The 144,179-nt window shown below is 46.1% G+C and overlaps 1 pseudogene across 7 annotated transcripts; it reads right to left on the bottom strand.

Moving 5' to 3' along the window:
* Positions 1-62,537: 62,537 nt before the first annotated feature.
* Positions 62,538-112,159, bottom strand: LOC147740876 (cytochrome c oxidase assembly protein COX16 homolog, mitochondrial pseudogene; annotated as a pseudogene). Of its 7 annotated transcripts, XR_015307470.1 has the most exons (17): positions 112,090-112,159; positions 100,728-101,351; positions 100,004-100,053; positions 99,726-99,808; positions 97,082-97,129; positions 96,802-96,886; positions 96,117-96,189; positions 95,867-95,942; positions 95,435-95,468; positions 71,764-71,813; positions 70,730-70,812; positions 65,777-65,865; positions 65,497-65,581; positions 64,812-64,884; positions 64,562-64,637; positions 64,132-64,165; positions 62,538-62,760 (listed from the first exon to the last, which is right to left on the bottom strand). The product of XR_015307470.1 is annotated as a cytochrome c oxidase assembly protein COX16 homolog, mitochondrial pseudogene, transcript variant X2 (transcript). The 7 variants fall into 7 exon arrangements; XR_015307469.1 differs by lacking the exon at positions 65,777-65,865; XR_015307471.1 differs by lacking the exons at positions 65,777-65,865; positions 112,090-112,159 and adding an exon at positions 109,995-110,160.
* Between the last annotated feature and the right edge of the window lie 32,020 nt (positions 112,160-144,179).

Raw genomic sequence — 144,179 nt, 5'->3', positions numbered from 1 at the left:
AAACCTGCTTTTAACCCTTGACCTGCAGCACCAAAAGTGACAAATACAATCAGTCTTTTTGAATGACATCTTTCTGGACGAATACACGTCCAATGGCCTCCTGATATCTAAGGTGTGTGCCTGCTCCCCCCTGCACCCGCAGCGGACAGAGGATGGTCAGAGACAGAGCTTCATAGCGAGGAAAGGCCGTGGAACTTTAAAACAAAACCAGGAACTATCAGGAAAAAATCAGAGTCCCCAAGTGGCCACCCGCCGAGCTGAGGACATGGCACCAAAAACATGATCGTAGAAGATAGAAAATCCAACTTCACCTGCTCCAGTGGCTGAAAAGATGGCCGGGGTCAGACTTGTAAAAGCAGTCAAGTCAAGTCAAGTCAAGAGATTTATATAGCGCGCTACATACCCATAGGGTCTCAAGGCGCTTGAAGAAGGGTGGGGAGTTATTTGTCGAATATCCAAGTTTTAAGTTGCTTTCTGAATGCTAGGTGGTTCTGAGTAAGGCGAAGGTGAGTGGGAAGTGAGTTCCAGGTTTTAGCTGCCAGGAAGGAGAAGGATCTACCTCCCATGGTGCTTTTGTTGATGCGAGGTACAGTGGCAGGGGCTTGGTTGGAGGATCGTAGCTGGCGGGAGGGGGTGTAGAAGGACAGTCGTGTGTTGAGGCCTTCGGGTCCAAGTTCGTAGAGTGCTTTGTGTGCGTGGGTTAGGAGGCGGAAAGTAATCCTCTTATTTACGGGGAGCCAGTGGAGGTTTTTCAGGTGACCGGAGATGTGTTCTTTACGCGGGATGTCTAGTATGAGCCTGGCTGAAGCGTTCTGGATGCGTTGGAGTTTTTTCTGGAGTTTTGCGGTGGTACCGGCGTATAGGGTGTTTCCGTAGTCCAGGCGGCTTGTGACCAGTGCGTGGGTGACTGTTTTTCTAGTTTCGGTGGGGATCCAGCGAAATGTTTTTTTGAGCATGCGAAGAATGTTGAAGCAAGATGATGAAACGGCGTTGACTTGTCTGGTCATCGAGAGTGAGGAGTCCAGGATGACGCCCAGGTTCCGTGCGTGGTCCGTCAGGGTGGGTGCTTTTCCAAGGGCCTCTGGCCACCAAGAGTCATCCCAGGTGGAGGGGGAGGTGCCTAAGATGAGGACTTCAGTTTTGTCTGAGTTCAGTTTCAGACGGCTGTGCTTCATCCACTCGGCTACTTCTTTCATTCCTTCGTGTAAGTTGGTTTTGGCGGTGTTAGGGTCTTTGGTGAGTGAGAGGATCAGTTGAGTGTCATCAGCGTAGGAGATGATGTTGAGGTTGTGTTGGTGAGCGATCGTCGCAAGGGGGCTCATGTATATGTTGAGGCTGAGTGACGATCCTTGTGGCACGCCGCAAATGACTTCAGTGGCCTCTGACTTGAATGGTGGGAGGCGGACTCTCTATGTTCTTCCGGTGAGGAACGAGGTGATCCATTCCAATGCTTTTCCTTGGATTCCGACGTTTCTGAGGCGCTGTAAAAGGGTGCTATGACAAACTGTGTCAAAGGCAGCGGAGAGGTCGAGGAGGATGAGGGCGACAGTGTCTCCATTGTCCAGTAGAGTTCGAATGTCGTCTGTTGCTGCAATGAGTGCAATCTCAGTGCTGTGTTTGGCTCGGAAGCCGTTCTGTGATGAGTCGAGGGATTTGTTCGATTCGAGGAAGGCGGCGAGCTGGTTGTTGACAGCTTTCTCGATGACTTTGGCCGGGAATGGAAGGAGAGAGATGGGGCGGTAGTTTTTGAGTTCTGTGGGGTCCGCTGTGGGTTTTTTCAGAAGGGCGCTGAGTTTGGCGTGTTTCCAACTTTCCGGGAAGGTGGCGGAATTGAGGGAGCAGTTGATGACGTCTCAGAGGTGTGGTGCTATGATGGAGTCTGCCTTGTTGAAGATGTGGTGAGGGCATGGGTCTGTGGGGGATCCTGAGTGGATGGAGTTCATCAGGCGGATGGTGTCTTCAGTGGAGATTGGGTTCCAGTCATTAAGGATGTTCAAGGGGGGTGAAGGTCCTGCAGAAGGTTGGGTGGGTTGGTCTCCGGGTCGGATGTCGAAGCTGTTGTGGATGTCCGCGATTTTGTTGTGGAAGAATGAAGCTAGGGAGTCGCAGAGGGCTTGAGAGGGGGTGATGTCGTTGGAGTTGGCTGATGGGTTGGTAAATTCTTTGACGATGTTGAATAATTCTTTGCTGTTGTGGGCGTTGTTATCTAGTCGGTCTTTGAATGCGGCTTTCTTGGCAGATCGGATTAGTTGGTGGTGTATGCGGGTGGCGTTTTTGAAGGCGTCTCTGGTACTGGTGTTTGGGTCTTTTTTCCAGGCCTTTTCGAGGGAGCGACAGAGTTTCTTGGATTTCTTAAGATCATCGTTGAACCAGGAGGCGTTTTTGCTGCCTAGTTTGATTTGACGTTTTTTCAACGGTGCTAGGATGTCGGCGCTGTTTGATAGCCATTGGGTGAGGTTAATGGCTGCTTGGTCGGGGTTTTTAGGAGTGGGCGGGGGGGTTTTGAAGAAGCGATGAGGAGATCTGGTCGATGGTGATTTTGTTCCAGTTTCTTCGCAGAGTAGGTTGAGGATAGTTGTGGGATGTGGTCTTATTGTAGATAAAGTGAACGCAGCTGTGGTCCGTCCAATGGAGAGCTGTGGTGTGACTGAAGGAGACATGTTTGCTGGAGGTGAAGATAGGGTCGAGTGTGTGACCTGCAATGTGGGTGGAGGTAGTGACAAGTTGTTTGAGTCCGAGGTTGGCGAGATTGTCCAGAAGGGTGGTGGCGTTGCAGTCATTGTTCTTTTCCAGGTGAAAGTTGAGGTCTCCAAATAGAATGTATTCCTCGGAGGGAAGGGCGTGTGGGGTGATGAAGTCTGTGATGTCCTCACTGAATTGTGCCCGGGGTGTGGTAAATTAATTTTACCTAATCATTTTTTCCATATAATTATCAATACAAGACAGCTCATTAAAATGAGAGGCAGAGTCCGTGGAATCTGAGTCATACGGGTTTTAATAATAAATCCTCGAGGATTGGATATCGTGTTCCATCACCACTAAGGTTCAGGAAGGGACATTCAACGTTTTATTAGCATTACACATTATATATAGTAAAATGGTACAATTGAATCCAATACAGTAGGCGTAACAGGTGAAAAGAGAGAGATAAGAACACATGTGCGTAACAGGAGGCGTGTAAAAAGGCGTACACATGGGCGTGCACTGTACATGTCAGAGAAACGTCACAAGAAACGTCACATGTGGGTGGAAGCATAGAGTAAGTTGCAGGATCAGCAGAAACCTATGACCTGAATGCGCGCGCAACTAAGCATGACGTGGAACTGGGGAGAACTGGGGGCTTTGACTTGATCACTAGTAGAGGAGACTGGTGTCTGGGATGTCAGGGCAACCTGTACCTATAACATATCTGGTATCTTATGTTTGGAAGATGTAGTGTCTGAAGTAAAAGGTCTCTCGGGCAGAGGCTGTTCAATACTGAATGCTAGTGCGTGCATACGTGTCTTGGTGCGACGTGCGGAGCCAAGGGCCTACCATGGTAACGGGTTCAGTAAATCACTTGCAAGGAGGACTAGAAGGCCGGGCCCTTTGCTCTGTAGCCGGGAATATGTTTACCTATTTCACTAGACTGGAATGTGTTTTCGAGGAGGCTGAGCAGATAACTATAGGCAAAACATGATTTTGGCAGGCAAGCAGGCCGAGCCGGGCACCGCTTCGTTGGCAGGAAGTAAGGCAGGGGTCAGGGATGCATACAGCTTTCGGAGACAGGAGAGATGAGGCTCGGGGGCCTCGTTTAAGGGCCTAGCTCGACTGGGCCAGAAAACATGGAGAGAAACGTGTGCGAAATTTAAAAGTGCACCATGTAAAGACGTTGGCACCATATGCCTAGGAGCCTAATTAATGGGATTTCTTTGCATGACTCAATAGTTAACATGTTAAGGATGGACGCAAATGTATTTGCGTCTTTCTAGCATGTACGGAACAGAAGTTACACAACATACAAGGAACATGGGTGCATGGATAGGGTGCGAGTGGGGGACACATTAGCTACCTGAAAATTTCTATTACCTCATTCCCTCCTTGGACCCTACTACACCCTTCAGGATATATCTATATTCATTAGACCATCTATCTGTTCGTAAAGCATCATTTGTTCGTCTCTCTTTATTCGGGAACGTGTACTTGGACGGGGAATACAAGCTGTGGCGCACAAGCCGCAAATCGCTGGCCCACATTGCAGACAGAGACAACAACTGAATACTATGACCAATATTACTCCAAGGAATTATAACAATTTCCATCCCCAATTGGGTCGTTTGTTTCAAGCAATACTGCATAGTATCCCCCAAGGCCACGAATACTTTTTATTTAAGTTTGGAGACCCCAGATTTTACAAAAAGGTTAGGCTAAAGGTTCTACTTACGGCTCTGAAGAATTGGGTTTTCTTCAGGAGAAAATTACAAATTCCATACTACGCCTCTCAGGCCCCAATATGGGACTCTCCAGGGACCCCAGAATGCCTTAGAGACCAATTGTCAACCCCTCTTAAATTAGCAGGGTTAATGCAGTGGAAAGATCTACAAAACGATCAGCAGCTATTGGGGTGGGACTCCTTCTCTAGATTGACGGGAGGAACCCTTACAAGATTTAAATATTACCAGCTGTCAAGCTGGTGGTCTACGGAAATATGGGATTGTGCATCTAACCCGAAATTTGATTTTGTAAATAGAAAGGGGCGTTGGGATAAAGAACTCGCTTTTTGGTATGAGACTTTGATGGAAAAAGAGGGAGTTACGGATCTGGAACTTCAAAATCTCTGGGGAAATGGTCTGGGGCTGGATAGCAACAAACTGGTAGACCTGTGGGGGGACTCTTTTAGTCTGGTGAACGGAATAGTAAAATCCGCTCCACTTAAACGAAACCATCTGTTTACACTGTACAGGGTGTATTTCTCCCCAAAAAGACTGACAAGGATCACAAACTTACAATATAGCTGCCCAAGGTGTAATTTGTTAGAGGCAGATGACATGCATATGTTCGTAGAATATCCTAGCCTTAACTTGTTTTGGAAACAAATTGAGGGTTTTTTGATGGATGTACTAGGAACACAGATTGTGGTCTCTCCGGCAATGATTCTGTTTGGTCTGGGGACGGGTTACCAGCTTGCAAATCAGCAGACTAAATTTATTTTCTACGTGATGTTATTGGCTAGGCGAGAAATATGTAAAGCATGGAAATCTGAAGATGCTCCCACTTTCTCTGGTTGCTTAAGGTATATCATCTATATTAGTGAGTCTGATATAGCATGCGATGTTTCCTCTGAGTCTAAGATCTGGGAGCCCCTGGTGGCATGGCGGAACAGATGAGAGTATTCCGATGATTTCACCTGGGTACTGTTGGTGCTTAGTCCTCAACCAACCCGAGGGTCGCCAAGCTACAGAGGCTGAGGTGGATAAAGCAAACAGTAAATACTAGAAGGGAGTACCTTTTTCCGGCTCTCTCTGGCGTCAAATTTTGTGGTCGTAACATCGTAATGCCAGGGGGAGGGGAGAGGATCTCCGTCTAGAGCACCCAAATTGGTATATGAGGAATAAAAAAAAAAATTAAAAAAAATAAAAAAAAAACAATTTCCATCCCCAAGCGGATATTACACTCCAGAGCCAACCGGACCAAGTCCAGGAGCCTGGATTCTGGTGTATCAGGTGAGCAATCTCATGAAGCCGAGTTATGGCCTTATACACGGATGGCGCGTTATTAGGAATAAACACGCAACAACTGGATCCGATGACTCTACAAGCCCCGCCCCTATCTGCCAGGATGACGTCAAGGACAAGGCGATTTTGAAGAACAACAAGTCTCATAGCAGACTGTTCCTCGGTCAGGTTACCTAAGGCAGAAGTAGTCTCGTTCACTACTGCTTCCAAAGTTCGTGTTAACCTATGTATTAATTTACTATTTTGAATGGGGCCTATGAAGAAAAAGAATCCTTTATTGAAATCTGTATATTGTTCCAATGTTGTTTCAGTCTGGTCGACAATCGGGGTCTTGATCTCCCTTCTATGTCTTACATGTACAAGATGTGGATTTCGATGATAATCAGGCGGGGCTAGGAAAACGGGTGGCAATAGGAACGCAATATAACACGTCCCATCCCAATCCAATGGCAGATGTACATAGGCTGTCTGACCACATATGAAATAAGAATGGCGGGAAGCTTTGAAAGTAGACTTTCCTTTATCACTGAATTCGACAACAGTATTACAATCACTGTGTCCTAGATGTACTGAACCATTCTTTCTGACGCATAATTCACCTTTCACTGGCAAAACTGTAATAGACGGCAAGTCCGAATTAGTCTCAGACTGCACATTCAGGATCATAAGGTTAAGTGAGAAATTACCTAATCCATACACTTCATTTTCTAGATCGGTCCCTGTCCTTTGGGGAAGACCTTCTTGGTCTGGGAAACATATTCTATTCATGACGGTATTCAGGTTCCCCCATATCCAATTGCCTTGGGAAACCTTGGACTTACTATCTAGGGAAGACATTAAAGTAAACCATGCACCACACGAACCATTATGTGTGAACAGATAAGGAAAGAGGGGCACAGCTCCCTTGTATTTCTGATAGGGAGGGAGTCGGCCACATACCCAGCAATTGGTGGCATTGCTGGTTTGGTGAGAATGATGTAACATACGGATGAATGTATTGTTGCGCATGGCTAAACGATAGGACAATTCATGGGGAGGCAGGTCACTAAAGGTGTGCTCGATAGAGTCATTAGAGGAAACATGTACATGTGAATCAAGAGGAAAGAAAATGTGTAGCATTAAACTAATGCATATAATCGTAAGACTCAGAAGAAACATCGAAATCAAGGCAATTATGCATCTGCTGTGTAAAACTTTACAGTACTGTTTTCTCTTTTCCCTACGCCTATCTCTCTGACTACTTGGGTCTATCTTATACATGTCAGAAACCTGTCTAACCGCTTCACCCGAGGGGGACTTAAACAATTAAACGCTGTCTGACTTACTAGACCTTAACTTTGAGCGATACTCCTCTTGGGGAGTTTTCTCTAGCAGGGGGAGTTTAGAGTCAGTCTCTAGAAGTGGGCAGTCCTTAATCGGGATTCCTGGACACAGTCCGTGAACTTTTTTAACGTGGCTCGAGTGTAGCCAGCCTTTTCTTCCTTCCAGCTTGACTGCAGTTCTCGTGGACATTAACACCAATTTGGGCTGCTTCCATCTGGGCTCCAGCGGACTTTTCCTATCAAAATTCCTCACGTAGACATGATCACCAGGGAGGACTTCATGCGGTTTTACTTGAGTGTTGTCCGGAAAGGCAGCCGCGACCTGTGAACGACAAGATTGTAGTGCAGACATCAAGGAAGCCAAGTAATCTGTCAGCATAGTACTTTCAATATCGGTTATGCATTTTGGCATAGGCGTACCCCACAAGTTCGGGGGACGACCAAAAGTAATTTCATAAGGAGACAATCCTGTCCTAGAATGGGCTACCATTCGCATGTAAAAGAGTGCAACTGGCAGGGCAACTATCCAATCTACACCTTTTTCGGCACATATTTTTGCTAGGCGTGTGTTCAGGGTCTGATTATGTCTCTCTACGAGACCTGCGGCTTCGGGATGTCGGACGCAGTGGAACTTCCACTGGTATCCTAACAGGAGTGATACCTGTTTCATAAGCTCGGACGAGAATGGCTGTCCATTATCAGAGTACACGACACGGGGCAAACCATATCGCGGGAAAAACTCACGTACCAGCTGTTTGGCAGTGGTTGCAGCAGTGTAATCGGGGACTGGATATGCTTCTGTCCATCGGGAAAGAGCACATACGACTACGAGGACATACTTGAATCCTCGGCATCTGTCCATCTGGATATAATCCATCTGGAGGACTTCAAAAGGATGGTCAGGAGGATGAAATCCACCTTGTTCCACGGGAACACCTTTGCCTGGATTGAACTGACAACAGATCATGCAGGTACGCACTTTCTGTTTTGCTGCTGCTCGTAAATGTTTGTTGAACCAGAGGTTCTGTAAACTGTCTAACATGGCTTTCTCTCCTAGTTGTGCTGGACTATGTGCTGTATTAATGATGATTTGAACCATAGAGTCGGGGAGGAACCATGTGGCTCTTCCCTTCGTCATCCATCCCTGATCTGTCTGGATCCCTCCTTGTTCAGTCCATTTCTTGATTTTGTCTGGGGTTGCATGTGTCTGTATGTCGAGTACTTCTAGTGTGGGATCCTTAACTGTCAGGCAACGTGTCAGTGCAGGTACTTCAGTCTTTGTCATATCAGTCGGTTTGTCTGTCTGAGCTGTAAGTTTGGCTGTTCGATCTGCCAGGTCGTTACCCTGGGAAATATTGTCGGTGACTTTAGTATGTGCTTTGCACTTCATGATGGCTATGGCTGTAGGCAAGTGTATTGCTTCTAACAGGGCTTGAATGAGGGGACCATCCTGGATCTTGGTACCGTGAGAAGTTAAAAAACCTCTCTCTTCCCAAAGAACTCCGAAGTCGTGAACGACTATGAATGCATACGGTGAATCTGTGTATATGTTAACTTTCTTGTTCTTGGCTAGTATACAGGCTTGGGTCAGTGCAATAAGCTCTGCAGCTTGAGCAGATAGTGTGTCAATACGGTGTGTTTCTATGACTTCAGTTTCAGTGGTCACTGCGTAGGCGGCCACCAACTCTCCTGTGCTTGTTCTCATACATGAACCATCCACGTAAAGTGTCAGGTCTGGGTCGGTCAATGCAACGTCTGTCAAGTCTTGTCGGGGCTTTGTTACTGTATTAATGACTTCTACACAGTCATGTGGTGTTGGATCAATTGCACTCGAGGGTAACAATGTGGCAGGATTGAGTATGTTGCAGCGTCTGATTTCTATGTGTGGCTGGAAAAGTGTCAGTTCATAACCTGTCAGTCGTGCTTTGGTCAAGTGTTGAGTCTGGATTCGGTTCAGAAGGACTTCCACGGAATGTGGAACCTGTACTGTCAAGGGATGTCCTAACACTATTGAATCGCTTTGTCTGATAGCTAGAGCTGTTGCTGCAACTGATTTCAAGCACGCAGGCAAAGCCTGGGCTACGGGATCCAATGTACTAGAAAAATAAGCACAAGGCTTATGGTGTCCTGCTTGATCTTGTGTGAGAACAGATAACGCTGTGCCATCGCGTTCTGTGACAAAAAGTGTAAAAGGTCTGCTGTAACATGGTGTCGCTAAAACTGGTGCTTGACATAAAGCTTTCTTCAAGTCATTAAAAGCTTGTGTATGTTCCTGAGTCCAAGGGAGGACAGTCGAAGTCGCTGCCTCCTGTGTTGTCAACTGTATGAGTGGATCCATTGTCTGCAGTAGGAAGTGAGGCCAATAACGGCCCGTACTTCCTTTTGTGTCTTGGGTTGTGGCAGATGTGCAATTAACTGGATACAGTCTGGTGTCAACTGTCTACCCCTCTTGGACAGCAAGTGTCCAAGGTATACCACTTGCTGGGCACAGAATTGGAGCTTCAAAGGGGACACTTTATGCCCCTTATCGGCTAGAAAGTACAAGACTGTCAGTGACGCGCGCTCGCAGTCACGTTCGGTCCGTGCTGTGATCAGTAGATCATCAACATATTGCAGTAGAGCAGTGTCAGTAGGCATATGAATACTGTCTAGTTGTCTTTTCAGTGCTTGGCTGTAAATACTAGGGCTTTCCGTGAACCCTTGAGGTGCACGTGCAAATTTTAAGCTTCGGCCATTTAAACAGAATCCGAAAAGGTATTGGCTTTCGGGATGAATGGGGACACTAAAGAAGGTGTTCTTCAGATCAATTACAGTAAAGAACGCAGCTTCGGAATCAATGGCAGTCAATAGGGATGAAATATCTGGGACCACTGGGTACTGTGGTACTATGCATTTATTCAGTTCTCGAAGATCGATCACCAGTCGATAAACTGGAGGAGCATTTGGGTCAGTTCTTTTAAGAATCGGAATGATAGAAGAATTACATACAGTGGAGTCAGTTTCTACAACTACTCCTTGGGTAATGAGTTCGTCAATAATTTTCAGTAAGGCTGCTACAGCCTCGGGGGGCAATTTGTATTGTCGGATTCGGGGCAGTACAACACCTTGCTTGAGTGTGACACGATAGGGAGTAATGTGCATACAACCTACATCAGTTGGATCTTGCGCCCATAAATGCTGTGGAACATTTTTCAATCTTGCATCAAAATCTCTCAACACATAATGACCCTTAAAGTCACGTAGGAATAATCTCACTCCTTCTGGAGAACAACATATAACTGCTCCTAGAGCTTTCAGCGTTTTAATACCAAGCAAGTTTTCGGGACATGATTTCGTAAGTAACAGATCTGTAGTACGGGACAATGGACCAACTGCAAGGGGAACTGGCTTTGATACTTCGTTAACTATAGGCTTTCCTGAAAATCCAAGGGAAACATTCTGTGAGCCTGAGAGGGGTGCCCCTGGAACCTCGTCATGACTAATGGTAGTTCTGCTCGCCCCTGTGTCAATCAAAAATTTTCTGTCTTTCCCTAATACCTGACTATGTACATAGGGACCCTCTTGATCTACAGGAACCTCGATAAGGGGCAAGGCAACCTCCCTCTCTAGGCTGTTTCATGTGTACTGCTGATAATCGGGGTAATCGGACTGTGCATACTGGTACATTTGCTGTGTGACATGTTGTGTTGCGGCAATGGGTTGGGGTTGGGGTACAGCTACTGTCTGTTGCTGTGCATTCTGTGGAGGTTGCGTATTCTCCGGAATATTCTGATTCTGTGGAACGTGCTCTGGTCGAGGCGGACGTGGTCTTTCTTTCGTTTTGCCTGTAGCAATATTGTGTTTGAGAACGGCACATTCATTTATGAAGTGACCTGGCTGTTTGCAGTAATTGCAATTCCCTTTAACAGGAGCTGCAGAATGACTAGTCTGTGTGTTCTGCGTGTTACCCCTTTTCTGACCATCTGCTGGGACGGACTGGGCAACTAGTACTTTCATTTTCGTATCTTTCATACGTCTCTGTTCATGATCGTGTTCCTCTCTAATTCTGATCTGGTGGTACTGTAACATTTGTAACATTTGGGAAGGCGTATTTGCTTGCCATGTACTTTCGACTTTCAATACTCTATTTTTAACCTGTGGTAAGGAATTCTCGACTAATTTGGTCACAAAAAGATGTGGATATGACTCGCTACTTGTTTTCAGGCCACTATTAATAATGAAACATTTCTCGAATCTGGAATAAAAATCACTAGTGTCTTCGTCTTGTTTCTGTTTGCAGGCTGAGATTGCATCCTAGTCTTCCTTTTTAACTGTCAATAGTCTAGGCAAAACTTGCACTAATAATCCTGGTAATGCTTTAGTTTTGTCCCCAAGACCTAAACCTGGGGTTCGTGTCTTTTCCTCGTCTTCTAATTCAGTCCAGATAATCTTTTTATCTCCCACCTCCCATTCTTTCTCCTTCAGTTTTTCGTAAATCCCTGCTGGCAATAATACTTTTAACATTTTAAGAATGTCGGAATACGTGTAATCTCCCATCAGTAACATGTCTTTTAATTCACGGTGAAATCCTGCAGGGTCTTAATCGTGACAAGGTACTATTTTCTTCATTTCCAATTATTCCATTTTAGTCAAAGGAGTGTATACGAATACGCGTTGAAGCGTACCCCCTGGAATCTGGACGGGATGTACTTCTCGTAAGGGATTCTGTCTGTCTAGGTGATATGGCTGTCTTACTGGGGGTGGAACAGAAACAAAATGTGGAGTCAGGAAAGTTCTGTATTTGTGACGTTGTTCTAGAATGGTATTAATTAAATCGGTACCTAGGCCTCTCCATCTTCTCAGGAGTAAGTCTTGCAATATATTATACAATGGACCTGGATCGGAGTGCTGATTTTCATATAGTGTAATGAGATGTTGGATCATGTATATACCAGCTAGTCGCTGTTCTTCTGGAGAAAGGCTCAAAAACATTTGCGCTACGGAATCATCTTTATATATACTGTCATTTCCAGCCCATTGGACTGCTGACCGGGCTAGTTCCTGATCACGCATGGTACTAAGTTCATGATAACCTATTCTTTCTTTCAGTATTTTATCAGTGTCTTGGAATACATGTTCAAGGGAACATTGTTCTGGTATAGGGGAAAGGAAACGTTTCTTGTTTTCTAGACGAATGGGTCTGTCAAAAGGTCTGTCAGAAGAATACTGTTTAGGAAGTTTCACTCTACCTACGTACGCTATTGTGCCTTGATTCTCTACTGTATTATCTATTTCTTCCTCCTCTGAGGATTCATTCTTGTCTGACTCGGCTTCTCTTTCAGCCTTCTGTCTGTCATGCATCGTTACTATTTCTTTACGGATCTTTCTGGACATGGCATCTATACAATTCTGTTTATCATGTTTACAGTCTGCAATATTCTGACTCCATTTTATCAATACATCCATCTCTTCTTTGACAGCACCTGGCCGATCTTGTTCCCTTATCAAACAATTAATCAAGAATCGTAATATTAAACCTTGTGTCTCAGCTTTCTGGTATGCCATGGCCTTACGAATACATTCTGGTCTTTCCCCTGTTCTAATAAAATGATATATATTGTCTAGATGGTTCGTCATTTCTGGTAATAGCATCAAATAATCTGTAACACGTCGTAGACGTAACGAGGCTAACATCATGTCTCCTTCCTTGCCAGGTACTGGATCATATCTACAATCTGTCATATACTGTCTAAGGTTTTCGTATGCAACCGCTTTCGGTGTACGTTGCAATGCTAGTTCTCTGACTGTCATTCGTTTCACTTGTGGCGGGGTGCGAAGGTGGCCTCCTACGGCACCTCCTGAGGCGGAAGCATGGGCATGAACTGACTGGGTTGTAGCTGTTGAGGTCATGGCGGGTATAAGAGGCATAGGTAATGAGGGTAGACTCTGGGTTACAGCTGTCGCAAAAGGATTGAGAGGACCAATAGTAGGGGGACCAGTAGTAGGGGGAGTGACAACAGGTGCGGGAAGTGAGTCTGGGAGACGTGGAGGGGTCGTGGCTTGAACAGACGGAACAGGCTGCTGTACATTATTAACGGGTGGTACGGGTACATTGGTATATGCTGGAGCTACGTCATCTAAGTAGGAAGAAAGGAAAATGTCTGCTGCGGTCTGTTTGTGACGGAGTTTAGTCGGAACCAATGGTGGTGGCAAGTTACGGGGTACTTCCGGGGTCGCCTTGGGCAGGCCCTCGGCAAGAACTGGATACATGCCTGTAATGAGTGCATTTCTTTGACGGTCTAATTGTTCTAATCTAACTTGTTCTCCTTCTAGTAACTCTTTTTCTCTAGCTTTTTCGGATTCCTCTCTACTTTTCTCTGCTTTTCTGATTTCTTTCTCTGTTCTTCTACGCGATTCTTTACGCCACAATTCTATGGCATCTTTCTGAGATTGTCTGGCTTTCTTTTTCCACAATGCTTCTTCTACTCTCATGATGCAGTCAGCATCCCATGTCCCTGAGACAGGCCATCTATACTTCTCTTCCAGATCCTTGGTGTAGTCCACCCACAAATCTAAATACAGCACGGCATCTAAGCCATGCTTGTGGTACATAAAATATCCTGGAGTGTCCCTAGGCGGGACGGGAACTGCTTCTTCGAGTATCCCTTTCCTAGTACCTATCTGACGTAATTTCGAGAACAGTGGCATGATTGGAGTGATTCGGACGTGAACACAATAAACACAGTAATAAACAGTAAACAATCATTCACCCCACGACAAAAAAAAAAACACATTAAAACATTTCAGACTGAAACCTGGTACATAGAGAACACATATTCTGGAAATCTTGAGATAATACTGAATAACTAGATGCACTGCTAAAACAGTACAGACAATACCGGTCCCATAAAGAGACACGTCGGACCGTATTCACCTAAGTGAACACGTCAGGACCAGGTCTGTGTACCCAGACCTGTCTTGACCGGGCACAAATTAATGAACCCGTCTAGATGCGTTCCCAACAACGGTACTCACCGGGAAGCAAGAAACTGAAGGCCTCGGAAACTGGACTGGACTGGACTGCTACGACATCTGACTGCCACGCATCACGCTACCACGCATGCGCTTCGGAACAGGTGGGCCTCCGGACACCTCGGACCTTGCTCTCTCGACTAGGGCTCTGGTCGGGATCCTCCGCATTCCTCACCGCCTCGTCTGGACGTCGGACCGCAGTCTCCGTCTCCCCCGTGGGCCCGAGGGAAGATAGCAGGAAAACCCGCAAACGTGCACGGTTTCCGTCGCGGCTGTAGAAGGGGTCAAAGCCTGCGTGACTTCGCCGGCGAGTGGGGAAGGGGGGGGTCCCTGTTCGGGCGCCAAATTATGTGGTAAATTAATTTTACCTAATCATTTTTTCCATATAATTATCAATACAAGACAGCTCATTAAAATGAGAGGCAGAGTCCGTGGAATCTGAGTCATACGGGTTTTAATAATAAATCCTCGAGGATTGGATATCATGTTCCATCACCACTAAGGTTCAGGAAGGGACATTCAAAGTTTTATTAGCATTACACATTATATATAGCAAAATGGTACAATTGAATCCAATACAGTAGGCGTAACAGGTGAAAAGAGAGAGATAAGAACACATGTGCGTAACAGGAGGCTTGTAAAAAGGCGTACACATGGGCGTGCACTGTACATGTCAGAGAAACGTCACAAGAAACGTCACATGTGGGTGGAAGCATAGAGTAAGTTGCAGGATCAGCAGAAACCTATGACCTGAATGCGCGCGCAACTAAGCATGACGTGGAACTGGGGAGAACTGGGGGCTTTGACTTGATCACTAGTAGAGGAGACTGGTGTCTGGGATGTCAGGGCAACCTGTACCTATAACATATCTGGTATCTTATGTTTGGAAGATGTAGTGTCTGAAGTCAAAGGTCTCTCGGGCAGAGGCTGTTCAATACTGAATGCTAGTGCGTGCATACGTGTCTTGGTGCGACGTGCGGAGCCAAGGGCCTACCATGGTAACGGGTTCAGTAAATCACTTGCAAGGAGGACTAGAAGGCCGGGCCCTTTGCTCTGTAGCCGGGAATATGTTTACCTATTTCACTAGACTGGAATGTGTTTTCGAGGAGGCTGAGCAGATAACTATAGGCAAAACATGATTTTGGCAGGCAGGCAGGCCGAGCCGGGCACCGCTTCGTTGGCAGGAAGTAAGGCAGGGGTCAGGGATGCATACAGCTTTCGGAGACAGGAGAGATGAGGCTCGGGGCCTCGTTTAAGGGCCTAGCTCGACTGGGCCAGAAAACATGGAGAGAAACGTGTGCGAAATTTAAAAGTGCACCATGTAAAGACGTTGGCACCATATGCCTAGGAGCCTAATTAATGGGGTTTCTTTGCATGACTCGATAGTTAACATGTTAAGGATGGACGCAAATGTATTTGCGTCTTTCTAGCATGTACGGAACAGAAGTTACACAACATACAAGGAACATGGGTGCATGGATAGGGTGCGAGTGGGGGACACATTAGCTACCTGAAAATTTCTATTACCTCAGGGGTCCTGGTGGCCTGTAGAGGAGGGTGCCTCTAAGTGTGGTTTTGGGGTCGGTGTGGATCTGGAAGTGAAGGTGTTCTGCGCTAGCGAGGTTGACGTCTGAGCTGGTTGAGATGCGGATGGAATTCTTATGGACGATAGCGATGCCTCCTCCTGTTTGGTCGGTGCGGTCCTTACGGATGATCTTGTAGTCTTCCGGGATGGCAATGGTGATGTCTGGGGCAGAAGAGGCGTTCATCCATGTTTCTGTTAGGAAGGCGACGTCTGGGGAGATGGTGTCTAGTAGGTTCTAGAGGTCGATGGCGTGTCTGTGGACTGAGCGGGTGTTGAGTAGGATGCAATTAAGGTGGTTGGTGTCAGATCTCTGTTGTGTGTTCGTGGATGAGGAGTTGTTCTTTGAGCCGTCGAACTTGCAGGAGTTGCAAGAGAAGGGTCCATGGGTGTGTCCAGGAGCGGCTTGGACGCAGTTGGGGGGACGGCCGGGGTTAAGGGCTAGGAGGGTGGTGGCATCGTATGTAGTGCGTGTGGGGTGGGAGGTACGGGGGCCAGGGGGTCTGGCGCTGGGCGCGGTCCAGGCGCGGACGCACCTTCGGCGCGACTGGGGCGCGATCGCTGCGCGTGAACGCTGCACGTATGGACATGTGGCATAAAAGGAGAGTGGAGGGGGCGGAGCGTGGGAGGGTCCGCTGGGAGGCGGGGAGCGGGGAGGAGACACGGGCAGAAGAAAATAAACACAAAGATGTCCGCCCGGTAGCAAAAACGAAACTGGGGCACAGCCGGAGTTGTAATGTTCCTCAAACAAAGTAAACTGTGATGCCTATTGTGCAAATGCAGTAAGTCGATCTACAACAGTATCAATGCGCAAAGACAATGCCAGATAGAGACGATGACGAGCGCGAGCAAAGTAGCTAGTACAGCAAGTAAAGTTCGATATGAATGTACGATACCAAGCGCTGTAAAGTGAGCAACAAAGCGCTATGTCAGGGCAGGCAAGCAGGCAGCAGAACTCAGTGCAGGCAGGCAGCGAGGAGCAAAGCGTCCGATGTTCGAGCAGAGTGCTTGGTGAGCGACCACCAAGGAGGGAATCCAGATAGCAAAGGCAGATCAAGGCAGTGATGGGTTGGGAAAGGCGGCGCTTTAAGAAAAATCATTTTTAATGGCCTAGAAGCCAAAGGGACCAAGTCTCAAACTCAGGATTTAGGAATACTCCTACAGCCGCCCACTACAGGGTACGTTGTCGAGAAGCAGACTGTGGGGCAGGGTATAGAGAGGGCAGACTGTGGGGCAGAGTATAGAGAAGGCAGACTGTGGGCAGGGTATAGAGAAGGTAGACTGCGGGGCAGGGTATAGAAAAGGCAGACTGTGGGGCAGGGTATAGAGAGGGCAGACTGCGAGGCAGGGTTTGGAGAAGGCAGACTGTGGGCAGGGTATAGAGAAGGCAGACTGTGGGGCAGGGTATAGAGAGGGCAGACTGTGAGGCAGGGTATAGAGAAGGCAGACTGTGGGCAGGGTATAGAGAAGGCAGACTGCAGGGCAGGGTATAGAGAAGGCAGACTGCTGGTCAGGGTATAGGGAAGGAAGACTGCGGGGCAGGGTATAGAGAAGGCAGACTGCTGGTCAGGGTAGAGAGAAGGCAGACTGCGGGGCAGGGTATAGGGAAGGAGGACTGCGGGGCAGGGTATAGAGAAGGCAGACTGCTGGTCAGGGTATAGAGAGGGCAGACTGCGGGGCAGGGTATAGAGAAGGCAGACTGTGGGCAGGGTATAGAGAAGGCAGACTGCGGGGCAGGGTATAAAGAAGGCAGACTGCGGGGCACGGTATAGAGAAGGCAGACTGCAGGTCAGGGTATAGAGAGGGCAGACAGCGGGGCAGGGTATAGAGAAGGCTGACTGTGGGCAGGGTGTAGAGAGGGCAGACTGTAGGGCAGGGTATAGAGAAGGCAGACTGCGTGGCAGGGTATAGAGAAGGAAGACTGCAGGGCAGGGCATAGAGAAGGCATACTGCGGGGCAGGGTATTGAGAGGGCATACTGCGGGGCAGGGAATAGAGAGGGCAGACTGTGGGGCAGGGTATAGAGAAGGCAGACTGTGGGGCAGGGTATAGAGAAGGCAGACTGTGGGGCAGGGTATAGAGAAGGCAGACTGCAGGGCAGGGTATAGAGAAGGCAGACTGCAGGGCAGGGTACAGAGAAGGCAGACTGCGGGGCTGGGTATAGAGAGGGCAGACTGCGGGGCAGGGTATAGAAAAGGAAGACTGCAGGGCAGGGTATAGAGAAGGCAGACTGCAGGGCAGGGTATAGAGAAGGCAGACTGCGGGGCAGGGTATGGAGAAGGCAGACTGCGGGGCAGGGTATAGAGAGGGCAGACTGCGGGGCAGGGTATAGAGAGGGCAGACTGCGGGGCATGGTATACAGAGGGCAGGGTATAGAGAAAGCAGACTGTGGGCAGGGTATAGAGAAGGCAGACTGCGGGGCAGGGTATAGAGAAGGTAGACTGCGGGGCAGGGTATAGAGAAGGAAGACTGCAGGGCAGGGTATAGAGAAGGCAGACTGCGGAGCAGGGTATAGAGAAGGCAGACTGCAGGTCAGGGTATAGAGGGGGCAGACTGCGGGGCAGGGTGTAGAGAGGGCAGACTATAGGGTAGGGTGTAGAGAGGGCAGATTGCGGGGCATGGTATAGAGAAGGCAGACTGCTGGTCAGGGTATAGAGAGGGCAGACTGCGGGGCAGGGTATAGAGAAGGCAGATTGTGGGCAGGGAATAGAGAAGATAGACTGCGGGCAGGGTATAGAGAAGGCAGACAGCGGGGCAGGGTATAGAGAAGGCAGACTGCGGGGCAGGGTATAGAGAAGGCAGACTGCAGGTCAGGGTAGAGAGAGGGCAGACTGCGGGGCAGGGTATACAGAGGGCAGGGTATAGAGAAGGCAGACTGTGGGCAGGGTATAGAGAAGGCAGACTGCAGGGCAGGGTATAGAGAAGTAAGACTGCAGGGCAGGGTATAGAGAAGGCAGACTGCGGGGCAGGGTATAGAGAAGGCAGACTGCAGGTCAGGGTATAGAAGGGGCAGACTGCGGGGCAGGGTGTAGAGAGGGCAGACTGTAGGGTAGGGTGTAGAGCGGGCAGACTGTAGGGTAGGGTATAGAGAGGGCAGGCTGTGGGGCAGTGTATAGAGAAAGCAGATGGCAGGGCAGGATATAGAGAATGTAGATTATGGGGAAGGGCATAGAGAAGGCAGACTGTGGGACAGGGTATAGAGAAGGCAGGCTGTGGGGCAGGCTATAAAGAAGGCAGGCTGTCGGGCAGTGAATAGAGAAACAGATGGCAGGGCAGGATATAGAGAATGTAGATTGTAGGGCAGGGTATAGAGAAGGCAGACTGCGGGGCAGGGTATAGAGGGGGCAGGTTGCAGGGCAGGATATAGAGAAGGCAGACTGCGGGGCAAGGTATAGAGAAGGCAGACTGCCGGACAGGATATAGAGAAGGCCGACTGCGGGGCAAGGTATAGAGAAGGCAGACTGCTGGCCAGGGAAAAGAGAGGGCAGACTGCGGGGCAGGGTGTAGAGAGGGCAGACTGTAGGGTCAGATATAGAGAAGGCAGACTGTGGGCAGAGTACACAAAAGGCAGTGTGCGGGGCAGGGTATAGAGAGGGCAGACTGCGGGACAGGGTATAGAGAAGGAAGACTGCGGGGCAAGGTATAGAGAAGACAGACTGCTGGCCAGGGTATAGAGAGGGCAGACTGCGGGCAGGGTGTAGAGAGCGCAGACTGCGGGGCAGGGTATAGAGAGGGCAGACTGCAGGGCAGGGTATAGAGAGGGCAGGCTGAGGGGCAGGGTATAGAGAAGGCAGCCTGCGGGACAGGGTATCACTGGTATATATACCGAATGCCGCTTTGACTTCAAATATATTACATTGCGTGGATGATCACTATTCCAGATATAGATAGTGGAACGATACAACGGTTAGGGTGAAGTCTTTCTATTATCAAGACCATTACCGGGGACTCCAACCTCCGATTGAAATCTAAGTCCTGGCACTCATCCCCACCATACACTTGCTAGGCTCCTGTTTTTAAAGCCATATTCTTACATAGACAAGACCTCGACGCATCTGTTGGCAATTGTGCCTGTCAAAACTTGAGAAAGTCATTGTACCAACTGATGGTTCTGACGAAACACGTGTCGGCTGTTTTTGTTGAATCTACATAACTTCAAATAAAGAAAAGTTACAATATGAACTTTTGGTTCTGTTATCCTGTCTGACAAGGAAGATCTCAAGATATCTAATTGGACTGACGTGTTTGTATTTTGTGACTAACAGGTCATTAATTCCTATTGGTTCTTAAGGATTGTGCTCTTCTTGACCCCTATTTATAGCTAATGATATAAGATCAAGTTTGTTCCTGTTCCACCTACGACTCTATGCAGGAAGAATATCTAAGAGGAGCAATAAAATGTTGTCTTACCCATATGGAAGCCTCGGGACTAATGTGGGGGCAATGTGGGGTGGTAAAAGGGGTGCAAGAATGGATCATCACAAGGATCTAGCCAGGAGAAACTTGGGAACAAAGACGTGATGTCCTTGTGGTGCAACTTTTAACAGGCCCTGTCTGTCAATGTCCTCACAGGGGACATCTCTGAAGAGTTTCCCAAGACAGGGCTGGCACCGATGAAAGAAGGGGCCTCCAACCCTGAAACAAGCTCAAAACTCTCCCTGCGAACCTGGAGCAGGAAACTCCAAGCCTTGGTATCCAAAAATGGCCCCTGCCAGGATCCAATCACCAGCAACACGGACAACCAGTCTGTATTTTGCATCAAGCCTGGTTGCCGAGGTTGTTGATATGGACTCTGCTGCCATCTAGTGGCTATGTTGACAAACCAGAGTTCGCTATTCAGAGCACAAAAAGTAAAACAATTAAAAGACAGTAAAGTCAAGGGACTGCAGCTATTTTGCTTAGAAGTTCAGGAAAATAATCCGGAACAGGTAAGTTATAAAGCCAACGCTGAAATTCAGTCGAAAAAATCCAGCTCGCCTGTTTATTAAATGACCTTCCTAGTTTGTAATGCAACTATCTTTCTCTGTTGAATAGTAACTCTTCCGCTGCTCTTTGACATTTAAAGGTGTGGTGTTATGGTGTACATTATTACATTAGAGTGTGGAGTTAGAGAAATTAAGGGTTAGAAATTATAGATACCTGTTGCCAGTGGGACTTCAGTGGAACTCTCGCAGGGGAAAAAAAAGTCAAAACGTGCATTCTGATTGGTCGGGTCGTTGAGACTACAACGGGACCGAACAATCTGATTGGCAGCCGCAACATGAAGAAATATAGACTTTTCAGGGCAGATTTACAAGCCCTGTGCCACTTTTGCGCCGCTGTTGCGTCACTTCTGTGACGCAGCGGCGACGTGAAACTAGCGCCATGCTGTGACGGATTTACAACATGACGCATCTAGGGAGATGCGTCACGTTGTAAAGCCCTGTGCCACATTAAATCTGCATCAGGTTTAATGTATGCAGGGCGGGCGTTCCAGCGAAAAAAACCTTGGAAAAGTGACGCAGTGAAATTTACTAGATTTCACAGAGTCACTTTTCCGACGCTGCTGCGTCAAAATCCTGCGCCTGCTTGAACCAGGCGTAACGCGTGACGCACCATGTTAAGTATGGGCAGCACCTGAGCAATGCTGGAGTTGTGTCGCACTTACGACACGACTCCAGCAATGCGCCGCCCTTACGCCATTAGATACGTCATGCATCTGTTTATCCTTGCGCCACAATGTGCCGCATTGTAAATGCGGCGCATCTGTGGTGGCGCATGGGTAAACTTGCGTGACGCATCTTACCTGGCGCATCCCTGCTGATATGCAGGGATGCGCTAGCCCTTGTAAATCTGCCCCTATAAGTTTAGTGTCACTGAACTCACAATTTAAAATCACAACTTATGGTGAAGTTGGATTTTGAATTCCAGTTTAGCAAATGCCCTTTTGTAAAGTTAAAATCACAACAGGTGGCCAGTACTGACATATGAACACAATCCACACAAATATTCGCAAGACCACTCTATTCAATAATGGTGGTCGCTATTTTTACTTTATAATGAAAATACCTAACTTTATTTTTTTCCTATTGACACTCACAGAAGGAACAATCAAAAATGAAAATTCACTAATTCACATTGTACCACCCACCGTATATACAAAACATATACATACATTCAAATTGGACTGATCACATGAAAGCCATTTGTACAATTCACATATACATAAAACAACAATCTACATAAATATGAAACAGTTCTGAATTAACCAAGCCCAAGGTGATGACAATAATTTGCAGCAACTCAATCTAGATTCCTTTGATCCCGTAACCAACGGGCACCGCAATCTAACAATGCTCTACTAGTGCCACCAGGAGAGTCCATAAAAACTTTCCGTATTTGACCCTGGTTGCATTGTAGTCCAATATTGCTCGTTAGTTGTGCTAATAATGATGTGTTTCGAACCCGTACATCTCTTTGTGGGTTCTCTCCAGGACTAAGAACTGCAAAAGAAACAAAAACCACAAGGGACACCGTTGCATCACAAGATACAGTGGTGGCTGTATATTGTGCAGCTCCGTCACATCAATTAAAAAAAGATCATACCTTAATACAACTCAGCATATGATATGGGGACAAGAGGGGACAGGGGACAGAATCCAAAGTCATCTTTCCTCCGTATGCCTAAAGAAAATAGAAAATATTTATAAAATCATAAAACTAAACTAGTGCATAGTTTTTTTGTGGTGTTTTCACTGTGTTACTGTGTGTTGTATGCACACATACTTGACACATTGCCTCTTAGTTAAGCCCGACTGCTCTGTGCCAAGCTACCAGAGGGTGAGAACAGGTTAATTTAGGGTGTGTTACTGACTTTACCTGACTAGGATTGAAGTTCCTACTTGGACAGGGTGCATATGTCTGCCAACCAAGAACCCAATTTCTAACACGGCACATTAAGGAAGTTATTATATGAGAAAATATATTTCTACTGCGAAGTGCAAACTATAACAGGAGTGTGTAAACTGGCAATCCAGTACTGGAAACATCCATCAGGGAAGAACATAGTTGCCAGATTGTCAGTTTGCTTACGTGTGACATTTCCATGGTCTCAGTTTACTTATGAGTGACACTTAATGACCAAATATATGACTCTTAGAGCAACACTTTCTCATGAGTACAACCAAGCAATGAAGTGCAAGGAAAGAGATAAATATCAGAAATTACACCGTTCTGAGCACAGAGAAGCTTTAAAGATCTTACAGCTGCTGCAAAGACCCTGAAGTGGACGGTCACTAACCTCCTACCCCTTTGTAAGGTGATCAGTTCTTAGCACCACTTGACACACAGACGCCCCCCTGTGCCACAAATGTCAGCTCATGAGTAACTTACGGCCTCTTTCCCACCATGAGGATAACAACCTCTAGGGCTGGACTGGCCACACTACCAACTGGGCTAGCAAAGCGCTCTGCACTTATAAGAATCAATCAATCATACCATTTATAAAGCCCATTGCTGACCCGTGAGGGTCTCAAGGCGCTGGGGGAGGTAGGGTGCTGCTCCTGCTCATACAGCCAGGTATTGAGAAGCCTCCTGAAGGTAAGTAGGTCCTGTGTCTGCCGCAGGTCGATAGGGAGGGTGTGCCAGGTCTTTGCGTCGAGGTAGGAGAACGATCTATCGCCGGTGGCCGCTCTTTGGATGCGGGGGATGGTGGCAAGGGCGAGGTCGGATGAGCGGAATTGGCGGTTCGGGGTGTAGAAGGTGAGTCGTCTGTTGAGGTACGTTAGTCCGGTGTTGTGAAGTGCCTTGTGTGCGTGGGTGAGGAGCTTGAAGGTGATCCTTTTGTTGACGGGGAGCCAGTGCAGGTCTCTCAGGTGGGGTGTGATGTGGCTGTGGCGAGGGATGTCGAGGATCAGGTGTGCCGAGGTGTTCTGGATGCGTTGTAGTCGTTTCAGGAGTTTGGCCAGGGCTCTCTTGTAGAGGGTGTTTCCATAGTCCAGTCTGCTGCTGACGAGGGTCTGGGTGACCGTTCTTCTTGTTTCGATGGGGATCCATGTGTAGATCTTGTGGAGCATGCGAAGGGTGTTGAACCAGGAGGATGAGACGGCATTGACCTGCTTAGTCATGGAGAGGGTGAGTCGAGGATGACCCCCAGGTTGCGTACGTGGTTGGTGGGTGTCGGTGCTGCTCCCAGAGAGGTCGGCCACCAGGAGTCGTCCCAGGCTGAGGGAGTGGAGCAGAGGATGAGGACCTCTGTCTTGTCAGTGTTCAGCTTCAGACGGCTGTTCTTCATCCATTCAGCGACGTCCTTCATTCCTTCGTTTTGGCGGTAACAGGGTCCTTCGTGTAGGAGAGGGTCAGCTGGGAGTCGTCGGCGTAGGAGATGATGTTGAGATTGTGCAGTTGGGCTACGTGGGCCAGAGGTGCCATGTAGACATTGAACAGTGTCGGGCTGAGAGAAGATCCTTGGGGTACTCCGCAGATGATCTTGGAGGCTTTGGATCTGAAAGGCGTTAGGCGGACACTCTGGGTTCTGTCGGAGAGGAAGGAGGTGGTCCATTCCAGGGCCTTGTTGTAGATCCCTGTGTTGTGGAGGTGGGTGCGTAGGGTGCGGTGGAAAACTAAGTCGAAGGCGGCTGAGAGGTCCTGGAGGATGAGGGCCGCGGTTTCACCGCTGTCCAACGGGGCTCTGATGTCGTCGGTTGCGGCGAAGAGGGAAGTTTCGGTACTGTGGTTGGTGCGGAATCCGACTGGGATGGGTCCAGGATGTTGTTCTCCTCGAGGTGGCAGGTCAGTTGTCCATTGACGATCTTCTCGATTACCTTTGATGGGAATGGGAGCAGGGAGATGGGCCGGAAGTTCTTGAGGTCTTCCGGATCCGCTTTGAGTTTCTTGAGTAGGGCGTTGATCTTAGCGTGCTTCCAGCTCTCTGGGAAGGTTGCGGTCTCAAAAGAGGTGTTGATTACCTCGTGAAGATGGAATGCGATGGTGGCGCTGGCTTTGTTGAAGATGTGGTAAGGGCAGGGGTCTGACAGGGAGCCAGAGTGGATGGTGCTCATAATTTTGAATTTGTCATCGTCGTTCACGTTGGTCCAGGCGAGCAGGGGTTTGATGTGGATGTTGGCTGGGCGATCTGAGGTGTCGGTGGCTGTCAGGGCGGTTTCCTTGTTGAAGCGGTCATGGATGTCTGCGATCTTGCAGTGTAAGAAGGTGGCTAGGGAGTTGCACCGTGTGATGACCACAAGAACTCCTCGGGATCTGGGCGATGCTTAAAGGGGTCCACCTCCTGACATCCCCAACTCTGACTGAAACATATCCAGAGTATTGAGGGAATCAAGCGAGTGAAAGGGTTAGGGTAGGTGCAGCGTGGGAATAGGGATACCTGTAACAAAATAAACATAGAATTAATAATCATACACAAGTCTAACTACACTCACTATGTTCTCGCTAATGTCACTCCCATACCATAAATAGCTCTTACCTCACTGTAAGGAAGCCTCTCTGTAGTGAGATGCGTCTCTCAACTTGGAACCAATGAATAGGAAACTAGAAACCAAACACAAGCCCATTAATAATTGACCACCTTGATGAAGTGAGTAAATCACTCAGATCTCTAGTCACATACATACCCTATTCCATGCTCCCAAAAGAACAGAAGAAATAAGGCAGCCAACTTCAGAAAATAAGCAATGTCAGTGGCCAATGACAATCAGGTAAGGACCTTCACTAACAATCTAGTAGGTTTCACCAATGTCCCTCTTCTCTCATAGGATATTCGGAATAAACAAAAATATAACTATTAGCTCTGTAGTTCCTTGGAAAAGAATCCAACCAAAACGAGGTGTGTCCCTCTGCAGCCATAGGCAGGGAAAAACCGGCTTGCGAAAACATGCGCTTGTCTGCGCTGACTATTTCCCACAGAAATGAGGATCGAAGGGAATTATGGCAATGTGGCGTCTCCCTCTGCACCTGCAGGAAGGGAAAACTGGAATATAGGAACAAGCGCTCGTCCTCGCTGAATGCTCCTCATGAACTGAAGACCAATGGAGGTGTCTCCCATCGCAGCCGCAAGCGGGAGAAACGTAGTTCAACTATCGACGCTCGCGTCCAGAGCGGAACCCCAGGCACCGACGACCCACTGCTTCCAACAGGAGTTGTGGTCACCGGAATTTCACAAGGTACGAAGAGTCGGCGCCTCAGCAGAGAGCGCAGAAACCAAACTTCCCGGAAGAAATAAACTCCAGCAACATGCAGAGCGGCCGCTCTGCAATAGTACTTCCTAGTACAATCGAGAATCACGTACGACGCTACCTGCGTAGTACGTGGTTTTAATGAGCAACTCTCCTCCCAGAAGGACGGCCTTCTGGGAGTTGTAGTTTGGCTGACCTCAGGTAGGCGTATGGCAATTCAAGGCCTGACACACAGGTCTTGCGAGGGTGGGATATCGTTGGTGTTGGAGCTGGGGTTGGACAGTTCTTTCACGATGTTGAAGAGCTCTTTGCCGTTGTGTGCGTTGTTGACGAGGCAGTCCTTGAAGGAGGCTCTTTTGGAGGATCAGATGAGGTGATGGTGTCTGTGGATGGCATTCTTGTGGGCTGCATAGCTGTCCAGTGTTTGTTTGTGGTGCCATTCCTTCTCGAATTTTCGGCAGTTTCGCTTGGAGGCCGGAGGTCCGTGGTGAACCAGCTGGCTTTCTTGTCCGTGTGTCTGTTGGAGGGTTTCGTGATCGGGGCGAGGGTGTTGGCGCAGTCGTCGATCCATCGCGTGAGTTCGCGGCGGTGGTGTCGGTGGGGTCAGCAGGTGAGCTTCAGACAAGGGTGGTGTTGAGCTGGCTGGTCTTCGGTGACTTTGCTCCAGCTGCGGCGGGGGATCTGTTCAGTGCAGTGGTGCGTGGTGGGTTTCCGGAGGTGAAGTGGATGCTGCAATGGTCTGTCCAGTGGAGTTCGGTGGTGTGGCTGAAGGGGACGTGGGAGCTTGCAGAGAAGATGTGGGTCGAGCGCGTGGCCGGCGGAGTGGGCGGGTGTTGTGACAAGCTGTCTGAGTCATAGGTTGGCGAGGTTGTCGATCAGGGCGGTGGAGTTGCTGTCGTTGTTGTTCTCGGGGTGAAAGTTCAGGTCTCCAAGGAGAATGTAGTCTGTGGAGGTGAGGGCGTGCGTGCTGATGAAGTCGACGATGGAGTCGCTGAACTGTGGACTGGGGCCGTGGGGCTGTAGACGAGCGTCCCTCTGAGGGTGGTGGTGGGGTCAGTGTGGATCTGGAAGTGCAGGTGTTGGGCAGTTCTGAGGGTGTTATCGGTGCTGGTCGAAACCCTGAGGGTGTTCCTGTGGACGATGGAGATTCCTCCTCCCGCTCCATTGGCACGGTCCCTGAGGGTGATCTTGTAGCTGTCCGGGATGGTTTTGGCGATGTCCGGCCCCAAGGAGGCGTTCTTCCAGGTCTCTGTCAGGAAGGCGACGTCCGGGGAGGATGAGTCGAGCAGGTCCCAGAGTTTGACGGCGTGTTTGCGTGCGAAGCGGGTGTTGAGTAGTAGGCATCTGAGGTGGTTGTGTCCTGTCTCGATGGGCAGGTTGGTGGTTTGGAGACAGGTGAATCTGCAGCTCCGGCAGGAGAAGGATCCCTGGGTGCGCTTCGGGGTGGCCTGGAAGCAGGTGTGGGATCGTCCGGTGTTAAGAGCGTGGAGGGTGCTGGTGTCATAGTGGTGTTGGTCGTCACCGTGGCGGTCGCAGGGACCAGGGTGTATGGCGTTGGGCGTGGTCCAGGTGCGGACGGGTGCAGAAGGGCTTGCATTAGGCGCAATTTGGCGCACCACTGGTGCGGCTGCGCTGTGGCCGTCATAAGGGGAGGTGGGAGGGAGGAGCCGCTGGGAGGAAGGAGTGGGTAACGAATGGGCGTGCAGGGGGCGGGGCCGCAGGGGGCACAGCGGCAGTAGAACGTGCAATGACAAAGGCACAGGGGTCTCAGAGGCTTAAACAAGGGGGCACAGAAAAACAGAGGAGAAAATGGAGGAGGGAAAAATACACAACAGGCAGCAATACAAATAAAAATACATCAGTACCAGACTACCAAGGCGGAGGGGCCTCGAACCTGCAGCAGCGGCGGTGTCAGACAGCAGAGGGGCACAGTCTTACTGGTAGCTGTGCAGCGTGGTGGAGCAACCTGCCTGAAGACAGGTCCTCTCCTCTCCACCACAGTTATTATAATGAGAACATCCAAACGAGGCCTGTACTGGTCAGAAACTGGGCTAGCCAAAGGTTTCACCTATCATACTCCCTCCCCCCACAATAATAGGGCCAGTGAGGCCCGGTCTGGACTGACCACTTTGGATTCTAGCCTTTGACCACTTAACACAGCTGTGCTCATCTCTACTAACTTGGATTCTTGCTGGTGCGGGCATCGCACTGGTGCTGTAGGCAGGCAGAGGCTCTCTCTGAGGGGCTCCCTCAGTGCTGCACAGCAGGTGGATGGTCGGCGTCCAGCAGGGAGGGTGGCATGCAGCTGTCTGCTGATGATGATGCTCTGGTCCTCAGTGGCAACATCGCGCGGACTGTGGCCGGTAGAGGCTGACCGTTCCCTGCTGCTCAGTACAGCTATCGGTCGGCCTGGAGCAGGGCTGAGATGGGGTCCACCATGATGTTCCATGTAGTGCTGGTTCCCGTCTCTGTCGGTTCACAGTTGAGCGCGACCAGACATAAGTGTTGCCAGAGAGTGCCCCACCCGGAGACTGGTGAGGTGGTGCTTTCATCATGCCGGGGCCCCAGACGCACAGGATGCAGGGATGTCTACAGGGCCTGGGGCAGCTGATGTGCAGGGAGCAGAGTGCAGGGCCAGACTGGCTGTACCGGGCATTGGGCATTTCCCCAGGAGGCTGGAAGGGTGGGGGCTAGTTTTGCAGTGGAGGGGGCCGGTTTTGTTACTGGGGGCCGGTTTTATAGCAGTCCTGCAATATCTGACTCTAGCAAGAAAAGCAGCAAGCACGCATTATCAGCCTCCCAGGCCGGGGTTCATCAGGAGCTGGTTCGAAAAAAAATGCCAGGGCTGCTTTGGGTTCCCAAACATGAAAAAAGGAAACCTGGGCAAGGTTGATTACATTAGTTATGGGCAACACAATTTCAATGCGACTAAACCATTAACTATCACTCTTCACATATTATATTAAAAAATAGATATTTATTTAGCAAATAGACATATAAAAAACTTTTTTTCACCATACAAATATATGTTTTTTGTTATTATTTCACTTTTTATAGTCAAGTTAATTGATCCATTAAGTAATCATTTGTTATAAAACTTGATGATTTTGACAGAAATTATTTTTTTGAAAAAAGACATTCAGTAAGTTAACATATAAGACAATTTCACAAACAAAACATTAATGAAAAAATACATTCTCAATTATAAAACACATTGTTTACAGATAGACGCAATGATCAGGAACTGACGGTGTGTGCTTGAACTACGCGCGTTTCGGCACAGTCACAGTCTGTATAGTCGATGTTATATACTATAAATGGAGGGTATCTTTCTTTTAAATCTCTTCTGATTAAGCTTCAAGATTTTTTTCCCATTAAAAAAGTAGGAGAGGGCGGCAATGTTAAAATGCTATTGATGTCCCCTGAGTTTCTTATTCTTTTTGGACGAATGCTGCCACCCAAGAAGTTTTCAAACATATATCCCTGCTAGGCAGTGTCGATGTATTATATCCTGGACTTTATATGGCCCCAAAATCCTGGCGTATATATAATGATCTGTTGTATCCTAAATACGCGTGTCCCACAATGTGAATATGATTTAAGAGAAACCAATATGGTGACTTGATATGAGAAATCGGTGTCCTTTCAGCTTTACAAAACCTTTGCATGCTGCCCCCTTGCCATTTGTACAGTTTCGGTTCGTCTTTAAAAAAAAAAAAGGAAATTAATTAAGCCGTCGTATGGGTTATGACGATAGTAGCACAGTGCTACGTTGTCAGCGACTATCCCCTCTTGATTATAATATATTCAAGGTGATCCTTCTGGGTCGTATTTTAGTCATGTCCCTCCATAATGGATTGGGTTCCCAGTCTGGCCCTGGCAGCGCAGGACTTGGAAAACATTGTGCCTACCAGCAAGTGGGACCATCTCCATGGTCACGCGCGGCACAAATGTGCCACTGTGCTGCAAGAGAGTCGGTGGGCGAGGAAATACAAAGCTGCTACCCTCCACCCAAGCTCCTCTGGGTCCACCAAATCTGCGTGGTCACAGTGGGGCAAGAAAACAACAGGAGACAAGGTGCTGGGCGGCAAGGGGGCTGTGGATGGAGGGTTGGTTTCTCTCCATTGAGGGGAGCCAGATTTGCATTCCAAAGGCGGCGGCTCCTTTGAAGCTCGCTAGCCAAAGAAGGCTAATTAGCAGGTCATTCTGTGGGAGGGGTTGTTACACCTTCTTCCGAGACAGGTTTTAGTTCTGGGACTCCTGAGAACAAAGGCCCTCACCCTAGAAGGTCAGAACAGTGTCTCAGGTGGCAGTCTGGCAGAAACCAGTCAGCAAGTACAGCAAAGGTTGGTAGGTTTTCAGAGGCACCTCTTAGGTGCCCTCTGGGTGCATATATCAGTACATCCGACACTGGCATCAGTGTGGGATTATCAAAAAAACAATGTGTTGGAGGGTCAGAGGGGAAACAATTATTTAAAGGCCAACTTGCATTCTATCCCCCAATCTAACTATCAACAAAAACACAGGGAATGCTAAGCGTTTGGGAAACAAACTACAATGATCTGAACACTCATAAGTAGTGTGATAGAGTAGTTAATGTGAGGAGAGAAGAAGAATACCCATCAGCCCACCCATTGGCAGAATCTCGTCATCTGGGTTTGTTGAAAAGTGGTATCTGCTAGGTACCTCTATGGTCATATGTAGAGGAATCCTAGTGTCAGATCCACCAGTGAGAGAAAACCAACAGGATGTATTAGTGGGTTGGATGGAAAGAGAAAGTTGCAGTGCTCAAAAACAAGATGTGTGTAGAATAGTGAAAACCGTGGTGATTAAGATTACCTAATATGATGCCAAGGAAAAAGACTTTATTGCGGGGGTCATCATATTGGTAAGATTAAAAGTAGAGTGAAAATAGCATGTTAAACAAATACTACTATCAGGTGTCAAAGCGATGTGGTCAACATGTTTCAGCCTAACAAGGCTTTCATCAGGACCTGTAATTTTACACTACTGCAACATTGAAATAGGTGTTTAAAGCGAGCAAGACAAATGAACCTACCGGTAGTAGTTTACTATATGGTAGTCTCACATCATGATGAAAAAATCTCTCCCATAAAGTTTATGGAGATAGCCTCACCTCACCTGGCACTCGCTCAGGTCAAAAAAGAGAGGCCCCGCTCTGTCCGTCGGTGCCTCCGGCTTTAATCTGAGCCGAGGGGAAGGTGACCTGAGCGAGTGCCAGGTGAGGTGAGGCTATCTCCATAAACTTTATGGGAGAGATTTTTTTTTGGTAATGGAAATGTCAGTAAAAATTTGAAAATTATCCAGGGTCAATATTTGCCCCTGATTCTTTGCCTCCATCTCCTGGGGGCTATTGTCTACATCATTATTGCCTGTGGGACGAAGAGTGCCGACAATCTTGACTATTTTTTCATCAAAATAGACGGCGATCTCGTCGCACAATCTTTGTGTGGCCACCACATTATTACTAAGGGAAGTTGATGAGGAAAGCTCCTTCACTATCTTAAATGGGGCTTGTGTCCCATTTGACGCCTGGATAATAGAGTTGGCATAGAAGTCTGCTTTAGCCTTAGTAATTAGTTCCTTATATTTCAGTTGTATTATTTTCAACTCATTTTTGTCTGATGGCAGCTACTTCTTCTTCCATTTCCTCTCCGCTTATTTACAGGACAGGCGTAGCTATTTCAAACCTTCATTGTACCATGGAGCTGAAACTCTCTTGCTAATCTTTAATTTCTCTACAGGAACTGCCTGGTCCAAAATATTAGTTATATAGGTACAGTAGGTATCGTGGTTTTCCTCAACTTTATCAGTGGGATTAAAGTAGGTTACACCCAGGGGAGCTTCAACATTCTTAATTTTCTCAAGTTTAGACCATTCTCTCCCTCTCCGGTAGGTAGCTGGACAGTTGGCTTTGTCTCCACAGCAGAATTGTGTAATCTTAAAGAGAATTAAAAAGTGATCGGTCCAGCTTTGAGGGGTAATATTGAGGACTTCAGCCTCATCTTGATTAGCAAACAAAAGATCAAGCATATGAACTCCCTGATGGGTGGGATGATTTATCAATTGCTGTAGGTTAAGATTCCCACACATTTTTCAGATCTCTAAAATGGTTACACAGTATCCCGTCGTCTCTCAGATTAGAATCACCCAAGATTATCATCTTAGAATGAGAGAGCGTAAGGTTTGTGATACCAAACGTCTCTATTTTCAGTGCAGCCATCATGAAGCTGGGGAACTTGTTTTCACCAGTGTTCAACGCATGTCTTGAGATGGCTTCTTTGGTCACTAGCAGTAATAGTTCCAACCAACACAGGGGCGTATCTGCTCATACAGGTATGCCCCCACATGTAATATTCAGCACCCTACCCTACCTTAGGGCTGTCAGGCCTGCTGTAGGGGTGACTTACAGCTCCGGTAAGGAAGAACCGATGCCTAAGGCACCCCTGCATCCATTGGCCCTGGTCCTTGGATATGAGAACCAAGAATGTCCCCCCATATCCAAGCATCGCTAGGCCGGAGACCACTTGCTGGTTCAGCCGACAGGCCTCCTGGACAGGTCTTGTAGACCTATCTCCATTGAAACACATTGGGCTGTTTTGCACCCTGCAACTGGCCACCCTCGTGCCACTAGGGGTGTTGTGTTGGATCGACCTTGAACCTTGCCCACCACTCACCTTAACTCCTAGAGGTTGATCTTCTTATACTGCATGTAGAAAATGAAGAAGGCCCACTCATGTCAATACAAGCATCAGCAGAAAGACCAATCAATCAATCAATCAATCATAGCACTTGTATAGCGCACTACTCACCCGGGAGGGTCTCAAGGCGCAAAGGGGAAGGGGTATGCTACTGCTCGAACAACCAGGTCTTGAGTTGTCTCCTGAAGGAGAGATGGTCCTGGGTCAGCCGAAGGTGGATGGGGAGGGAGTTCCATGTCTTGGCAGCCAGGTAGGAGAAGGATCTTCCTCCGGCGGTGGCTCTTCGGATGTGTGGTACGGCGGCGAGGCTGGTGGACCGAAGCTGGCGGGTGGGCGTGTAGAAGGTCAGGCGGTCGTTGAGGTACTTGGGGCCCAGGTCGTGGATAGACTTGTGTGCGTGGGTGAGGAGCCAGAACGTGATCCTCTTGTTGATGGGGAGCCAGTGCAGGTCTTTCAGGTGGCCGGAGATGTGACTGTGTCGGGAGATGTCCAGGATGAGTCGTGCGGAGGCATTCTGGATGCGTTTGAGTTTTTTCTGTAGCTTGGCTGTGGTTCCGGCGTAGAGGGTGTTTCCGTAGTCTAGTCGGCCCCGGTTGACGAGTGCTTGGGTGACCGTCTTCCTGGTTTCGGTCGGGATCCATCGGAGGATCTTTCGGAGCATGCGCAGGGTGTTGAAGCACGATGAGGAGACGGCGTTGACTTGTCTGGTCATGGAGAGGGAGGAGTCCAGGATGAAACAGAGGTTGCGTGCGTGGTCGGTTGGTTTGGGTGCGGTGCCCAGGGCGGGGGACCACCAGGAGTCGTCCCAGGCGGAGGGCGATGGTCCCAGGATGAGGACTTCCGTCTTGTCTGAGTTCAGTTTCAGGCGGCTGTTCTTCATCCACTCGGTGATGTCTTTCATCCCTTCGTGCAGGCAGGTTCTGGCGGTGTCGGGGTCTCTGGTGAGGGAGAGGATCCGCTGGGTGTCGTCGGCGTACGAGATGATGTTGAGGTTGTGTTGGCGTGCGATGGCTGCAAGAGGTCTCATGTAGACGTTGAAGAGGGTGGGGCTGAGTGAAGATCCTTGCGGAACGCCGCAGATGACTTCGGTAGCCTCGGATCGAAACGGGGGGAGGCGGACTCTGTGTTCTTCCGTCAAGGAACGAGGTGATCCACTCCAGTGCCTTTACTATATTTATTTTATTTATTTTCAAAGTTTTATATAGCGCGAACAAGATCTTTGCAGATATCAGAGTGCTTTACAGACAGAAGGGGTAAGGGAAACAAGAGGGTGATTAAGCAGACTTTTTGTTACAATAATGGTAAAAGGTAGTACGTGAATAACAAAATAAGATCGCAGTCAGATAAAAGCATAATACATGTAGATAATCAAATAAACAGCTAATACAGAGTCGGTGTAAAGTCTTAGATCGGACCAAAATAGAGTTCAAGTGAATTTAGCCATTAGGGTGGCTTTTACTTCTTTCTTAAAAAATGCAGTGGAGGAGATCAGCCTCATTTCGGGAGGGAGTGCATTCCAGATCCTGGGTGCCATTCCTGAGAATGAGCGTTTGTATGTTTTTTCCTTCCAGAATCTTCGAGGTTTCAGGAGGAGATTTTTTGAGCTTCTATTGGTTCTCGAGCCTCCTGATACAGTCAGCTTTTGGGTGAGGTAGTTGGGTGACTTGTGGTGTACAGCCATGTGTGTCATGCAGGCAATTTTCAACTGTATTCTGATTTCAAAAGGCAGCCAGTTCAGGGATCTTTAGTCAGGGGAAATATGCAAATGTTTTCTTGATCCAGTGATCAGTCTCACTGCAGCGTTCAAGGAGGCTCTTAGTGGTGCGGTTGTAGATAGGGGGAGTCCGCTGAGAGCCACAATTCCGTAGTCTATGCGTGGGATGACTAGGGCTTGTACTGCGGTTTGGAAGTTCTTAGGTGGGAAGAAGAGTTTAAGTTTCCGCAAAGTGTTGATTTGGAAATTAGCTCCCTTAGTTGCTTTGCTGATATGCTGCTGCATGTTGAGATTGGCGTCAAGTGTGATGACTAAGGATTTTGCTGAGTCCACGATGGTGGTTTGGATATTGAGTGCGGTTAGGTGCTTGAGCCAGGATTGGGTGGTGGAGATCTCTTGGATGCCGATGTTGCTGAGGCGTTGAACTAGGGTGCGGTGGCAGACAGTGTCGAACGCTGCAGAGATGTCCAGGAGGATGAGTGCCGCCGTTTCCCCATTGTCGAGCAGGGCTCGGATGTCGTCGGTGGCTGCGATGAGGGCGGTCTCGGTGCTGTGGTTGGCTCTGAAACCGGACTGCAAGGGGTCGAGGGATCCGTTCGTCTCGAGGAAGGCGGCAAGCTGTTTGTTGACGATCTTCTCGATGACTTTAGCAGGAAAAGGGAGGAGCGAGATGGGGCGGAAGTTTTTGAGGTCGGTGGGGTCCGCTGTAGGTTTCTTCAGAAGGGCGCTGAGCTCGGCGGGCTTCCAGCTCTCCGGGAAGGTGGCGGTGTTGAAGGAGGTGTTGATGATGTTCCGGAGTTGGGGTGCGATGGTGGAGTCGGCCCTGTTGAAGACGTGGTGTGGGCAGGGGTCGGTCGGTGATCCGGAGTGGATGGTGTTCATCGTGCGGGCTGTGTCCTCGGTGGTCACCGCGGTCCAGGTGCGGAGGGTGGGGGCGTTGGTTCGGCGGTGGGGTGCGTGGGTGGTGCGCTGAAGCTGTTGTGGATGTCGGCGATCTTGCGGTGGAAGAACGAGGCGAGGGAGTCGCAGAGGTCTTGTGACAGAGTGATGTTGTTGTTGCCGGTGCTGGGGTTGGAGAACTCCTTGACAATGCTGAAGAGTTCCTTGCTGTCGTGGGCGTTGTTGTCCAGTCGTTCCTTCAGGGATTTCTTTTTTGTGGTGCGGATCAGCTGGTGGCGTGTTTGAGGGCGGTCATGTTGTCGGTGGTCTGGTCGAGGAGCCAGGCTTTCTCGAGGGTGCGGCAGGCCTTCTTGGAGTCCTTGATATTTGTCGGTGAACCAGGATGCCTTCTTGCTTCTGGGTCTGCTGGGAGGGTTCTTCAGTGGTGCGAGGTAGTCGGCGCAGGCGGTCAGCCACTGTGTGAAGTTGCGGGCTGCTTCGTTGGGGTCCGTTGCGTTGGCGGGTGGGTTCTGGCTGAGGGAGGTGGTGAGCTGGTCGGTGGTGATCTTGTTCCAGCTTCTGTGGGGACCTGAGGCGGGTCGTGGTTCTTCTGAAGCTGAAGTGGACACAGCAGTGGTCGGTCCAGTGGAGTCCTGTGGAGTGGCTGAAGGTGATGTGCTTGCTGGATGAGAAGACTGGGTCAAGCGTGTGGCCGGCGTAGTGGGTGGGGGTGAAGACCAATTGCTTGAGTCTGAGGTTGGCGAGGTTGTCCAGCAGGGCGGCGGTATTGCGGTCCTTGTTGTTCTCCAGGTGGAAGTTGAGGTCTCAGAGGAGGATGTAGTCAGCAGAGGGGAGGGCGTGTGGGCTGATAAAGTCTGTGATGTCTTCGCTGAATTGTGTGCGGGGTCCCGGGGGTCTGTAGATGAGGGTGCCTCTAAGGGTCGACTTTGGGTCGGTGTGAATCTGGAAGTGGAGGTGCTCTGCTGCGGCGAAGGTGTCGTTGGAGTCGGTCGTGATGCGGATGGTATTCCTGTGGACGATGGCGATGCCTCCTCCGGTCTGGTTGACACGGTCCTTCCTGATGATCTTGTACCCGTCCGGGATGGCGATGGCGATGTCGGGGGCTGAGGAGACGTTCATCCAGGTTTCCGTGAGGAAGTAGACGTCTGGTGATGCGTTGTAGCAGGGTTTCCGTTCTCCCACAGAACTGTGCACAGAGATCAAGAACCTCAGTGAATTAGGGTGACCCAAAACCCACCTTAGTATACAAAATCCACTTACCGAACTAGCTACAGTGTCTCATTGGTCATAACAAACTCCCAATGACTTAGACAAACCAGAACATGAACTTGGGTTACCTCAGGTATCGTGGAACACATGAACACTCTTTCGCTCTATAATCATCATTTCAAACCACAACGGGGAGTAAAAGAACACATGTGCAAGTTTGAAATATTTATTTTTCAATGCAAGGTTCTCAAACGCAGTATCTTATATAATACCAGCATACATATTATAAAAATCAGAGTTATCAGCATAGTCACTAATCCATAGTAAGCGAACGGTGATAGCATATTATAATGCAAAAATCAATAGAAATCTGTATCACCTATATTTCGTGCACCCTATTTAGCATATTATATTATATCTAAGAAGGTCTCATTTGGGTTTTAGCAGGGCGGGCCCATACCTCTAAATGTCAGTAGGAGAAGATCACATCATCAGCTACCAGCTCTCTGCATGCGAAACACCATCAAGTGTGTTTTTGCATTCTCGGTAACTCTATCTTAAACCCGCTTAGAGCCCAATGTTGGCAGCAACAATATTTGTGTTATGTCTAATGTGGTGCGAGGATCAGGCCTTCCAGCAACCTTGTGTTAGGTTATTCTTAAAGGGTGCAGTTCTCAGTGTGCAGACAGTGTACCAAGTGTACCAAGCACAACTGATATCAGAGCAATAACATATTATTCTCAAATAAATCACATCTTTCGTCTAGGTTGAAAGCTACAATAACAATTATGTGTCGTGTGCAAACTGAAGCCGAAGGAAAATATGTCGTTTAAACCTTTAATAAACTCATGCTAACTTAACACAATATATAGAAAAGCAGTAACTATATGACACCCCCCCAATGATCCGAGGACGGTCAAAAAAGAACAAACCAATATTATAATAAAGGCATAACATGAAAGCAGAGTTCAACAATATTGAGCCAAGCTAAATGTATGTAGATGTATATAAAAATTAACAATACAAAATATGTATGAATGCCTATAGTGGCCAAACAAAAATGTAATAAAAGTCTTGAACTTGAGGCCAAATATAAAATCATAGGCCTAGAACATATAAAAGTCCGTAAGAGAAAAGGCACCATTCAGAATTACTAAAAAGTCACGTGCCAGTATAGTGAAAGTCTCCAAAGCCACTCATGGGTGGATAGAATATGCAAAATAGGTAGCCACAGCTTCCAACATGAAATCACTGTCATCATCCGAAAACAGTTCAGCCATCCAATTAAGCAATGGGAAAGAACATACGTGCTCCTCCAGCACCGGACCCTCTAGCAACATCAGAGGACAACTCGGTGGGTTCTCAAGAACGCTATGTGCCAGAAACTCATGCGCCGCTGCGGGGATGTCCCACTGACCCATTAGTCCATGCATCGCTGCCAAGGCCATAATCCTTTCGCCAGAACAAACCAACTCGTGAGCAACTACGGGGCCCATCAGGTGATTAAAATCGACTTCAGGAGATAACGGCAAGCAGAGACACAAATCAATGGCCCAGTCAAAATCGCAGCTCAGGCAATGAAACACAGGCTGGACACATGTGAAATAGGAAAATCGAAACGATAATCCAAATGCCGTGCTTAAAGTCGCAAGCGGCAGAGTGCCATAGTAATCAAGCATCCGGTTGCGAAACAGTGTCAGAAGGGGCTGAGCGGCTTCTTGCGCAGGATGGGCATCCATGTTTTAGGAAGCAGAATAATATCAAAACGCCTGCAGCTAAAGCCAGCAAAACAGGGAATCCGCCAAACAAACTCGAAAATATTGAATGGAAGAAAGTGGGGATAACACCAAAAATCTTTTCAAAGGTAGTCACGAGACCACTGCTAACCAATTTAAAAAAATGAGCTAAGCCAGACGTGGGGGAGGCATTAAAGACTTGATGAACTAATTCGCAGAAATGAAACAGCAAGTCAGTATTTAAAAGTGCCTGCACCTCTGTGCGTGTGTTAGCTATGTGAAGGACATAAGTTTCACGGGCCGAGCTCAGGGCCACTTCCTTTTGAGACAAAAGAGCCCTTATTCTGCTCATACCATTGAACTCCGCTTTCAAGGTTGGGATGCGCGGCCAGATGGAAACATCTGAATTCCCATGCGTGGGTGGATAGAACACGTTCTTGCAACACACCACACGTTCTGATACAGTAACCACATAAGCCGATACCGACCATTAACCCACAACACTCCTCGTTATTCAAAAGCAAATAACTACCGTTTGTCAATAAAGTGAATGTGGGAACTATTGCAGGAACTGGTGTGCCTTTTAAAACAGGCTAAATTAGGCCGGTCCTGATTACAAGAACCATGCCACTGGATGTGTCTGCATATCAGTGAACGGTCACGCGACTGTGTGCATTCTTCACCATTCAGATTCACTTCCTTTCCATCCTTCAGGCATCTGTACGTGTATGGTAAAGACCATGCCTCATGTAGGAAAGCACTGCCTAGTGGTTCATATCTCCCTATTGCAATATATCGCATACAATTAGTAAATTTGTACAAAGCAAATGGTAACGTAATAAAACCATGGATAGGCCATGTAGCAGCAGCTGCCTCAGCTACAGAAAAAGGAAAAGATTCTAACTTTTCAATGTGTAACATAGAAAATGATGCATCTCGCATGGAAAGCATGCGCTGCTTGTCAGTCAAATTAAATGGGGCAAATAGGGATGACACGTTCATGTAACTCCAGGGCACGCGACCCGCCTTAAGAGTCTGTAGTGTCCATGCAAACTGCATATCAGAACGCAATTGATTTTGTCCATGGTACAATACAGACACTTCATCATTCACAATGTCAACCACAGAAGAGTCAATATTGCTCAACGTGTAAATTCGGGTAGAAAGCATGTTAATACTGCTATCGACAACTGCAAGCACTTTTTCCAAATTTGCTTGGTCAATCGCCCTTAGGTGCTTAGCAGCCTCAATTTGCGAAAATTTCCAAATTTCATTGTAAACTGCATAAATCCACCGTTTAGACCTACCCATAGCCGGGCCTTTTATAAAATCATTTAAATCCACATTATCAGTCAACTGAGACAGATGGAGTTTAACTGCAGCTAAAGTGGAATGTTGTAACCAATTCTGACACAATTTCCCCACAGAGTAAGTGGTGACAGTATAATCAGTTTCAAAACGGGGATCAGGCCTGACTTGTGTGAACCCTTCAGCCAAACCCAGAAAACGACGTTGGCAAGAATCAGCACTTCTTTGCCACATCAGCCAACCCTTTGGATCCAAACTGGATACATTAAAGGATGAATTGTGTAATAGAGTCTGTAACTCACGAATAGACAATTCAGAAAAATTACCCCAACCTGAATATTCTTCCAATTCGGGGATAATTGGTGTATTTAATTTTTTAGAAGTAGCCAATCCAAAGCATGTTGTTTGGGAAATAGTAGAATTTAGAAACAACATGTGATTCAGGATGAGACATGCACGGTGCAAAGCCTCAGTGCCTTGTACCTGCCAATCTTTGGTACCCCAAACCGATTTAAGGTCAATTATTCCTTTCCAGAATTCGTAGCCAACTACAGCTAATTTGTCTAGAAAGGACTTCGAATACAGCAATTTTGTATTGGTAAGTCTAACTTTGGACATGGGCTTTTGTGTCATTTTGAAATAAAATGACTCAGGATTTGATTGATTAAAGTCTGTAAAATAAGTGTATTTTTTCAGAAATGTACTGGAGCTGCCTATTAATGGAGCTGGGCAGTATTCCCACTGTGTGTAATTCACAGCAACCCTCCTGGAATTCGTCTTATGCAGAAAGAGCTGTCCTGATCCTACTTGATTTATCCGCGGCGTTCAACACGGTGTCCCACGATATTCTACTTCATCGCCGGAGTAGCGCAGGCATAGGGGGCACCGTGTTGAAATGGTTCACCAACTTTCTCAGACAAAGAAAACAAACCATCATCCTAGGGCCATATCACTCTGAGGCCAGGGAAGTTCAATCTGGGGTACCTCAGGGCTCTAGCTTAAGCCCTATATTGTTCAACCTGTATATGGTCCCATTAATGAAATTCATCTCCTCCTTTGCTATCAGCTCAATAGCATACGCCGATGACACAACTAGTTTTAATTCTAGATGAGGATGCGGCAATTGCCGAACGCTCCCTTAGGGACTGTCTGGAAGCCACCTTTAAGTGGATGAACATAAACCACCTGAGATGTAACACCGCAAAGACCGAAATTCTACCCTTCGGGAAAAATAACTTGTTCTCCCCCCAAACCTGCTGGCCACCCAATGCCGAAGCCCCGCCAAGCACTATAAAGAGTGCCCGTAACCTAGGCATCAAATTTGATGAGGCATTATCATTCAAACAACAGACCATTGAAGTGGCTGGATCATGTTTTAATGTCATCAAGAGCCTTCGGAAATTCTTTGATTTCCTTCCCCTATCAGCCAAGAAAACAGTAGCGGTGGCATTAATCACATCCAGGCTAGACTATTGTAATGGTCTATATGTAGGGGCCAACAAAGCCTTACTACATAAGCTGCAAATGGTACAAAACGCTGCAGCAAGATTAGTGCTAAAACATCGAGAAAGTCCTCGGCATCGGCAGCACTAGATATTCTCCACTGGCTTCCCATTCAAAAGAGAATACTTCAGGGCATTCCACAAAACAGGTCCAACTTACCTGTACAACAAATTCAACCGCTACCACCCCGGACGTCACCTAAGATCTGCCACGGCCAACCTAATGATCATCCCAAAGTTCCGACTGTCCACTAGAGGGGGAAAGTCTCTGACGGTCAAAGGATCAAGAGCATGGAACAAACTCCCTCCTCAAATCCGGGAAATCTCATGCGAAAGTAGATTCAGGAAAGCCATCAAAACCTGGATCTACAATCAAACAGCCACCACCTGCAAAGCCCTGGTCTAACTCTGAAACGTCTCTAGGGGTTATTATATCTCTTACCTCTCTTTTGATCCACACAAATCACATCTAGCGCCAAGATGCTCCTCGGAGCGATAGAGCGCTATATAAAAACCCGAATCAAATCAAATAATGTTGGAAGCAAAACAAAACACCATAATTAACAGAATCTAAATATAAATCCTCAGCATCAAAAGCTGCATAATATTTCAAATCAGAGAATAATGCTTCTACGGCCTGAATATCCCAATCATCAGAACGTATATTTTGTTTAATCACATCCCCCATGATTACTCTAAGCACATTCGGAACATTAATCACTTCAGTGGGCCCATGTATTTGAAATCTAACCGCATCCCACACTATCCCATCAAGGACAGGCCAAGCAGTAATGTTGATTGTATTCAAGTCTCGTTTCAGTCTGTGTGCTGAATGTGAAGAGGAAAGAGGGGCCAATGTTCCATTAAGGTACCGAATTCCTGTTCTTTCTTTAACATAGTGGCCATCGATCAGGTGGAAAAAATAAAACACAAAACCAATTGACATAAAAAGGTAAAATGAAAATAGAATCAACCAAATGTATGTCCAAGGGGGAATTAAAAAATGTTTTTTAAATAGAGTGGCATATTTTGCAATAGTTGAGGGTTTCTTTGAAAGCTCCGAAACAGAGTCAAAAGAGAATCTGGACTGGTCGGCCAAACGAGTCTGCAAATCTGGCATAGATAAATCAGCAGGATAGGTGTAGATCAGCTCATCAATGTTAGTAACAGGAATAGTATTTAATAAAGGACTGGATATAGCAGGCATCTCGAGGGACACCTCCGGTTCTGCACCAGAAGTAATAGCCAGCACAGAATGCCTCACCATGGAAGGACAGGATACAGCCGGTGTCATGCTATGAAGAATCGGCCACCCTGTGTGTCTTGACATTGTCAATAGAGATAAATCTGTTTTCCTTACGACCTGGAAGTGGTGGTAATATGACTGTTCTCGTGCCCTTCACTCCAAGAACTCGAACCGGTGCACGATATGAGGGACCAAACTCTTTCTTGGGATCTGCAACGCATCATCTGATGTTGAGGGCAAATGTTCCTTTGCTAGACTGTCTCTGGTCTTTTGTAGATCCTGTAAAACATTGCAATGTTCATCTACGTCAAAGGCCGTGGCCTGGGCCTTGCAGTCTAGACCGTTGAGGTCAGGGATGTACATCTTGATACCAAAGAGCATTTCGTATGGGGTCCGCCCACCCAGAGACCTTCTAGGGAGATTATTAAGCGCACGCTGCACGCCATTGAGGTGGGCTAACCAGTTTCTGCCAGTGCCTATAACTCGAGCTGTCAAAGATTGCTTTAAGTCACGGTTCATTCGTTCCACTACACTGTTTCACTCGGGTCTGTACGGAGACGAAAACTTGACTTGGACCCCCAATGAAACCATAGCATCCTTATACGCCTTAGAGGCGAAAGCCGGACCCTGGTCCGAATGGAAGGTACCGCAGGCAAAAATCCCTACAAAGACTCGCAAATCCTTAATGACAGTCCGTGAATCAGCGCTCCGATGGGGCCATACCCACACAAAGCGTGTGCATGAATCAACTGCTACTAAGATGTACTTATATGCAGTATCAGAAGAAAAAGGACCGCAGTGATCTAAATAAACACATCCTAGTGGTTTATTAGAAATGTACAACTGTGTCTGAGGCGGCCGCGCAGCAGTTGAAGGTTTAATCTGCTGACAAATGTCACATTGAAGGACATAATCGCGCGTCTGTTTGTACAGTCCCCGCCACCAGAACCTCTGTTGTAGCTGAGTTACAGTGGCTGAGACGCCCGCATGCGCAGACACCACACCTTCATGAGCCGCTGTAACCAAAGCAGCCCTGCGATCCGAGTTGGGAATTAAACGTTCGCCAACTTCAGGAATTTTCACATAAGGAACCTTATCGGGACTTAAGTGGTATGTGTACTTCGAAGGGAACCCCGAAGGATATTTACCTCCCTTCTCAGTGGCAGCAACAGCCGCCAAGATGTCATCATCTATCTTACTTTTGGACCTCGTGACTGCTGCAACTAAGTATTTTGATACTGCTGACTTCGCTGCTTCATCAGCAAGCGAATTACCGACAGCGTGGACTCCCACGCGCTGATGGCCAAGAGTATGAATCACAAACACGAGTGGCAACTTTTCTTTGAGTTCCGCCACCCGGACCCAGATCATTTTATGTTTTATTGTGCTACCTTTGGAATCACGAAATTCATTCTGAATCCAAAAGAACAAGTTCTCATTGTAAGACTGGACACAGTAGTAAGAGTCACTTACGATTAAAGTCGTCACACTAGGATCCGCGTACCCCAATGGAAGCATCAGAGCACGAAGCTCTGCCAATTGCGCGGTGCAGTCTCCAAGCGTCTGCGTGTGCACGACACTGGACTTGAACTCATCGTTCACCATGGCACCGACCACAATGGCGCAAGCGGAAACGTAGGCATGTTTAGAGCCATGCGCAACCTGCGCCGAACCATCAGTGTAAATGATGCAATGGAAATCCTCCAACGGCCGCATTGCTAAAGGAGCAGGATGAACAAATTCATACTGTAAGTACTCCTGCGACCGCAAAGTGGTGTAAAAAATAAACGTGACATCCTGGGATGACAAGGATGCAGCCCATTGAATCCACCGAGGGTGCAAAGCTTTAGAATTTGGTACACTGGCTTTCGTAACTGCCTCCAAGGCAGGACACGGGGTTACAACCAACATGCGTTTTCCCTGTGACAGGGCACTTTCCTTGAGAATTGCCATCTGCACAGCCGTCAAAACTTTCTCCACAGTGGAAAAGCGCATTTCAGCCGAAGTGTACAAGTGTGACTTGTAAGCCATAGGTACTGTATCTCCTTCATTAAAAGTTAGGTACGTGAAACCTACCGTCCCTGGGACAATTCTTATCCACAGGTTGGTCTGGTTATCACGAGTCTGTAAGTATTCAGAAGCGAGCAAATCAGCTTGCAAAGACTGCAGAATAGCTGAATGCTCAGGCAGCCAGCAAGATTTGGAAAAAGATGGTTGTATCAAAGAATACAAAGGCTTGATAGGCTGGGCATATTCCGGAATGTATGTTCTTCTGAAATTCAAAAAGCCCAGTAAAGACTGTAATTTTTTCAGTGTTGTCGGAGCGCGCAACTGTGCGCATTTCTTCAGGAAGTGAGGAGCCAAGCCTTTTCCTTCATTAGTTAGTTCATAGCCTAGAAACAACACTGTGTACTCTGCAATGTGCGATTTTGCAAAATTAAACTTATAACCCATGTCTGCGAAGTTACAAATAATACTGTTCACTCGACACAGATGATCCCAAAGTTCGTTGTCTGTGAGATAGATATCATCCACATAGGAACAAGCATCTGGGTCGACCCTCTCCAACAGAGAGACAATGCGGGCGGAAAATACTCCAGGACTATCCTTATAGCCCATTGGGAGACGCCGAAACATTTTTTGGACCCCGCCGCATGTGAAAGAAGTCCATTGGGAACTTAGACTGTCCAATGAATGGGCATAAAAACCATTGGAAATGTCAAGCATGGATTTGAACCGCTTATGCACAAGACTATTTACAAGGGCCGAGTTGAGTATTCTGTACTGCACAGTTACGGCAATGTGAGTTTAAATGCCGGTAATCCAAAACCAAACGGTAAGAGCCGTCCGGCTTGTTTACAGTAAAAAGGGGGTTATTCATCGGTGACACACACGTTTCAATTACACCTTGATATTCCAATTGTTCAAGGATCGCTGCGACTGAAACTTTGGCTGCACGTCGTATGGGATGTTGAGGCTGCGGCTGAGACCGTAAAGGAATCTCGTGGCTTGGGGACAATTTATCCCAGCCACACTGATTGCGGTACACAGCCGGTGCAAGCGCCAAAGCCCACTCTTCTGCAAAGTGCAGCGCTTCCACTCTCGAAACAGTGTTCGCAAAACTGGGGAGGATCACCTCCTCCCCACGTGGAGCTGCGAGCACAAAAGGTGGGGGCCAGTCAGCCTCCGAAAGCAAAATGTCATACGTAGACGAAAGATTTTCCCAAAATACCCCTTTTATGGTACGCTGTATGTCACCTTCAATTAACAGGACAATTTCAAAAAGTCTATCAGGGGGAGCAACTCTTGTATCAGCTGTTTCAATCACCACATAAGTGTCAGTCGCTGTCACCTTCAGTAGTGGACGGAGGGCCTCTCTCACTATGGTAATCTCCGCCGCTCTGTCCAGCAAGGTCAGAGCCCAAGTCAGATTCCGAAGCCGCGTTCTCACAATCTGGGGCATATCGATGCACCGTCAAGGCTGCGACTTTCTTCTTGGCAAACTGCGGTCTCTGAGGTGTAGAGCCCTCCTGCTTGTCTGCACCGTTGCGCGGGCGGGGCTGACCACGTCCTTGCTGGCCACCCCGGCCCCTGCCGCCCCCTCCACCACCGGTAGACGGAGCCAATGAGTCCTGAAAGGAACGAGGAGAGCGTTGGTCAGAAGCCTGAAATCGTTCAGGTGACTTAATCATTGCGCGGTCGCGCAAATCATAAACCCGTTCTGACTGCGCAGGCAACGGAGACGCAGGGCGCGAAACCTGTGTTTGTTGTTGTTGCGGTTGCTTACCCTGATTCTGTTTTTCAGGCCAATTTTGTTTCTTGGACTTGGGCTGAACGTCAGTTTCCGAAGCTTGTCCCTGGGGCTGCTTCTTCTTAGTAGAAAAAGGCTTATTACCCTTTCTATTGCGACCCACGGTTTTATAAGCCGCCACAATTATCCTTGCTAACTGTCGGGGTTTCTCGGCATTGGGAACCAGCGCCAAAGCATTAGCCACCTGAAAGTTCACTGCATCCCCCTTGACATTCGCAAGGATCAGATCGCAAACCACATCAAACCCAACTCAACAGCCGATTCCGGCCCGTGATCATCTTGAACACGTTTAATGACCGTAGACAGATTGGACACAGACGGGGAGCCGAAGCACCTCGGATATACAGCCGCAAAAGTCTTACCCCAGGTCTCACAATCAACAAGCTCAGGGGCCAAATCTTTCGGCAAACTAAGCGCAAGAATCCAGTGTTTTTCACCAGGAGTCATATTAGGAAACACCGCCTCCAGCTGGTCAAATTTCTCGGCAAGCCAGAAAGGAAAATCATCCTTATCCTGGGGCTTCTTGCCCATAACGGAATTCACCATGACAGGACTGATTTTCAAACCAGCCTGCCCTGCCGGAAGGGCTGCACCTCTAGGGGCTGCCCCTTGAACATTACGACTTGTGTAATGCACAAGGGCTCTAATCACGGCAATGGCGACTACATGAAGACGCCTAAGGTCACCCACGTTACAAGTGGCGTGATTAGGGTGAGACGTAAATCCAGCCAAAGCGGGCCAATTTGCGCCCGGAATGGACAAAGGACCTTAACTCGGGGCGGTTAAAGAGTGGGGTAGGGCGCCACCAAACCAAACTCCATGCTGCCAAACATCAATAGGTACTTCCTGTGCTCTGTACGGAGCATATTCAGCAGGTACAGGTGACGCAGTGTACGAGTGGAAGACACCAGAATTTGCGTCCACAGCCGGAAATGTCACCCACGAATAAAACAGTTCGTACGGGTAAGCATGTTCCGCACTCACCACCAGAACCACAGCCAAGCCTTCCAAAGGTACATCATAAGTCCGCAAATGATCACGCACCGCAATGCGACTATGCAGCGGGATGTCCACGGCTTGTGCCATGACTGCACAGGAACGTGAAAAAACAAAGATTACTTTGTAGCACAACTGGGTAATAATTCAAGGAAACGGTTTTAGATAGATTCAAGCTTGAAAAGACCGATTTCAAAAATAGGTAGGTTTTGCCGACACCACCATTTTCCGGAAACGGGAATGCAGGAGTTAAGGTTTGAATGATATACTACTCGAGTGTCATGATATAAGGCCCCACGTTGGGCGCCATGTAGCAGAGTTTCCGTTCTCCCACAGAACTGTGCACAGAGATCAAGAACCTCGGTGAATTAGGGTGACCCAAAACCCACCTTAGTATACAAAATCCCCTTACCGAACTAGCTACAGTGTCTCATTGGTCATAACAAACTCCCAATGACTTAGGCAAACCAGAACATGAACTTGGGTTACCTCAGGTATCGTGGAACACATGAACACTCTTTCGCTCTATAATCATTTCAAACCACAACGGGGAGTAAAAGAACACACGTGCAAGTTTGAAATATTTATTTTTCAATGCAAGGTTCTCAAACGCAGTATCTTATATAATACCAGCATACATATTATAAAAATCAGAGTTATCAGCATAGTCACTAATCCATAGTAAGCGAACGGTGATAGCATATTATAATGCAAAAATCAATAGAAATCTGTATTACCTATATTTCGCGCACCCTATTTAGCATATTATATTATATCTAAGAAGGTCTCATTTGGGTTTTAGCAGGGCGGGCCCATACCTCTAAATGTCAGTAGGAGAAGATCACATCATCAGCTACCAGCTCTCTGCATGCGAAGCACCATCAAGTGTGTTTTTGCATTCTCGGTAACTTTCTTAAACCCGCTTAGAGCCCAATGTTGGCAGCAACATTATTTGTGTTATGTCTAATGTGGTGCGAGGATCAGGCCTTCCAGCAACCTTGTTTTAGGTTATTCTTGGAGGGTGCAGTTCTCAGTGTGAAGACAGTGTACCAAGTGTACCAAGCACAACTGATATCAGAGCAATAACATATTATTCTCAAATAAATCACATCTTTCGTCTAGGTTGAAAGCTACAATAACAATTATGTGTCGTGTGCAAACTGAAGCCGAAGGAAAATATGTAGTTTAAACCTTTAATAAACTCATGCTAACTTAACACAATATATAGAAAAGCAGTAACTATATGACAGCGTCGAGGAGGTTCCAGAGTTCCACGGCGTGTCTGTGGACGGAGCGGGTGTTGAGTAGGATGCACTTCAGGTGGTTGCTGCTGGTGCTTGGCGGGTGCGGTGCAGGTTTGCAAGCAGGTACATTTGCAGGCTTTGCAGGTGAAGGGTCCGTGGATGCGTCTCGGGGTGGCTCGGCAGCAGGCGGAGTTCCGGCCGGCATTGAGTGCGTTGAGGGTGGCGGCGTCGTAGGCCCGTCGGGTCGTCTTGCGTCGGTGGGGGCCAGGGGTCCTGGCACTGGGCGCGGACGGGCGCAGACGGGCTTACCTTTGGCGCGCCTTCGGCGCACAATCGGCGCGCCCGCTGCGCATCAACGCTGTGCGTGCGTGGGGGCGTCATAAGAAGGGAGCTGGGAGGGAGGGTCCGCTGTGTGGCGGGAGCGTGGGATCCAATCGGCTGTCGGGGGGGCGGGGCCGCAGGGAGGCAGCAGCGCGAAAATTGAGTGCGGGCTGGCGGCGGCTCAGCGGCGGCTGGGGTGCCTGAAGGAGATGCGGTCAGCGTGGAGAAGCGGAAACCAGGTAGCAGGGGCAAGAGGAGCGTGGGGCGACCAGGCCTGTTAAAGGCGCAGTGGTCGCTCCAGAGATGGTGGCAGGTTCCCCTTAAGAAGGGAGCCGGGAGGGAGGGTCCGCTGGGTGGCGGGAGCGTGGGATCCAATCTGCTGTCAGGGGGGGGGGGGGGCGCAGGGAGGCAGCGGCGGGAAAATCGAGTGCTGGATGGCGGCGGCTCAGCGGCGGCTGGGGCGCCTGAAGGAGATGCGGTCAGCGTGGAGAAGCGGCAACCAGGTAGCAGGGGCAAGAGGAGTGTGGGGCGACCAGGCCTGTTAAAGGCGCAGTGGTCGTGTAGAGATGTGTGTGTTAAAGGAAAAATACAGGCTTGAGCTGTCTTCAACATTAGATTCGAAAGCACAAACAGAGTCAGGACCAGGGGGGTAAGTAGACACAAGCTTTAGTAGAATAAGGAAATATATTTAGGCACAGCAGAAATAGAAGGCCCCAGGCCAGCATACAAGACTGTGGTTCTGAGAAAATATGCAGCTAAAGCAGCACAGAAGCACAGAATAGGTGGGAGGTTAGTATAGTATTGATAGGCTTCAAAGACGAAACAAGCCAAGGACACGGGTAATGCAGTTATGGTGTGGAAATGTTAAAGTAGCATATATACATGAATCACATTCCATAAACGTGTGATTTGTTGTTATGCAGAAAGTATTACTTTTTGATATAATGTTGTGCTTGAACAAATGTTGATTTAATATGCAAATGTATGACGTATTTGCAGTTACAAAGGTATAAAATAAACTTCTGCCACATTGTAAGTAAAAACTCAGATTCCAGTTCCACAGAGCTGACTGACCTTCCGTGCGCTCTTTATATACTCTATGCCAGTGTTCTTCAATCTGTGTGGCGCGCCCCGTCAAGGGGGCACAACACCATCCCAGGGGGGGGCGCACACCCACTCCAATCTGACCTTTGTTCCCTGCAAGTCTTCTTGGAGGACTCCGGTGTGTGGAAGGGGGAGGGAGGGGAGATCGATGAGGCACGAGGTGCCTGTACTTTTGTCTTGTTAACTGTCCCAGGAGGGGGTTAATTCACAGAGCTGACCGCTTCAGCTGCAGTGGGAGGCGAGGGGTCTCCTTTTCTAAAACAAACAGACACACTTTCGGTTTTAGCAGAGGAGAATCCTTGCCTCCCACTGCAGCTGAAGCTGTCCGCTCTATGAATTAACCCCCTCCTGGGAGAGTTAGCTCTTCCCAGAACGGAGACAAAGTCTCCATAGAAGGCAGTTCTTAAGGCATGGACAAAGTGGGCTCTGGCCCAGGGCCCCAGTAGTTGGCTGAGTATGCATCTTGAGGCATGGAAGCATGCCGAACTCAGCGGCGCCCTCCTGAAAAAACCATCAGCAGACCCCACCGACCTCAAGAACTACCGCCCCATCTCGCTCCTCCCGTTTCCTGCTAAAGTCATCGAGAAGACCGTCAACCGACAGCTTGCAGCCTTCCTCGAGATGAACGGATCCCTCGACCCCTTGCAGTCCGAGCCAACCACAGCACCGAAACCGCCCTCATCGCAGCCACTGACGACATCAGAGCCCTGCTCGACAACGGGGAAACAGCGGCCCTCATCCTCCTGGACCTCTCCGCAGCGTTCGACACTGTCTTCCACCACACCCTAGTTCAACGCCTCAGCAACATCGGAATCCAAGAGAAGGCACTGGAGTGGATCATCTCGTTCCTCGCCGGAAGAACCCAGAGAGTCCGCCTACCCCGTTCAGATCCGAGGCCAACGAAGTCATCTGCGGCGTACCACAAGGATCATCTATCAGCCCCACCCTCTTCAACATCTACATGATCCCCCTCGCGGCCATCGCACACCAACACAACCTCAACATCATCTCCTACGCCGACGACACTCAGCTGATCCTCTCCCTCACAAACGACCCAGCCACCGCCAGAACCAACCTTCACGAAGGGATGAAAGAAGTAGCCGAGTGGATGAAGAACAGCCGTTTGAAACTCAACTCAGACAAGACGGAAGTCCTCATCCTGGGACCATCTTCCTCCGCCTGGGACGACTCCTGGTGGCCCCCTGCCCTGGGCAGCGCACCCAACCCAACGGACCACACACGCAACCTGGGCTTCATCCTGGACTACTCCCTCTCAATGACCAGACAAGTCAACGCCATCTCGTCCTCATGCTTCAACATCCTACGCATGCTCCGGAAGATCTTCCGATGGATCCTCACCGAAATCAGAAAGACGGTCACACAGGCACTCGTCACCAGCCGACTGGACTACGGAAACACCCTCTACACCGGAACCACAGCCAAACTACAGAAGAGACTCCAACTCATCCAGAACGCCTCCGCACAACTCTTCCTGGACATCCCCCGTCACAGCCACATCTCCGGACACCTGAGAGTCCTGCACTGGCTCCCCGTTAACAAGAGAATCACGTTCAGACTCCTCACCCACGCACACAAGGCCCTCCACGACCTGGGCCCAAGGTACCTGAACAACCACCTGACCTTCTACACTCCCACCCACCAACTTCGTTCAACCAGCCACGCCCTCGCTGCCGTTCCACGCATCCGATGAGCCACCATGGGAGGAAGATCCTTCTCCTACCTGGCAGCCAAGACATGGAACTTCCTCCCCATCCACCTCCGTCAGACCCAAGACCACCTCTCCTTCTGGAAGAAACTCAAGACCTGGCTGTTCGTGCAGTAGCAGACCCCCCTCCCCCAAGCGCCTTGAGACCCTCCGGGTGAGTAGCGTGCTATATAAATTTCTTGATTGATTGAGGTAAATTAAATTGCTGTGTACCATGTGTTAACTTATGTGCACACTCGTTCATGCACAATATATTCAAACACTTAGGGCAGGATTGACAAAGCTGCCGCTGGGTCTATCTCTTATTTTATGGTGTTCTTCAGCATGTTTTCTTACGTGTTGGAGGAGATGGACTTAAGAAGCTACAAAATGCCTTCGTTGGGTTGAAATAACCCCGCTTGTGTATCGCAGCCCGCTCTTTGCTGTCCTCTTCACTGTTTAATTAAGAAAACATTGATTCAAGTTGCAGCTGGCAGCCGCTATGTTTGGCCTTTTGGTGTTGTTCCAGCTCTTCCAACCCCCTTGGTACCGCCACCATTGCAGTGGGTGAGGAATAGGCCCTTTCATTATCCAGGGAGCGAAGTGGCACAGTGAGTTGATTATTACATTCCTCCTTAGTCCTTTTCGGTGTCATAACTCGAGCTCACTTCCATATTATTCCCCTGCTTCTGGCTGCCACAATGAAAGGAAATTCTTTTGCTGGCGGCAACATCAGTTTGCATGATTGTCTGGCTAGATTGAGACTCATCAGACAGTGGTAAGATTGAATATTTATTGGTAGCTGGTTTCTGTCATTACTTGTTTTTTAATGTATCAAAAGTTGGTTTTTTCAATTACTTTGCTTTTTTTGTTTTGGGCAAAGTTTGTCCGGACTTCATCAGGGGTGGAGTTTGAACAATGTATTTGTCACATGGATCATAAACAAAATGCTGAAACTACTCTTAATAATGTCTCTGAAGGCCTTCATCAAGTAAATGTGAACATTTAAGAGATTTTTTTTTTGAATGACAGTTTCTCAAACGTTTGAACCGTAGCAGAAAACATAGGCATAGAAACCCTGCAAAGTAATACGTTTGTTAATGTCAGGAGTGCACAGACTTTTATAATGCCAATAACCTTTTGACTGCAAATAAACAGCTTAGAAATTGCTAAATATGGTTATAAATGAGAAGTATGTATTCATTTGTAATGTTAACGAGCTCCCGGTCTCCCCTTCATTTTGCTGATTCATTTGTAATGTGACTTTTCTATCTTTGTTCCCTTTTATTATCAGTCAAGGATCACTCATGCAGCTCTAGAAAACAATAAAACGTTCTATTTATATTTGCTGTTCAAAGTCTGCACAGACAAGTGCTGAAAATACAGCTTTAGGTGACTGCTTATTTTTATACCTTCTGTGACATCAAAATAATGAGCTGGCAACCCTAATCATAGGACTGGAAGTTTGTTGAGGGATCAGCACATTATTTATTTCCTCCACCCTGATCCCTGGTTACGGCCATAATATCAATAGTTTAACACATTTGAAACCCTACGCTGCCGTCAATAACATGCTGAGTTACTTCAAGTGTCTGGGAATGCACCCTGCATTCAGACCACTCACTCCTCATTCTCGCCCTTCACTTTCACACTTACCCAGGACTCATACTGATCCCGATGCACTCACACCATTCACCCACTCACACTGATCACCATGTTCTCACACCATTCACCCACTTACCCTCCACTGACAGTGATCACTCTGCACTCACAATGCACTTGAGATGTTCACCCTGTACCTCACCCTGCAATCACACGAGCACACTACTCAACCTGCACTTGTGAAACTTCACTCACCTGTCCCCCTCCCTGTTCAATCTGCAATCTCACTCCAATAAGCCCACCACTAACCATACATTTATTCGTCCCACTCTGCACTAACATGCGCACCCAAATTCATATGGTCGCCTCACTCACCCCTGTACACAAGTATGGGCAAGTCACGCCCCATTAAGGTTTACGTCCTAAATTACAAAAGGAGACATCTAAATGCACTACATTCTAGCCTTCCAGGGGCACCTTGATAGAGACAGTTCTGTTTTTGCCCTGATGGACTGGAATAAATCCTAAACAGATTCTTGCAAATACAGTTTTGTTTAATTTCTTTTTGATGTAATTGATGTGAGGGAGTCTATTACTATTTGCAGAGAAATGTTTGTTTCATGCAACAACCATAAAAAAGTTAGATCCAAGCGGGTCCTCACATATGAGAAATTGGAGGATATCGCAGATATTATTCACTGTAAAATTAGAGGGCGGCTTCTTTGTTACAACAGTGAAAACAATCACTATCTCTGGATATTAGCTGTAAACGCTTTTAGAATTTTGACTACAGCATCTGTTCACTGTTAGTAGCCTGGCTAAATAGGGTATGGCAGAGCTGAAAATAAATCATTTAAACCTAAACCTGTACTGAACAGGTGCCCCCAAAATAGTTTTGGCCCAGGGCACCCAAAATCCTTAACATGTCCCTGCCATCACAAAGTCTATCAGACAACATTAATCTGAAGTAAACTAGACAATATCATTAATTTATTATTAGTTCTATTTTTTTTTAAACATAAGCCTGACGTGTCCCAAACCCCCACTACTGCAGGCAAGCAACTTATCATACCACTAAGGAATTCTCAAGGAGGTGTTTGTTCAGCGCCTTCTCTGTGGACTTTCAACTGTTTTCAGATCCATAACTAGTTGGTGGGCAATTATCCCATTATAATGCTAACTAAAATGTTTGTCAATGATTTCTAGAGAAGATTTGTTTCTCGTGTACCAGCTCTGAGCTAGGAAGTGCTCGAAACATCTGACAACACTGTCTCCCTTACAGTCCCCGTCTTAGCTGAAAATGTCTGCAGAATATTCAGCTTTGGGAGAAACTGCTATCAAAACTCTCTTACCTTTCAGCTCGTCCTATTTATGTGAGATTGGGTTCTCAGCACTTGCGGTATTAAAGACTAAGTACCGTTCAAGACTGGATGTGGAGCACAACCTGAGGATGGCAGTAGCAAAAATCCTTCCTCAGTTTGACCGTCTCTGAAAAACAGGCACACCTGTCACATTTATGTTGGTGGTGTTATCAATCCATGTCATGTGTACAAACAAAGCATCCTAGTAAAAACAATTTGCACACGTTTTATCTTGGAAAGTGGTATTTTGAACAGTGTAATAAGCCTCTGTCATTTCACCACACCCACTCACAAACCTGCAGTTTACTAAACACTCTTATTGTATTGAATGTTATTAGCTGAATATGCCCGGAATGTGCGCATGGCATCGAGTCCAGAAATTTCTGTCAGGTTGTGGGGGAGCTCCAACATCTAAAAAAAAATGCAGTTGGGGGGGCTCAAACTACAAAAGTTTGAAGACCTCTGCTCTATGCTATATTACCAACAGAAATTGTGTTGTCTTATTCTTTCATCCGGCAACAGTCTTGTAAGTCGCTGTACTACACTTGTTTGTAGAACTTGTTCTTCCTTCCACAGGATAACATTGCAGAACTGAGAAATTGCACTGTGTCTACTTTTTAAAGTGAGAAGAATGTGTACTTACCTGAACCATTTTTCTATGATGTCAAAACATATAATAAGATGCTTGCTATTTTTTTAGGTCGCGACCTAAAGCATTGCTTTAGCAATTTTGTTTGGCGAGATTCTAGTAAGTGGTCCGAAAACTACCAAAACTGGAGATTAGCCACAGTTCATGTGAGACAGGCACGTGCACAAACCAGCCACGTCACAAACGACCATTTGTCTGTGCCTCGCTTCAGACTTCAAAGCTGCCGCTCCCCCGCTCTACCGAATCATACTTCAAAAGATGCCGCTCCCTTGCCCGCCACATCAGACTTCCAAGGAATGCCCCTCTCGCCCTATACAGTGTCTTTCCCTGCTCTCGCATTGGTCTGGCCGTGTCTCGCGTCTCCAGCCCCCTCCTCCCACACCCGATCTAGTTTTCTTTTTGTCAGTTAACTCTTTGACAGCAAAATTGTGGGCACTTTTTAGATGGTGGGCAGTAATTCACATCTGCGTGGTGGCACAAGCTCACTGTGTCCTTAAGTATCATATAATCCAAGTGTTTCACAGAATTCGTTTCCATCACCCAAATAATAACAAGCATTTGCAATGCAACAGGTCTCGTGTTTACGCAAGTATGAGCTATTGGCATTATAAATAACAATGCATTTTATGTTTTGGTTTTTAAAACATAAATAAAAGGCATTGTCATTTACAATGCCAATAGCTTAAACTTGTGTATATGCAAGACCTATTGCAATGCAAATGCTTGTTTATTACTTAGCCACGGAAGAAAGTTCTTTTCAGAATACTTAGTCTAAACCTGTGACTTTGGGGAATCATTTGAAGAGTACTACCAAACAACTTCTCGTTTTTGTAAGTATATTGTCCGAATATTTTATTTCATGCGAGTTGTTTACTTAACTAACTTTAGGAAAATGCAGTTTTCATTACTGTAATTCTGATGTACATAACTATTACCAGTGTGATTTTTTTAATGCCCGCCAAAGGTGTGTTGTTTAACACAAAGGCCCACCATTCTCAGTTAATATTTAGCCCGTTTGGCTAATCACTGTGACGGGGTGATATAATACACCTGAAATTGCCTATATTTACGGCTTTGTCGAAATTGCAAAGCTCCACAGAGCTTTTTTTGAGGTATGGAATTTACCGAGCTCTGAAAATTAACTTTGTGAATCCGGCCTCTAAACTTAATACAACTGTATTTCCAAGAGGGGGGGGGGGGGGGTCAGATGGGTGTTAAGGTGGGGGAGCTTGGCCTACAGGCAGACAGCCGGGAGCCGGGCCATCCGTCCCTCATGGGGCGGCAGCTTTTTATCAGCAGAAGGGAGAGGGGGCAGTGCTGGTATGTACTTTCACTGTGTTCAGGCACAATGGCTCCCTTTTACCTACAAGAGCAGTTTAAGGCACTGCTGTGCAAAGGCATTGTACCCTCTTCAGCCACCACCGGCGGCTACACAGCTGTTATTTAGTAATGAGCGTGCATTTCACACATTGTGTGTGTCCTGGGCACCCTGTTGGATCAGACCCAGGCCGACCTCAGCACTCCTTGTGTGTGAGACAGCACCCCTTGCGCGCAAGGGTATACGCGGAGTGGGGGGGGGATGCTGGCGGGCCACAGAGTGTGCAGGGGTGAAGGCGAGCCTCTCAGGGTCACCGACCTCCTAAGGCGCACAGGCTGAAACTAGAGCTGTCAGGCCCTCATGTTTACAAAGCTCACCCATTGACTTTGCGACTATATTATGTGGGAAGGAACACCCATGCTGTGTGCAGAAAAGCAACCAGCACCATTGTACCATTTACACATGCATACTCCATGCCATTGAAAAGAAGTTTAACCCAATGATATGTTATTTGGTGGAAGGGTAGTGATCTAGAGATTTATTACTACAGAGCAAAGCAGACATTCCTATGACGACTTTCTCCTTCGCTTGATCATCACCGCTTACCCATGCGCTTATGCAAAGAGACTGTGCGCTGGGCCTACTTACATACCTATTTTTCTTACTACTCAACATCAGAGAACAGCGGGTTTATAAAGGTAGATGCATTACAATTGATCGGGGAGGGGCGTCGAGATGACCCACCCAAGACTTCATTGTTTAAAGAGGACTACAGCCAAAGTACTTTCAGTTTTGGAAAAATATATATTTTTTACAAAGAGTAAAGGATTGAAGATAAGTTTAAAGGATATAGACCGTTTACACTCATTGTTTTAGGTCTGGGTGATCTTACTTTAGAGGAATGCTGAGTCTTTACATGTTGTGAGCATCCTTTTGAAAGAATTGGGCTACATTATTTGAAAAGAAATACCAATGGATCAATGTATGTATATTTGTTTGTATATATTTGTGTAAAAAGTAATATATATATATATTTGTTCGTTCACACTTTTGCAATGGGTTTAAAAATTACATAAGCCTAAATCTAAATCTGTTTCAAATGAATTGAAAAATAAATAAGAAAAATAGTATGTTGTGTGCTTGGTTTGGAGGTCGGAAGTTCGATAAAAATAAATATTGAAATGGATTCTGTTTGAGAATATATTTTTCTTAGGAGGAGCCAATTTAGTTATCTCACCTATTACTAAGAGTGTGTTAATTGTGTCCTAGGCATCATTTGCTTTACATGCCACTCGAGACTTCGGGCCTCTCATGAGCAACAGTCCCTCCCAGGCTCATCAATGGCAGTAAATAGCAAAGAAGGCTCCGCACATCTATATACATACGGTACTTTACAGGTGTCACCACATTAGAAATTCTATGGTTTGTACAAAACGGTTCCTATAAATATATAGGGCATGCATCTACATACAGCTGTCTGGGCTGTGCCCCTCCACGGTTTGTGCTACCTGTAACATGCTGAAGTTAGCGGATGAGAGCAAAAAATGTTATTTCGGGGTAAATAAAAAGGTGAATTTGCATTTGTTCCCTCTAGCCCTCCACACCCTCACACAAGCTGGTTTGACAGGGATTCATGCTTTCATAATGGCTTTGTTTGGAGTATCACTTGCACGACTCACATCTGTCCCGATTTGAGGAACACAAAAGGACTAAGAAAAGAGGCATTAGGTGAAAAAGCCCAGTTCCTACACCACAGAAGTTCAGGTCCAGTGAAAAGTTGAAGTAGTGGCATGCTTTCCAAGCCTTCCACTGTGTTTGGCCAAGGGTCTAAATCCAAGTCTGGTGGTGCCAATGCAAACATCACCCAGGTGGCACTGGCAGCTTGATCTCTGGTCTATGGAACCAGCGCTCTATAGTTGTCTTTACAGACCCTACAACTCCTTCACTAATGCGAGGCACCGGCAGGTCAAGCTTCACATTCACGACCCCAGGCCCGGAGAAATTCTATCAAGTGCCTAGACGCAATTAAGTTACACCGTACACCCTATACAAACAGGATAAAAATAAAAGTCAGTTTCAAGACGAGTGAAATGCGAGCCTAGCTTTGCGCGCCCACCAGTGTTAGCGCACTTGGCTAGAAGCAAAATAAGTGTGATTTACTTGTCCTGGCACAGAATAGAAATACTAGTACATATAATAAATGGCTGTATAGAGCTTGCTCCTACAGGCAGACCGATTCAATCACTATAATTAGGCACCTGCTCAGTTTAAGCTCATCGTGAACGAGGCAAGGCTGAGCTAGCGCTTGTGCCTGGATTTCAAGTTGCGACTGATGGCCTGCCACGTGTGCCCACAGCTAGTGCTGAACTGACTAAGCTATCTCGCAGAGTTCAGTGGGGGGAGGGTGGGGGGTGTCACTTAAAAGTTCTGGTCGGGCTGGTATATCACAATTCTGGCAGTGGTGAAGAGTGCGCTCCTGAAACAGATGTTTTTTTCTAAAAACTCACTCGTTCCTCAGTATTTCCAGGTTCCTGGAGACCAAGGTGACCCCTGAACGATCCCCCACTGACAACCCAGGGTCTGTATCACCGCTCCACCGCGAGGCTTCCAACGCTGTGTGACCTGCGGCACATCGCAGCGCATTTAGCCTTCACATAGAATAAGAGTGAAGTGAAGTCAGTATTCTTTTCTCTGCACGCACTTTCAATTACCCGACATGAGCATTTGCACCCCTCTTACCTCACCCCCTTTCAGTTTTCTTCAAGAGACACAATTATTTACATCACCACCCGGACGTGTTTTCTGCTACGCAAAAACACGATGAAGCCAGTGCCAGACCAAAAAATATTTACACACAGTTGGCCAGCGAATGAAAATCTAATTCACTATCCATCTTAAGCAGCGTGAAAGCTGTTCTAATAAAGAATTCCAAAGCCAATGTCCAGGTTCTTGAAGGGGAGGGAAAGTGTGCAATGCGCGCACTGTGCTGCCGGTTTCTCTGCTGAAGGGAGACCGGAGGTGGCACGAACAGACAGGTGTGCACGCGTAAGGAGTGCACATCTCCTGTCCGCGCTTGCCACCTACTGTCTCCCTTCGCACACCACAGCAATAGTATTGGCTAGCGAAGCAGCTGCGCTACATTCGCTAGCGAGACCTAAAAATGGGGCAGGTTAGTGTTGAACTGTCCTTTCAGCCTGCAGTGGCAGCCATGTTATACCGGCTCATGCTCATAGTGGAATAACGAGATATGTAGTCCACGAGAGACTAACTCATTCATTATACTGGGGGACTTCAGGCCCTAGTCTACTCATGGTACCCAAAAATAATGGCTCAGGACAGAGTAAAGGAGCCAGAATCGTGGATACTGCTGAACTGCCCAAGAGCTGCCCCACTCAATGGGACAGACCACTTCCTTAAGAAAATAGCAAAGTGTTTTTTTTTTTTAAACAGACCATCACCGAAAACTGGCTCTACTGCCCCTGCTCCTTCAGCAATGTGAGGGACCACACACCCCACTTGTTTATTCTACCACACAAAATGGAAATTTGGACAGGGTCTTTTATTTTCTTGGCTAGCATTACGGTCCCAGTCGCCCACGCTGTGCAGGTACAGAGTTAAATAAAAATGTATATAGGAGGCAAGATTTCCATGGCTGGAAAAAGGGGGTTAATCGAAAGTTAACCTCCACCAAGACTCCTGCCTTAATCTGATCTGTGACTTCATGGACTGGCAGTCCATGCCATGGGACGCTGCAGTATGGTACCACAAAGCTAGCATCAGTCTAGGAGGCAATATCTGAATGCCATCAGTGCCAGGAGACGTAAAAGCCACACTGCTTCCAGGAAAGACTGCTCTGAGCATTGGTCCAGCACTCAAGGACACTTAACCCTAAGGGCTAACCAGCTCCATGACAATCGACTCCAATTCAGAGGGTTGAGACCCTATGGTAGTTGAAAGGCTTTGGTAAGACTTGCCTTACCAGCGTTTGTTCCATTTTTTATGCTCAGCAGTTTGGCAACCGGCCTGATGTGACCTGAAACATGATCTTGATTACCAGCTACTGCCGGTCTTCCTAGTTTAAGGCTCAACAAGCTTGGGCTCCTACTTTCCCTTTCAAGATTTAAAGCCAGGGCATTTGGCCTATGAGAACGTACTGCTCAAGGTGGAGTTTGTGAGGGGTAGCGCCACTCTGAAGAGAAAGCTTCACATCTGCATTCAAAATAAGTGAACTGCTTTGAAAGTTCCAGATTGTCTGACACCAGGTGTTCTGCAGGCTTAAGCAGCCAACAAGACATGCCATCTATTATGTACCTTGCATACAAATTTAAACTGGTAAGTGAAAAAAATAAAATCACATTGGAACCATCGAACAATGTCTCAACCTAAATCTAATTGTCAGGAAATATACTATTGCACGGAGAACCCCCATCTACATGGCTTTTATGGATCTGTCCACAGCTTTTGACCTAGTGAATAGGTCAAAGCTGTGGGCAATTCTTTTGACAGGAGGGTTGGATGAAACATTGGTAAATTTCTTTGCGTATTTACATAGAGACCTCCAGGCTTAATTAAGGATTGGCATGGGAGGTGAGGTTCCAGGGACCATTGATATTGGTAGGGGGGGGGGGGGGGGGGGGGGGGGGTCAGACAAGGTTGCGTGTTGGCCCCCCCTGCTTTTCATTATATATATTAACGGGCTGAATAGCGCTTTGAAAATGGCTACTTGAGATGTCCCATACATTAATAAGAAGCCCATCCATCCCTGTGCTCCTAACGCAGACGATGCAATTTAACAATTATATGAAGGAGTTAGATCTGCGGGTAAATTTTAATAAATCTTTTTTAATGTGTAGTGGGCCAGGGAAGCATGAAATAGGCTTGATCACAATAGATAGTCAAAAAATGACCTCTGTAAGATCTTTTGTTTACTTAAAGCTGGCCTTTGCTGCGAACGGCTCCTGGAGTGAGCATTTAGTTCACACCAGGAGCAAATTCTCAAAGGCCACCAATTCGATCTTAAGCTTATGTCGCCCTAAGACCACTGGGGCTCTTTCAGCAGTTCAGAAAATATACAAACCCAGGTGGATACATAGGGTGCCGAGTTTTGGGGAACAGCTAATTCCTTAGTTATCCAGCAGGAAGAAAATAGGTTTTGCAGGAAGCTACTAAGCACCCCAATCTCAAACCCCCAATATATAGGTCACAAAGAGCTCAATATCCATTTTATAACTGATTTTATTCGCGCACGACCGTCACTTTTGTGGGCATCAGTGTGGAAGAACAAAGCGGCATCCCGGACAGCAGATTATTATGGATTGTTTACATTGCGATAAAGGCTTAGAAATCCCATGGCTAAGTGGTGTGCTCCAAAGTTGGCGCAGTGTAAAAAGAGAAAACATTTTCCTGGACCCCATATTAGCAGAATCCGTTCCAAAAAAGGAACTGCAAAATGCTCTGTACTCCCTATATAACAACGAGCGGGATGTGGTGGAGTCTAGGAAAACAATTGTGTGCAACTACATGGCCATTGAACAGCACTGTTATCCGCTCCACATGTATTTGACCTTACCGATGAGCCGTTGGGAAAGGAGCCTTTTGTTTAGATCAAGAGCTGACACAATCCAATTTGCACTTTGTTTTACACTGGTTAAAGCCCAAATTTTAACCAAAATTTGTGCTCCTGTGATGGGAGGTGTGAGCAATCTATTATGCACTTTATATTCTTCTGTAAATATTATCTTAATTACTTTAAGCAGTTTTTTATCCATATTTTAACAAGAGAAGACCAAATCACCTTGGATGCAGCATATCGGCGCATATTAGATTTAGATGTTGAACTGATTCTCCGCCCAGGCACTTTTTTTAAGACTGCGATAATGGCGCGTAGGTCTATGATGGACCCTTGATTTTATGTGACAACTTGAAAATTGTTTTAACCATTATATGTTAAAATGATGGCTTCTCTGTACTAGGCATTTCGGATATATGAACATGGAATTTCAATCTTTGTAATAATTATTGTGATGTATTTATGTTTGTGCTTTTATGGGTAGCATTGTATCCGAATAAAGTGGAACTGAAAATCACATTACATTCATACCACTAGTTTAGAAGGTTAAAAACCAGAGTGCTAGATGGACATTTATAAGATTTATTCAAGCATAAAAAAAATCTTGCCAGCAGTTAGCCACACCTAATTAAGGCAACAGATTGAAAAAGCAGAGGATGAAATAGAGGATAAAAGACTTGCCTATAGATTAAAAACCTTCAAAAACTATTCACAATTAAGGAGTCATTTGAGAGAACCAGAACTTTTATTCACAAAAGCCATCTTCCAGTGACCAAGAAACTGCATTTCAACTTCTTGTGGTTTGTTTCTACGTCTTAAAAGCAGCCTCACACGTAGTATCCTTCAAGGCAAAGTCCTGTTCATGCACAACGGACCTTCTGGCACGGCGGTCATTGCTGTCTTGGCCATCTCGAAGCAGTTTTGCAGCCTGAGCGGGTTGGTTCGTCTGCAAGAAGAAGCACTCTGTAAATTGTCAAATGTAGTTAGAAGCTCAAAAAGATAAAACCCACAACAACAAAAAAAACAGACTGGTTCTGGAGCAGGACAACCCATCAATCCCAGACATTTCTGATAACTAGACACCAAGAGGGGGGCTTGGAGAAGAGTCCAGAGACCCCCTATGTATAAAAAAAAACACTAATCCCTGGCACCTTGTGGTTATCTGACCCCCGGTGGCAGATGTGGGGACACTGCCCCATCTGCCTCCTGGGAGAGGGGAAGAAAGTCTGGTATTTTGCATGCACATTCTGGGCAGCCCCACCCGGGATGGTTTTTATATAGTTCATGGCTGTCTAGACTGCTTTCTGCATCCCCCACCCCCTGGAAGGTGCAGAAAGACTTAATATGCCCATTTCAAAATGGGAGTAAAGGTCAAGGGGCTGCCCCCTCCCTGGGGACTAGAGGTGGATTGGTGGGGTAGTAAATCACCCTCCTTTGGGGGACTGCCACTCACGTTAGTGTGCCCCAGACCCATTAGACCTACATACTTAGATCCTAACTAGTCAAGGACCTTAGTGACGACTACTTAATAGTAGGTTGTTGGGTATATAGATTATACAGAATCCCATAAGCATGTGCACACGTTTGTCCTTGGTCACTTAATTTTTGGATTCTGTATCAATAGGTGCAGTTCCTGTCATTGGTTCATTTTTAATCTGATTTTAATAAGATGAAGTAATTAAAACCGAGAAGGCATGGACCTTACCTGTAAAGCACCAGGACCCTGCAAAGAGCCTGTGTGCGTGCTACATGTATATACTGCTCTTCCATACAGTACTGAATTGTGCCTTTGCTGAGTCCTATAAAAACTCTGGCATTCCACAAAGTGAAGTTCAGCACAGGATTCTGATTTTTAGCACCAGAAGCGTGTTACATGCTGTAAAACCAGCATGAACAGCACAATGTAGTATGAAAGGCCACTGCTAATTTCTACTCTAACTTTCTCAAAGCAGACAGTGGCGCCTAGCTGCAACTGCCCGCATTAAAAAACTAGATCCAGGACATCCTAGCACCCTCAATTATGAGGCCGAGGAGCCACGTGTGAGGAAAAACCATTACCATGCAGCAGTTGGCCGAGTTTTCCCCAGAACTTAAGCATATCAGAGTTTAACACCTGCCCCTATAGAGGAAGTACTCCATCTACTCCAAGCTTACAGCCTCCATCACTCTAAGGAGGCGAGTACCCAAAGAATACAAACTCCAAACCTTACATCACAGAAGGCGAGTACCCAAAGAATACAAACTCCAAACCTTACATCACAGAAATCATCAAGTCACGAACACTTCACACATGGCTTGTTAGTCAGACAGCACTTACCAGCTCAAGACTGCAGCGTGTCCCTGGATGCGTCCTGTAACAGAAAACAGGCATCAGATCGGAGCCAGACTAACATATGGACTCATCATGCATGGCCCGAGCAGTCAGTGCGCTGCGAGTTGTCTTCACAGGAAGTCAGAAACTCTAGTCTGAGAGCTCATCATTTATGCTCGGTGTGTACATGTAAACCTGCCACCTCGATAAGTCTGCGCCTAGCAATGAACACTAGAGTACGGAGGGGAAACTACCAATTGGAAACTTTCAGTCTAAGCAAACGGATGACAAACTGCCCTAAAACGATATAGATGCATTGGGGGACCTCAAACAGTTTAATAAATCATGAATGCTTCACTAAACAGGGTAAGTGCCTTCTGCCAGGGTCACAGCATGAACATGGAAACAAAGCAGTTAACAGGGAGGTCAGACGTACCTTCAGGTCTGGGAGAGAATCTGTAGTCACTGCTGTGCCACAGAGCTCTGCAATGCCCAGAATTAGGATGGGGGATCTGTAAAGGTAAATAGGGACACGTTAGACTCTACCAAAGAAACGACCACGCAGCAGGGTACTGTGAGTGCATCAGTGCGCTGCGAGGTAGCTTCATTAGCAATCAGAAACCTGTTAAAATATCATCATGTACACTCCACCAAGGGTAATGGATCAAAAGGTACAGTCTACATACCATGTGCAACACCTCGGCTGGCAATGGTTGGTTCCATGCAGGACTGATCCTCCAGGAGGTGGTTTGTTCGGAGCTTAATAAGGAAGAGAACCAAAGGCGTCAGGCGCGATCGAGAAACTGAAAAGGGACATTTATGCCTGCACCAAATCCTTAAACTCTGCCAACAGGATAAGAACATAGTAACGACTGCCCTATTAAACGAATAAACGTTCAGTGCTCTAGTTAAGGTTCACTAGATCTTCACCTGGCGAGCTCTGGACTTTGTTCCCTTTCGCACACCTCAGAGATTGTGTAACCAGGCCACTAAACCTAGATCATGCTGCAAGTAGTCTCCCTAGAGGCACTTGTCTAGAACTTTTCCCAATGGACTCAAGTTAGTACTATGACAGGAGTCTCCTATTAGAGGTGCTAGTATGGAAATTTTGAAAGGCTGCCATAAATAGTTTGCAAACCGGACTCTGACAAACCCACACTAAAACAATCAGTTGGTCAGTCAGCTGGAGCTACAAAGGAGGTCTGCTCAGCGCATACAATGTAATCACTATGTATCAGGTGAAACACGGACTATGCAGAATGCTCATCACGGCACGGCCCCCTCAGGCACAAAAATAAATATCCAAATTCTATGAGCCTTCTGGGACAACAAATCTTTCTTTATCAAGGGCAGTCACAGTTGTAGACTAACCTGCCCCTGACCAGATGTCCACCACAGCAAAAGAACGTCACTTGGGGTTATGGCAAGGAGGGAAAGGGATCAGTCGCCTGCAGCCCTGCAAGGGGAGGAGAAAGAGCGTTGTATCACTGGTGCTTCAGACAAGGAACGTCACTGAGGAGAACAGTCTGCTCAGAATATACTTTATCATCAAGAATCAATAACACGGAAAATCATCACTGCAGGCCACGTAAGTAGCAAAGCAACAAGACAACCATACAAGCCTGGCATTACTGGCTGGATAGAGAGCTACCTTTAATGTCGAAGCCAACTGCAGGCACATCCATGCTGCGCAGGTCTCATGGGGGAGGGAAGCAAGCAATGTTTTAAAGGACTGTTCCACTAAAAAAAAAACAAAAAAAAAAACACAAGTGTAGCATGTTTGAGTGCCATCAGGAAAGGCTTTGCAGATGCACCTCTATCTTCAGGGTCAGGATTAACCGGAGCACCTAGTGTCGGAGGTACACTAGCTATATACAGGGCAAGCTAGTTACTTTGTTCCCCTTTGCACACTTCAGATCCCACATGGCCAGGCCACTAAACAAAGGGCCCTATTCAGCTGTTCTGAAGGCCTCCAAATCACATTCGGCTTTCCCGGACCCATAGCCCTTGTTTCCGACCGAATCGTACACAGGTCAGAACCACCTAGTATGCGCCGACTGAATAGTTTCCAATCCCATCTGTATGACTCGCTAGTAGCCGAATCGTGCCACGCCATGGAGCCAGATTCAGAGAGTCCAATGCACAATTGGGACAGTTGCAGCGACTGTCTTGGCAAGACTGCTGTCGGAAATTGTTCTGTAGAAGGCACCCCTTTACCCAGGGACCTCTGAATCAGTCACTGGGTGCCATGGGTCCTCCTGATCCAAGTATGTAGTGTGGCAGGCAAAATGGGGTGCCCAACAGTGTGTATGCTTTTCTGCACCCACCCCTTTTTAAGTCTTGCGACCTATCAATGCGCGCAAGCGCATTGAGCGGAGAGAGAATTCATGTCCTCAAAACGCTCGTGAAACCAAGGGTTTCGTGCGTGCGGCTTTCTTTAAGTTCACGTGAATCACGTGACCAAACAAGCACGCGCATCAGCCTCCCTCCCTCCCTCCTTTCACGGCCGCACAACACATCAAAGGGCTTCTCCCAGCGTGTGCTGTGCGACTTCTCCTCCCCTATGCCTGTTTATCTGCACTTCTCCTCCCCTTTCTTCGCTTCATGCGGTCATATCCCTCCCCGCCCGCCTCATCCTCTCTACCCCTCTCCTAGCGTCTTTCTACATTCTTCTCTGCCGGCCGTACTTTGTTTCCAGGCAGATTGTCCCTCGCACCATTATTTTAATGACCGAATACACGAAACGGCAACACCCCATCTAGCTTGATGGGAACTTTGCCTTGTTGGCCTTTGTGAGGCATCAAACGTTATATTAGTCCTTCCTTCATGTGTTTTCATTTTATATCAATACATTCGAAGCAGGGGCCACACGGTAAATATGTGCAAAAAGTGACAAATGTAGTTCTGCAACCTAGTCCTGTTGTAGTAAGGTTTACAAATGAAAACACGTTTTATTACGCGTTAGCTTATTCGAGTAGTACAGCTGTAAACATTTCTACACATAAAAAATATGTAGGAAATCACAGTTAAAGGTAATTTTAATAAATCCAGTCTTTATTGCTCTGACAACAGTTTTCCCTTTCTCTTATTATCTGTAGCAATGGGGGGTTATATAGTTAAAATCAAGTGAGTTCTTGACTTTTTTTTCTTTACAGTCATTCTGACTGCCACACATCCTCGTTTGTTTTGTTTGCAAGCTGCCTGTTAAAAATGAATCTTAAACCTTAGCCCCAGTGCTTCTTTTTGAAGTCTAATGAATCCCAGCCCTTCTGTCCCGCTGCACCCCCTGACGCCTACATTCAACCCCCCAGTAACCTGCCACACCCTCAAGCAGAACTCTCCTCGGTATGTCACACGCTCCCCATCCCCTGCACCCCTCAAAGCCGCTGGAAGCAAACTCCTGGGCCGCACGCCTCACCTCCGCCCCTCACACTCCCACCCCTCTCACCGGGGGCCGACTGACAAGTTCTGGGGAGGGGGCGAGAGGGGGAGCAGGCCAATGTACAAAACACGTGCTTGCAGAGTCAGGGATTCTTTTCTCTCGTGACATTTTTGTAGGTTTCTTCAGGGCTGTGCGGCCAGGAGAGAGCAGAACACGTTTTCCTCCTCAAACTTTCCACTGTCTTTTTTGAAACAACTAGACTGCACGAACAGTCGAACACATCAGAGGGAGAGAGACACATGTGCCTGATGAGAGAGTACCCTGCTATTGTTTAACACATGTCCAGGCTCTTACACCGTGAATGTTGTTGGTGTGCAATCTCTGTAGCGCTTAACTGTCAGGTGTCCAGGAGCCTGCCTGCGGTTTATCCAGGGTGTCATATTTAAGATGTAGGGCTGGCCTGTGTTTATTTTTGCTCTCTTATGTATGTAAATGTTTAAAATATGCTGATTGTGAGACTGGCTTCGTTTATTTTTTTATTGCCTTAAGTGTGTAACTGTTTAAGTTGTGCTGATTGTGGAGCTCGTTGGCGTTTATTTTTGTTAGGGCCTCTTGTGATTTCCCGAAGATGTGCATTTTAAGTCGTTTTTCTTTAAAACCTGTGACTCGTGTATTACGTCCCGTGTGCAGGACCACTCTGTACGTCTCTGAATCACTGTAACTTTAGTATAGGCACGCATTCAGCTTTAGGCAGCAAAGACAGAATAAAAGCCATCATTTCGCATTTTGACCTCCTGCGGCACACATTTCCCCTCGACCACCTATAAGCTTTCTTTGTTTGGTTTTCTTTTCTCTCTCTCTCTCTCCCTTTCCTTTGCTGTTTTTGAAAACAGCCTCTTCCGCCAAGGTTTTCTGATGTCCTTAGCTCTGCTCCTCAACATCTGGCAACCATTAGGTGCCAGTGGAGGCTTAACTGGCTTGTGAAATTTGTTTGGCATCCTATCCTCGAGATCCACTGGCTGGAAAATATTTGTTCTTTACATCTGCTGCAGCTGAAAAGAAGGGAAACCAGCACTGGCGTTGCCAATAGGTCTCGCAGTAGGAAAGTTGGAGCTATTGGTTTTGTAAATGACAAAGCCCTTTATGGTTTTAAAATGAAAACAAAAATAAAAGGCATAGTTATTTGCAATTGTAATCGCTCCAACTTTCCTACTGCGAGATCTATTGGCAACGCCAGTGCTTGTTTTGCTATGAAGCCTTACACAAGCATCCATAGAGTGCAATGCGAGTCCATAACCATGCAATTGCATCGGACTTGCACAGTGGTGCTTGCTAAGAAAGTCCTGCAGTTTCAATTCGTACAGAGGACTTTCCTATAGATAAGGAATTGGGCCCCAAGTTAGTCCTGTACAGTGGTCTCTGATAGAGGTGCTAAACTAGAAATTCTGGCAATACTGTGCCATGGACAGAGGAGTCTCCTACCTGGAGAAGGTAGTCTAGAGTAGTGGTTCCCAAACGCAAGGCTCTTTAGGACCCCAACGGAGTCAATACTGGAAGTAACAAGACAACCATACACGTCAGGCATCACTGGCTAGGTAGTTACCTTTAAGGTCATGAAGCCAATGACAGGCACATCTGACATGCGCAGGTCTCCTGGGGGAAGAAACAACTCAAAAGAAAGCTCCATTTAAGAGTAAAATAGTGTAATAGAGTGCCATCAGGACAGACTAAGGTTAAGGCACGAATAACCAAAGCATCCAGTGTTTAAGGTTCACTAGCTATTTACCAAGCGAAAACTTGACGGTTCCCTTTCACACTTCAGAAGCATGTGGCCAGGCTACTAAACCTTGCTAGTACTGTACAGTGGTCTCCTCCCTATAGGCGCTAGTCTAGAGGGGATATATAGCAAGTTAGTACAGTGGAGTCTCCTCCCAGAGGTACAAGCCTAGAGCTACTTTGGGACGCTGCCACAAGTGTTCCCTAACGGGACCATAAGTGACCAACCCACATTAAAGTGGTCTGTCAGGCATCTGGAGCTTTACTCCGGGCATACAATGTTGTGAGAAATACATTTAAATAAACACAATTTGACTTGCACACTGTATTAGGAGGTCACCTTAGAATGCCTCCAAGTCTTTGTTAGAAACGTTGCATAATCCCATGTAGGAAAATGCACCTGCTTTAAACGTACAACACTCACTTTTAGAAGGCAGTTTCTCTTATGCACTCTTTTTAAAGTTAATCATACATAGGGACATGTGCTTGGTTTAAGTTTGTAGGGAAAATAAGTAGGCAGAAAAAAGTGTAATAGGCTATCAACGTGCTTCTGTGACTAGCCCCAAGCCATTTTTCTTTTGACTCTGGCTCACAGTTAAATGGACATTTAGTATTTTGCCTACCACCAGGGTGTGCTACCTTTATTGAACGTAGCTATTAGAATGGAGGGAAGTTCTAAAGAGCATATTTTACCCATGTGTGAAACACTGAAATTACTTTGTACCAGCATGAATTTTTACCATGGTAATCCAAAACAGCAGATAACGTCACCATCGGATTAGCGGTTTCCACGGACTGATCCCATTATAAACCCCATTTGAAATACAGTGCGCATTTTTATATCATAAAAATGTGTTGAGAGCTAGAGAGGGAATTAAGATTCATCCATCATTTTACTTCCCCTGTCCCTAGAAGCTACTGCAAAACCGTGACTTTACACTTTTTGTTCAGACTTATTTTGAGCAGTGCTTCAGCAACAACCAGCAATCACTTCTCTATCAAAGATTTATTTTAATGATTGCTGCTCAGCTGTGGGAACTGATGAGCTTCCATGTTGAGTTCTTGACTTTAGAAAAGAGCAAGATTTTCTGCGCTCCTAAATACCTCTTAATGGGTTCTTTAATTAGGATTAGGCTCTATTAGCTAGTCAGTGGCAAATCTTTAGGGAACACGTTGATTCATGCTGTTACTAATCAATCTTCTATTTCACCTTTCCGTTACCTGGACTAACGGAAATAAAGATAACAAAAACCATACGAATCCAAAAGATTAAGGGGTTGGAAACTTCAGCATGGACTGAAAATAGAGAACCTGACTGCTGATATTTATGACCTAAGCTGTTTTTGGTGTTTGGTTTAAGACTATTCCTTGGGAGCCAAGCATGTAATCGCTATATTAGGAGAAACAGGAATACTTTATCAGGGACGGTCACAGTTAACTACTCACCTGCTACTGACGACATCCACCACAACTTAAGAACGTCACTTGGGGTTATGGCAAGGAGGGAAAGGGATCAGTCGCCGTCAGCCCTGCAAGGGGAGGAGAAGCAGTGTTGTATCACTGGTGCTTCAGACAAGGAACGCCACTGGGGAGAACAGTCTGCTCAGAATATACTTTATCATCAAGAATCAATAACACGGAAAATCATCACTGCAGGCCACGTAAGTAGCAATTCAGAAAAGGGGGTGGTGATGAACAGAGTGTCTGAATTAAGCAGACCACTCTTACCCAGTCCAAAGATCAGGGCTTGATCCATCACCGTTTTTTATCTCACTGCACCATCCCAGCTCAGAACCTGGCTATATGCAAATCAGTCTGTCCCTGGCCCAGTGCATCATGGGAACAGGACAGACTAAACTACCAAGCCAATTCATCATCAGAAAGGAGACAAGCTACCGGGGACCGGTTTCTGGCATTTCAGCCGTCTTCGGCCCGGCTTGCTTGAATCCTGATGGTGCCGTGAGAAAGGGACTCATGTCTGAGTATACCCTGCCCTGCCCTGATCTTTGGACTGGGTAAGAGTGGTCTGCTTAATTCAGACACTCTGTTCATCACCACCCCTTTTTCTGAATCATTTTTGTCCACCATAAGCGTGGAAGGGTATACTCAGATGTGAGTCCCTAGCTCATTGCACCATCAGGATTCAAGCAAGCCGGGCCGAAGACGGCTGAAATGCCAGAAACCGGTCCCCGGTAGCTTGTTTCCTTCCCAGTATAAGAATTGGCTTGGTAGTTTGGTCTGCCCTGTTCCCATGATGCACTGGGCCAGGGTCAGACTAATTTGCATATAGCCAAGTTCTGAGCTGGGATGGTGCAGTGAGCTAAAAAACGGTGATGGATCAAGCCCTGATCTTTGGACTGGGTAAGAGTGGTCTGCTTATTTCAGACTGTTCATCACCACCCCTTTTTCTGAATCACGCAAGTAGCAAAGCAACAAGACAACCATACAAGTTAGACATCACTGGCTGGGTAAATATTTACCTTCAATGTCATGAAGCCAACTTCAGGCACATCCGCCCTGCGCACGTTTCCTGGGGGAAGAAACAACATTTTAATAGGGTGCCCCTTTGAAGGATACACTGTCCTAGTGGCAACCAATTACACACTACACTATAACCGGTGCACCCCAATACCACCTCCGCATAAAAAAGTAGGCCCCAACCTGGACACGAGTATACAAAACCGGCACTGGCAAAGCAAATGTGTGCCGTGTGTGTTTTGCGCCTCTTTATCTCGCTCTCATACCCACGTGATTATGAGCGTTCATCACGGACCCCGTGCGGCTGGAATTATCGCCTCCTGCTATGTCGAGCAGATAAACTTTGCCGCATATTGATTCCCCACAAAGAAGATGCCATGTCCCTGCTCAGCACCCTTTATCGGAATGGGCCAGGGAGATGTTGGGGAGCAGGGGAGAAGACTCCAGAGAAAGGCGCGTTATCTTCCCTGGCAGAGGAAAACAACGCGAGATATGAAAGGAGAGGCGTGGGAGATGAGGAGAGAGAGAGAGGGGACGAGAGAGGTAGAGGAGGATAGATACGAGGGGAAGATGGGAAAAGATAAGGAGAGCAGAAAGGGGCCGGTGAGGGAGAGGAGGCATCGATGGGTGAGAGGGCAAGTACAGAAAGGAAACAAGAGCTCAAGCTCGGACTGCAGACATTCTTTTAGTTGTAATCTGAGTCGATCTACTAGTCCTCATTTCCTGAATAATCATGTAAATGTTTTTTACAGTTAACCTCTTACAGGGTATTACAGCGACTGGGTTACCATCTCCATGTTAGCCCTCCTGTCTCTATCAAGGAAAATCCCCTTGTTTATGAATACTAGAAATGCGAGATGCAGATTATGTGACTGATGTTTGTATTTTACTTTTTGGTATTATTACTTGTTCACTGTCTATAAACGTATTTTATGTACCTTAAATATTTATAGAGAACATTTCTATACACCCACAGCTTATTTTAAAGCAGCATGTTGTTTAAATAAAAAATAGTGTAGGAATGACACCTTGGATCAGAGAAATGAGATCCTTTTCTCTTTTTTAGGTCTCGCCTGTCGATGCGCATGCGCATCGAGCTTGCGAGACTATGGGGGCTTAAACAGTCTTTAACCAACTTGCAAGGAATCGTGGCGATTCCTTGCAGTGCCCGTGAAATTCAAGCTCAATGCGCATGCGCATTGAGCTTAAAAGCGCGTGCACATGCCCCCAGCCGCCTGCCTTGCATGTATTTTCCCTCAGGCGCACTCCTCCCACACCCCCTCCCCTGCCTGCCGTGTCGCATTTCTTAAGTTCCCTCAGCCGCACTCCAGGCCCCTGCTGCTTTCACACCCTCTCCCCGCTCCGCCCCCTCCCCTGCCCGCAGTGTCGCATTTCTCCTCCCCCCTCCCCTTCTCTGCCTTCCCTCCAACTTTTTTTTTTTACCCGCTCCGCCCCCTCCCCTGCCCGCCGTGTCGCATTTCTCCTCCCCCCTCCCCTTCTCTCTCTTCCCTTTTAAACTTGATTGATGAAGTTGGCAGGTCTTCTTTTACACTTCTTGCACTTCTGCACGGTTAGCTCAGCTCTGCTCTTTTAGTAGCCACAGCCCACGACAGTTCATGCTCACCACAAGTGGGCAGCTCCTCCTATCGGCTACCACCCGCCCACTTGCTCGCCTGCCTGCCTCCCGGCAACAGCTCTAGCGCCTCCGCTTTGACTCTGTTTTGAGATCGGGGATCACACCAAGAGCTAACGGATTGGGCTTCTTAGGCGCTTTCTTTGCCGTTCTCGGCGGTCCTCTTGACGAGGCACAGCGCGGATCAACTAATCTCAAGGAGCAGGTCGCTTGCCTATCCGTTGCTTCTACCTCCAATCCCAGCGTACTCGCAATATGTCACTTTTGGTGCCCAAAGTCTTTAGTAGGAACTAAGGACCTACTCTTAGGCAAGAAGTACAGTAAAAACAGTTCGCTTTACGTACAGTGGTTCCAATATAAACACGTCTACAAAATGTAACCATTTACAATACGACAAGAATGTTTCTTGATTACATGAAAAACAAAGGATGCACGATTGGAGACGGTTTTCAAAATAAAATGTACCCAAACAAAATGTGTAGCTTGAAAAAAAGAAGTAAGAAAATTACAGGATGTTTTCTCGTAATTATTGCGCAATTATAATTTTAATAACCATTTCTCTAAGGCATCAGTTATTAAAAACATGTTCAATACATGCCATTATTTTAAAAAAAAATAACTAAAATTCAGTGTTAAACTATTATTGGTCACATGCAGATATAGATATGGGCAATATTCTTAAAGATATATGTACGAAAAAGATGCCTTCCCACTAGACGGAAGCATTTTTCCTGTATATTACATCTGAATCCACTGTGTGTAAATGGAAATATCACACTCGACATTTAATGTTTTTTTTTTAAATATGTTCCAATAATTTATACACAGATAGGTCAGAGCACACTAAGTTAAAGAACATTGCTTGACATGAGTTGTGCAAAAAATGTCACCCTAAACAAAGTGCAAAGCTAATCCATCAGGTAAGCCCATGAGCCCTTAAGTTAGTAATAGTGCATGATAATTCACAGATGCAAGAATTCCAATCCTCACCGTCACACACCCCAAAAATCTCACACACCCTCAATCACCCTCACACAACATCACCCTCGCACACCATCACAACCTCATACCCCCTCACTCACACATCACACGCCCTCAGCCTCAAACACCCTCACTCACCCTCACACACACTCACAAACAATCACCCTCACACACCCTCGCTCCCCTCTCACACCCGTCACAACGCTCACACTCACTACACCTAACACCCTCACCCTCACACACTCACCCCCCTCAACCTCACAATCTCTCACCATCAACAGCCCTCACCCTCAGACACCCTTAACCTCAAAGCCTCACCCTAACACACCTTCAGTCACCCTCACACCCTCACCCACCCTAAATCTCACCCTCACACTCACACACCCACAAACTCCCTCAATCACACTCACACACCCTCACACTCACACACCGTCACACACACACACACGCTCACACCCCCACACTCACCCTCACTCACAATCACTCACCCTCAGCCTAAAACGCCCTCACTCAACCTCACTCACCGTCACACATCCTCACCCTCACACACCCACTCACCCCCACTCTCACACACCCACTCACCCCCACTCACACACACCCCCTCACACCCCTCATAACAATCTCACACTCACTACACCTCACACACTCTCAGCCGCACACCCTCACACACACCCACCCCCTCACACCCACACACCCTCACTGCCCTCACAACACTCTAACACTCACTACAACTCATACCCTCACCCACACACACTCAGCCACCCTCAGCCTCACAACTTCTCACCATCAACACCCCTCACCCTCACACACCCTTACCCTCATCCCCTCACACTCATTCACCCTCACACATCCTCACCCTCACACCGTCACACACCCATACACTCACACTCCCTCACTCAACATCAAACACCCTCACTCACCCTCACACCCCCTCACTCAACCTCACCATCACACACACTCACACCCCCTCACCCTTACACCCCTTCACCCTCACACCCCTCACCCTCACACCCCTCACCCTCACACTGTTGCGTGTTTATCTAGGTTCCTGATCGATACTGTGACCTTATGCCCCTATTCAGCTATAAATCCATTTATTCCCTATATTGGCATAACCGTTCAAGTGCGATTTTCTGAAAAGTCATCTCTGGCCTCACACGAACAGAGCCACATTCCAGCATAGTTCTCTCTGCCACTTCCTTTGCGACCAATTAGTGCAATGACAGAGCAGTAGTCACTATCTGATATTCCTAGATAACACTCCGAGTTCTTCAACAAGATAAAAACTCAGCAAACCTGGAAATCCCCGCTTGCTATGTTTTGATTAGTAATGGAACTCTAATGAGCAACTGATAACTATCACTTCCTAGTGACATCTTTAATTGACGTCTTATGTCCAGCAAACTTGTGTCAAACCCGGCACCTGTCAGGTATAAATATTACCAACGTTGCCTTAAGCAATGTGAGCTGCAAGCTACTGTTGCTGATGCTGGCTGCCTGCAAGACCCCGTGTTGGTAAATCTAGCACTCTGTCGCTGCAGCCTGCTATCCTGTGGTGGTGAAGCTGCTGATACCATTATCGCCGCTAAAGCGCGAACTATGGTGCAGTACGCTTAAGGAGCTGAACAGCCGTCCCTCTGCGAAGACATCCAGCAGATTCCAGCTGCCCGCTGACGCTGTCCCCCCTCCTTCCGACGCGCTGAAGAGAAGCCGCTGCCTTTCTCGTGCAGAGAAATCCAGCCACGGCGTTTCCGGTTTACCCTCGCGGGTGACTGGGATATCGAGAGAGACCCCTGAAGGAGATACCAATCCTCCATCATTCTATTCAGAGGTATGGTGTTGACTAAACCCTTAGACGAGAATTCTTGAAACAAACCTTGGCAAAACCAACTTAACTTAAAGCTACTTACTAACTCCCCTTTCACGTGTTAGGCTTAGGTCAGGCACACTGGGGTAGGCTTAGTTAGAAGCACCAGTTGAGTATGTTAGCCTAATGTATATATGACTGTATATATGTTTTATTACTTTTAAACCATTGTATGGCTAAGAAACCATATCAATGCTTTTACAGTTCTATTTCGCAATACTTATCTTACTGTACGTACTTTTTATAATAACAATTATTTCAATTGTGGCAATACATTTCTCTTGTACGAGAAGAAAGACTGTTCAATAAATGTTAACCCTTTATTGATAAACGCCCGTCTCTCTATTCTCTACATCTCGTGAAAGTAAACTGCACTAGACTGACTGAGTGAAATACATGTCTATTGTTTCACACGACCCTAGAGATTGACTCTTGATCTGAGGAGCAAAGTTGTCATGTTGCACGGTTGTTGGAAAGCTGAATCCCTTCTTGTCTGTGCCAAGGAAGCTGATCACTTCCTATGCAGAGAAGAAAGTTTCCAGTGACCTCTGAGCTAGTTGGTAACAGAACCCAATTAAGTTTAGCATAGTCAGTGGAGGCCTGGAATATCCGCAGTTCCACGTCGATACTACTGTTTATGTTATTCCAATGCGCAGGGCCTAGTGGGAAACTAGGAACTACACTACATGGCGCCCTAACGTTTGGTAAGGCGATAAACTAACGCAAGACGTTAGAGTAACTCAGTCGTGCATATTTCACACAGACCCCTTTCTCCCGTAAATACTCCAATAGACGTTTGGAGTGGGTGAAAGGTTAAAATCCGCCCGAACTCAGTAGGAAGAGATTCCTATGTAAAGCTCTGGTTTATTCAACGTTGAAGGATACAGTGTTCCAAAATATTGTGCACCTAATCTTTGTCTCCTTGGAGACCTACTCTGCAAACCTCGCATTTTTACAATGCCAGAAAACGGAACCTCTGGGGCCGCAGCAGATGCGACTCAGCAAGGTCCCGAATACACAGACCCGGATGCTATTATCATCCCGGTACACTTAAGATCTATAACGTTAAAACTTATAGAAAACGGACTGACACCTCAAGGTGGTACAGTAATTTTCGTGATAGAGGCTCACGAATATCGGCAAACAGAGGTATTCTATTCATGGATAAACTTTCCAGCGGTAAACGCTATAACAAAAGAGTTTCACTATTACAAAATAGAGAAACCTCCGGAAGAGTACGCTCCTTTCGAGGAGATTGAAATTCCACTTAAATTTCAAGAGCACCTGCTCTGGTTTAATGGCGCCCTAAAACACACTGATCAAATAACTAGGCTCGGTCCACTAGGTAGACCAGGAGCCACGTGGCCGGTTCTAGCCAGCTACACACCACATCCTGACATTGTAAAAATGTCTAGAGAAGAGCTGTTAGTACAGCTAAACACATTAATAAAAATACATAGGCAATTAGTCCAATAAGTAATGCGGACTGCAACAGTCCAGCCAGCTGTTAATGTACCACAGCTGACCCCTCATCAGGGGAACACAAATAAAATTACACCACAGAACATACAGTCATGTCTTGGTAAAACACCCGTAAAACGGGAACAAATTCCTTTCTGGTTAGCCCAGAAAATCACTCAAATAGAGGCAGTATTTCCTGATACTACCCCTATTGAGAAAAACAGAATCTTGACCATCTGCCTTCCTATGGGATTCGCACCACACGTGGAGGACTGCGACACTTGGGGTACAGTCTTTGCTTCCATTTACACAAAAACACACGGTGTTCCGTCTATGGCGGTAATACCAGAAGTGCTAAAACAGATTCAAAATGAATTCGGTCCAGAGCCCGCTTTAAATCTAGGTATGAAATTACTGAAAGACTTCAAGCAGGTCACGGCTATATTATTAGCCAACATTAGAGGAGAAGCAGCATCTGTGGCGATCCGCCAGAAGTTGAAGGAAACAGATATAAAAGATCCTGTTGAGCTTGCAAAAATCATAGAAAAGTACTATGAAGAATTAGGTAGAGACAGCTTGGGTGGAAAACCAGTTAAGCCCCAACTGCTCGAAAATACTGAAAAATTATTTATTAAAAATTATTTAAATACTCCTAAAAAGAGCTGGGATGGAAATAAACAATCCACTCCCAAGGAAAAAGTTTTCCAGTCCAGAGGAAGGTCTCCTCGACGGAGGGAAAGAACTCCGACTCGAGAACGCCAGTCTCCCCAGAGGGAGCCCTCTGAGAAAAGATATAACCTTAGAAATAGGGATAATCTGAAAAAACCTGATAGATAAAGTATGGATACACGTCCCTCTCGATCTTTTCCACAGAATTCGGAAAGAAGAGGACGGTCAGACCCAGGAGAGCACACCAAGTCCAAAGACAAGGAACCTGCTCAGAGTAAAAAATCTCAATTTCAGAAAAAGAAGGTAGCCAGTATTAGGGTAATCAACCATGCCGAGGACACAGTTGAAAAACGGGGAGTGGGCATTGACAATGTTGGACAGTGCAGCAGAAATCAGTATAGCGCGTGTGAGAAGGTGGCCTGATATGCAGTGCTCACTATTCTAGTGAACACTATGTATCAGTCCAGCAACCCTTATTGATGATTGGTTGTAAGTCAACCTTATAGACCAGCTATCCTAGTAGCGTGGATACGAGCAGTATAAGGCTAAAGACTCGAGAGGGCGTGTTAAGCCAGCTGTTTACCACACATATACCCCTTGAACACCAAGTGAAAGGACACCACACAAGTGTTATGAAAATAAACAGTTATTTATTAAGAATCACAACAGCCCTGTACTCTTTATGAGGACAGGGTACTAAGCACAAACCAAAACTCTTATAAAAATACTTAAGTTAGCACAGTATATACAAATGCCTGAGGGGCACGGAAAACCATATACTTGAAGTGGAATGCGAAATTACTAGCAGGTAAGTACAGTACTAATAGGCTTCGGAATCGCTAGGACTTGACTATAGAACCTTCAGATTACTTATAGGAGACCCAGGGGACTCGGGTGCAGTGTGTGCACTCTCACGCGAGATGCGGGACAAAGTCTATGGTAGCTAGGAATTGCAAAGTTAGTGTTCTCGGGCGAACCCGACCTGGTAGGAGGAAAACGAAAGTGGATTCTGACCCTTGGATAGTGAGGCTATGCTGGGGCACCGAAATGCCGAAGTTACCTAGCCCAGGGGCTGCAGCTGCATAGGACTCAAAGGACGTCGGGAATCCTCGTAGACGGACCAGGAGCCTGGAAGAAAGAAGTTGCTGGCAGGCGACCAGTGAAGAAAGTTCGGTGGATCCAAGCCTGGATCGATGGAAGATGACACCTGAAAGCAGAGGGGACCAAGTTCGAGACTACTAGCCAGTAGTCAGTGGGCACCAGGAGGGCACCTGATGGTAGCCACATCGACTAGGCGAGTGGGTGACGCTGTGCTCGGAGATCTCACGGACCAGGAGGCGTTGTCGGCGACCAGGATGGAGGAGCGAGCTGTCCCACGAAGATAGAAGCTGTCGGCGTCGCTGGACCCAGGATTGGGCAACAAAGCCTTGGCAAATTCAAGCCCACGCGGTGGACCTAAAATGGCGTCTGGAGTGGACCAGGAGGGTCCGGGGTGACTCTCTTGAAGAAGGAAGCAAGGGCCAGTCTGGAGCAACCAGACCAGCAGCAGTGATGTCGTCGGGCGTCGTGAAGAAGGCCACAAGCCAGCCGGCTAGTAGCCACACAGCGCGGTGAGCACGCAAAAGCAGAAGGGCCCCACGCAGATCGTGGAGATGCTGGAGGGCCGATCTTCGGTGCTGGAGCTGCTCAGGGTTGGGGCTTCTCGGACCCCAAAGCACTCACCAGTGGAAGACTCGGTGGGCTTGTTACAAGGAAGTCGTGCAGTCTTGGCGATCGTCGGTCCCTCGAGGTCTCGTCGCACTCACGGTTCTCAGCTTTGCTGTAGAGGTGAGTAGAGGTCAGAGGTGCCAGGGAAGCCGGGTCTCGTCGAGCTGGGTCGTCTGATTCGTGAAGAAGGACTTGCAGCAGACCGCAGTGTTCTTAGGATGGTGCCCGCTTGATGCAGGGTGACTACTCCTTAGCCACAAGGGAGAATCTTGAAGAAGAAATCGTGATGTCCTTCCGAAGAAAGTCGTGTCTTGATTCCAAAGATGATCTAATTTGAACAGGGAGCCCGCTCCTATCTTTATACTAAAAAAGGGGGCTGACCCGGTGACTAGGTCCTGCCTATGGGTGGGACTAGGAGGGGGGTGGTTACACCCCTCTGCCATGCCGGACTTTCCCCAGGCCAGGGGCTGGTGTGCCCCTGGAACTGGTTCTGACCGGCCTATGCGTAGTGAGCACCGGGGTGCCACTCAGCAGTCACCTTCCTGAAAAGCCCTGCCTACCCAGGATACACAAAACCATGTCTGGGACGGTGCTAGCACCGCCCCGGACAGGAAACCCTTTGTCCAAGCCTCCCTCGCTGGAAGGACTCCCAGCAGCAGGAGGTCAGACTCGTGTCTGTGGTGGCAGCATCCATTTTGTGGAGCTGAGGCTTTAGTTAACTTTAACCGGGGTTCACAGTTACATACATGTCGTGTCCCTCTAGCAGGGTGGAATGCTAACCCCGTCGCCAGAATTGGCGAGGGGTTAGTATTCCAATTCGTATGACACCTTACTCGACATGTTTTGATAAAGCAATACCAAAGTTAGCATTTAACCGCGAGGATTATAATGCACTTAAGAGTATATGGTATGCGATATCATGGAACAGCTATTAGGACTTGGTTCCGCAAGCTGCAGACAGGCTCAGCTCAGGCCAGAGCACCATCTCACACGATTCCAAGCACTCTGCCTTCAGGATTGTCAAGGCCTGCCATAGGAGTGACTGACAGGAATCTGTGTGTCCATTTTAGGGTTAGGTATAGGTATACTACACCTACAGCAAAGGGTGATTACACGACTTTGCCCCAGCTGTCATGCAGCCAGTTGTGTCAAATTTAGGAGGCCAGCCAGGGGTGGCATAATACATGCTTCAGCCCCTGGCAGCCCTGGGTACACCCATGCCCTGAGTTACAGGGTCTGATAGGGTGGCCCAGTACCAATTGGAAATGCACCTAGGGTACATGGAATCCATTTTAAAGAGAGAGCAGTAGGCCTGGGGTCCTGATTGGCAGGATCCCAGGTCGACTATGTCAAAAACCAGCTAAAACACAGGGCAAAAAGTTGGGGGCAACCATAGTCAGGAGGTACCTTCCTACAGCGCGCAAGATCTTGATGAGTCATCTGGAGACAGTGGACACGAATGAATTCATTCAGGTTGAAACTGCCGACGCCAGACTTAGCGAGCCCCATAAAATATACGAAATAACATTGCGTATAGAGGGTGATAAGACTAGGAAAATTAAGGGTCTATTTTGGGATAAGCTCTCAAAAGGCTATGATATTCTGTTAGCTGAAAAAGATTGGCCCCCGGAGTTTGTCAGGGAGTGCCCTCGTGGCGAAGAAGTAATTATGCCTGCCTTCTCGAATCACATTACGATTCACAAAAAATATACATATGCAAGGAAATGGGCAGTGGCCCAGGCACCTGCATTATATAAAAATCATGTAGGATGGGATGAGGATTCACCGCCTCACAAAATCCAATTAAAAAGTGAACCAACTGCCCAACGGCAGTATCCCATAAAGCAAGAAGCTAAAAAACAAGTCAGGGAGATCTTAGATCAACTTGAGTACCAGGGGGTGATTGAAACATGCACCTCTCAAATGAACAATCCTTTGTTTCCTGTCTCCAAGCCAGACAATTCATATCGTCTAGTTTTGGACTACAGACATCTTAATACTTGTTGCTAAACTTTTGCAGTACAAAACTCGCATAGTGCAGCCCTAATGAATAACAGTTAGGAAAAAATATAAAACGACATTAGACATTTCTAATGGTTTCTTTTGTAAACATTGCACCAGAAAGCAGATATTTGACCGCTTTCTCTGCATTTGGGTCGCAGAAAAATTCTGTCGACTCCCACAGGGGTTCAAGAACAGCCCAGGACTATTCTCAGCTAGGGTAACAGAGTTATCACAAATCTATGATGATGAAGCATTATCTTACGTAGATGATATTTATCTCACAGACGACGACTTGGATACTCACTTGAAAAGAGTGAACACCATTATACTTGGGTTCGCAGCAGAGGGTTACAAATTCAACTTTAAAAAGTCTCGAATTGCCCATCTGACAGTACTGTTTTTAGGGTACGAATTATCAAGTGAAGGGAAAAGCCTAGCGGACAACTTCTTAGAGAAGTGCGCTGTACTCCAAGCTCCAAAGACGCTGAAGAATTTACAATCCATTCTAGGTTTTCTGAATTTCGGAAGAACTTTCATTATAAATTACGCAGAGAGGGTTAACCCTCTCTACGAACTAATTAAACCTGATTTTAAACAAATCAATTGGACTCAAAAACACAGAAATTTTGAGATCACTGCAAACAGACATGTTAGCAAAAACTAAATTAGATACACGTGACAACACACGTGATCTTGTAATCCGAGTCATCCCAGGAAGATGCGGATTCACATACCTAACCTCTAATGAGGGAGAAAAGGTACCAATAGCTTACAAATCACATTTGTACACAAAGGCTGAAATAAAATTCAGTTCAACGTAGAAAATTCTAACTGCGGTTCAGACTGCTGTAGCGAAAGAAAGGCCCCTAGCACAAGGTAAACGAATAATCGTAACTCCTATACCGGCTGTAGAAGCGGTAACTAAAGCAAGCATTCCTAATGCTAAAGCTTTGCATCCGAGATGGATTCAGTGGGTTAATTCTCTTGCTGCAACAGACGTAGTTTACGAATTTGATCCTAACTTAAAAACACAGGAATTTTTACAATATGAATATGAATGTCCTCTGCCAATTGAAATCCTGCCTCTCGAAGAATACGGAAGTATTATATATACCGACGGATCAGCACAACCCGCAGTTGGGGGTAAGCAAGCTTACAGTGCTGCATGCGCGATTGTAAAAGGTCGCTGGCACAAAGGAAAATTCAGACCACTGGTCACTAAAACTCAATCTCTAGGAGATTGCTCGGCTCAACGAGCTGAATTAGCAGCATTTAAGATGACGCTAGAAAATACCGATCGCGAATTCCCCACACTAATAGTGTGCGATTCTTTTTATTGCGTACAATCTTATAATGAATACTTGCAGAATTGGGTGGAAAATGGTTTCAAAGATGCAAAAGGTGGCACAATAAAGCATAAAATGCTTTGGGAACAGGTAGTTCTTTTACAGAAAGAACTACAAAAGACACACGTGATACATACACTGAGTCATCAACGTGATGGCGTTCACGCGACAGGGAATTCATTGGCTGATGAAGCCGCGAAGGCAGCTGTGCAAACGGCTTCCGTAGCTGCGATAACTCGGTCACAATCAAAAATAGACAGCGATATTCTACAAGCTGTCAGTGCGTCAGTAAATAATGATAAGTAAACACTCCCAAAAGGCTTTCCTGAAAAGTACTTGTACTTAACGGATACAAATAATGTTCCTTTTGCTCGAATCCCTGGAGTGGGGGATAGAGTAATTCCAAACAGGGAACACAGACTAGGACTAATCAAAGCGGCACACGAAGGGATTGCTTCTGCACATGCTGGCGTTTCCGCAACAATATCACTATTAAAACAGAGATATTGGTGGCCTCGCTTGAGAATACAAACTAAAAAGTATGTATTAGAATGCGACATATGCCAAAGGATAAAAGTATCAACAGTAAAACGACCAGCGCAGACACCCCTTCTCATCTCGGATAAACCATTTGCATGCGTTTACCTGGACCACTGTGGTCCCCTACAAAGGGACGGCAACTATAGATATATCATGGTAGCAGTGGATTCCTGTACGAGGTTCATATGGATGTGGCCCCAGCGCTCGGCTGACGCTAGAACGGTTATAAAAGATTTGCGAGTCTTTATCGGCACATACGCAATTACCACGTTCCATTCTGACCAGGGTCCTGCTTTCAGCTCTCGAGCTTATAAGGAGGCCATGGCTAGCATGGGAATTGGGTTGCGGTATTCTTGTCCGTCGCACCCCGAAGGGAATAGTGTGGTAGAAAGAAAAAACCGTGACATAAAGCAATCTATAACCGCGAAGGTATTAGGTTCAGGCGCTGGGTGGGTCAAACATTTAATAAGTGTCCAGACTAGTCTTAACAACATGCCAAGAAATTCTCTAAAAGGTTTCAGCCCATACGAACTATTGTTCGGAATTAGAATGCGAGTTCAGGACCTCGATAGTCAGATGTCAGTGGTACAAGAAGAAACAACGCACTTTGATGTAAAGGATCGTTTGGCTGTTTTACAAGAACTGAATGAAACAAGAAAATCATTAAGCAACATAAAGTTAAAGCAACAGCCAAGTACCACTGACGAGGCACCACCTGCAACAGCCCCAGCAAGGCCTGTCTGGATTCCAAAGATTGGGGATCTAGTCAGAGAAAAGATCGCGGTTAAGAAGGAATTTGGGCCTTCTTACAGAAAAGCAGTACCTGTCTTAGCAGTCACCGGAACAAGATCAGTTGTGCTACCGCCCCTTGCTGGTAAAAAGGAGAACAGAGTCGTGTCTATCGATCTGGTAAAACCACAAGCATGTGGCCTATAATCAACAGTAGGCCCAGAGGACTCCCAAGAAACAACAGAATACCCAAACTTGCAACAATCCAAGAGGTTCAAACTGAAAGACTAATCACATTCGATCAGCCTGCAGTGCACAATGAAGGACTATGCAATAAAGCCATGGAACTCGTGCCTCTTGAAACACAGATTGAAACAGTTCGTCAAGAAACAACACCAGTCTACAATGATGTGGCATCAGAAAGTGCTACCGAGAGACAGATTGAAAGAACAATCCCATCAATTGACAGAACTGCCTCTGGTTATTTCATCAACTTCGACAACTTCTTTGAAGATTTAAACGACCCCGAAGTGATGCCAGAAACAAACAAGCATTTGCAATGCAATGGTCTCGGCATCATTAAAGGTAGAGCTATTGGCATTGCTCATGACATTTTTTTTCTTTAAATCAAAAATAAATGGCCATTGTCATTAACATTGCCTGCACTCTGCACTTATCCACCGTTCCCCTCGCCCCCCACCCACCCCCTCAATTAACTGCGCATGTTGCATACAAACTGCACAGAGCAGACGTACTTTTTCGTCGGGCCAAATGCTTCCATTGTAGTTATGAGTTAGACTTCAGCATGATTGCAAAACGCTAAAATAAGTATAAATTGAAGTGTGCAGAGGTCCTGAGGCACTATGGGTGGGGTGTCGAGCACAGCAGGCCCGGGGGCGGATCTAGTCCAAACTTTAAACATAAAAGGCCACTCGCACAACAGGTTGGTTGTATGTGCCTTAAGTGGACAGCGTTAAAATGCAGCCTGCATCCCGCTCTCCTGGGCTTGTGTTGGACACGCCACAAAGGGTCACGGCTACGTGAATATTCGCCATGCCTTTCCCACGCTCAACGCCGTTTTAAATTCACCCCTAAACTAACTGGCACACGTGGTGCAGAACGTGGGAAAACACAGAAGCCCTTGTTCAAAGGTGTGAGAGAAGGAATATTTTACAGGAACTAGTTTTTCACATGGACAAAAGCATTAAATGTGCTGGAGAAATACCTTAACGCATTTTAATGTGACGCAAAATGCTCAAGGGTTTTAAAGAAAAAAAATCCCGACAAGTTTTTAAAGAGAAATTCCCAATAGGCCATACGTTTTCCATGAATTAATATAGTTAGTAAATGTCTAAAATAAATTATTGTGGCTGCAATTTTTTAATTTTTTTTGGTGTGGGGGCAGATAAGTGAAAGCCCTGCTTAAGCCCAACCTGTTTGCAGTTTTCTTTTGCTTGATATTAATTACAGGCCACACACTGTTAACTAAGACCGTCTTTGCAACAATGCATAATGTGGGTGTCTCGGGTTACCTAATGGAGATGACCAACGTGTCTGGAGTTGTGAAACACTTTTAACTAGGAAAGAAGCCACGTCAGTATCGCGGCCGCCCCGGAAGTCAGGCACGGTCGCCTGTGACGGGGGCGGGGCCACGTTCACACCGGAAGAAGAGGCAGGCGGAGTCGTAGCGTCTCGCGGCCCGGGGCTCCTGTGAGCGGTGTAGAGCCCCGGGGCCGCGCCAGCAGGAGGTTGGGCGACGCGTGCTGAGGTAAGGTAGGTGCACGTGTGTGTGTGTGTGTGTGTGTGTGTATGCTCGTGTGTGTATGTATGTGTGCGACGGTGACGGCGGGGGAGGGTGAGGGGGGGGCCTCGGTGCACGTGTGTGTGCGTGCGTGTGTGTATGAGTCAGGGGTGGTGTCTCTGTATGTATGTGCGTGCGTGCATGGGCGCTGTGTGTGTGTGTATGCGCATGCGTGTGTGGTGCTTGCGCTTCCCAGGAGACAGCGCCTGGCCACAGCGCGCGTTCCAGTTACAAATCGCCTGGAAGGATGCGCGTGGCCAGGACTGTCTCCTGGGAATGAAAGTCGCTGACAAAAGATCTCGGCGGAGACGCGCTTCCGCGCGTTGACGCCGAGACCTAAAAAGTCTTTTAAAGAAAAAGCAACGGAACTCTTTCATCAACTGAAGGAAATCTACTTTATTTCCCCTTGGCTAGAGTTCTGGTTCGGTCTAGGTGTATTTTTCCTCTTGCTTTGGCTCATCATGGTACTGTGTTTGGGAAAATTCATTGAAGGAAAATATATTACAATGGACACAGCAAGTCAGAACATCAACCTAGTCCTGAAACCACACAGATCATCCCACGTGAAGAAAAGAGAACTGTCAACAGTAAATGTCACAGCAATTCCGATACCTGGTGGGGTAGTATGGGAGAAAACAGACTGAGATCTATGGTCCGGTCGAAATCCTGAAGTATCCTCATCAACTAAAGGTTTCCTTAAGTGACTTTGTGACACCTAGTACATTCTCTGATGATTGGGACTTTAACAGTATTAATGACATGATGTCTGATTTAGTAATGTCAGCTAGATTCACAGATCATGATTATTTACAAGGTTCATCTAGTTATGAGCAGTTATTCTGTTACACCCATTATGGGAATCATTACTTGCATAAATCTGCACAGCCTAGGAATGCTTTTATTTATGAATCAATGGGAACATTGTTCTACACCACCTAAAAGCATTTTTTGAGAAATTCAAATACTTCTCAGGGTTTAACACCAGTGATGCAGAAACGTTATTACAAACTGTTAGATAAAACCGGAATGAAAACAATGCTGACAAATTCTAAATTGATATATTCAGAAGCATTTTATGACAAAATGATGACATTTGGTTTTGATTATTGGAAAAATAATATTGAAACGAAAACAATTTGGGGTACAAAAGATTGGCAGGTGCAAGGCATTGAAGCACTATTTAGAACCTGCATGATACCAGAACAAATGTTATTTTTAAATGACACAATACACCAAACATCTTGTCTTGGCCTAGCTAAGATCAAAGACCTTAAAACACCGTCTATACCGAAGCCAATACCTGAGAATACAACCACAGATATTGAGTTAGACGTGTCACAAATTTTACATTTCAACAGAACACATCCTGATTGGAAAAAGTGGTTAATCTGGCCTACAGACACAAATAGCTGTCCTGAATAAAACACAGGGGTTAAAAATGACCAGATTAGACCCTAGATACTCCCAGAGACAACATCCAGGGATTATAACAACATACAGTGTAGGGAAACTCTGCCTTGAATGGCTAACTTCGTCCACACTGGCTGAAATTAAGCAACACTTGTCTTTACTAAAAGATGGTGCTGATTTGCGCGATTTCATTCTTGGACCACGCAAACAGTGTCAAAAGCGTTTCATAGCGACCAGTATCTATGTTGCTTACAACGAGGCTTGGAAAGTAAAGCAAATCTAAACTGCTGAAAAAACACGAGAAATTGATCGTATTAATTTAGAGAAATCACTTTCTGTGGTAGACAATGGGTTAAAGACTGTCTTCCAGAATATATTCTTTGGACAATATTGTATCCTCTGCCTTTGATGTGATAGACAGAGATTTGCTAATGTTACAACATGGCCAATCTCAATTACGCTCTATTATAGAATTAGGCTGGACGCTGCAAAATCTTCGTTCAGGCTATGTGCCTTGGCGTTTAATCAACACGACGTCATTATTTTCCAGTTTTAACCTTACTGATAAACAGATCAGTTTGGCACAGAAAAGAGCAGACTATACAATCCTGAGCATCGAAAAACTCGAGAGATTACCATTGACAATGTCAGAGAGTCCTGTCATTGAATGGATAATACACGGAATTATCACAATTCCGATAACAACTTTCCGATTTAAAAAGTGCCTTGAGTACATACCTGCTGGCCAATATGAACAATTGGGTAAAGGATATGTAAAATCCGAATGGAAATTACCATACACTCATTCTTGCTATAGTGACAGTGACAAAAATGTATTTCTTAGTGGTGAAAATTGTAAACATTCACTAAGCGGTATACTTTTGTGTCAGGGTATTAATTTACACGGAGCATGTGATGGAAATTCAAACAACCTTTCATGCCACCAGCTAGTCACACCTGCAACTCAGATAGAGCCCTTCTTTATGCAACTTTCGAACGGGAGTTACATTCTTAGAACGGATCACAGATGTTGTGGCCTCGTGCCAGGGAAAAGTTATCTAGTAGAAGTAACATCGATGGTCAAATGCTGCATGCAAGCATTGTTTCCGAGTGGGCCTCCAGACATAGTGACTCCCATCTGGCCTCGTCTGAATCTCTATTCTATACGAATTGATACATTAAGCAAAATGAAATCTGTACTTTTACAGACAACAGTGCCTATAACGTCATCTAAAGAGACGTATGATCTTCTAGTTGCAAGGACAGCTACTGAAGTTCATGACCTTTTATCAACAAATTGCCCCGTGCATTTCGTAGAAATGTTCAGCCAACTCCTTAACAGGTCTAGTGCAACAAGCATCCCAGGCATATTTAAGACAGTCTTTACGGGACTGCTAACACCCTTCCAGGCAATTTTGGGAATCTTTCCTAATTTTGTGCACTCCATTTTTGGCGGCATACCATTATTTTTGGGACTCGTCGCAGGGATTCTGTTTTTGACCCTCCTGCTACGTTATGGCAAGCCTCGGCTCAGACATAGCTCCCATGGGAATGGAAGAGACAATCCTAGCAATGCGCTACCGGGACAGGATAACTAACGTCCTTGGATTGGCCAGGCTGAGAGATCTAAACATGACCTGGTTCCTTTCATTCAGACCGATATGGCAAAATTGCATTTTACCTGTGCTACGGTGTATGCTTTGCGGCGATGAATGTGTGTTGGACATCTGTCTTTCACTTCCATCAGCAGTACCAATGGACGTCGATACTTTGCTCAGTCCAATAACGGCTCACGCATTGTGTTGTCCCCAGCGGCTACCAATCCTGATGACGGCATTCGTGGAGACTCCTGTACTACAGCCAAGTGGTAACAGTGGAGCGAGTGACAAAAGCAACATCATCCAGGTACAACGTTCTGTGAGCATTGCTGGTCCTGCCTTCGATGACAGCAATCATTCTCACACCTGCCAAGTTACAGCGCTATCTAATTTGGTTGAACTATCACCTGATTTTGTAGACCAATTCTTTGAGAGCCTGTCTGATACGATGTTCTCACCCGTACAGAAACAATAACTTTTGAGAAGCTTTCCGACACACAGCGTTCCCATGAACTCTGAATTCGGCCTTCAGTTTTGATCAACAAAAACTGCCAAGAGCTTTGGAAATCTATTTTCTTTGAATTGGACAATTTTTCTAATATTGACCTTTTTTGGCACGAACAATTCTTTGCTTAACGTAAAAACTATTCTTAGAGAACAGAAGCTTCACACTTCTATTTCTAAACACATCTAGAGACATAACAACATTACACCAGCCTCAAGCACACATATTACAATGCATTTTTATGTGAGGATTTATCTCGCCTTTTCTTCTGTCAGAGATACTTCATGTGTAATTCCTTTTGCATAATCGTTCATTGATTTCATATGCAATAATTTTTAGAATGATTACTATGCTTTAAAAAAACGTACAGTACCTAAAATTCATGTATTACAAGTACGCCTATTTCGAATGCATTTATGTATTTTGGGGTGGGCAATGTTACACATGCACCTAATTGCTTTAGTTTTAGTAATTTTGATGGACATTAACCCGTGGAGTGGGTGTTGCGTGTTTATCTAGGTTCCTGATCGATACTGTGACCTTATGCCCCTATTCGGCTATAAATCCATTTATTCCCTATATTGGCATAACCGTTCAAGTGCGATTTTCTGAAAAGTCATCTCTGGCCTCACACGAACAGAGCCACATTCCAGCATAGTTCTCTCTGCCACTTCCTTTGCGACCAATTAGTGCAATGACAGAGCAGTAGTCACTATCTGATATTCCTAGATAACACTCCGAGTTCTTCAACAAGATAAAAACTCAGCAAACCTGGAAATCCCTGCTTGCTATGTTTTGATTAGTAATGGAACTCTAATGAGCAACTGATAACTATCACTTCCTAGTGACATCTTTAATTGACGTCTTCTGTCCAGCAAACTTGCGTCAAACCCGGCACCTGTCAGGTATAAATATTACCAACGTTGCCTTAAGCAATGTGAGCTGCAAGCTACTGTTGCTGATGCTGGCTGCCTGCAAGACCCCGTGTTGGTAAATCTAGCACTCTGTCGCTGCAACCTGCTATCCTGTGGTGGTGAAGCTGCTGATACCATTATCGCCGCTAAAGCGCGAACTATGGTGCAGTACGCTTAAGGAGCTGAACAGCCGTCCCTCTGCGAAGACATCCAGCAGATTCCAGCTGCCCGCGGACGCTGTCCCCCCTCCTTCCTCGACGCGCTGAAGAGAAGCCGCTGCCTTTCTCGTGCAGAGAAATCCAGCCACGGCGTTTCCGGTTTACACTCGCGGGTGACTGGGATATCGAGTGACCCCTGAAGGAGATACCAATCCTCCATAATTCTATTCAGAGGTATGGTGTTGACTAAACCCTTAGACGAGAATTCTTGAAACAAACCTTGGCAAAACCAACTTAACTTAAAGCTACTTACTAACTCCCCTTTCACGTGTTAGGCTTATGTCAGGCACACTGGGGTAGGCTTAGTTAGAAGCACCAGTTGAGTATGTTAGCCTAATGTATATATGACTGTATATATGTTTTATTACTTTTAAACCATTGTATGGCTAAGAAACCATATCAATGCTTTTACAGTTCTATTTCGCAATACTTATCTTACTGTACGTACTTTTTATAATAATTATTGCAATTGTGGCAATACATTTCTCTTGTACGAAAAGAAAGACTGTTCAATAAATGTTAACCCTTTATTGATAAACGCCCGTCTCTCTATTCTCTACATCTCGTGAAAGTAAACTGCACTAGACTGACTGAGTGAAATACATGTCTATTGTTTCACACGACCCTAGAGATTGACTCTTGATCTGAGGAGCAAAGTTGTCATGTTGCACGGTTGTTGGAAAGCTGAATCCCTTCTTGTCTGTGCCAAGGAAGCTGATCACTTCCTATGCAGAGAAGAAAGTTTCCAGTGACCTCTGAGCTAGTTGGTAACACAACCCAATTAAGTTTAGCATAGTCAGTGGAGGCCTGGAATATCCGCAGTTCCACGTCGATACTACTGTTTATGTTATTCCAATGCGCAGGGCCTAGTGGGAAACTAGGAACTACACTACAACACCACTCAAGCCACAGATGGGTGTGCGATGGGAGGAGTGTGCTTCTTCCCCTGCTGCACTCTCCTGCTCTCTAGAGATGTGGCATAACAACAAAAGCTGCCATCAAAGTCACATAAATACATGTTGCATTCCAAATGCTACAGGTGTCACATTCACAAAAGTTAAAACTATTGGCGTTGTGAATGACAAAGCTATCAATTTAGCTATTTCACAAATAAACACATACAAAAAAAAACATTAACAAGACCAATAGCTCCTACTTTTCTAATGCGAGACCTATTGCATTTCCAATGCTTGTATTTTAACAGTGGGCGTTTCGTGTCATGAAGTTAAAGGTCTGCATCATCTCAGTCTAAACACCACCCGAGGGGCCAGCACCGCGAGGTGTTAGATTCCCTGCTGTTCACGCTCAATCATCTAAAACACAGCACGGACAAGCCAGGAGTCACACTGCTCCGTCATCAAATGCCATCTACTGAATCCTTTTCAGGAGTCAAGTTTTGTGATTTCACACATTTCCCTTCAAAGCAACTATTCAGGTTTACATTCCGTTTTATTGTTATTATTTTGTAAAACAGTGTTTCACGGTTTAAGTGGTTCATTTTATAGCAAATGGGGACAATCACGCAGGAAGAGAATGGATATAGAGAAGCAAGGTATAAAACAAGGCAAATTAGAGTAATATACATTTAACATAGCTACTAGATGCGACTGAACAGGTCAGACCCCCCCCTTGTCACAAAAAAAATGTTGCTACAGCAGAACTCATGCGCCTTTTTAAAATTAATCCGCTCCTAGCACCCCTCAAAGTGAAACATGTTTAATAAAATAAGCAAAGGCGTGTAGTAGACAGTACGGCCCGGGTATAAAACCCTGTGCAGCCAGTTCACAAAGGTTTTTTACAAGCTTAAATCAGGCTTGCACCTGAAGAAATGTTAAACTTAAGTTTATGTCTGCATGAGAAAGTAGGAAAGAGGCTTAAATGCATGTGATGTCCTTGTGCCTGGTGTAGCAGCTCATGCTAACTCTAGGCACTTGTTCATAAACACTTTTTAATGTAGTTTGTCTTACTTTATCTCTGTCATTTATAAGAGTTTTTAAGTAAGAGGTGGTATTCTTCTCCAATTTAAAGCCATTTATTTCACCAACCTCGGTATGATGGAAAGCTGAGTTTGCCTTTCCGAGTTTCAGACCTGTGACCTGCAATTAATTGAAGTGCTCTGACGGGGCAGCAGGAGAGTGGAAGTAGCTTCGACATGGGATTGGTGTGGGAGGCAGGAGCAAGTCAGGAGAGGGAGGAGGGGGAACTGCTCTTTTATTTACTTTTTGAGCAATCGTGGCACCGCGCTTTAGATTAAGATCTTAACTGTTAAAGCGCGAGTGCTCCTATTTAAACCAAGATAAATAAAGCGAAAAAAAGGCATATTTGGCAATGCAACTAACCACATCGCCATTCCATTGCGGGAATAAAAAGAATCATTTGAAGGCACGAACGGGGAGGGGCGGGTGAGCAAGAAGGCATCGGGATGCAGGAGGGAAGAGAGGACGGAAGAAATTGATTCGCTCAATATATACACACGGCGCTGGTAAAGTATCCTGCTGCCGCATCCAAGCATGAGAAAAGTGGAAATTAATAGCCGCTATTATTTGACAAAAAGGGTCAAATGCGTCCGTCTTGGCGCGGGGAGAGCCTCCTGTGTCTTCGAACGTGGGAGTGCCGTGAATCAACCTCTGAGCGGGGTGGGGAGACATAATGGAAGCATTGGCGGCCGCAAGAAAAAGAAAATCTACCGCGAAATGAAAAAACAAGGGAGCATTGGAGTCGCACAAAAGCACTCGTTAGAGCCCAGCAGTAAATGGATGCTGCCAGGCCAGAGAAAAACAAGGCAGCGCTGGGAGGGGGGCTAGGCACGAAGGAAGGAGAAATGTGAGTCACGGCGGCCGTGAAGTGTGAAGCAGATCCCTTTGAAGCTCTCGGAGGCAGGAGCAAATGGTAAGGGGAGGAGAAATGCTGCTGGGGTGAATGCCTGAGGCCAAATCCGGATCGTCAAAGTCAGCTTTTGGGTGGACAGCAATAGGTTCGAGTAAACTCGACCTAAAAACGGCTGGTTCTGGAGCAGGACAACCCATCAATCTCAGACATTTCTGATCACTAGACACCAGGAGGGGGGCTGGGAGAAGAGTCCAGAGACCCCCTATGTATAAAAAAAAAACCCTAATCCCTGGCACCTAATGTGTTTTCTGACCCCCGGTGGCGGATGTGGGGCCATAGCCCCATCTGCCTCCTGGGAGATGAGGGGTAGAAGGACTGGTATTTTGCATGCACATTCTGGGCAGCCCCACCCGGGATAGTTTGTATATAGTTCATGGCTGTCTAGAGTGCTTTCTGCATCCCCAATCCCCCACCCCCCTGGGAGGTGCAGAAAGACTGAATATGCCCATTTCAAAATGGGAGTAAAGGCCAAGGAGCTGTCCCCTCCCTGGGGACTAGAGGTGGATACCTGCTGGGGGTTGGTGGGGTAGTAAATCACCCTCCTGTGGGAGACTGCCACTCACGTTAGGGTGACCCAGACCCATTAGACATACATACTTAGATCCCAACTAGCCAAGGACCTTAGTGAGGACTACTTAATAGTAGGTTGTTGGGTATATAGATTATACATAATCGTATAAGCATGTGCACACTGTATCAATAGGTGCAGTTCCTGTCATTGGTTCATTTTAAATCTGATTTAAATAAGATGAAGTAATCAAAACCAAGAAGGCATGGACCTTACCTGTAAAGCACCAGGACCCCGCAAAGAGCCTGTGTGTGTGTGTGCTACAAGCATATACTGCTCTTCCATACAGGACTGAATTGTGCCTTTGCTGAGTCCTATAAAAACTCTGGAATTCCACAAAGTGAAGTTCAGCCCAGGATTCTGATTTTTAGCACCAGAAGCTTGTTACATGCTGTAAAACGAGCATGAACAGCACAATGTAGTACGAAAGGCCACTGCTAATTTCTACTCTAGCTTTCTCAAAGCAGACAGTGGTGCCTATCTGCAACTGCCCACATTAGGAAACTAGATCCAGGACATCCTAGCACCCTCAATTATGAGGCCGAGGAGCCACGTGTGAGGAAAAACCATTACCATGCAGCAGTTGGCAGAGTTTTCCCCAGAACTTCAGGCATATCAGAGTTTAACACCTGCCCCTATACAGGCAGTACTCCATCTACTCCAAGCTTACAGCCTCCATCACTCTAAGGAGGCGAGTACCCAAAGAATACAAACTCCAAACCTTACATCACAGAAGGCGAGTACCCAAATAATACAAACTCCAAACCTTACATCACAGAAATCATTAAGTCACGAACACTTCACACATGGCTTGTTAGTCAGACAGCACTTACCAGCTCAAGACTGCAGCGTGTCCCTGGATGCGTCCTGTAACAGAAAACAGGCATCAGATCGGAGCCAGACTAACATATGGACTCATCATGCATGGCCCAAGCAGTCAGTGCGCTGCGAGTTGTCTTCACAGGAAGTCAGAAACTCTAGTCTGTGAGAGCTCATCATTTATGCTCGGTGTTTACATGTAAACCTGCCACCTCGATAAGTCTGCGCCTGGCAATAAACACTAGAGTACGGAGGGGAAACTACCAATTGGAAACTTTCAGTCTAAGCAAACGGATGACAAACTGCCCTAAAACGATATAGATGCATTGGGGGACCTCAAACAGTTTAATAAATCATGAATGCTTCACTAAACAGGGTAAGTGCCTTCTGCCAGGGTCACAGCATGAATATGGAAACAAAGCAGTTAACAGGGAGGTCAGACGTACCTTCAGGTCTGGGAGAGAATCTGTAGTCACTGCTGTGCCACAGAGCTCTGCAATGCCCAGAATTAGGATGGGGGATCTGTAAAGGTAAATAGGGACACGTAAGACTCTACCAAATAAACGACCACGCAGCAGGGTACTGTGAGTGCATCAGTGCGCTGCGAGGTAGCTTCATTAGCAATCAGAAACCTGTTAAAATATCATCATGTACACTCCACCAAGGGTAATGGATCAAAAGGTACAGTCTACATACCATGTGCAACACCTCGGCTGGCAATGGTTGGTTCCATGCAGGACTGATCCTCCAGGAGGTGGTTTGTTCGGAGCTTAATAAGGAAGAGAACCAAAGGCGTCAGGCGCGATCGAGAAACTGAAAAGGGACATTTATGCCTGCACCAAATCCTTAAACTCTGCCAACAGGATAAGAACATAGTAACGACTGCCCTATTAAACGAATAAACGTTCAGTGCTCTTGTTAAGGTTCACTAGATCTTCACCTGGCGAGCTCTGGACTTTGTTCCCTTTCGCACACCTCAGAGATTGTGTAACCAGGCCACTAAACCAAGATCATGCTGCAAGTAGTCTCCCTAGAGGCACTTGTCTAAAACTTTTCCCAATGGACTCAAGTTAGTACTATGACAGGAGTCTCCTATTAGAGGTGCTAGTATGGAAATTTTGAAAGGCTGCCATAAATAGTTTGCAACCCGGACTCCGACCAACCCACATTACAGCAATCAGTTGGTCAGTCACCTGGAGCTACAAAGGAGGTCTGCTCAGGGCATACAATGTAATCACTATGTATCAGGTGAAACACGGACTATGCAGAATGCTCATCACGGCACGGCCCCCTCAGGCACAAACATAAATATCCAAATTCTATGAGCCTTCTGGGACAACAAATCTTTCTTTATCAAGGGCAGTCACAGTTGTAGACTAACCTGCCCCTGACCAGATGTCCACCACAGCAAAAGAACGTCACTTGGGGTTATGGCAAGGAGGGAAAGGGATCAGTCGCCTTCAGCCCTGCAAGGGGAGGAGAAAGAGCGTTGTATCACTGGTGTTTCAGACGAGGAACGTCACTGAGGAGAACAGTCTGCTCAGAATATACTTTATCATCAAGAATCAATAACACGGAAAATCATCACTGCAGGCCACGTAAGTAGCAAAGCAACAAGACCACCATACAAGACTGGCATTACTGGCTGGATAGAGAGCTACCTTTAATGTCGAAGCCAACTGCCGGCACATCCATGCTGCGCAGGTCTCCTGGGGAAGGAAGCAAGCAACGTTTTAAAGGACTGTTCCATAAAAAAAAAAAAACACAAATGTAGCATGTTTGAGTGCCATCAGGACAGGCTTTGCAGATGCACCTCTATCTTCAGGGTCAGGAATAACCTGAGCACCCAGTGTCGTAGTTACACTAGCTATATACAAGGCAAGCTAGTTACTTTGTTCCCCTTCGCACACTTTAGATCCCACGTGGCCAGGCCACTAAACGAAGGGCCCTATTCAGCTGTTCTGAAGGCCTCCAATTCAGATTCGGCTTTCCCGGACCCATAGCCCTTGTTTCCGACCGAATCGTACACCGGTCAGAACCACCAAGTATGCGCCGACTGAATAGTTTCCAATCCCATCCGTATGACTAGCTAGTAGCCGAATCGTGCCACGCCATGGAGCCAGAGTCGGAGAGTTTAATGCACAATTCGGACAGTTGCAACGACTGTCTTGGCAAGACTGCTGTCTGAAATTGTTCTGTAGAAGGCACCCCTTCACCCAGCGACCTCTGAATCAGTCACTGGGTGCCATGGGTCCTCCTGATCCAAGTATGTAGTGTGGCAGGCAAAATGGGGTGCCCAACAGTGTGCATGATTTTCTGCACCCACCCCTTTTTTTGCTATGAACCCTTACACAAGCATCCATAGAGTGCAATGAGAGTCCATAACCATGCAATTGCATCGGACTTGCACAGTGGTGCTTGCTAAGAAAGTCCTGCAGTTCCAATTCGTACAGAGGACTTTCCAATAGATAAGGAATCGGGCCCCAAGTTAGTCCTGTACAGTGGTCTCTGATAGAGGTGCGAAACTAGAAATTCTGGCAATACTGTGCCATGGACAGAGGAGTCTCCTACCTGGAGAAGGTAGTCTAGAGTAGTGGTTCCCAAACGCAAGGCTGTTTAGGACTCCAACGGAGTCAATACAGGAAGTAACAAGACAACCATACACGTCAGGCATCACTGGCATGAAGCCAACGACAGGCACATCTGACATGCGCAGGTCTCCTGGGGGAAGAAACAACTCAAAAGAAAGCTCCATTTAAGGGTACAATAGTGTAATAGAGTGCCATCAGGACAGACTATGCAGATGCAACTCAACCTTAAAGGGCACGAATAACCAGAGCATCCAGTGTTTAAGGTTCACTAGCTATTTACCAAGCGAAAACTTGACGGTTCCCTTTCACACTTCAGAAGCATGTGGCCAGGCTACTAAACCTTGCTAGTACTGTACAGTGGTCTCCTCCCTAGAAGCGCTAGTCTAGAGAGGATATATAGCAAGTTAGTACAGTGGAGTCTCCTCCCAGAGGTACAAGCCTAGAGCTACTTTGGGACGCTGCCACAAGTGTTCCCTAACGGGACCATAAGTGACCAACCCACATTAAAGTGGTCTGTCAGGCATCTGGAGCTTTACTCCGGGCATACAATGTTGTGAGAAATACATTTAAATAAACACAATTTGACTTGCACACTGTATTAGGAGGTCACCTTAGAATGCCTCCAAGTCTTTGTTAGAAACGTTGCATAATCCCATGTAGGAAAATGCACCTGCTTTAAACGTACAACACTCACTTTTAGAAGGCAGTTTCTCTTATGCACTCTTTTTAAAGTTAATCATACATAGGGACATGTGCTTGGTTTAAGTTTGTAGGGAAAATAAGTAGGCAGAAAAAAGTGTAATAGGCTATCAACGTGCTTCTGTGACTAGCCCCAAGCCATTTTTCTTTTGACTCTGGCTCAGTTAAATGGACATTTAGTATTTTGCCTACCACCAGGGTGTGCTACCTTTATTGAACGTAGCTATTAGAATGGAGGGAAGTTCTAAAGAGCATATTTTACCCATGTGTGAAACACTGAAATTACTTTGTACCAGCATGAATTTTTACCATGGTAATCGAAAACAGCAGATAACGTCACCATCGGATTAGCGGTTTCCACTGACTGATCCCATTATAAACCCTATTTGAAATACAGTGCGCATTTTTATATCATAAAAATGTGTTGAGAGCTAGAGAGGGAATTAAGATTCATCCATCATTTTACTTCCCCTGTCCCTAGAAGCTACTGCAAAACCGTGACTTTACACTTTTTGTTCAGACTTATTTTGAGCAGTGCTTCAGCAACAACCAGCAATCACTTCTCTATCAAAGATTTATTTTAATGATTGCTGCTCAGCTGTGGGAACTGATGAGCTTCCATGTTGAGTTCTTGACTTTAGAAAAGAGCAAGATTTTCTGCGCTCCTAAATACCTCTTAATGGGTTCTTTAATTAGGATTAGGCTCTATTAGCTAGTCAGTGGCAAATCTTTAGGGAACACGTTGATTCATGCTGTTACTAATCAATCTTCTATTTCACCTTTCCGTTACCTGGACTAACGGAAATAAAGATAACAAAAACCATACGAATCCAAAAGATTAAGGGGTTGGAAACTTCAGCATGGACTGAAAATAGAGAACCTGACTGCTGATATTTATGACCTAAGCTGTTTTTGGTGTTTGGTTTAAGACTATTCCTTGGGAGCCAAGCATGTAATCGCTATATTAGGAGAAACAGGAATACTTTATCAGGGACGGTCACAGTTAACTACTCACCTGCTACTGACGACATCCACCACAACTTAAGAACGTCACTTGGGGTTATGGCAAGGAGGGAAAGGGATCAGTCGCCGTCAGCCCTGCAAGGGGAGGAGAAGCAGTGTTGTATCACTGGTGCTTCAGACAAGGAATGCCACTGGGGAGAACAGTCTGCTCAGAATATACTTTATCATCAAGAATCAATAACACGGAAAATCATCACTGCAGGCCACGTAAGTAGCAAAGCAACAAGACAACCATACAAGTTAGGCATCACTGGCTGGGTAAACATTTACCTTCAATGTCATGAAGCCAACTTCAGGCACATCCGGCCTGCGCACGTTTCCTGGGGGAAGAAACAACATTTTAATAGGGTGCCCCTTTGAAGGATACACTGTCCTAGTGACAACCAATTACACACTACACTATAACCGGTGCACCCCAATACCACCTCCGCATAAAAAAAAGTAGGCCCCAACCTGGACAGGAGTATACAAAACCGGCACTGGCAAAGCAAATGGGTTTCACTTTCAGGGTCTACAAGTGTAGAGGAGACCGGACCCTCTTCAGAGGACAGTATCATAAATAATGCATATACAGAAGTACCACTGGCTCGATTCTTCCATTTTTAACTACACTTATGCAGCAGTAAACCTTTGCCGTAGTGAAGACTATGGCACAAGAAACTCCTTAAATTTTGACTGCCACGGAGGGTCAATGTTGGTAAAGAGGTCAACATCAGAACTCTGCTATAAGAGCCTTGGTACCCTTTGAGATGGTACCTTACCATGAGGTAAAGTACTGTGAGCAGAAAAGCTGGTCCTCAGTGCACATGAAGTAATCAGGTGGTCAGGATCACGGACTATGCAAGATTATCACAACACAGCTTTCACATAGGACTCACTTGTACGTGGAGGCCATTGAAAAATATGGCCAACATACGTAGGCCGTCAGAAGTGCCAGCTCAGTTACATGCACAACAAAAGGTGAATGCGCTAAGTAATCTCTACAGAAACCTACCATAGGATTTGAAGAAGTTAACATGGCGAAGACTCCAAACCGAATTCTTCAGGTCAACACCTGCCAGCATAACTGTCCGATACTGAAATAGCAAATCAGCATAAAGGGATAAAACAGCGCCCATAGGGATCTTTGCCGACTTCCATTTGTAGCACAGAATGTTATCCAATATGGTGCCAACTCAGACCTTTAGTGCATATGCGAGTTGAGCTGAAACTAAACGCAGCCCATTAGGACTGCTTGGAGGTGACTGTTTTTTGTGGTTCAATAGATTGAGCGTCCTCCCAGGGGCGGGGCCCTCTGATGTTCTGCCACTCAGAAAAACTTGAGTCTTTCAGTTTGTCGTACTCCGATTCTATAGAAACACTCTTCTTTCTGACTTTCTCTTCCAGCGCCGGGGCAAGCTTTCCTCGCAGCTTCTGGGCATCATTTCTTATCTGAGTGAACTCCCGAAGGCCAAAGGAGCCACCAACGATGAGTAAGAACATAGGAAGACCATATCGAAGCGTCTTATTCTTTTGAAGAGCGCGCCGCACCCCAGCAAACATGTCTGCCAGCTAATTAGGCTTCCAGGGAGACGAGAGGAACACCTCGTAAGCCAAATTGAGATCCCAAGTCCACAACCTATATAAAAAGTTAGGAAAATATATATTTAAAAAATGACAACACAACTAAAACGGGTATTGCAAGATTCATTGGGAGGGAGTGCATCAGTGCGCTGCGAGCTAGCTTCATAGGAAAATCAGAAATTCTACTCTGTTGAAGTGTCATCATACTCACTCCCGAACAAGCATTTGCAATGCAATAGGTCTCGCATTAGGAAAGTTTGATGTTTTGGTATTGTAAATGATATAAATTTTTATTTATGTTTTTTAATAGTGAAAATATAGGAATAGTTTTGTATTTTACAATGCCAATAGTTTTAATTTTTTTAATGTGACATCTTTTATTATAATACAATATGTGTTGTTTGTATGTGACTTATATGTATTGATATTACAAATAACAATAGCTTCTAATGAAATGTATGAATTAATTTTAAAATAAAAGTTATTGTAATGTATAATGGTAATTGGTAAAATTTTTGCAAATAACTTGGTGGACTTGTATTTGGAGGGTGGAGTTTGATTGTGGTTTTGTTTTTTGAGTCTGTTTGATGGTGGATTTGGAGGGTGGAGTGCTGAGTGGTGGTGCCGAGTGATGCAGGGGTGGTGGTGCCGAGTGATGCAGGGGTGGTGGTGCCGAGTGATGCAGGGGTGGTGGCGCCGAGTGATGCAGGGGTGGTGGCGCCGAGTGATGCAGGGGTGGTGGCGCCGAGTGATGCAGGGGTGGTGGCGCCGAGTGATGCAGGGGTGGTGGCGCCGAGTCATGCAGGGGTGGTGGCGCCGAGTCATGCAGGGGTGGTGGCGCCGAGTCATGCAGGGGTGGTGGCGCCGAGTCATGCAGGGGTGGTGGCGCCGAGTCATGCAGGGGTGGTGGCGCCGAGTCATGCAGGGGTGGTGGCGCCGAGTCATGCAGGGGTGGTGGCGCCGAGTGATGCAGGGGTGGTGGCGTCGAGTGATGCAGGGGTGGTGGCGTCGAGTGATGCAGGGGTGGTGGCGCCGAGTGATGCAGGGGTGGTGGCGCCGAGTGATGCAGGGGTGGTGGCGCCGAGTGATGCAGGGGTGGTGGCGCCGAGTGATGCAGGGGTTGCAAGGGGACAAAAAACGGGTCTAACAGAGGGCAGAAAAACAAGGGAAACAAGCGAACCATAAATAAACAATGCTATATAAACCTGCAACTTAATAAAAGCCCTAGCATTCGATGTGTTACAAATTAAGCACTAGGAAAGGATCTGTTAATGAGACGTTATAGGGAGTGCAGCAATTTAATTAGTCTCTATCCGTTGTGCTGGTGCTTAAAATGCAAATTACCACTGTTTGGCAGGCCCCTCTGTCCTGCGCATCTTTGTGTCACTGCATGTACTGCACAACTAATGCATACGCATACGCATACATCTGAAGTCAGAACCATGCCCATGCTGTTAATAGGATCTCTGCTAACATTCTAGTGCACATTTTCAAGCCTTCAACCCAGTCATAAAAACAAAGAAGCACTGTGCTAGAGCAAAGACAAACTTGTGGCTATACATGTAGGCAATGCTTAGGTTCACAGCTTTCAAAATGTGCTCGAGTCCCCTGCCCGCATCCGTACAAGGTGCGCGCAGCCAATTAGACATTTCCCGTGAATTTTAAATGATTCAAAATGTATCTAGGACTCCAGACCTAGAAGCAGATAAATAAAATCAAGCGATCACCGTACTTAAAAAAAGCACCGACCCATGAACACTGCAACAGCAGCATTTGCAGTTTTAGCTTCAAAACATTGCCTCCACATTTCCATAGTTTGAATCGCACTGTGAAATAATTTAACCGCCCAAAATACACTGTAAAAAGCTGCCTTCCTATAAGAGCCCCTGCACCACTGTAGCTACAAATTAAGCACTATAAAAGCAGGTGAAATAAAGCCAGTATTTGGTTGTTGTTTAACACAATATTATTACAATGTTAATTTAAATCAAGCCACATTGTGTATACTTTATCTGCTTTCTGTAACATTAACTAACAGAAGGAATATAAGCCATAAAGCTGCATACACTACGTTAACCTGCGAAATAATAAAAACACAGGTACTTTTTTTGGGTTTACAAAAACACCACTACTAAAAAAAACTGGAGCTACATATTTAAATGTACAGAATATTATAAGTGGTACCTTTTTTTAAAAACAATTATGTTTTAGACAATACGGTTTAAACTTTTTATAAAATTAATTTGTGTACACGTTTATTTTGTAACTGAAATAACATTGTAATGTAATATTAAATTCAGATGAAGCACACAGACCGAAAGTCTTCTATAGTGTGAAACAATAACATGTTTTCACCAGTTGGAAAGGAAACCAGGCCAAGCTAATTAAGTGTGTTAAACCTTGCAGTAAAGATTGTAATCTATTGGCGCACATCATCTGTGAAATGCAAATTAACTATCAGCAGGATGCTAAGCTCCTTAAAAAACAAGCATTGGAAATACAATAGGTCTTGCATTAGAAAAGTTGGAGCTATTGGTCTAGTAAATGTTATAATTTGTTAACTTATGTTTATGTTTTTATAATAGCAAATGTATTAATTTTGTTATTGTAAATGCCAATATTTATAGATTTTGCAAATGTGACACCTATAGCATTATTAAAGCTACATGTTTATTTTTTCACTGACATACATGTATTGATATGACAAATCCTAGTGGCTTTTAAATGTTATAAATATTTAATAATTACATAAAATGTTTGTAATGTATAATGGCACTACCTTAAAAAAAAATTGAGAAGATTGTGTAGCGTATTGTAATTTTTTTAAATGAAGATTAAAAGTGTAATAATTTTTTTTTGTACTGTTGTAATAAAGTTTTAAACATTGATACATTGCATTTTTGCTGAGAACTGGGACTTGGGGAGAACCCTTGACAGCATATTTCACACGTTAAATATTTCACAATGGCACGAAACCCCATATTCATAAAAAGGGTGTCAGCTGTGAGCCGTAGCGAGGTTAGATAAAGGTTTGATGGGAAAGGTCTCTGGAGAAATCGCATTTTTAATCAGGATTTAATGATGGTGCAACGGAACACTTTCTTGCAGACGGACCAGTTAACCTCTTTAGAGCCAGCAGGTCTGCATTTAGCACGTCGCCTGGGGCCACAGAAACGGGCAGAAGCGGGAAAACGAGAAAGAACACTGGAATAACAAAGAAACAAGTCTGATGATGCGAGGCACAAATGAATAGAAAAGGCTCGATGCGTAGGCAGAGAGTAGGCAGGCGCTGGAGAGGGAGGGGGTGGGATGCCTGCAGCTCGAGCGACCATATGGAGGTGGAGGGGAGTGGGCTGCCTACTGAGACGTGGCGGGGGAGAGGAAGGGATTGCTTTGAGGTGTGATGCTGAGGCTCCAATGGGAGCAAGAGGCACAAAGCTCTTGGCATTGCTGTGTGGGGGGCTCAGTTTCCCATCAAACACCTTCATTAAAGCCACTGACTGGAGTTTAGCTTCCTAAAGAGATTCCATAGTCTATGTCTGGTTTTTATGGAGTGATGTCACAGGAGCCGGGATACTCACCACTCCAGCTGACGCAGCTTCAGTTTCTGTCCGCCAATCGAATAAAGCATTTCTTGTACCAGCCAATCTTCACCATTAAAAGGAAACACTTCACACAAAATCCATGTCAAATGCTAGACCTCACAGACTTTGAATGCGTCAAATGCTGAGAATGGTTTCCAACATGCTAAGATGCTGGGAGCCAGCCGTGAACAGCATATCTTTAAACAGAAGCAATTGCTTTAGCCAAGCAATCAAAGAAAAGTTAGTCAAGCGGAAAAAAGAGAACAGTTCTAACCATGAGAAGACAGTAATGCACGGGTGGCGACTGGGCTTGGGATTTTTCGGATTCTGCCTAAAACTCTGTGCAATTCAAAACCAGCTGTTAACGAGAGTGAGCAAGGCAACCTCGAAAATATAAAGCGGCATAGCGTACAGGTGTGGAGCAGCACAGGGACATACAAATCCCAGGCGAAATGAGAAGCGCGGCCTTCGTGTCACGACGATAAAGCATCATTATTCTACCCACGAAGACAGCATTGCAATGGGCTACTCTTCTAAAAATAGAAATGTAAATTAACGTTTGGAGGTTATTAAATAAAACACTACCTAGATAGCAATCAAACCGCTAGTCCATTTTTAAACTTAATCAGCACAGTTCTGAAAAAACACGGGAAACGGGTGACATTTGAACATAAATTAACAGAATTCAGCTGCACCGGGCACTATGTGCATTTATGCTATAAATCTAAGCAGGCGCAGATCATTCTTCTGTTAAAATACGTAAGCAACACCTCAGATTATTACCCGTACATCTCCTGGAAAACAAGTACTTACTTAAAGCGCGGACAACAGAATAGGCACGATGTAAGCAGGATCAGAGAGAGAAAGGGTGAGAAGTGAGAACGAAGACATGGAGTGAAAAGGGTGAAGGCAAGAAGTTTAGAGGGAGAAAGAGGGTGCGAGAAAAGATGGAAAGAAAGAATGAGAAGTGGAAACGCGAGACACGCCCTGGCGGCCGTGAAAGTGAAAGTACGGCCGCCCTGTCGTGGGCAGTGAATAAATTAGGGGAGGAGAAATGCCTGAGGCAGAGCGCACGCTGGGGGAAGCTTGTGGGAGGGAGGCTGGTGGCTTTGATGTGCATTCTGCACGCGCTATTTTCACGGGCACAGCATCAAATCGCTGCCGAAGGCTTACTTATTGCAAAGAGGGAGCTAACTAGAGGGTGGAAATCAAGGGCGGCGCCGACACACAGAAGATGGCTGAACGAGTTCCTGAAATGGGCTGCGGCGGAGAGCACAATTAGGTACCAACTGGCCCGACGTAGATCAGATGAGAAAGCTCAGGAAGCAGCAATGGCATGGGAAATCCTGGTTCAGGCTCTCAGAGATAATGTAGTGGAGAGTGAAGAGCAGGAAGAGGCTGTAGAACCAGGGACCCTGGGGGAGGCGGTCCCGAGCCCAGCGCCAACACCGAACACATGAACACATCAATAGACTTGAGACTCCTGGAGCTCCCAATACAGCTGGATCTTCCGACACCAGACACAGGTACAGACACCAAGAGGGGGGGGGGGGGGGAGGAAGAGAGGAGAGAGGAGAATCACAGCGATAATGGAGGACAAAATAAGCATCTCATGATTGTTGGGGGAGGGGGGGCGAAAAATTAAAAGCAGGGAGCGGTAGACCACTTGTGTTGCCAGCACTAACCAATAGAGTTTACAAGATGCTATTAATGCGAGAAACGCCGCCCGGCCTCCGGGATGTGGGTTGTACGGATGTGTGCACGATAACCGGATGGAGCCTACGGACCGAAGGTCCTGCAACAAAATAATGCAAGTATGTTGTTCTACTTACATTGAACTCTGCAATAAAAATTGTTTTACAAAAAAAAAAAAAAAAAAAAAAAAAATCAAATCGCTGCCGATGGTTAAGCTCTGGTTAAGCCCCAATATCTCTTGCAAGCTCAATGCGCAAGCGCATTGACAGGCTCGACCTAAAAATGGTAGGTCACTGCAAAGTAAGAGGTAAAAACACAACATCCCCTTCGCATTTGCATACTTTTAAATACACGCAAAATGCTATTACCTTATTGTAGTCGATAAATAAGAATAGTTCATGCTTCCCCAAATTTAACAAAAACTACAGACCCAGGAGACTCCGTCATATAACTAAAAATAAAACCAAGCAAGTAGTGTGCTAAAAATGAAAGCCCTGCAACCATGTATGTTAAAACACTAGCATTACTGACAATATATTTTTTTGTGCAGATAAACGTGTTATTATAAATCAATAGTTAGTAGCTAACTTACAAACAAAAAACAAAACATACATGCTGCTTCTAATATAAAAAGCAGTGAAAGCTGCTGGATGATAAAACCCTGGCACCACCTTTAATACAAATTAAGCACTATAAAAGCGGCAACACAAACAACATGCTGCTAATAGCGTGCTAGAGAGAAGGGGGGGGGGGTGATAAGCGTGAGGCGAGAGACCGCCTGGCGGCCATCAAAGTTAAAGCAGGGGGCAGTGAATAAATTAGGGGAGGAAAAATGCCTGAGGCACAGCGCACGCTGGGTGATGCCTGTGGGAGGGAGGCTGGTGGCTTTGATGTGCATGCGCTTTTTAGGTCAATGCGCTTGCTTTTCACGGGGACAGCATCAAATCGCCCGACGGTTAAGCCCCAATATCTCTTGCAAGCAGGCTCGAACTAAAAACTGGTCCATAGTGCAGAAGTTTACATACCATGAGCAGTAAGTCAAATTGAGATCTCCGGTCCGCAACCTATATAAAACAAGCATTTGAAATGCAATAGGTCTCGCATTTACACAAGTTCTATTGCCATTGTAAAATGACAATACCTTTAAGTTAGGTTTTAAAAAACAAAAATAAAAGGCATGGTCATTTGCAATGACAGTAGCTCAAACTTGCGTAAATGCGAGACCTATTGCATTGCAAATGCTTGTTTTTCTTGTTACAGAAACCTACCCTCTTCCTCCTCCTTTTTCTAAGGTACCCAGTGTGTGTCGGGAAGCCTTCGATTTTTTTGTTACACTGAACACCTATTTAGGGTTTCATTTTGCCACAGAAGAATGGGAAATTTGACAGTTGGTTTTAATGCCACGTTCGCTTCATTTCATATTTTTAACACTTTTTTTTTCACTGTTTAATTTAAATTGTGCGTTTATATTGGTCTGTATGCCAAGATTGCTGTATTTTTAAAAGTAGGTTTTCCCCAACTGTTTGATAGTGAGCGCATAAAATGCAGATATATACTGCATATAATTCAAAGTGATGGTGGCATAATGGAAATCTAGTCAGTTTATCAACTGGGCGGGTGCCTCTGAAAGTCTGATGGGTCTCCCATGTCAGATTAATTACATACGCGTGACTCACCGCAGCCCATTTGGCCTTTCAACAAATCACAGATCAGTTTATGTGCCAGTGTGGCTGTGAGTACATCTATACAGGATACTGCGGAGTTTACAGCATGAGGACGGACCATACCAAAGAAAGCTGTCTTCAAGTAGAACATCAGTGTCTCCACAAAAGATGTTCCTCGCCATAAAGGAGTTTGTCAAGAGAGAATGATTTGCTTGAGGGCTGTCAACAAAAAAAACGCCTGAATTAGCCATCTCCTTCTAGCCTCTTTGCAGTGATGAAGCTGCATCGCTCTTGGCAACCACCATTGCATATGCCATAAAGCTCTCACATTTAAGTGAAGGGAGGGTTGCGGAAGATTCACAGATTAATGGATTTTGTTTAGATCAATGCTGGAACCCCAAAAGGAATCCTACAGAGTTGTAGGCACTATGGTGTGATTAAAGGAAAACTCCTGGAAATTTTTAAATATGTGCCTTTATCTGGAACAGGGTTTTGCATTCTAAATACAAGTGTCACTCCACTGATACGTACCACTTAAGGATAGTCCTTCCTATAGTATGTATATAGCAAACCAGTAGCATGCATAAGATTTATTAGAACAATTCAACCTCTAATGCTATTTTTTGCAAAGCACCCAGCAAAAACCTCATCAATGCCTGCATATCGAAGATCCTATTAATTTTCATGTTGGCAGCTTGTTAAATGGCATAGATGTGACCGTTCAATGAAAATTATTGGCAAAGTCAACCGGTCTCGCCTATGTGAGATCTATTGACTGTCATTTTTTAGCCATACTGTGCAGCAACGCCATCTTCAGTGCAGGGATGTTGAAAGGGAAAATAAAGTGCTGTGAAACATAGTGCTGTGACGCATTCAGCACTTGCTGTATCATACAGCTTTTTGTCTTTACTATTAGCCAAGTTGCAACCTGGCTAAACAAAATTGGTAAAGACAACAGATCTCACATGGGAGAGACCTACTGGATTAGCCATTGCTTTTTCTATAAAACCCAATACCTCCCATTTCTTTATACACAACTGTATGCACTATTTAGGTTTCGCCTCTGTTGTCGGTGAAAAGGACAAAATAAAATCAGGCTTAGAACCTACCCATTACTTACCATTGGTTGGTTTCCTTGTCATTCTTGAATCCCTGCTTCTTACTGGTCAGGCCTCCCGCTTCCTCCTGTCCCTGCTGTGGAGCATGGACCTAGCACAGCTTCCAGTTTGCGGTCAGTGTCCTTCCACTGTCTGTGCGCTCCGCCAGGCACTTAAATACTTTTTTCCATGCAGAGCACTGGATGGTCTCTCCCCCCGCCCAGGGTTAATTCTCTCTCCTGTAACTGCAACTCTCAAGTAGCTTGCTCCCCTCCAACCCCCTGAAACCTGTTGGCCCTGCCAATGCTGGTTTTCAAGTCTAAATGCAGTTTACTCGGTACAGTACAGATTACCACACTAGTCTTTAGCAAACATCTGTCTTCACTGTGTGTATTATGTCCAAGCTAAAGGCAATATTTATCAATGATTCAGTACACACACATGTAAGGATGCAATGTATAAGAAACCAATACAATTCAGAGATTAACTTTGTTTGCCTTTTATAAAATAATTATATATATATATATATATATATATATATATATATATATATATATATATATATATATATATATATATATATATATATATATATATATACACACACATATATACATATACACACACACACAAGAAGAAGAAGAGAAGTGTGGCTCACTGGTTAGAGCAGGCAGATCCGGAAGCAGAGGTCAGACCCGGGACCAGGGTTCAATTCCCGACGTGGCAGGGTCTTGAGCTCAAATGTCCATGGACTCGATAATTCTCGCTTCGGTGCCTGACCTAATCATGGGTTCACACTCTGCAACTCTGGGCATTAAGCTTGCTTAATCTCCACAACGGCCCCCCGCGGCGGGATGCCTGGCTTTCACCTTGGGGATGCCCTGTAGGGGCTATCTTACAGGGAAAAGCCAGGACGGGTTCCCAAGGCAAGCGCGGAGATACCCCTTCGGGGGTCGATTCTGGCGCTATATAAGAAACATAATAATAATATTATTATTATTAATAATAACACATACACAAGCACAAGTTCTTTGATAGAATTGACACCGTTTACAATAGTTGAGTAATGTATTCCATATATTCCTTGTGCACTGGCATCAGCAGAAGTCAGGTATGATTCAAACTTCAGAAGAGTCCAAAGAAAAATAATTAAATAATTCTACCCTAATCATCAAATACAACATTGTCACCTTCTCCCCCACACAAACGTCACACATTTTCTCTGACGATTTCGCTTTTTCAGGAAAATTGTCAAAACATGTCTAATAAAATTCTGTATGGCAAAAGAACGACACCAATTGTTTTCTATTTGCACGGCTGCTTTCTCAATGGTCTTCATTTGATTAATGTTGACATCATTACTACTGCAGAAATGACAGGGCGCAGATTTGCATTTTTTGCTCCTTAGAGATTGTGGGGCTGTTTTATGGTCAACTTGATCTGATTTATACTTTTGTTTATGATATTTCAAAACTTCCAACATGTTACCGAAACTGAAGTAGTGTTCCCTCTCATTAGTGCTACAAATTATCTCAAAAACACACTGCACATAGTTGATTTTCAAACAGATTATTCTCTATGAACTGTAAGACTGCAAAAGGTCTAGCTAACTCAAAATGCCTGTTTTATATTTGAAGACACTGTCGCCTGTGAATGGTCACTTGTTAATTCAAGGGCGATTTACATTTTCTTTGCGTCAATAAATTATTTTTCCAGTGAAACTTTAAAACTAAAAATCATTTTTATATCCAAATATGTCTCATTATAGGAAGCGGTACAAAAGGGGGTGGTGATGGACGGAGCATCTGAATCAATCACTCACACCCAGTCAAAAGATCTGGGTTTAATCCATCACCGTTCTTTAGCCCACTCTTCCACCCCAGTTTAGACAAGGCTATATGCAAATCAGTCTGACCAAGTGCCTCATGGGAACAGTCCAGCCCGAACTGCCAAGCCATGTCTTCCCTGGCCCGGAAACAAGCTTCCGTCCATCACCCCCCCCTTTTGAACCTCATTATATGAAGAGCTCATCTGCTCGATTAAAATCACAAACATTTCTTTGTATGTTTTAACACAAACATATAGCCACCGTGTTTAGACAATAGCATTTTTTAGTTGCACAGGTTTTAAAATATATATATATATATCCGCAGAACTAGATAGCTAAGGTCAAACGTATTGGCTTTGACAATGCTCGTTTGCATGACCATCCTCAGTACGGTAATCTTTCTCCTTGGGGCAAAAAGTGAAGGATTACTCATAATGCACCTGGTGGAAGTTCTCAACATTCCGCCTGCGGGTTCTCTCGTGTGGAAGGTGCAAGTCTCTACTATGGGGTCTGGCCTGCGATGCAGATGGGCTCAAAGGGGTACTTTTGGTATCTTAAAGTGAGCTCCCCCCCCCCTTATGTACACGAGCTGTACTGAACCGCTAGTTCCTAGCTTTCACCCACCCACAGCTAGCAGAGCGGTGTGTTTCTGGAGGTCTAGCCCCACATACACCTTGTAATAAATGATGCACTCCAGAAAAGGCGTGCCGAGTGTCTGACAAAGTTAACGTCTATAAATTGGGTTGGTTTAAGTTTGCACTGTGTGTGGTCTGTGGGAAACCTGTTTGCGGGGCTCCCGCTGGTTCTTAAGGGGAGGGGCAGTGTCTCAATTCCTAACCTTTTAGTGGAGGACCGCAGGGTGGGGTCTTAACCTGGCAGCTCTACACGTAGCACTGCTAGTACTTTGGACTTCCGCTGTCCTTACCTCTGCCAAAGCTTCCCGCGAAATTTGGGACCCAGGCGGCTCCATTGCCCCCGGCGTCTGGGAAGAGTGAAGCCATGTCGTGAGGCATTCTGGGAATGACATAACCACGCAATCGCCACGTTCCCGTACATCAGACGCCGACGTTGGGGAATAATAAAAGATCGAAAAGTAAAGTGAAAAGTAAAGACACAAAAGAAGGACGAATCCCTAGTTCGCGAATCAGACTGTATACCGGCCATCTTAAAGTGATGCTAATGTTTACTCAGGAACAAGAACCCAAGGCTGCGGAAATAACAAAACAATACATTGTAATTTAACATAACTTTAAAGCTCCGGCCTTTTGACGATACAATTTACTCGGCTACCTTTTATAACTATATGTGTTAAATTCGATAAATACAAGGTTACTCTAGGATTCCTATATCATTTCTTTAGAAATCGTTATTTGTTTGTAAAACAATTTTTAACCGCTGTGGTTTTAGGCGGAAAGACGCCTGCATTGCTCATGATATGAATACTTCTACTTCGAAATGGCCACTGATGCTTGTCTACGAAGACTGACAAGTCGATGCCACTTTTGCCCCTCTTTTATTTCTTTCAGGGAAAGTTCTTAGAAGATGGGTGTTGTGCAGATCGCGTTCCAATGAACTTCAGGGAGCATTTCTGATTGGCTTAGAAGCACCGATCGTGACATTGTCCCGAGAAATGGATTTAACAGTTTTTTTCTTTAATAACTACTTCTTCCCGAATTTCACAGGTAACGAGTATCGCAATGTCTTCGAACGTTACACGTTTATGGAAAACTTTCCTCAATTCCACACGATTATTTCAAACTTATTACACGATGACCATTTATAGCAATTTTCTCTTTTATTATTGGATTAAACCAGCACCGCCTCTCCCCTACCTCCTCCACCACCGAGGAATGCGCAGGAATGACTGCAAAAATGCAAAACAAATAAATAAATAGCCGGAAACACGATAATGAATCCCGCCCCTCCCGGACTGGTGACCTGACTCATGGTTGCCATGCGATATTTTAGAAAATACGCTTGCGACACCATAAGTCACGTTTCCCAGTCCTCGGGGAGCGGGAGCACAACCGGACAAATCATCTGAACACAGGCTATGTTCAGTGTCAAGCCTCCGTTTGGCGAGGCCGGTCAATGGAAGAAGGGGCGTGGTTTCATGCCCCTTCTTGCTAACAAGAACTCTTGCCTGCGACAGCGCATGCGCTGCAACCAGAGGCGCAACTAGAGCCAAATTTCGGGGGGAGCTAAGAAAATATTTCGGGGGGATTGAACCTTTAATCAGTAGGCATAGAGGAGCTGCAGGGGCTCTTAGAAGGGGTGAAACAACTGCAAGGCCAAATTAACATTCAAATGGTCTTTTAAAGACCTGTGAAACGTTCGGGTGCAGCTGTTTGTGTGCCCGGGATCTGTCTCATCCCGGGCTGCCACACACGACAGGGGAGGGGGGGGGTGGCTGAAGCCCGCTGAGTCCAATGGGTGTTCCGCGCCTGGCTGCAATGCAGGCTTCGACCTAAAAATCTGAGTACTCATGCTATTAGACTCAAGTCAAAAGATTATCGTATACCCTTTCTTTTCATGTACCTCTTCTACATCCTCGGAGCCTTTCTTCTATTATGTGGTCTATTATAGCTGAAGCATTGTGGTAAGAAGTGTTTTATACAATCAGAAAGACTGAAACAACGGGTGAGTGTTTGTAATGCGAACAGTAGATTTAAAACGGTGTATCATGTCTCCCTTTCAGCCTTTAAGCCTCCTGAGATCAGTATGTTTTTTTTCACTCTGCAACGCATTCTCAACTATACTTCTTAAAATAACAGAAAAACTACTACTTCACCTTGCAGAATTGCCCCCCCCGGTCGCACCCTGTGACATCCATTTCTGGGGCAGCTCAAGTCCTTTAGATTAACATGCCAGAGGAGCAGCAGCTTCTATTTCGACAAATCTGCGCGCCGCCACTCTTTCAAAGTTGTATCCGAGTATGCGCCATGGCTCGCGTAGACGCGTTTCCGTCACATAACCCAGGTAATTTGCAGCATAGCACATGGTGTAGCCATTTTATGCCTAATTTCATAGAATTTAATACACTGGTGTTGAAAAACAGACCGACGCAGGAGGAAGATGAAATGTATTTTATTTAAGAATCTGCAAAGGTTCACAGGAAGCCAACAGGAATGTATCAGCGCACAGCATAACGGAATGGCGAATGCCAACATTGAGTGTGACGTCACATAAATACCTACTTACAACGTTCTAAGATGGAACCATGAGCTCGCGCTACAGTAGACATAGAAAACATATGCAAACACAGCAGTAAAAGAATAAAAGAATTACAATTTCAACATCTCCCTTTCTCATACAAACAAAGGAAAAAATCATTCTAGTACAAAGTTGTCAAAACGTTTTGGCATACATATTTCTCTCCCTGACCTTGTTTGAGTGTGCATGGCATATTGCCTATTGTCAATAACATTTTCACTCCTTGTGTACAGATCCCTGCCTCTAGGTTCTTGCTGGTTACTGTCACATGACTTTGTTTGTATTGTTGTTTTCCACTCCGGTTCTCATATCTCTCTCATCCTCCCTGGTAGATGTATTTAAACTGTCATAACCTCTTTGATCACTTTGATTTACTAGTACATCCTCCCATTCAAGAATACTGTCATCAAGACTACTTTCATTTCCATTCTTTCCTCTCATTATGATCTTTTCTTGCCCTTTTTTCAATTTGACCACATCACCTTTGCTGCGCCATCCTTTGCCTTCCAGATATACAGCACCTTTTGATGTACTGCATACTTGTTCAGGATCACTAAAAATGGACTCTCCTTTGTTAACCTTGAACGGTTTCTTTACTAGTATCCAATCTCCTCTCACTATTTCTTTCTCCTTGACTTTGTTGGTCTCATCTGAATATCTTTTTGTTTTCATTTGTTTAGCCACAATGTTTTCTTTTACCTTGAGTGCACTCTCCCTAATAGGTTCAGTTGACACATTATCCTTGTACCATTTCTGAAACTTGGGTGTAAGTTCATTGTTGCAGTTTCTTCCTCTCATCAAGTAAAACAGTGTGAATTTAGTGGTTTCATTGGGTGTGCTATTATATGTGTTTATGTTGTCACTTATGTATTCTTTCACACTCAACTTGGATGCCCTCCTTTATAAATTTGTTCATTCGTTCAACCTGTCCGTTACATTTGGGGCCGTATAGTGGCGTCTTATCTTGCCTGACACTTATTTTTTCCCAAAATTCTGTCATTTGTCTCAACACTAATTGAGTACCATTATCAGAGACAATGATTTTAGGCTGTCCCTCTACAGCAAAAATGTTCCTGAGAAATTGTATTACATTTTCTGTTGTCACATTTCTTACAGATTTATAATGCACCCACTTTGAGTAATAGTCTGTTAGTACAATTATATACCTGCAATTCTCTTGTAGAATGTTGAATGGTCCTGCAAAATCTATTGCGACTTTCGACCAAGGCCCATTTGGTATTTCCACCATCTGTAATTCCCCTTTACTAATTTTCCAATGCTTGTCTGCTTTTAGACACTGCTCGCACTTGTCAATGTAGTCGCATACATCATTGTCCATTCCTTGCCACCAGTAGTGCATTCTCAAGATGTTTTTTGTCGCACTGCTACCAGGATGACCCTGTGAGCCAGTGTTATTAATTTAGATCTTAATCTTGCTGGTGGTACAAATAGATCACATCTTTTCAAAAACCCACTCTCTATAGTTAGTTCGTCTCCAATTTATTGGAAGCTCCTCACTTCCGTTTGCAGATTTCTAATAGGTAGCCAGTAAGTTCTTATGTGACTGTTGCGGGGGTGGTGGGGGTGAAGTAAGGGCACGGAGACCAGATCTTGGAACGTAGGGTTTTATTTTTATGAAGGTTTTCTTTTTTATTTGGGACACTCTTTCTCGGGCTAATATCGCTGGGTTGACTCCTCTTGTGACTGCATGGGATCTTCTTTCTTGGGGTCCTCAGCTGCCCACTCCTCCTCCTCGGTTACTCCACCGTGGGACATGCGTGGGGAGAAATGAGGACCAGTTTCGGTTTTGACCTTGTTATGCATTTCACCTGGGGACCCCGGGGTATTTAGGGCACCGTGATTCATGTATTTACAATGCTAGTTACATTAGGTGAGGGGAAACGTGGGGGTAGATGGTGTAGGAACTCAGGATAGGTTAGGGCAGGGCACACAGAGCAATAGCAGAACGTTGCAACCGGCCAACTCTGTACGCAGCGTATTTACAAATCGCTACAACCGGCCAACTATGCAGCCCGCTTTCTCACTCCTGCGAGGCACCTCCCCTCCTCCTAAGCCAGCCTGAGACGTGCTGCCGTACTGGTGAAGCCACACTCCCTGGTGAATGTGACTGGGCGATTCACGGGGATAGTGGCCTCCTGGCTTAGAGACTTCCTCCTGCAGCTTGTCTCCTTCTCTTACCGCTTCTTCCTTTGGACGCTCTTCCTCTCTCGACTCTTCTCCCTGCCGCGCTTCTTCTTCCTCTCCTCCCGACACTCGATTCTCCATGAAACTCGCTCTCCCGGTGACGTCACACCCCGGCCTCGGGGTTTCCTGGATATGTACCCATCCCGCGATGTACACGTCATTTGGGGGTGTGAGGTTCCGTGACGATTTGAACCCGTGTTTTCAATATTGTCGGAAATACATAATATTGGTATCAGCGAACCGCAAATGATCCATTTAGCATATCCTGGTGTTTTCGCTACGCTACGAGCAAGAGTACTCCTGTTACAAACACATTTCTGATCTACCCATGGCATCCATCTTAGATCATGGCAGCCATTTTTTGTTTCTTGCCCTCACATATGCAATAACCTCTGATCACTTCATTTCGATTAAGGACACGTAGGCTTAGCCGGCGATTCACCTCTTTAGTGACACGTACACCTTGGAACAGAACACGCTGTAGCTGCATGACTCGACAAAGGCTGCCTCCTCTGCCCGAGGCCAGCCCTGCTGAACTGGTTCTCGTGTCCATTGTCCCGATCATGATTAGGCGGCCGAAGCCGGTAGCCTTGCCCATTTACAACCCACAAACATCCCTTATCCCACTTTCCTATCTTCCACACCTGGCTCCGTTCCTTTCTTTCTGAATCTTTATTAGGGGGAGGTAACGAAATTTACGATGAGGCGGTCCGGCTCTTGAATGCAATATTGACAAGGGATTGTGATGAACTAGTGGGAACCCCTCTTCGTAATGTTTGGCATCAGATATTATCGACAGTTCCTGTGTAACGCCAAATATTTATTGTTTAGGACACAAAGGTTTGGGAATGTACTAACATGTAAAGAATTTGCCTCAAGCTCAAATTTTAGTATATAAGGAGCAACCCTCTTTGTACAAATCGAACAGGCTCCTAGAATCTGCCCGTGTGTAGTTTCTGTGACTTCTGTGTCCCTGCAGTAATAAACCTTTGGTCTTTGACGCCACCATCGAGAAGCCCGTGTTTCTGTTTATTTGTGCACCAAGGCAGGTGGAACTCCGGGGTCTTCGGGTGTTGTTCCCTGACACCTCTGGACGGAACCAAAAAGTCCAGAACTCCAATTGGCGCCCAACGTGGGGCGACGTCATTCGGTACCGGTCCAAAAGCCTGAAGAGTTCGAGAAGCTTCGTGTGAAGTTTCCTGAGGGAGGCGCCCCACTTCATCGATCCCGGCATATCGCAAAAGTGGCCCGAAGTTCTTTTCCACGAGGGTTCCCGTTCAGGACGGCTGCAGTGGGCCGTTGCCTTGACCGTCACCCTGTCTTGGACCCGAGGTGCAGTCCTTAGTATGGCGAAACGTGACGGGTTTCTCCTTGGTGACGTCTCCAGTGCCTCAGTTAAGTATTTAGTGGTTGCTAGTTGGTTACTTCGTGAGGGTTGTTAAAATCCTTTTTGGTTCTTGGTTTGGTTTGGTTTTCGTAAGATTATCACTGGTTGTTCTGGTTACGATAATCTATTTGGTTTAGTTTGGGTATCGATACATCAGTTCGCTTTTGGTAGGCCTAAGTTCTTGGTTCAGGTGCACATATCTGTTTCGTGTTTTGTTTGTTCTGTGTTCCGGATTGCAAAATGGTAAGTCGGAGAAATTGTATGTTCTCATGTTTTGGTTGCAACAGTGATTCGCGATTGGAGGACTCATGTCTGGTTCCTCCGATTGGGACTCCCTTATACGATCTGTACTGCAAACATGGTGTGGGTCCTATATCTTATAATGAGATGTGGGTCCGCTATACGAAAAAGGATGGTGTCCTTAGTTGGCCACTGCATGGTAGTTTTGAACCCGAAATCCTTGATAATTTAGAAGCGAAATTGTTTAGGAAGAAAGCCCGGCCGGCAATGTTTGATTCTTTCCGTTACTGGCGAAAAGAATCTAAACAGAGAGAAATTAAAAGGTTAAAGAAAGAACAGAAAGAGCAAGAAGAATTGACTCTAGAGCAAGCGGCTAAGCAGCTGCAAGTCAACGAGTCTGAGAAGGCCATAGAGGTGGCCATTAGAGAGCATAATTTAGCGATTGACAAGTGCTATCCTGCCTTGCCATCGAAAACAACTAAGATACTGGAGGACCCCGAAAACGATCCTCTGTTGTCTTATCTGTTAAGGTCACCTCCACCGTATGCACAGGGTGCTACGGCTCCACCTTTACCGAATATTCAACTGCCGGTTGCTGGACAACCTGGTATTCCTGCTCCTGCCCCTCAGAATCAAGCTCCTGTACCTCCTGTGGTCAATGTGAATATTCCTACGGCACCTCCTCCTCCTGGATTGCCGACTTCTATACCTGTATCTGTATCACTTACACCTACTGTTCCACAAACTATCTTCCTCGATACTCCTACTGTTCCACTATCTGTTCCTACTTCTACTGTGTTCTCTGCGTCTGCTAGTGTGTTGACTCCACTTTCTGTTCGTCGAAGAATCACTGATTCTGTTTCTAGCATTCTGTCTCCCCTCTATAAAACTTTAATCAAGACTTCTACTTCTGACTCTGTTCAAAGACGTAGTCAGCTTCCGAGTACTGAGGAACGGGGAATTTTAGATTCCACGGCTCTCAGATGGATTTCGAAGAGTAGGAGATATAGCACGAGAGATGTACTAGATACATTTATGCAATGGAATGAACCAACGCAACGGTATGTCTTCGACGAGATGTGCTCGCTGTTACGTGAGGAAGTAGAAGAAGATGATGTTGAATCGAATTTAGAAGACTTAATTAAGGTTCAGAAAGAGTTTGCTGCAGGAATGATAGTAGGTCAAAATATAAAAGAAGCGATGGAGCTGATTTTAAGTTATAGAAATGATCCATCACTTCGTTCACCAAGAGACTTAGAGAAAAGTAGTATGAAGCTAAATCGCCAATATCCAATGAGGGAGGTTCCTCCAATTTGGCGTGATGCTGTGCAAGCTGATTTGGCGAATGGTATTGCAGCCGCTCCGGCCCAATTCCAAAGAGTGTGGATACACATTCCATGGAAACGAGCCGAAGTACTAGCAGTGAAGCAGGCCTTGCCAGACCCGCGTAAGAATCCTGCCGGATACTATAAGGAATTAACACAGACAGTTGAGGCTTGTGTAATGAATCTGGCAGACATTGATATGTTATTTGGTAATGTAGTTCCGCAACCAATTTGGGCTAAAATTCGTAAAGAGAATCATCCAGTTGCCCTAGGTGGTGATTGGGCAGCTATCATTGCAGCGGATGGTCAGCAAATAGGTGGTTCCAAACCCGAACCCCTAATTGCTAATCTTCCAGGTAGAATAATCGACTTAATGAAGACTCTGATGCCCGCATTTCGTGTTAATTGGGACAAGTTGTCCGCATGCAGGCAAAAGAAAGATGAAAGTGTCTCCGACTTTTTCACAAGGTTCGAAGAGACTTTTGTAGATCATAGTGGTCAGGATATGAGCACAGAAGGAGGACAGAGACTGTTTGTCGATAAATTCGTACATAATTTGTTACCTGAGCTATGCAACAAATTAAAAGATTCCGAGAGTGCGTGGGCTGTTTCTACAACTGCGCAAATACTTGCAACTGCACAGTATTATGAAAATAGGGATAAAGAGGAGAAAGAAAAATCAGATAAGAAAACGAAAGACTTAAAGACTAAAGTTCTCTTGCAACAGGCGTATCCGCCTCGTACGAGTCAGACTAATCCGCAACAAGGGTCATATCAAAGGACAGATTATAGTTCACCTAGGCCTCAATATCAGTGGAATCAGTGTGCGTACTGTAAGAAAGAAGGTCACTACAAAAATGTGTGTCCAGTCTTAGCGCAAAATAACGCAGCAGCAGCTCAGAGAGGTCGTGGTGGTTTTGTGCAAAATTCTAGAGGTCGAGGGCGAAGTGCTATGCCTCCACAGACGAATGATCGCCCTTCCAATCACTTTGATCAACGAAATGGACAGTCTGCCCAACAAAATAGATCTCAACAGTATCTTGTTGAAGACTATTGTGAAGTGGATGAGGGATTTCAGCAAAATGGGTACTAGGACAGCCATGGACAGAGAGAGGGAGTAGTATCAGTTCCAGTGGATCAGAGTGGGCCGTATGTCGCAGTAGCAACATCAGGTGTAGTCGAACCGTTTCTGTTGGATACTGGTGCCGCAAAAAGTTCTATCATTCATGCAAAACTCCCTGGCGCACCTTTGTCCGGCTCAACAAATGTTTCTGTAGGTTTTTCAGGCGCCCCTGTTTACAACCCCATATCTGGTCCTTTGTCTATTTCTGTTGGACCGTGTCAATTGAAAGCACCCCTGATTTTGACGACGGGTTGTAATGAAAATCTGCTTGGTTTAGACTTGTTGAAACGCCTATATGCGACATTGTACTGTTCTCCGGAAGGAGTACAGCTTACATTGGGCAAAAGAATCACCTCTCCGATGTACTTGTCAATGGATGCACTCCCGCCAGAGCTGCGTTCGCTCCCCAATACTCTTTGGGCGACTGGTCCTAATGATGTAGGCCTTTTGGAAATACCACCATACGTAGTCACTTTGAAAGCAAATGTAAAATTTCCAAGAATTCCTCAATACAAAATATCTAGTGAAGGTGAACGTGCACTTTTATTGATTGTACAAGATTTGATTAAAAAAGGTGTGGTTGAAGAAACTAGAGGAAATGTTTGTAACAGTCCTGTATTACCGATTTTGAAACGAACTGATCCTACTAAGCCTCCAGTGTATAGGTTTGTCATTGACCTTAGAGAAGTTAATAAGATTGTGGTCCCGCAGTTTCCTGTAATTCCAGACATTACTGCCTTGTTAACATTGATTCCTGCTACAGCCACATGGTTTTCAGTCATTGACTTGAAGAATGCCTTTTTCAGCATTCCGATAGCCGAGGAAAGCAGAGATATTTTCGGCTTCTGTCTAGGAGGTCGAAGCTTCAGGTTTAAACGCGCTCCACAAGGCTATTGTGAGAGCCCATCCATTTACAGTCAGGCATTAAAAAGTCAGTTAGATTCCTTTGTCCTTCCTCCAGGCTCTGCTCTAGTGCAGTATGTAGACGATCTTTTAGTGGCTGCCGATGACAAGGAAACTTGCAAAGCAGCTACGATTTCGTTATTGCATCATTTGTCCAATTTGAATCACAAGGTATCACCTTCAAAAATGCAATACTGCTGCCAAGAAGTGACCTATCTAGGTCATCTCTTGTCAAAGGAGGGAAGGAAGTTGACCCCAGAGAGAATAAAAGCAATTACGCAGATGAGTGTTCCCCGCACGCAGAGAGAAGTACGTGCCTTTTTAGGTATTACCTCTTACTGTAGGCAGTGGATCCCAAATTTTTCTCTTTTAGCAAAACCGTTGGTAGCTTTGACTGGGAAAAATGTTCCGAGTCCGGTGCCATGGTCTGATGAATGTCAGGAGAGTTTTTCTGAGTTACGAAAAGCATTGTGTTCAGCTCCTGTATTGGGTACACCTGATTACAGCAAGCCATTCACGCTCTACGTTCACGAGAGAGAAGGTTGCGCGTTGAGTGTTCTGACACAGACATTTGGTGATAAACAACGCCCTTGTGCGTATTTTTCATCAACATTAGATCCAGTAGCTAGAGCATTACCTAGTTGTTTGAGAGCTACAGCGGCAGCTGCGGCTTCCATTCGACAATCTGCTGGTTTAGTGATGAACAACATGCTAGTGGTTATGGTTCCTCATGCTGTGGATACACTCATGAATCGAACCAAGACACAACACCTTACCAGTGCGAGATTATCTGGTTACGAGCTGACATTACTAGCAAGTCATATTCAGATCAAAAGATGTAATGTATTGAATCCAGCAACGCTGTTGCCGGCTAATCAAGAGTCGAGTGATTCCGAGCCCCATGATTGTTGTTTTAGAACGGAGGAAGAGACAAAAGGACGAATTGATTTAAAAGACACTCCATTGTCAGATCCAGATGGCACGCTGTATGTGGATGGGTCATGTTTTAAATTGGAGAATGGTGATGTGACTGCTACCTACGGAGTGACAACTTTGAAAACGATTGTGGAGACTGCAAGAGTGAGTCAGAATTCTGCCCAAGCTGCAGAATTAATAGCTCTAACAAGAGCGTGTGTTTTAGCTAAGGGAAAGAGAGTGAATGTGTTCACAGATAGTCAGTACGCATTTGGCGTGGCCCATAGTTTTGGCCGTTTGTGGAAAGAAAGAGGTTTCATTACGTCCCATGGGACTAAGATTCAACATGGTCAGCTAGTTAACGACTTGTTGGAATCTCTAACCTTGCCGACTGAAGTTGCAATTGTGAAATGCAGTGCTCATAAAGCAATCACGGATGATGTTGGTCGTGGGAATGCTTTTGCTGATGAAACTGCTAAACAGACAACTAGAGATATGATGAGTAGAATGTATGTTGCTACGTCTGCAAGATGGATTTCTGAGTCTGGGATGTGTGAGGATACAGTGGAAAGTGTGAAAGAGATTCAGAAAGAGGCAACTGAAGAGGAAAAACGTGTATGGAGAGAAAGTACGGGCAAGTTGGATTCGAGTGGGTGTTGGATTGACTTGTCGGAACAACAGCGTTGGATGTTGCCTGATGCGTATGTGCTTGCAGTGGTGACGATGGCGCATGGAGTAGCGCATATAAGTTCTAAAGGAATCTGTAAGATGTTGGCTCCAGTCTGGAAGAATGATGGGATCAGTAAATGTGCAGAGAGAGTGGTGAAAAATTGTATGGTATGCCTGATGCATAATCCTGGCAAGGGAACTCCAACTCCTGCTGGTCACTTCGCTCCACCTTCCTGCCCCTTTGAAGTGATTCAGTTAGACTTCATTCACATGGATCGATGTAATAATTTGAAATACGTCCTGGTGGTAGTCTGTGCTTTTTCCAGATGGATCGAAGCATATCCACTAAAGGACAATACTGCCCTATCAACTGCCAAAATTCTTCTCAAAGAATATTTCCCTAGGTTCGGAATGCCATGGATTGTATGGTCAGATAACGGAAGTGAGTTTATAGGGAAAGTTATGCAGAGTGTGTGTGCCGGTTTGGGCATCAAACAGAAGTTCCACAGTGCAAACCATCCCCAGTCTGCTGGTTTAGTTGAGGGTTACAATGGCACCCTCAAACTAAAACTAGCTAAAATACAGGCATCCACGGGTTTATCCTGGCCAGACGCACTACCCTTGGCTTTGTTATCAACAAGAGCAACTGTACATTCTAGAGTAGGGCTTAGTCCCTATGAAATTGTTTTTGGCCGTCCGACAAATGTGTGGCGAGTGCCTAGGCCGAAGGAGTTTTGTTCTCTGGAATATCCTATGTTGATCGATTACCTTTACGACTTGACTGCTAAATTGAGTCTTATTCACCAACAGGTTTTCAATGCATTGCCAAAGCCTCCGGAGAGTCCAGGGCATCAGCTGAAACCCGGCGACCAAGTTGTGATCAGAAACTTCGCGAGGACGAAGAACCTTCAGCCAAGATTCGTCGGCCACCTTCCGAGTACTGCTTGCGACAAGAACCGCTGTTCGTGTAGCTGGTCGCAAGCACTGGGTACATGCGTCCCATGTTAAACGTGTGCCTCTACCACTTCCTTACGACGACTGGGTGAAGAAGGGAATTGGTGCCTCCGAATTTGAACAAACGCCAAAGTTCATCCCTTTCAGCGATGCCGAATTGATTACTGACACTCCGAACTTTGACTCTCCTCCTGAAAAGACTCCTTTGAACTCTGAACATTTGTCCTCTGCACCAGAAAAAACTCTGTCATCTGCGAACCTGAACACTGCAACAGCTACTAGTGATACGTTATTTGCCGATCAAACAGTTCCTGCAAAGCAAAGATATAACCTACGACCTCGTAATATGGACAAATAAAGCAGGCAACTGCCTATTGTGATATTTTGAAATTTTGAACTTTTTGCCTTCAGCCAGGAAGTTTGCTATTGTTTTATTGTTTTTAAAAATTGCCTTGCCGTCTGGGTAGCCGTAGGGTCGTGGCTGTGTGCCTAGTTGAATCTGCGGGGGTCTGACACAAGGTCGATCTTTCTGTTGGTTCTGGGAACTCCCAGGGCTGATAGAGGCATTTTCATCTACGTACACATCATCAGTGGTCGCGAGCGGATTGTAGAAGATGGAGCTTCCTGCGCTGCAACGAGAAAATGTGATTTATGTTCGCAGAAATAGACTTTACAGAATTATTCACAGCAAATGCTTTTTGATACAATGTGCCATTACATTTTTGATTGTTTTGATAACGTTGGTGGGTGGAATCGTCTTTGGTATGGGTTTGATTTTTATGCCAGTAACCACAGTACCTCCCCTTGATCCTGCTACTTCTACTGTTTCTTCTATACACTCTTTTCACTCATTTCCTGAACATGAGCAAGCTCGACGCTCAGAATTCATTAATAACACTTTTGTACAGCTCTCGCACCAACACCAACTGGTAGTTAACACTACAGACTGCTGGGTGTGTGGCTTGATACCCCACACTATGGATAAAGGTATTCCCTATCTGGTTTTGCCTTTTAGCTACAATGGATCATTTCAGGCCCTTCAAACCATCTTTGCTTATGCCCTTGAAACCTATCCTCCACGTCCACCACGTTCCACTAAATATAACTCTGCCAACAAAGCTTTAGTCCAGGGAATTATTGACATGATCAAGGACGTCAATAATACTCCATCTTACCCTAGAGACGAATTGCGAGTATATTTAAGTTGGAACTCTTCAGAGTATCGCCTTAGTTTGGGAGAAAGCAAGCGCAAAAGCTCAACTCCAATCTGGGTCGTACCTCACCGAGGTCAGGTCTGTTTGCAAGGTAATGGGAGAAATCCGAGAGCTCAGCTAGGGAGGAGTGAGTGCGTAGAGACTTACGTGTTTCCGTCTAACTCTTCCCCTGCTTTTCTTACTGCTAGGGGTACCTACTTCATTTGTCGAGACAGAGCTTATACATGGTTGCCTGCCGACTTTTCAGGTTCATGTTATATTGCTCGATTATTGCCTCCAACATACACTGCTTCATCCGATTATCACAAGACCAGAGTAGCAAGAGGTGTCTTCAGCAAGGAAGATACCGCTGGTCAGTGTTAGGACCCGTAGCTCTTAGGGGGAATCTAGGCCTTCAAGTCTTGTGCCAAGTGTGTTGTAATGTGCTTTTTTCCTACCAGGGACTACATGTCCCAGAATGCCTTGAGGCGGGATATGGAAACCCTGCCTCCTTTGCACCAATCAGCTGCTGCCTGGGAGGTTCATATGTCTCCTCCCTCTTCTTGGCGGTGCTTGGTTTTCGTTCTTGGATTCCTGCCTGGTGCCCGACCAGAGTATTCTCTGATTCTGTTCCTGTGTTCCCCGTGAACTGTGGTCGTGTGTCTCCCCTCTTTCCCCATCCCGGAGAAGTCTCTCCTCGAGACCGCGTGGGCTCACGCGGTCCCTTTCAAGATCCTCTACGGAGTTTGTTTCAAGTCTCCTGCATTTTCTCTTTCCCGACGTGGAGATTGGATTTACCCCGCCTCCCCCCTAAACGGCTCACAGGTGTGCCGCATGGAATCACTGCCTGGTGCCGTCAGTTTCTCTTCGGCTCCCCGGTGCCTCCGCACCTACTCGCTGCAATATTCTGATAAGAACTCTCTGCCTTTGTTTTGCGGACATTTCTTCGCGTAGTTCTTTTTGATGCACTGAGACCCGCCGCGAAGTTTGCGAGTTGGATAGTCTCTCGGTGAACATTTTGCACGCATTTATGAACGGTGTATTTTTTGCCTACACAGAGAGGATTAACTTGTACCTACCTTTATCTATTATTGGATATACCTATTGGGAAGTGACTCAAGACTATTATTGATCCCAAGGAATTCTTATCCTTTTGTTTTGGAGAGACCAACGTATGCACCCATCTTTTGGTTCGTATTTACCTTTTCTTTCCTGGAAACCTTTTTGGGTTCTCTGCACTCCAAGGGCAGGTAAGAGCATTGCAGCACACTTGGTACATACACATATTGTCTCCTTAGTTTGGGTGTCCTTTTTTTGAATTCGCTAAGACCCTGTTGTATGTGTTGTTTTCTCTCTCCTCTGCAGGTTACTGCGTACTCTTCGCTTATCCTTCCCAAGTGCCCTATCTGTTATTCAGGAGACCTATGGGTTTTGGTCTCCCTCTTTTCTAACGACCACTCAGACCTGTGTGTGTTCTATTTCACTGGGTGCGTGGTGTCGTTTGTAACAGAGAGAGACACTGTCTACACTTCTGAGGAAGCTGGTTTCTGCCTGGAACCTGTTGTGAGTCCGACAGAAAACCAAGCCCACGTTTTATTTTCCTCCCGAGTGTAGACAGTCATGGATGACGCAGCCATGCTAGGCGAGACAGATGAGGTAACATTAAGAGAGTTAGCAACCACTGTGGTGAATCTGCAAACGGAACTAAAACTAATCAGAAATGATAACCAAAGGTTACTAGCAGAAAACGCCCGATTAATAGAAGCCAGTAAAAACCCTGAAGTACAAGCTAGACATAGAAAAAGTTATATACAACCCTCTCACTTTCCAGCGTCTAGCGTTAGCTCCTCGGGAGCCTCTCAGGACCCTACCACTCCTGTACAGGTTACTGTAGTTACTCCACCTCAAACTCCCTTAGCAATGCCCGAAAGATTTAGCGGAGATAGTCAGAAATTCAAAGTCTTTCTGAATCAATGCCACCTGATTTTTCTGTGTAAAGCTGCCTCATTCCCGGATGACGCGGCTAAGGTCGCCTTTATCATTTCCTATTTAAGCGGGAATGCTGCCTCGTGGGCAGTGGCTTTGGTAGAAAATGATGATCCAGTGCTATATAACCTTAACCTATTTAAAGACAGAATGAAAAATCTATTTTCTAGGCACACCTATATGCAGGCAAGTGATAACGAGCTGCTGAACTTAAAACAGGGGTCAAAGGATTTATTGACATATATCACTGCCTTCAATAGATTAGTGACAGAGACCCACTGGCCGGATGATAAGAGAACGTCTATATTTTATAGAGGTCTGCGAGACGAACTAAAAGACATCTTATCACAAATCGTGGATCCTCCTGAAAACTGTGCTGAATTCATTGACCTGGTGGTCAAATTAGACCACAGACTGGCTGAAAGAAAGGGAGAAAAATCTCGTAGTGACCTCCCTAAATTCTTACTAACGAAGCAGGTGAAGAGTGATCCCAAAGACACAAGCGAACCCATGCAAATAGGGGGTATTCGTGGCCCATTAACTCCAGAAGAAAAGGAAAAAAGGCGAAAGCTAAATCTTTGCCTATATTGTGGAAAGGCTGGCCATTTTGCCCGTGAATGTCCTGTGAAGCCCAAAACTTCCTTGAGTGGAGGGTTACCGAAATACTCTAAGACTATGCCTTCGGAAAACTAGTTGACTTGGGGAGTACTGAGGTCGCTCTTCCAAGTCCCTCTTTGTCTCAGACCTCTAAATATGTGGCTAACACATATTCATCCATTCCCAAACCTTTTACCATTTCAGTGGTATTAGTGTTGCCTTCACAGGGAAGACATTCTATGGCTCTTCTTTTGGACTCAGGGGCAACCGGTAACTTCCTGGATATCACTCTAGCTAAATCCTTGGGTATGCAGTTCATAAAAAAGGACGTACCTGAAAACGTCAGAGCAGTAGACGGATCCGCCCTATCATCTGGGATGTTGAAATACCATACCCCTGACATTCTTGTGTTATGCGACAATGGTCATAGTGAGAGCATATCCTTTGACCTAATTGATACCCCCAATTTCGGGGCTATCTTGGGTGTACCCTGGCTTCAGACTCATAATCCCCATATAGATTGGGTAGCCAGAACTGTTACCCTACGCTCAGCCCACTGTCTTACTCATTGTTATAGAGACATCAACCACTGGCATACTCCCGTGTATTGTGCCTCTACCACTATTGACGGGGCTACATTGCCTTTTGAATATAGACAATTTGCTGACGTATTTGATGTTGTAAAAGCAGTGGCCTTACCGCCACATCGTTCCTACGATTGTAGGATAGATTTAATACCAGGCGCTGATTTACCTGTTAGTCGCATATATGCGCTTACGGAAACAGAGACTAAATACCTGCAAGAATATTTACAAGACATGTTGGCCAAAGGTTTCATCAGTCATTCCACCTCGCCAGTGTCATCCCCCCTTTTTTTTATTCCTAAACGGGAAGGGGGACTCAGAGCTTGCCTAGACTACAGAGTATTGAATAAAGCCACTATAAAAAACAAATATCCTCTTCCCCTCATTTCCACGCTGCTTGATCAGGTTAGAAAGGCCACTATTTTTACCAAACTTGACTTAAGAGGAGCCTATCACCTGATCAGAGTTAAAAGAGGGGATGAATGGAAGACTGCCTTCCGAACGAAATTTGGGCTCTATGAGTACAATGTCATGCCCTTCGGGCTGTGTAATGCTCCCGCAGCGTTTCAGTTTTTTATAAACGAGATACTGCGGGAGTATCTGGACATTTTTGTCATCGTGTATATCGATGATATACTAATTTATTCCTCTCACGAGTCTGAACATGTGTCCCATGTACAAGCCATATTGGGAAAACTACAAGAACATCACCTATTTGCAAAACTTGACAAGTGCATCTTCCATACCCGCAGCGTAGCCTTTTTAGGATTTGTTATTTCCTCCAAGGGGATACATATGGATCCTGCAAAAATTTCTGCCATCATAGAGTGGGCCAGTCCCACTTCCGTAAAGGAGATTCAATCCTTCCTAGGATTTGCCAACTTTTATAGAAGGTTTGTGGACCATTTTTCTGACCTGGTAGCTCCCATCACTCGCCTGCTTAAAAAAGGGGTTGAGTTTATCTGGGATGTGGAAGCCGAAAAAGCCTTTCAGGCTCTTAAGGTCAGTTTCACTTCCGATCCCATTATGAAACATGCAGACGAAACGCAACCCTACTTCTTGGAAGTGGATGCTTCACAATACGCGGTGGGTGGCGTGTTATCGCAACGTGACAGCATCAAAGGTACCCTCCATCCTATTGCGTATTTTTCAAAAACCTTGACACAATCAGAACAAAATTATACTATCGGGGAAAGGGAACTCCTTGCAATCAAGCGAGCCTTCCAAGAATGGCGTCACTACCTTTTAGGTTCCCCTCATGTGATCACTGTTTATTCTGATCATCAGAACTTACAATACTTTCGAACAGCTAAAGCCCTGACACCGAGACAGCTACGGTGGGTTGCATTTTTTGGGGAATATGATTTTTTGATTCATTTCAGGCCAGGAATAAGACAGGGTAAGGCGGATGCTTTATCCAGACTGGGTAAGGAGAACAAGTGGGTTCAGGAGAAGCCGTTGCCTCTTATGCCTGAGAGTAGACTAGTGGCTCTAGGGGAAAGAATTCCTGATTCACGTACCTTCTTGGAGCACTTAGAACAGGCCTATGCCCCTTTAGATCCGCTCAACTGGTTACAAGATTCAAAAAACACCATCGTGGACAATCTGTGGTATCATGACAATAAAATCTTTTTACCTACTACAGAATTGCACCACCTTGTTTTACAATGGTGTCACAATATGCCCTTAGCAGGTCATCCGGGGGAAAACAAAACTAAGAGTCTCTGTCAACGATGGTTTTGGTGGCCACAACTATCGCATGATGTTAAGCATCATGTCAAGACCTGTCCCACATGTGCCCGCCAAAAGGCCTCACATTCCGTACCTGTGGGATTACTACAGCCCCTTCCTGTTCCCAACTGTCCCTGGACCACCCTTAGCATGGACTTCATAACGGATTTACCCAACACTCATGGATATACCACCATCCTGGTGGTAGTGGATCTATTGTCCAAAATGGCCCATTTTGTACCCCTAAAAAAGATCCCCTCAGCCGTGGAGTTAGCAGAGGTGTTTATCCGAGAAATTGTCCGGTTACATGGATTGCCTTCTGTTATAGTATCAGACAGGGGTCCCCAATTTGTTTCTAGATTCTGGCAAGGGTTATGCAAATCTCTCTACATCGATCATAGGTTATCCTCAGCCTATCACCCCCAGACAGACGGGCAAACAGAGAGGACAAATCAAACCTTAGAGCAGTATCTCAGGTGTTTGATAACCACCTCATGTCAGGATTGGGTACAAGCACTACCTCTAGCAGAATTTGCGTACAATAATTCTACACACACTGCTTCTAAGATTTCTCCGTTCTTTTTCACCACTGGTTATCACCCCAAAATACTCCCCCTTGAGGTACTCCCCTCTGATACGTTAAACCCTGCGGTTCTCGATCATCACCAAACCCTGTTAAAGATATGGGAAAAAGCCAAATCAGAACTAACCCTGGCGAAAGAGCAAATGAAGGCCCAAGAAGACAAACATAGAAGACCTGCTCCCGTTTATTCAGTAGGCGATAGGCTTTGGTTATCATCTAAGAACTTGAGACTCGAAGGGCCTCGTAAATTACAACCACGCTATCTAGGGCCCTTTGAAATACAAAAAGTCATATCCCCGGTGGTTCTCAAATTGGTCCTGCCCCCTGATATGCTGATACATCCTGTTTTTCATACATCCCTTCTGAAACCTTATGTGGCCCCTCTACTCCCAGAACCTCCTCCCCCCCCTGTCATGGTTGAGGGAGACATAGAATACGAGGTGCGAAGAGTTCTAGACTCACGCAGGCATAGGGGTAGACTCCAGTATTTAATTGACTGGGTGGGTTACCCTCCAGAAGACAGGACCTGGGAACCAGCTGATAACATTCATGCCCCTAGACTGATACGTAGGTTCCATGCTCTTCATCCCTCCAAACCTCGACCTGTGCGTAGGCCTTTAGGGGGGGTACTGTTAGGACCCGTAGCTCTTAGGGGGAATCTAGGCCTTCAAGTCTTGTGCCAAGTGTGTTGTAATGTGCTTTTTTCCTACCAGGGACTACATGTCCCAGAATGCCTTGAGGCGGGATATGGAAACCCTGCCTCCTTTGCACCAATCAGCTGCTGCCTGGGAGGTTCATATGTCTCCTCCCTCTTCTTGGCGGTGCTTGGTTTTCGTTCTTGGATTCCTGCCTGGTGCCCGACCAGAGTATTCTCTGATTCTGTTCCTGTGTTCCCCGTGAACTGTGGTCGTGTGTCTCCCCTCTTTCCCCATCCCGGAGAAGTCTCTGCTCGAGACCGCGTGGGCTCACGCGGTCCCTTTCAAGATCCTCTACGGAGTTTGTTTCAAGTCTCCTGCATTTTCTCTTTCCCGACGTGGAGATTGGATTTACCCCGCCTCACCCCTAAACGGCTCACAGGTGTGCCGCATGGAATCACTGCCTGGTGCCGTCAGTTTCTCTTCGGCTCCCCGGTGCCTCCGCACCTACTCGCTGCAATATTCTGATAAGAACTCTCTGCCTTTGTTTTGCGGACATTTCTCCGCGTAGTTCTTTTTGATGCACTGAGACCCGCCGCGAAGTTTGCGAGTTGGATAGTCTCTCGGTGAACATTTTGCACGCATTTATGAACGGTGTATTTTTTGCCTACACAGAGAGGATTAACTTGTACCTACCTTTATCTATTATTGGATATACCTATTGGGAAGTGACTCAAGACTATTATTGATCCCAAGGAATTCTTATCCTTTTGTTTTGGAGAGACCAACGTATGCACCCATCTTTTGGTTCGTATTTACCTTTTCTTTCCTGGAAACCTTTTTGGGTTCTCTGCACTCCAAGGGCAGGTAAGAGCATTGCAGCACACTTGGTACATACACATATTGTCTCCTTAGTTTGGGTGTCCTTTTTTTGAATTCGCTAAGACCCTGTTGTATGTGTTGTTTTCTCTCTCCTCTGCAGGTTACTGCGTACTCTTCGCTTATCCTTCCCAAGTGCCCTATCTGTTATTCAGGAGACCTATGGGTTTTGGTCTCTCTCTTTTCTAACGACCACTCAGACCTGTGTGTGTTCTATTTCACTGGGTGCGTGGTGTCGTTTGTAACAGAGAGAGACACTGTCTACACTTCTGAGGAAGCTGGTTTCTGCCTGGAACCTGTTGTGAGTCCGACAGTCAGGAAGCTGGAGACTTCTTCAAAGGCTTCCTTCCGTTCTGGGGGCCTATGGCCAATAGTAGAAACATACGTCAGCTAACACGGGTAGTTGAATCTACTATCACCGAAACTGCTGGTGCCCTTAGCAATTTGACAGCTGAGCTTCAGGCGGATAGACTCATGACGTTGCAGAACCGTATGGTTCTAGACGTAATACTAGCAGATCGAGGTGGGGTATGCAGAATGATCCAATCGAGCTGCTGTGTCTTTATTCCTAATAATGCTCCAACAGTCTATGAGGCGATCTCGAAGCTACACAAGATTTCCGACTCTATTCATGTAGACAAGGGAAACTGGTCCTTCATGGAGTGGTTTTGGACTCTGATATCAGCGTGGGGATGGAAGGTTCTGATGGTCATTGGTGTCATCTTAGTACTCCTATTCTCATGCTGCCTGATTATCCAGTGTGGTCCTGCTCTGTGTAGTCTTTGTGCTGCAACCTGTTTTAGGAAACCACCTGCGTTTGGAGAAAAGGCGCGAGAAAGGATGATGATACAACAGCATGTCACTGACCTGATGAGCATAGAATTAGACTCTGACATAGACTGAGTAATTGCCTATGTAAGGGCAAAAGGAGGGTCTGAGGTTCCGTGACGATTTGAACCCGTGTTTTCAATATTGTCGGAAATACATAATATTGGTATCAGCGAACCGCAAATGATCCATTTAGCATATCCTGGTGTTTTCGCTACGCTACGAGCAAGAGTACTCCTGTTACAAACACATTTCTGATCTACCCATGGCATCCATCTTAGATCATGGCAGCCATTTTTTGTTTCTTGCCCTCACATATGCAATAACCTCTGATCACTTCATTTCGATTAAGGACACGTAGGCTTAGCCGGCGATTCACCTCTTTAGTGACAAGTACACCTTGGAACAGAACACGCTGTAGCTGCATGACTCGACAAAGGCTGCCTCCTCTGCCCGAGGCCAGCCCTGCTGAACTGGTTCTCGTGTCCATTGTCCCGATCATGATTAGGCGGCCGAAGCCGGTAGCCTTGCCCATTTACAACCCACAAACATCCCTTATCCCACTTTCCTATCTTCCACACCTGGCTCCGTTCCTTTCTTTCTGAATCTTTATTAGGAGGAGGTAACGAAATTTACGATGAGGCGGTCCGGCTCTTGAATGCAATATTGACAAGGGATTGTGATGAACTAGTGGGAACCCCTCTTCGTAATGTTTGGCATCAGATATTATCGACAGTTCCTGTGTAACGCCAAATATTTATTGTTTAGGACACAAAGGTTTGGGAATGTACTAACATGTAAAGAATTTGCCTCAAGCTCAAATTTTAGTATATAAGGAGCAACCCTCTGTACAAATCGAACAGGCTCCTAGAATCTGCCCGTGTGTAGTTTCTGTGACTTCTGTGTCCCTGCAGTAATAAACCTTTGGTCTTTGACGCCACCATCGAGAAGCCCGTGTTTCTGTTTATTTGTGCACCAAGGCAGGTGGAACTCCGGGGTCTTCGGGTGTTGTTCCCTGACACCTCTGGACGGAACCAAAAAGTCCAGAACTCCAGGTGTGTCTTCCTCCTCTACATACGCCAAGTTAAAGGGCCCGTCTTGACGCTCCTCGGGAAGGTCTTTCCACAGCGACTGGTCATCTGATCTCCACTCGTCCTGGTTTGAGGGAAAAGAGGGAGGGGCAGTCCAGTCATTGTCCCACCAGTCCACAGCAGGAGTCACCCCTTCAGCCGGTAAGTGTTCCCCGCATTACTTTTTCCATTACTTTGTCATCATTCTGACAATTCAGCCATTCCTCCTCCGTTATGGATCCACTACACATTTCTGTGGCGTCTACCCAAGCTACACCACACTCAGTATCATCCAATGTATTTTCAGATGGACTATTCACAGGTAGGCGTGACAGGCAATCAGCCCTGCAGTTCATTCCACCCTTTATGTGACGTATGCTAAAAGTATACTCCTGTAATTTTGATAAGTCTTATCAATCTTGAGCTTGCTCTTCCATTTCCACGCCCTTCTCCATCCATCATATATACCAAAGGTTTGTGGTCTGTGACAATTTCAAAACTTTTGCCCCATAGGTAGTTCTTGAGTTTCTGCACAGCCCAAACACATGCGAGTGTCTCGTGTTCAATGGTACTATAGTTTGTTTCCGTTTCATTTAGTCTTCTTGATATGAATGCTATTGTGTTCTCTTTCTTGCGTTGCTTTTGACCGAATACCGCACCTATGCCTTTTGCACTGGCGTCTACTGTGATTACATTTTCCAAATCGGGGTCATACGGTTTTAAAGCTGGTGCTTCAGAAATATCCTTTATTATTGTGATGAAAGATTTATTTTGTTCTTCTGTCCAATTGTTACTCACATTTTTCCGTAAAAGTTTTCTCAATGGCTCAACTTTGGCTGCATATGCTTGTATAAACTTTGAATAATACTCGCTTAACCCTAGAAATGATTTTAATGTTTCTTTGTCTTTTGGTTGTGGTGCATCTCTGACTGCTTCCACTAAATCATCCTTTGGTGTTATACCTTCTAAGGTCAGCACGTGGCCTAGATACTCAATTTTGTTTTCCATAAATTTGCACTTGTCCTTTGACACAGTCATTCCCCTTTTCTCCAGTATACTCAATACTTTGTCGACTAATGTAGTATACTTGTAGTATACAAGATGGTCTTGTTTACTTTTGGAGTGTATTAAAATATCGTCCTGGAATGCCTCGACACCGTTTACTTCACCAAACAGGATATCCATAAGTTTTTGGAACACTCCAGGATGACGAGGCAAGACCAAATGGGAGTCTGATGTATCTGTATGCACCAAACGGTGTTATGATAGTGGTCAGTTTCTTTGATTCTTCTGACAAACAGACTTGGTGGTAAGCTGCTTTTAAGTCAATTAATGTAAAATATCTTGACCCTGCAATAGACTGTAGTATTTCTTTTATTTTAGGAAGTGGATGACAGTTAATGAGAATGTTCCTGTTTAGTGATCTGAGGTCTACACACAGTCTTATATCACCTGTCTTCTTTTTCTTGGAAACTACAATCGCTGACACCCACTCTGATGCATCAGTTTCCTCTATCACACCCTCTTTTCTCAATTTTTCCAACACTTCTTTTAACTCATTTTTGATTGACAGTGGCACAGATCTCACTTTGTGTTTGGTAGGCACAGCACCTTCCTTCAATTTGATTTCATGTGTAAAACCTTTCACACACCATATTTCATTTCTGAAAACATCTTTGTACTTGTTCAATACTTCTTCTACCTCATCTTCTTTTTCTTCAAGACATACGTTGTTTACAAATTCCTCTCTTAGCTTTATAGGATTTTTTGCTCCTGGTTGTTGAATTACCCATAACCATGCTAGGTCCTTCCAGACCACCAATATTCTACCTTTTTAGCTACATATATTTTGGTATTGATCACTCTCCCTTTGAATGTCAATGTGTCACAGAAATAACCCACCATATCAATATTCTACTCGACCTCAGCTCAGCGTTTGACACCATCTCCCACGACATACTGCTCGCTTCCCTCTCCAACATGGGCATAAAAGGAAAGGCACTAGACTGGATTGCATCGTTCCTGACTCTCAGGACATTTCAAATCTCTTCCAGTAATGCGGCTTCCAATGTCCATTTCTCCCCGTACGGAGTTCCACAGGGATCAGTATTAAGCCCCCTGCTTTTTAACCTCTACGCAGCCCCGCTGGCCCAGATCGCTGAATCAGCTGGTCTTAATATGTTCACATACGCTGACGACTCTCAAATCGTTTTCTTACTATCAAACGATAACCTTGACTTCCCTTCGCGCCTACATTCAGGCATTAGGAAGATTTCCTCCTGGATGAACAAAAACATGCTTAAACTTAATGGAAGCAAAACCGAGGTCCTGATAGTAGGTCCCAATCAAAACCTCTGGAATTCCAGACACTGGCCATCCGAAATGGGCCCTTTCCCAACTCTATCGCATCAAGTCCGTAATCTAGGCATTACCATTGATTACGGCCTAACCATGGAGCCCGAGGTGAACAATCTCACAGCTACCTGCTTCACAATCCTTAGATGGCTCAGAAAAATCATATGGATGCTCCCGGACGACACTCAAAAGACAGTGATCAATGCACTAATTACCTCCCGCTTAGACTATGGGAATGTCCTTTATCTGGGGGCATCTCAGGCAGTCATGAGGCGCCTCCAACTGGTACAGAATGCTGCAGCTAGTCTGCTTTGTAAATGCAACAGGAGAGATCGTATGTCCAGTCACCTAAAGGCGCTCCACTGGCTAAAAATCGGCAACCGGGTCAAATTTAAGACTCTCAGCCTCATGCATAGGATAAAGTGGGGCAATGCACCCAGATATCTTCAAACCCTCGTACACACCTACACGCCTGCCCGATGCCTGAGATCTGCCACTCAAGGTCTTTTCTTTTTTGTGTCCCGAAAACATACCGTGCGAGGATGGGAGGTAGATCCTTCTCTCTCCTAGGCCCGAAGCTTTGGAACTCCCTCCCGCAATCTCTCCGTCTAGAAACTCGGTACACCCACTTCCGCAAAGCCATTAAGACCTGGCTTTTCAATCAGTGACCTGCTCAGGTTTTCATCCTATAACTCTTTCCTGTCTCTCTGGTTCAGTACTCTGTCATAGCGCCGGGAAGCCCTTTTTGGGTATCTATCGCGCTCAATAAGCCCAATAAATAAATATCTTGTTCCCCAAATGCCTTGGGGTTTATGTCAGTTTCGTTTAACTTCACATTTCCCCACTTTTCCTCAAGCAAATTGTCAGATATTATTGTTATTGGAGAACCAGAGTATGCAGTGAACTGTAATTCTACATTTCCTATCATAACTTCACCTATTGGTCCTTTTATTTTACCATCTACAACTTCCACATGTAGTACAATATTGGCACACATTTCTTCATCAAAGTCTCCTACTGCATTTACTTCAACATTTTCTGTTACTTTCTTTGTTTTGCATAAAGTAGTGTAGTGACCATATTTTTTACATTTCATACATTTGTTCCCAAGTGCAGGACATGTCTTATAATCTGTTAAATGCTCTTGTAAACCACATCTAAAACAATTTATATTTCTTCCTCCTACCTTTTTATCATTCGAGTTTCTTTCATTACCTTTACGTTCACTTTTCCTTTTATCCTGTAAATAAAATACATTAGAATTACTACTAGAACAAGCCAACTCTTTCGTCGATATCAATAACCTTTCTATTCCTTTAGCAATGTCCACTACTTCTTGCAATGTGGGTTCCCGACAAGCTAGCAATCTTTCTTGTACTTTCTTAGAGTAATTGTAAAACACCACTTGGTCTCTTATATAAGTATCAGTTAAATCCTCAAATTCACAATCCCTTGCTATTACTCTTAGGCAGACAATGTATTCTTCAACTGTCTCTCCTTCCTCCTGCTTTCTTAACGCAAACTTGTGCCTTCCCACCATAATATTGCTCTCTTCATCATATTGTTTTTCGAGTCTCTTTATAGCCTCCTGATATTCATTCATTGGTATGAAAACTCCTGGTGGGTATTCATATTCTGGCAGGCTGTCGAATATTTCCTGACCTGCTTTTCCTAACAGACCAAATAAAAGTGATTTCTTCCTTTCTGTGTCGTAACTTTTGCCATCTATTAATATTATGTAGTTTTCAAACGCTCTTAACTAACTCTTACACTTTATAGCAGGTTTCACTGGCTCTTCAAGAAAAAGTGGGGGCACACATATATTGTTACTTTGTGCCATTTTACTTGCTTTGTTTTAACTTACTCTTTTTGATGGTTAGCCTGTATGTCTTGTTTTATTCACCTCGCTTATTTTAGACTTATGATGCCCTTCTGTACTTGTATTCCACACAAGGTTACCAGTATTTATTATGCCCACATTTGGTTTATTGAACTTTCTCTCCGCATCTAATATCCTTGTCTTGCTTTTATTTTTTCATTACGCATATGCTACACTTTAGAAATGCGCATTATTTATTTACTTTATTCTGTGCCGATTTTTCCTTAATCATGCCTTGTTCCGCTTACAAAACGCTGTTTGCACAGTTCCTGACTAGATTTCCTCAAATTGCATCCAATATGGCTGCACGCACGCTGTGGGGGTGACGTATTGAGCTCTTAACCAATTAATATTGGCTAACACGCTTACGTCATTCCCAGCAAGCATCACGCGTGCCTCTGACAGGAATCCTTCGCGCAGCCACCAAGAACTTCACAGCTTGCGCGCGTTCCCTCCAACACTTACTTTGTTTCCTTTAAACATAAGTCCTTTACCGGTAGTTGGTTCACGCCTAAAACGTTGTGTTGTAACACTCCTTCGTCAATTTTACATGCATCACTTTCCTAGTGAGCCCTCGTCTTCAAAACGCTGTCCATCACCCTCGTCGCCAATTGTTGAAAGACAGGCCGATGCAGGAGGAAGATGAGATGTATTTTATTTAAGAATCTACAAAGGCTCACAGGAAGGCAACAGGAATGTATCAGCGTACAGCATAACGGAATGGCGAATGCCAACAGTGAGTGTGACATCACATAAATACCTACTTACAACGTTCTAAGATGGAACCATGAGCTCGCGCTACAGTAGACATGTATGTATATGTATTTATGTATGTTATGTTATCGGATTCTTCTATAGCGCAACGGCTACTCCAGTAGGAGTGTCCCGGCGCTTTGGCGAAGAAGTCCTTTAGGGCGAGGAGACATAACTACAGAACATAAGGAGCAGTGAAGTTAACTGGTAAAAAGCCAGGTTTTTAAAGCCTTTCTAAAAGAGATCAGACTAGGGGCCTGTCTGAGAGAAATGGGAAGCTCATTCCAAGCGCGCGGGGCCAGGTAATGAAAAGAGCGCCCCCCTTGTCTAGTCCGCTTAATGGACGGAACAACCATTTTGGACAGGGAGGCAGATCGCAAGGCTCTGTTCGGTTTGTACAGAACAAGACGTTTCCTAATGTACCTAGGGCCTGAGTCATGAAGGGCCTTGTAAGTCAGCGTCAGGATTTTGAAAAGAACCCTCTTGGCTATGGGAAGCCAGTGCAGTTCTTTTAACAAGTCAGCAGCACTAGCTCGTCTAGGGAGTCCATAAATAGCCCTGGCAGCTGAATTTTGGACTACTTGAAGTCTCCTCACAAGATATTTAGGGAGTCCTAGATAGAGGGCATTAGCGTAGTCTAAACGCGACCCAACAAGTGCTTGGACAATGACCCTTCGATGGTTAAACGAAATCAAGGGGAGAAATTTCCTAAGCATCCGGAGGATCCCGAAGCATTTCCCCGAAAGACAGGCTATTTGAGGCCCAAAGGTTAACTCATTGTCAACAATGATACCAAGATTTTTAGCCTTGGTACTTGCGTTTGCAGGTGGAAACAGGTCTTGTGGCCACCAACTTTTCCAGTTTGGTTCAGAGACACATCCAAAACAAGCATTTACAATGCAATGGTTTCACCTTTGGAAAAGTTAGAGTTATTGGCATTGTATATGCCAAAATTTGTATTTATGTTTTTGTTTCGAAAACAGATAAGTAAATGGCATTGTCATTTACATTGCCATTACCTTTTTTTTTGCAGTCACTTGGCACTCTCTAGCACTCCCTAGTACTCTTTATGCACTCTGCATTTCTTATGCACTCTGCATTTCATATGCACTCCCTGTGCACTCTGCACTCCCTATGCAGCACTCTGTATGCACTCTGTACTCTATATGCACCCTGCACGCTCCACTTCCTATGCACTCTGCACTTTTTATGCAGCACTCTGTATGCACTGTGCACTTTGTATGCACTCCACACTTCCTATGCACTCTGCACTCCCTATGCACTCTGCACTTATCATGCACTCCCTATGCAGCACTTTGCATAGAGAGTGCAGAGTGCATAGAGAGTGCAGAGTGCATAGAGAGTGCAGAGTGCCTAAAGAGTGCAGAGTGCACTCCCTATGCACTCTGCACTGTCTATGCACTCTGCACTCCCTATGCACTCTGCACTCCCTATGCACTCTGCACTCCCTACGCACTCTGCACTCCCTATGCACTCCCTACGCACTCTGCACTCCCTATGCACTCTGCACTCCCTATGCACTCTGTATGCATTCTGCATTACCTATGCACTGTGCACTGTCTATGCACTGTGCACTCTGCACTTCTTATGCACTCTGCACTCCCTATGCACTCTCTGCATTCCTTATGCACTCTGCACTTCCTATGCACTTTGCACTCTCTATACACTCTGCACTCCCTATGTACTCTCTCTGCACTTTGCACTGTCTATGCACTCCCTATGCACTCTGCATTACCTATGCACTCTCTATGCACTTTGCACTCCTTATGCACTCTGCACTCTCTATACATTCTGCACTTTTTATGCACTCTCTCTCTGCACTCCTTATGCACTCTGCACTCCTTATTCACTCCCTATGCACTCTGCATTCCCTATGCACTCTGCACTTTGTATACATTCCCTATGCACTTTGTATGCACTCTTTATGCACTCTCTCTGGACTCTGCATTCCCTATGTACTCTGCACTGCCTATGCACTTTGCACCCTCTATGCACTCTGCACGCACTCTGCACTCTATGCACTCTGCACTCCCCCTGCTCTATGCACTCCCTACTCTGCACTCCCTTTGTTAAAGTTTGAGCTTTTGATAAATGGTGTTTTGTATCTTCATTGAATTATGTGTAAAACGTTGATGTGTTTTACTTTACACAGAAATCTGGAGTGCATTTATAATGCAATTATTTGCAGAGAGAGGGAAGGGATGAAAGAGGCCAGGAGTAAGAAAGCTCAAAAGGAAGCGAGTGCAGGATAGAGAGGGAGGGCAGGAGGGAAGGAATAGACGCAGGAGAGAGGGAGGGCATAAAGGAGTGTGAGGGCATGAGGGAAGGTAGGAAAGTGTGAGAAAGGCAGAAAGGAGAGGGCGGCAGGTAAGAGAGGGAGGGCGGAAAGGAGAAGGAGGGCTAGAGGAGGAGAGAGAGGGAGATGGAGGACAGGAAGGTGAAAGAAAGAGGTGGAAAAGGGAGGGCAGTCGAGACTAAGAAGGCAGAAGAGAGAGATAACAGAAGAGTGGCATTGTAAATGGAGAGGGAGATGGAGGACAGGAAGGTGAAAGAAAGAGGTGGAAAGGGAGGGCAGTCGAGACTAAGAAGGCAGAAGAGAGAGATAACAGAAGAGTGGCATTGTAAATGGCAATGTCTTTTCGCCATGTGTTATGGAGTGTATGCATGTGGTGTGTAGTAGAATTATGTGGGTATGATTGGAATTGTAGCAATGGTGGCATGCTGCGCTTTAGATGAAAATGTTTAAAAGTAAAGTGTGCCATACTGCGATGCTCCAATAGTTAATTGTGGATGCATTAACAATTGATGTGTGTACTGATCGCTGGTGGTGTGTGTGCCTGTAGAAATTGTGCACTGATGGCTGGTGGTGTGTGCGCCTGGTGGAAGCGTGCACTGCCGGCTGGAGGTGTGTGTGCCTGGTGGAAGCGTGCACTGACAACTGGTGGTGTGTGTGCCTGGTGAAAGCGTGCACAAACGTCTGGTGGTGTGTGTGCCTGGTGAAAGCGTGCAATGACGGCTGGTATTGTATGTGCTTAATGAAAGCGTGCACTGACAGCTGGTGGTGTGTGTGTGGGTGTGTGTTGGTGTTCCTGGCGAAAGCGTGCAGTGACGACTGGTGTTGTGTGTGCCTGTTGAAAGTGTGCACTGACGGCTGGGTGTGTGTGTGTGTGTGTGTGTGGTTGTGTGCCTGGTGAGTGTGTGTGGGGTGTTTGTGTGGTGTGTGTGTGGTCTTATGTATGTGGTGTTGTGTGATCCTCTGTGAGATACCGGGGTCTGTCGTCTGGAATGGAAGCTTTGGTCAGATGGGGGGAGCATGGAAATGTTGTGCTCCTGTGAAAGAGCTGGTAGGTGATTGGGGTCCCCCTTAGGAGCCAAAGACTCTGAAAGCAGTGCCCCTGTCTTTAACACCACCACTCCAGTGTGCCTCAAGTAACATGTGCCAGGTCTTCTACAACGCAGGGGCAGAGAGGAGAGGCAGGACAACGCAGGGGCAGAGAGGAGAGGCAGGACACAACGCAGGGGCAAAGAGGAGAGGCAGGTGACAACGCAGGGGCAGAGAGGAGCGGCAGGACACAACGCAGGGGCAGAGAGGAGCGGCAGGACATGGGGCAGAGAGGAGCGGCAGGTGACAAGGCAGGGGCAGAGAGGAGCGGCAGGACACAACGCAGGGGCAGAGAGGAGAGGCAGGACACAACGCAGAGAGGAGAGGCAGGACACAACGCACGGGAAGAGAGGAGAGGAGAGGCAGGACACAACGCAATTGCAGAGAAGAGAGGAGAGGCAGGAAAACGCAGGGGCAGAGAGGAGAGGCAGGACACACTGCAGAGAGGAGAGGAGAGGCAGGATACAACGCAGGAGAGGAGAGGCAGGGGCGGAGAGGAGAGGCAGGAAACAACGCAGGGGCAGAGAGGAGAGGCAGGACACAACGCAGGGACAGAGAGGAGAGGCAGGACACAACACAGGGGCAGAGAGGAGAGGCAGGCGACAATGCAAGGGCAGAGAGGAGAGGCAGGTGACAACACTGGGGCAGAGAGGAGAGGCAGGTGACTACGCAGGGGCAGAGAGGAGAGGCAGGACACAACGCAGGGGCAGAGAGGAGAGGCAGGTGACAACGCAAGGGCAGAGAGGAGAGGCAGGTGACAACGCTGAGGCAGAGAGGAGAGGCAGAGGACAACGCAGGGCCAAAGAGGAGTTTGGAACATAGCTCGCTGTCCACATAAGGAGGGATGCTGGGTTCTGTTGGACAGGCCACACGAAGGGCCCCTCTCCCCCGGCTCGACCCGGCCCGAGCCCGGTCACACAAGCACCCCACACCACCATTGTACGTCCTCCGTCCCCTCAGGGACCCCTGCCCTCGAGCATGTCGACCTCGTGGGCCCGATCCACTGCCGGCCCACGCGCCCAGCCCGGGCCGCCATCTTGGACACTTCACCACGTGGCCGCCTGGCCCCCGGCCGACCTCAACCCTGGGCCTGGCCAGGCCTCAGACATCCCGGCACCACCATCCACCCAGGAGGTGAGCGGGCTACTTGGCAAGTCAATGGGAGAAGGAGGTGTCGATGGCTCTCCCCCACCAAGTGCCGCTCGCCCATCGCCTCCCCGGGCGCTGGCTCCACCCCCCTACTGGGTGTCTGGACTCCCTCATCCCGGACCTCCCGACCTCCAAGTGCGAGGGTCCGGACATCAAAGCACGCCAGCCCTATAACTGGGGCAGCTCCAGAGCAGGAAGGCAGTTGTATCTTGGAGTCGAGAGACGTAAAGAGGAACTCATCCTGGACGGACTACTGGCGCTGCCGTAGCTCTGTCCTGTGCACCATCGTCCTGCCTGTTGGCGCTGCCACAGCCGTCGTAACCTTCACCCTTCATCGTCGTCCGGATCTGCTGGCGTGGCCGCGGACCGTTGTAACCGTCATCTTTCACCGGGACCTGCAGGCTCCGCCGCGGACCGTCGTCCTTCCTTCATCCATCTCGGGACCTGCTTGGCTCC

Source organism: Lissotriton vulgaris, chromosome 1_1, assembly GCF_964263255.1.
Source record: "Lissotriton vulgaris chromosome 1_1, aLisVul1.2, whole genome shotgun sequence".
In the NCBI taxonomy this organism is placed as follows: Eukaryota; Metazoa; Chordata; class Amphibia; order Caudata; family Salamandridae; genus Lissotriton; species Lissotriton vulgaris.
This window is presented reverse-complemented; position numbering and strand designations above follow the sequence as displayed.